The sequence below is a fragment of the Meleagris gallopavo genome, chromosome 2, assembly GCF_905368555.1.
Source record: "Meleagris gallopavo chromosome 2, MGAL_WU_HG_1.1, whole genome shotgun sequence".
Classification (NCBI taxonomy): Eukaryota; Metazoa; Chordata; class Aves; order Galliformes; family Phasianidae; genus Meleagris; species Meleagris gallopavo.
In genome coordinates, this window is record NC_139405.1 from 54,801,020 (window position 1) to 54,938,924 (window position 137,905).

A 137,905-nucleotide genomic window follows, 5' to 3' on the forward strand; every position below is an offset into this window, starting at 1 on the left:
TTGGGGCTATTTTTGCTCAGCCATCCTCGACAGTTTCCCTGGTTCCTAAATTTTGTCCTTTCAGACTTCCTTAAAAATAACTGAAGGGCCATGAAATGTGCCCTTATGACAGCCAGAGGAACTTGGAAAGGAGAGTTTGCAAAAATATTTACTATGTGAACTCCCTTCTGCTTGTCTTCATAGAAACTGATCTAAGTGACCAAGGGGGAAACTTGAAACCCATGCTTCTAATTCAATCCACAATGAAACAGAAAATCAACATGCCCTGAACTGACAACTGGAAAATTATGTCAAAAGCACAAGTCTTCACTGCCTTTATAGCTTTGCAATTCTCTCCAACCCCTCCCCCACACCCTCCCAACCCTCCATTTGCTTAAACATGTACTAATTGGATAAGAAACAGAGGAGGATGACTCTTTGGAGCTTTGCTGACAGCATGAACTATTTCAATTTACTGCAGCCGTTTGACTAACTGCCTATTATCAATTGTTAGTCACTTTCATATAAGCAAAGTTGGAAAATAAAAAGTCAGTCCTTTAGTCCAACAATCCTCACTAGCTGAGATCATAATAATCTGCAGATTTGGCTGCAGTACTTAGGTGTTCATTCCTCAGCCATTCCAGTATTAGGAGATTATTATTCTATCATATGAAAAAAGTGTGTATTATTTAAATTAGAGAAATAACCCCTTTTGAAATACACAGCTGTGGATTGTAAAACATACATAATAGTGTTTAATTATTTTCACTTAGTTTTTCACACTCTCACATAACTGACATAATAAGAATAACACCACAGGTGAGAGAATTACCATAGTTAAATAACATGATAGACATGGTATTGAACAGCAGCAGTCTCTCTTAAAAACACCTTGCTTAGTTATAGATTTATACACCAATAAACATACAGATTTGTTTCTAAGGTCAGATTTTTTCCTCAACACTATCCATAAGGTGTACAGACAATCCAACCTTCCCTGCATTCAGTAGCACAGGTGTAAACAGAATTATTATGCTCTACACCTACTGTCTTCTTCAGCTTAGAACTAGAAAACTTCCAAATATTCTGCAGGAAAGGGGCAGAAGGGTGGTTGTGAATGCACATATAGACAAAATATCTTAATGGAGAACCCTAGATGGCAATCTTTCTCCCTTGAGTACTTATATGCATTGTCATACAGCGCGTCTACATGAAGGACACTTAATAAACTATCCATAACCTTAAGAATGATTCCGGACTTTGAAGCTGAACAATGTGTCTTCCAAAGGCAGGGGGTCAGAAAGGATTTATGTAAAGCAAATGATGCTCAGAAGGTGGGTATGTGAACGTCAGGTATGAAGATATTTATCAGAGAGGTTGCTGATGTCACTTCAAGCCTAATTGAAAAGGCCTCAGTGGTTGCAGGCATGCTAAAATACAATTAACCACTCATCAATACATTTTTGTGTTGGTACACCAATTGTCTTTTTGCCACTAACTTGAAGAGGAGAGATACCATGTAAAAATCCTGGCCTATCAACATAAAAATTGACAGCTTTCCTATTAGCTAAGTTATAGAGGCAAACATTGGTCATGACAGTCTGTGGCTTAGAAAATCACTGTGGTTAATCTTCTGACTCATGGAATTGAAGAAAACCTTAGGAAGAAACTTGGAATGGATCTGAACCATGACTTTGTCTGAAAAATATATCAATAGAGATTTGCACGGAGGACAGTGTTTCTTACTGAGGCTTTTGGCAGTTGTCATTACCAATAATTGAAATCAAGAACAAGAAGATACTCTCGCATGGTTTCTCCCCTAACTGTGAAGCTTCATAGGCCTGTCCAGCAAAACCCAAATGTTGGAGCCAAGAGTTGCTTCCAAATACCACTTCAAACACTTCAGTGAAGTGTTCAATAAAGTTTGAAGTGTTGAAGGGGACAGACTTTGCCAGCAGTAGATAATATCTGGTGAAATTTGTACAGCTGCATCTCCATAAACTATGTTAGATGACAAAGTATAACTACATCAATGCCAACATGAAGAATCAAGAACATTAGAATGACGCCAGTGAGTACACTGCCAAGGCTGATTTCTCTGGTGATTTTTCTATAATGTAAATCATGCTAAAGCAAGAGTACTTCTAAGTTGGGAAGTTTAATTTCTGTGGAGCTTTGCCCTGTTGTGACAAATGGATGCCCACAGACAGTTGCAGCAATGCAGGAGAAGATAATAGGCCCAAGAAAGTCACTGCTTGACAAAAGTGAAAGCCGCTCCAGCAATACCTGAGAGCAGTGGATACAGGCATGTAAGTTGTACATACGAAAGATATTAATAATCAGATGGCTTCAAAGGGAACTCACAAAATTTCCACCTGAAACAATTAATGATGAAGATATGAATGGTCAGATTTAGAAGGTTGAGGGGAGTAAGAAATATGGAGTATGTGCTCCTTCACTTCAAAAGTGTGGAAGGTGGGGAACAGCTTGCAGGCATGCATTATCAAACAGTAAGTTCTCCTGGAGCAAATGTTTAACCAGAGGCAAAGGAGAGGATCATGATGAGCAAGGGAGAATATGAAGAAAAATATGGTTTTGCTAAGCAGCTTGCCAAAGACCTGGTTTTCTTTAAATGTATTTGTCCAAAGCCCCGTATTTTTAAGCTGATGTAAATTAGGAAGAACATAGTTATATGAGAATTATGTAAACAGGCTAGTATGACACTCCTCATATGAATGGATAACTCATCTTAAGACAAAGTCAAAAGCCATAATGCAATTATTGCTCAACTTACATGTTTAACTGGTGCCAGTATCAGAAAATGAAAACAGAGTTTAATACAATACAATATCCAACTACTGGCTTGGTGACCATTACAGATCAAAGATTCAGTCTAGTTTTCCCTACAGTTTAACAGAACACACATTTTGAACTACGAACAGAATTCTTTTCCTTAATCTGCCAAGTGACATCTGACAAATCACTTTGCTGTGCCACAATTCTCTGCAAAATAAATACAGCATAACAATTATGACTCTTAGCAAAATACTTCCAAAAGAAACTAAGTAAAGTTCTAGAAATTATTCAAGAGTCATTACCTGATTATAGTCATGTGAATGCACTGTCTAGTATGTTAATATTATTAACCTGATTATTTTTGCATAAACATATGCATACTTAACCTAATTTCTTAATTTAATGAATAAATTTTTATAATACACCAGCTGTCTTTCTGGTTACATTTTAAAACTCTGGCACGATATACAATGGGGGAGATACTCCATCATTTTCTTTTCAAGCGTTCTGTATTTCTTGATTCAAACCTCAATAAACAAGTTTCCCTCACACAGAAGAGTTCCAGCAAGAAAATACTGATGAAGTTAGAACAGGCCATTTAAGATGCCAGCCTTTTCACCCACATCTGCTGGAAGACTCAGCGCTGCTAAATTGGAATACGCATGCACTTTTCAACTACTGCAGTGTACAGTTCAGGAGTTGTATTCACCTCCCCTGCTGTTAAAGGCAAGAATTCATATCTTTATGCCTTGTTCTGTGGTCTTGAAAACAAGAAGTTCAGGCAGTACAGCCGTGGCACAACATAGGAATATTCTGGTGCTCATCAGTGAGTTTATTGGCTTATTATTTTTTAAAAATGTATTGGATCATAGGATATTCATACTGTCACAGGATAGCTCAAGTTGGAATGGACTCTGAAGATTCCTACTCCGACCTTCTGCTCAAAGCAGGATCACAGTAGTGATCAGATAATGTTGCTCAGGGCTGTATCTACTCAGGTCACAAAAACCTACAAGTATTGATAATATACAGCCACACTGGGCAAGTTGTTCCAGTGGCTGATCTTCCTTCATACCTGTTGTCTCTTCTGTGCAGTGGTGTGAAGTGTCTTCCTCCATTTTCCTGATAACCACCTAATGGCTGGGACAAGACTGCTGTTGTGTTCAAGCTGGTGTTCAAGCTGAAGAAGACCGATTCCTTCAGCCTTTCCTCACAAGGCAAATAGTCCAGCCACCTGAGGGCAACATCTTAGTTGTCCTCTGCTTAACTCACCCTCAGTTTATCAATGTTTTTCCTAAACAGGATGGTCTTTAAATTAGTTACAGCACTCCAAATACTGTCTCAGGAGTAGGAATCTCCTGAATATTTAGTTAAGTGGGGATCATTCCTTCCCTTCATCTACTGTCTGTGTTCCTTTAGTATAGATTAGGACGCTGTTGGTTTTCTTCACTCCCATGGCACTGCTAGCACGCTCAGCTTGCTGCCTATCAAGACTTCATCACTCTTTCCTGCAGGGCCTTTTCAGTATCTCTCACTAGTGGTCCCTAACACGCAAAATGAATTTTGCGCTCATGAAAGCCAAATTCCTGTCAACAACATCAACCACCCAATCAGATGTTTATCCATACAATTTATCTGCTCTCGCCTCCTGTATTACTTTCCTCTGCATTTGTTAGATTGAAGAGAACACCACCTGGACCACCACATCTTTGACCTTCACACCCAAAGCTGTTTGGTCACTCTTGATACTCTCAAAATCCCCACCAAAATTATTAACACTGCTAAAGTGATTCAGAAGCAAGAAAAATGGCATGAAGGCCAAATGCCTTGGCAGTTTTTTCCCCACATGCTATATCTGAGCTGTATCTGAGCAACAGATCTTCCTAGATATCAAACCAGGTCAGCTAACTGGGACATCTGTACCTTGTAGATTGAAGTCCTTCACTAACAGCACTCAAAACCTCCTCTTGATGTTAATGTTCATCAAGTGGTTCATCAGGTAGCTCTGATGCATCTCTAAGGATATCTTTTTTCAGCACACTGAACAAGCACAGCAACTGCAGATCTGCAGATGGAGAAGAAGCCTCTTACTAGAAATTATGAGCTCCCTACCCTTTCTAGCTCAGGACTCTCAATTTAACCCACAACTGAACACAGTTTCTGGCTGCCTCTCTTGTTCCTGCAGGATCACTTTGAATATCCTGACAACTAGTTTCCTATGTTTCTTGATGCTATGCTTGTTCTCTTGCTCCTACAGCTCCTCATCCTGGCAAAATAGATCTAGTACACACTTTCTGCAGCAAGGACACTGCTTCCTCCTGCTCCAGACTTTAGAAGAGGCACTGGGCAGCCTGAAATCTGGGGAGCTTCACCCTCCCTCTGAGGTTGTGACTTGAGTAGAATCTTACGTGATGCCAGGAGTAGTTACCCCATCTGGTGCTGGGAACTGTGCCCTGTGGTGCAACATTATTGTTCTTGATGAGTACCACATCATTGTTAACAAATTTCTGGCACCCTTTCATGTGTCTCTTCAAACTGCTGCTTCTGAGAGCCATGCTCTATGCTCTGGGTCTACCAATTAGGTAGGTCAATGGCTAGTGCTGACCTTTTCTAATCAGGATCAACCCTTCCCAACAGAAAAGCCTGAATCTAAGAATGCCAGAAAAGTCTTCGGGAAGTCTAGAAACAACACCCAGAACTCATCTGCAAATGGCTAGCTCTGACAGAGAATAGCAGCCCCAGAAACATCCCTGCTCCTCTTCATGTACCCAACCCTGTGAACCATTACTCTGACTGCCAAGACCCTATTAGCAACTCCTAGTCACTGTGTTCCCTAAGCGCCAATAATACAGTAGCTGAAAGTCTATAGAATGGATTTGTGCTGGAAGGGACCTTAAAGACCACCAGATTCCAACACCCAACTGTAGGCAGTGCTGCCACTCATGAGATCAAGCTACCCAGGTCCCCTCCAACCTTGTCTTGAACACCTCCAGGGATGGGGCATCCTGCTCTTACTGAAATGTAAAGGCTGTATACATATTGCCTTAAGGGTAGGCTTTACGTTAAAAAGCTGACATCCTGCTTGGACTAAGAACGAGATGGTGATAGGCTAAAAACCTAACCAAATATTTTTCTTGTATCTCTTTACAGGGTTCACATAATTCTCTTGGTAGAAGAGTCAAAACAAAATGAAACACTACATTTCAAAACTAATAAGTGAATCAAATGCCAACAGTCTTAAGTTGTTACAACCCACTATTAGATAGAGAAAATGTTGGTAGGAGAAACATCTCTAATCCAGAACACCAAATAGACCATCAGAGATGAAAGGAAAAAAAAAATTAGCTACATGAAGAAGGAGCTTTAAATTGAAGTAGAACAATAAACTGAATTTTAATAATAAAGCAAGTAAATACTGTGATTAATTAAACTATGCCATGTGAAAGGTTATGAAAAGACCGTGAAAGAGGAACAATCTTTCACAGGGGCATGTATAGTTTCCACTGCTATTGGGAGAATTCACACATACATCAGAGAAGATGTGGTTTATTTTATATGGCAGGATTCATAAATCATGAGAAAAATCTTATAGAAATGAGAAGTTGTGATCTACCATTAACATCCCTTATGCTTACTGAGTTAAAGAGTACTCATTTCCTTGTCAAGTGCAAATAGGACTGAATAGCTATGTAATGGAATTGTATTTATATTACTTGCATATCATCAGGAAGGAGTTCTGGAATAATGAACTGCCCATGACAAGTGTAATATTGCCACAACATCCTTCCAGGTTTGAGAAATAACTAAACAATTTGCATAAAGAATATTCTCCTAAAAACATGTGCTCTCCCAAATAAGAGAAGAGAATCTGTTATCTCTTTACCATTAAATGGTTAAAAATACAAATTTAAATATCCAACAATTTTGAACACGTCATTCTTAAATAGTCTCCAAACCAAAATGTTTGGTATCTTAGTTTTCTGCAAAATGATTACAGTCTTGGTATTTTGTCCTGATATGGCATGAAAGTTATCTCTGAATCTTGAATAATTTTACAGAGGTGAAGTTAGGTTTGCCAGTGTTATTCAGCACAAAAGCCATTTCAAATAAAAATACAGCTATTTGATGTAAGTACATATGAGAACACATCTTAGAATGAAAAGGGCTGAAGCAAATTTATGCTGCTCTTTGTGGAAGTAAACAAACATTTCTATAGTTGCAGGGAGTGAGCTGAAGAGACCTGGACGCTACACATACAGAGTTCAGGAGCACACTAAAACATAGCATTATGAAGTCATTCAAATTTGTGGATTCATTACACATGAGAAGGAGCTCTATGGAAGTTTCTGAAATCTTACATCCCTAAAGCTGTTAATATACAAAGTAAAAAAATTTAACTCTTCCAGCTTATGAGAAGCTTCTCCAGAAAACCAAACCAAAAAGAAAACACTCAAATCCAAGCAGATAGAAAACCTTACATTCTCGTAGAAGTCAAACTAGTCATTGAGAGAGATTCTTGAAACAATATCACATTCCCCTGCAGCACACCTCAACCAAGCTAACTCTCACAAAGACAGCTTTGACTGAGAAAAATGAAACCATGTATTTGTCAGGACCCTGAGTGCCCTAATAAGACTTTGATTGGCCTCACCTGGGGACTCCAGCCAGGTCCTGCCCTGTGCTCAGGAGCCTCATTTAAGCTCATCAGTGCCAGCCTTCTCTTCTCTAGACTGGAGACTGCCAGCTCTCTCACTTTGTCTTTGCAGGAGAGCTGGTTTATTGTGAGGATCTTCTTTGTGGCCCTTCTCTGGCTGCATTCTGTTTCTCTCCTGTGCAGACAACTCCATACCTGGATGCAGCATTCCAGCTGAGGCCTCAACAGTGAGGAGTAGAGGGGCAGGATCACCCCCCTTGCCCTACTGGCTGTGCTTCTTTTGATGCAGCCCCGAATATGGTTCTCCTCACTGAAATCATTATAGATGCTCTCCAATAAGCATGCAGCTCTCCAGCACTACAGGGTATTTTATATAAAAGACAGGCTTAGACCATGAAGATATTCTTCCCAAGGGAAACAAAGCTGAAGATCTAGAATGTCTGTTAGATCCTGCAAAACTGGGCAGGAGGCTGGACCAATGGTACTTGTCTTTTAGGGTTGCAGGCTTGCAGTTAAGGCCAGGGTTGAGGTCTGACTGTGTCAGGCTTTGGATTAAGGACAATGGGAACTGAAGACCTATGTTTATCCTGGAAACTGTCAAGAGTGGTGCTGCTGCAAGCAGCAGTGAAAGGTTTATGGCAGATTACTGGGGATCTGGCGGTCACTGGGCTGTAGTTAGCTAAGATTAGTGTTATGCTTAGGACTTAAGACAGCAGAGCTCCAAGAATTTGCTTTTCTGATGCAATTAATAGAAGTAGTATGAGAACTGTGGCAAGTGAATGGAACCAGCTTAGTGTTGTGTCAGAGCTATTTTGCAAGAACTATAACTGCTTTGAATGAGATTTCAGATCATGGCTTTGTAGAGCATGGACTGAAAGATGGCTTTAATTATGGTTCCTCTATACTCTAGAGATCTGATGCTGGTGGTGTTGGAAAATCTAAGAAAATGTAATCATAGAATGGCCTGGGTTGAAAAGGACCTCAAAGATCATCTAGTTTCAACCCTCCTGCTATGTGCAGGGTAACCAACCACTAGATACCAGACTCCCCAGAACCACATCAAGCCTGGCCTTGAATACCTCCAGGGATGGGGCATCCACAACCTCCTTGGGCAACCTGTTCCAGTGCGTGCCAAAAAAAATTTAGTTGCTTATGGAAGTTTCTAGGACAGAGTGGATCCTGCAACCATGGCCAATTTTAAATTGGGATTTGAAGTTTAAACAGTGTTGTGTACTGGAGTCTCATCCCTGTCTTGCTGGGAGATGTCATTTGTTTCCACTGGTGCTGGGAAAGCATTTGTATGTCCCACAGTATAAACAGCGTTCAACTTTAGTGCTGATTCTGCAAGACCTAAACGAGAGGAAAATAGCTAATCCTGGGAGAAACAATGGCTTATGATAAGGCAGTTATGGATTACTTAGCTATCGCTAACCATAGGAAAAATATGTTAAAGGACTTGTACAGGGGCCATGTTTGACACACATATTTTGACTGATGGCAAGGATGAGTTATAAATTTTCAGCTTAAATTTTCATGCAAAATGCACAATACTGCTCTACTGCTTAATCAGAGAGGCAATGAGTTCCATTCAAGAAATTATGGAATTATGAAATGTGATCTTTTAATATGTACGTGATTTTATTGTTTGAGCATGGCAATATTCTTTATGAGTTTAATTTGTAGTAAATTAATAGCTCAAGTTGCAAAAACAAACCAGTTTGCTTTGTCCTGTTTAAATAACAAAGGCCTCTAGTGTCATGTAATTTTTCATGTTCTATCACTTACTTAATTTAGATGCCTAGTTGTATAGTAACTGTTAACTGTCTCTTAAAGAAAAGAAAACAGATGTCATAATTGTTACAACTCTAATGGTAAGAGGCAGGAGTCTATTGGATTGACTTGTCACTGTTCAATTGTCTTCAGTACCAGTTAAGATGTAATGCTACTTCATATTCACAAAGTGTGCAAAAACAGCTTAAGCTGAAAAAGTTCAATCTGTTTTAAAAGAAAAAAGTGCAGTACATTCTCCAGGTTGCCAGCTTTCCTTCAGAAAAGAGTAGGAAACTCAAAATACAGGGAGCTTAAGATTAAAGTGTCTTTTATTCAGCTTTTCAATTTAGTGCATTTGGAAAGTAATAAGTAGAAATATGTAATACGATAATTACAAGAACATGACACATTATTTAGGAACTTACTGAACCAATCAATATGTTATTCTTCAGAAATTAAAGTAATGCTGAGAAGGCTTGAAATTAAAACAAAAGCTAGATTCATATGAATCACTGTTTTAAACTGTGTTAATCCCTCTTGTTTGATTGCCATGTATTGAAAATTTGGATACACATTTTCTTTAACAAAAAATTCTGCATTTTATTCATTGATTATACAGAACCCTGGGTACATACAAGGAGTGATGTTATTTTCTTAACTTAGATTATTGCATATTGCTATTGAAAAGGAACATGATTTTTGAGATATTTAGCCTCCATTTCAAGTGCAGCAATCATGTAAAAGCAGTTTGTTTAAAATATTTTTTTAACTGTTGCATCATTTATTTCAGTACTGGATAGAACTGGACAAAGATGTCATGAAGTATAAATAAAATTCTGTATTTGACCTGATTCTCTCGAGCAAAATAATAAACAGAAGAAATGAAGTACAGATAAGAATAAAAAAATGTCTACAAATAGTAGACATTCAGTTTCTGTTCAAAGTCATTAGAGGTTTGAACAAAAATGACATGAACTCTGGCTTTGTACTCTTCTCAACCAAGAGGGAACTTGCTATCTTTGTTGCTTAATATTTTTCGTGAATGTGCAATTCGCTGTTTACATTCCTAAGCCTGCTTTGTGCTAAATCTGAAAGGAAAGGCTTCTGCAAAACAGCTGAAAGAGACAGAGTGAACTTTGTGTGATTCTCATGAGCACAGGAACAGTGAACTACTAGAAAAATAACTTTGAGAAACAATGTCTTAACTGAGGAGATATTATCAGGTTTCAGGAAGAAACTCCCTTTCTCTTTCATTCCAGGTGGATATTAAAACTAGTGCCAAATGATAATTATTCTCCCCCATGTTAGTCCTTTGCTAATACTTTCCAGTCCTCAGGGAGGTCTTGAGGTTCTCAAACAATTTTTGTGCAGTATTAATGCCCACTCAGCTAATTTATAGACCTTTCAGACAAATCTGCATATCCTGACTTTTCCTTTCAGAGAACAAGGATTCCTTCCCTGTTTGCTGGGGAAAGTCTGTGTTTTCCACTGTCTAAAATAACCACATTCCCAAAGAAAAGAGATTCTTACTTTTTGAAGTACAAATCTCAATCTTTTTTGTTTTTCAGATACATAAATGCTCCTTAATGTGGGCATTCCATCAAATAATTTGTTTTCACAAAGAATGTACCATTTCTACTTTATGTGAGCTTTTCAAAGCAATGTTATGAGAATAAAAGTTACATTTCATAAAGAGCACTTAGTGTGTTCTTACGTTTGGGATCTGTCTTCGATTAATTTTTCTCTCACTTCTTTCATCCCTCAAGAATGTATGTATGTAATAGTTTGTTAACTTGCCAGCTTTGCCTGAAGCATGGACAGGACAGTTCAAGGCAATCCCCAAACACTATATCCTCTCTTCCTAGAGAAAGTTTTTTACTAATGTGCTCTAAAAGTGGCTTTGTTCTTCTCCAAAATCTAGAACTCAAGTAGCTGGTCAAAGATCAAACCACTTCAATTTAGTTTAGAATCCCAATGGATTCTTCAGGAATTCTCAACCTGTATAGAATCATGGAACCATTGAATTGTTTTATTTGGAAAGGATCTTTAAAGGTCACCTTGTCCAACTTCCCTGCAATGAATAGGGACACCTACAGCTAAATCAGCCTGCTCAGAGCCCCATCCAGTCTGACCTTGAAAGTTTCCAAGAATGGGACATCCACCACCTCTCAGGACAGCCTGTTCCAGAGCCTCAACACACATCGTAAAAAATATTCTCCTTATACCCAGTTTAAATCTACCCTCTTTTAGTATGCAACCATTTCCCCTTGCCTTATCACAGCAGACCCTGCTAATGAGCCTGTGCCTTTCTTTATTATAGCTCCCCGTTAGATACCTGAAAGACTGCTATCAGGTCTCCTAGGAGCCTTCTCTTTTCTAGTCTGAAGAGCCCCAGCTCTTTCAGCCTGTCCTTGTAGAGAATATGTTCCAGCCCTTGGTTTATTTTTATGGTACCCTTCTGGACATATTCCAGCAGGACCATGTCTCTCCTGTACTAAGAGCTCCACGATATTCTAACTGAAGTCTCACCAGAGCAAAGTGGAGGGGCAGGGTCACCTCCCTTCAGCTGCTGGCCATGCTTCTTTTGATGTAGCCCAGGATAGGGTTGGCTTTCTAGACTAAATAATGACATGACATTTAAAAGAGTCAGGAAGTGTTACGTTCCCACTCATGATGGAATTTAACATCTATTTGCCTCCATGAAATTAGGATCAGGAAAGACATAGAAAAGCAAGTTTATTTCAAAACAATACAAAGGTTACATTACAAAAAATATATCACAACATTTGGAAAAAAACAGATGACAAAAAAATACAGGTTATCTGTCAGATACTTTGGAATGTCTCTGTTCTTTTACATGGTTAGCAGAACTAAGAATTGAAAATAGTGAAAAATTTTTGCAATGGCTAGTATTATGACCTGGTTCTTGGAAGGGCTGCATCCCTCGGCATGGTCTCCCTGAGTAATAACTACCACTTACTGTAGGAGAAGGGAACAACTCCCCCGACTCCCAGGTGGTATAAACAACATATCATGCATATTTGCTGTGATCCTTAACCTTGGCAGCTATTTCAATAGAAAGATCAAATTTTAACTTCTCTGCTAATTAAATTCAGTTTGGAGATTTAAGGCTTGGATTATCAACGAAAAAATGCACTCTTCTACTGCCTTTTCAGTGTAAACTGTGTGTGACAGGTAATTTTTTTAACACTTCTGCAAGCAAGTTCATTTCATGACTTAATTTTTCTACATTATGTACATATGAGGGCTCATTATTGTATAATAATTGTATGATAATTTATGCAGTTTTCTGTCAGCTCTTTATAACGACCACATGATCATTAATGAGAAAATGATAGAGATAATGGAATGCTTGTATCAGGTGCATCTGAATCACAGCTAGTCTCATTTGAAACATGTCACCATAAGAACTTCATCTTGTGCTACAAGAGTTCACAATTCTGTGTATGTCAGATTCTTGGCTCTGAAAAACATGCTCTCTGAATTCATTCTATCCTTCTTAGTCTCCTCTGCTTTCTTGAAGCTATCAGCTTAAAGCATTTCCAAATCCTGTGCTAAGATGTAAAGAAATGTGAAGAGAAGAATCATTCCAATAGTCACAGGGTAAGAAAAAAACAGAATTCTCTCATGCAGCTGGACTTTCTGCTTTTCCCCTTCTGGCTCTGAGAATAATCCAGGCTCTTGAAATGGTAAGGAGAAAGCATGGCTTGACCACAGAAAGCTATCAAGGAACGAAAGATGCTCTTTCCCAAATCTCTGAAAAACTGATTGGAACATTTCCAAATGAAACACATAGATTCATGAAAACACCATGAAAAAAAGTCTTTCATGAGCACAAGATATCATTACCTTTGTTACCAAGCTATCTGATATTATAGATGAGTAAAACATAACGTTCTCTTTATCTTAGTCTTTTTAAAGACTTAATTTAAAATACTTTAATATGTAAACAACAAACAAACAAACAAACAAAAAAAACCCTAAGTTTAAAAGAACAAGACAATTCTTAAGTGCCAAAAAATTTAGTATTTGATATACTTTTACACCTGTTCGTAAAAAAAAGCAAGCATTGCATTTACTGTAAATCTGACTTAAAAAAAAGGTCAGAGAAACTTAAGCCTGAAACAATCAAAAGCCAGCTGTAAACAACTTGAGTGATAATAAACTTCTACAGCTTATGTGTAACACAGGAATGATCCATAGTTGGGGACAATTTAGTCCTCCTTTCTGACTGAGTCATACAGTGATACTTTGAGTATGTGCTGATCCATGCTTTACATGGGAAGAAGACTGTGAAAATATAAGACTCTCAGCTGACTTGAAGCAGCAAAAATCAATCCGAATTATTTGCGTTTAACAAGGGTCTTGTGTACTTGAATTGCATGGAAAGAATTTTCAAATAAGCAACGCCATTATTTGTTGTGGCTTCACATCAGAGGCTGCAATGAAGTGTTTATTTTTAGTCTGTGAAATATAGACTTCTCTTACTAAACACAGAATTACACACTGATAAAAACTTGGAATAAAATAATCAAAAGGGCCGTACTCGTTGAAGCCAGAAAATGAAATAAAACAAAGTCTGAGGAATTCTTAAACTGCACAGTATTTAAGAGCTGAAAGGACCATTTAATCATCTAATCAACCTATGGAGGTTAGAGGCCATTAGGTTTTCTCCAGATACTTGTCTCTACAAATTAAAGATTCATAAAATGGCTCGATTCTCAGAGGATTAAGCTATATCTCCCAAGCAAAGACAGTGGTCTAGCTCCCAGCAGTGACACCGCTAAACTGAGTATTAGCGAGCAAACCGTAACTGAAGCTACTGAAGGAACACAAAGTTAAAAAACATTCTTGCCATTGGAGCCAGAGAAAACTTGTTTCCACTTCCAAAGATAAGGATTAATATCAGCCTAAGCAAAAGAACAAAACATTTGTGATTTGGCAGTAAAAAAAAAAAAATTGCTTCACCTCAGAACTACTCTGATGTCCAATGTTTTGTCTCTGATACTTCACTGGTAAAATGGAGGAAAAAAATGTAATATATGTTGCTAAATACTGATCTTTGTATTTTGAACTATGCAGGCACTGCTAGCTATTCTCAGCATAATAACTGAAGTGAAAAAACTGGTGATGCTGAGCTGCAACTATTAAGAGTATGCTGCAGATAATGTAATTATCATTTTCTCCCTAGAATGGCAGAAAGTCATTCAGTGGCTTGATTATTCATAGACTAGTTTTCTCTCTCCCTCTCACCTTCCACTTGTAAGTACAACAAGAATGTCACCTAAACTTTTCTTCTGATAGATATAATTAGTCCTACATTGGAGTACTATTACAGTTCTATTTTTGTGATCCTTCTTTGGACTGTTGCTGGGAACTTCCAAATCTGGACAAAGACACTTATGGAAGAGCAGGGGAAAAACATAGGAAATTATATAACAATCAGTTTAACACGAGTCTCTCATTTAAAAGAAAATTATCATGGAATGAATAATCAAGACACTAAATGACTGAAGTAACAGCCATCATAGATGTGTTGAAAATAAATTGGTTTAGATCATACAGTTTCTTACTATGAGAGGGAAGCAAACTTTGGGTGTTAGATAAGGACAACAGATGGCACACATCTTTCTTTTGTGTGTATACATATATATTTCTTGTACTCATGTACAGCTTGCATAGGCAAGTTTGAGATATCTAGCCTAGAGAAAATGAGCATACAAGTGATATAAATGCTATTGAAAAACTATTTAGAAGTAGCTGTTGTTAAGTCACTGCCACCATGGAGGCAGTATTAATGTGAGATTTGCAGGAGTCTGCCCTGAGTCTGATACTGTTTGATGTACTAGTTATTAGCTGGATGTTGAAATTAAAAGGAAGCTTTTTAAACTGCTGGTTACACCAACCTGGGAGAAACTGCAAGCATTTTAGACAAGAAGGCTATACATCAAAGGAGTCTTGACAAATAGGAAATAAATCTGAAGAAAAGAGAATGCAGTTCAGTAAGGATATGCACAAGACTACACGCAAAGCAATGAACACATATACAGCTTGAGGAATGTTTCCCTGGCAGTTCTGAAACTACAGAGATCAAGAGCTGTACAAGAGTCAACAATATCAGTGCCACTGGAAAAAGGATTCATGACTATTATCCAAAAGATTGTAAAGAGAATTTTACTTTTTCATCGCTAGGACCTTAGTTGCACTACTGCATTTAATTTAGGCACCATGCTTTTAAAATTGTTTGGAGCAATTCCAGAGAGTCTAGCATAGAGCAACAGGCATGGCTGAAGATCTATTAAATATCATCTATGGGAAAGGACTGAAAGTACTGAGACTGTTCAGACTGGAGAAAAGATGGGAAAAGTGTTAACAGTGTTCACATTTTGAAGAGTTCTCCTCTTTACTGCTTCAAAGAGAAAGGCAGTAATCTATTCTCTCTGTGCTGAACAGGAATAAAAGACCTAAATGGTAGCAAATGGCAGAACAATGTTCTAAGAACAAGCATAACCAGTCCTTGGAGACCTGTGACTGAAGAGGCTGTGTAACCTTCAGTTCTGGAAGATTTTAAGAACTACATGCAATAATAGAGATATAATTCCCTGTGCCTTAAAAAGAACAGATAGATTGCAGGTCACTTCAGAGCCCTATGTTCTACATTTCTAGGGCAAGTGTATCAATCTTTTCTCTCCACAGCTCACTTGATTAGAGCTAATCACTGCAACTGCTAGAACTAGCCAGTAGAATTAATCTAATGGACTAGTCTGAGTTACTCAAGATCAATCAGATCATAAAATATTTGAGTCCAGGCAGTGCAAGCAAAAGGTGACAACTAAGAGACTGAGACTATTCAAAAATGCATAGTAACACAAAGTATGCTAAAAAACATAGTAAGAAACAAAAATGGTTCTGTACCCATTCACTAGTAGCTGGATTTATCTATGTGAACTGCTTTCCAGCTTTATCCAATAATGCAGAGGAATACTGGGCTGTAGTGGGAAATGGAGATGAAAAACCATTAGGATGAGAAGGTGATTTAATAAGCAGTATGTGAAAGTTTCAGACAGTTGGTGTAGTCTCAAAATTATCTTTTAATCCAGTTGAGATCTGCAAATCTGAGTAAGAGTAATCATAGAGACCAGACACATGTAAAAGTAAAATGATTGAATACGGAGGTAGAATTCTGATTATGGAGAATGATGGAAAATTAACATAACTGATAGGAATCTGAGTATCTAAAATCTTAGGAAAAGACTGCTAATAGAAAGGCTGTAGGCAAGAAACAGAATTGGTAAGCTCACAAAAATGCAGAGAGAAACTGAGGGCAATCAAAACATCAAAAAGATGCAAGTAGTAAAATATCTAAACTTCAGGAGGAAACCAATGAACACTGACACTATTATTTTCCAACACAATGGTTTTGTACGCAGTAGGGCTTCCATCTGTCTGATCTATGGATATGACTGATATCTCTGCTTCAGATGTGGTCAGGTTGCCATGTCCTTGTTTTACACAGCTCAAAAACAGAGGCAAAATACATGGGTCTTCTACTTCCTGAAGCAAAAGAGGGCTTGCCATTATTCTTTTGCAGTCTCAAGAAGTATGATCTGCCTTTAGGTTATCTAGTTTAACAGAAAAAAGGACACAGACTATAAAAGAAGAAGCCAGTTGAGAAAAAAAATGGCACAAGCACAGAAAGAGGAGGCAATACTGCATTAAACACAAACCGCATTCCAAAAAACAGAGAAAACATTAGAAAAAACTGGAATGCAGAAGTAGAAGAGTATCAAGGATAATTCTTAGATTTCTGGTTTCAGAAGCAAAGCTAGGAGCTAAGTTAGTAAAAAGTATACTGAAATCAAAAACAGGGAAAATAGAAACTTTTGGCAAGAACCTCAAATGATGTTATGCCTTTGCTCAGGAGATAACAGAATCCAGACAGGCATGTAAGTGGGAATTAAAAATGCAGATTTACTAATATGTACATAGAAACAATGGCTAAAATAGATATTAATTATGAGTTGTGACAAGATAAAGAAGCCTATCATGGCTTCATTGTAGAGATAGGGAAAGAAGGATGTAAAGGTAGCCAAAACTGAAAACTGAACAGGTTGAAAAGCATCTTCAGTCAATTCCTGGTTTCTAGCTCAACAAAAAGGGCAGAAATGGAAGAACTGAGACTTCGACTTACTTGTGCTGTATATATGAATTACTTACCAGATTTTTTTTCTTTTTAACAATAAACATCATTTTAATTACAAGCACCTGTTATTGCTTTGCATACTATTTAAGGAGGAATATCCTGTACAAAATCAGGTGCTGTTTTATTCTGTATAATCAAACCAACAAGATATTTAATTAGCCATTTTGAGTTCATTTTACTCCAAAATAAATTTGAAATGTTGCTCCAAAAATAATGCCTGCTACTTATTTCCATGGAAACTACAAGAAATACAAAGAGCATAATAACACTATTTGTGGGGGCAAATTTTCAGCAAAACACTATTTTTCAGCCTTGTCACCACCACCAGCTATGTATGTCAGTGACAAACAAAAGCCTACGTGCCATAACGTAAAAATCTGTCAACTTCAGCCTCATGTTGGTTCAGTAAGTTCTGACAAACTTGCATGGTTTTTCTATTCCTGCATGAGCTTTCATGGGACCCACTTGGCTCAAACTTTGCAATATTCCACCATCATTTCCAATTAATTGAAGCTGATATTAAGTTTTTTACACAGCAGTTTGTGTGGATGAGCTGATCAAGCTGCTCTCATTTCTGTAGTGTGCCAGCTGTGCATGGCCATCTGGAATGTGACATGTCTTTCACACTGTGATCATCACTGCTGAAATGCACCACTTACTGCCTAAATGTGCTCACATCCACTGTTTGGTCTCCATAAAGATTCAGCAAGCATTGGTGAAGGTCAGTGGGTGCCATTTCTTCCAATGGAGGAATTCAATGACACACATTTGCTTCATATTTCCATGTCAGATACCATTTTGTCAGACTGCCCCTCTGCTGCCATATATGACACAGCAACAACATGAAATGGAAGACTGGTGGGAAGGTTCAGATTCTACTGCCATACCACCAACATCCGCCTCTGCCATCATGAGCCAAGATATCAAAATAGGATATTAAAATAGATATTAAAATTTGGAGCACATTTGTAAATTGACTTATAAAGTATCATTATAAATCACATATGTGACTTCGAAGGAATGGTGCCTTTATGAGAAATTAAAGGTAAAGTTTTATTTTTTTTCTGTGCCAATATCAAAATTTGATTGCACTACTGCACCAATGCAACAAAGGCAAAGTCACCTAATCACTCAGTGCCCATAATTGCAGAAATAAACTACACATTTGTTTGAGAGCAGAATTTCATGAGAAAATGAGATTTCTCACCTTATTTGATCCCAGATCTTTTCATTGCAAAATCACAATGAAGATGAACATTCACACTGTTTCATTTATCTCTCAGATACCTTCAGTGAAGCTGCAGCAAGACTCCATGACAGATGGATTAGAAGCAAACAAAAATAAGGCTGCCCAACAGCCCATTTGCAATAGAAATTTGAAGTATTTCTGAAGTTAAATGGAACTCTTTTGCTGGCAGGAATACTGATTTTTATTGAACAAACCACTGGAAGCTCAGAAAGAGATGAATATTAATAATGCTAACAAATAAATTATTCCAATATGATAAGAAATTATTAAAATAGTATGCTTGAATATTCTGAAAACAAATATATAAGAACCTACCAGAAATCTATGAATTAAAATCTCTGAAATGACCTGATGATACAAATGATACAAATCAACAGAAACATTTTAAAGAATACATTGGTCTTCTAAGAAAAGATGGAGACCACAAGTAGTCTACAAATAAAAAACTATTAACCATAGGATACAATAGGGATATACAGCAGAACCAAGCTCTCATTATTCTTTCATCATTATTCTTAATTAAAGCATATTGTATAACTGAAAAAATAACACAAAAGGAAAACAATGTAATTAAAATGCATGCAAAGATGCAGTAACTATAGAAGGGAAACAATGACATTTTGAAAAGTTAAATAGTGCTGCACTTAGTTGCAGGAAAAAAAATGAGCTCCAATAACCAGTGTTTTCAATCACTTCAGAAAAAAACAGACTTAGTGACAAGTGCTGTTACTCTGCCATCGTGTGGCGAGGTACCTGCAGCTTCTAAACAGTTTCCCTGGTGAGAACCTGCTTTCAAGAACACAAGACTTTGTAAATATTATTGTTCTGAAGACAGGAAAAACAAACAAACAAACAAACAAAACTAGTAGAGTTTTAGCTATAGTTCAGGAGATAGTGCTGGAGAAACTTTAATCCCACTGAAATCACTATCTAAACTTTGCTGCAGAGGGTGATGACTTCTCTGTCTGAAAAGGCAATTTGAATCTATGGCTTCTGCATCCTCAGTTTCTGGCAGTTAAACAAAATAAGCTTATCTCATGCTTCTTCGTGTTCTAAAAATAAAACACATTATCAAGAATAGCTAACTGAACACATCAGTTCACAACCTGAGATAAGAGGGTGTGTTGATAGGAACTTCCTATAAACTTCAACCTAATTAAAATGAAGAACAGAATTACTCAGTCCAAAATAAGGAATCTAATATTGCCCGTTAACACCAGATCATAGGATTGTGCTACTTTTTAGTTTCAACCTGGCTCCAACTCACTCCATTACTAAGACAACTAAGACTGAAGCTTCATAAAAGATTCCTAAACTGAAAACGTCTTCACATAGACAAAAGGAGATTTATCATTTAGATTAATACATTGATTGATTTTCTGTTATCAGCCTATAGGTAAAAACTGTAGCAAATTGTGAAAGAAGTCTTCTCCATATCAGAAATTTTAGCTTTGGGGAAATTGTCACCCACAATAAAGTGACAAAGCAGAAAGGAAAAATAATCAGTTTTCTACTTAAATTTAGAATGATAACTGCAGCTCAAAAAAATCAATGAGGGTAAAGGACATTCAGAAACACATGCAAAAAACCTTTACTGAAAAAGGGCTGAGTATATTACATGCTTATGTGTTCCCCTGAACTACAGATACCAACTTCAAGGGCTGTGTCAAAGTCTGAACTTAACAAGGAAATCTTTTCATCTCAAAGAACTGAAGCTCTGAGAAAAGCCAATAGAAATCTACACTGCCAAATAAGCATGTACTGACATTCATAGTTACGCTATCCAACTATTTAGGGAAAATCAGGTTTCCAAAATAGCTAGGCCTCACGATTTCCTTTCAAAGTGCTAAAATCTGGCATGGAAATACACTGATCTCAGGATATCAAGTATCTTGCATGACTCATTTCTAAGCTTACTAAAGGAGCTGGTAATTGATGTTAGACGTTTTTGTGGCATTTCTTTTCCTAATCAGTATCACCAATTTTTTTCTGTGAGTTGTCGCATAAACTACACAAGCTTCAACTTACATGAAAAAGTTTGTTTGCTCAGAACACCCAACGCACCAGAAGCTAAATTATATTAGCCTATGAAGAGAAAATAATTCACAAACAACTTCTGCTAGAATCCCACTGCATATTTAGACCTGTGTAAATTGCCCAATCTCAAATCCAGTTTCTATTACATGCTTTCAAGTGACACCTAGAGGTTGTCCCCTGAATGGGACAGATTTTACCTTTCTGTTGTCAGTTAGGTACTGACAAGAGCCACAATCCATTCTTCATCATTTCAAAATGCCCACAGTATTTTCAAATACTCGTGATATCTGCAAACTTTCTTAATGTGCACTACAATACAACATCATTGTGCATGTCCCTTTCTACTTCTCATACAGAAGTAATGGAAAACTTTTGATACACAAGCTACTTCACTTCAAAGGTGAATAAAGTGAATACAGACTTTCCAATTCACTGGAGAATAAAATTCCATGTACCCCTGTGACCTTTCTTTTTCAGGAGTCTTGTTTTTCTCCACAAATAGTATTTTTCTCCAGCTGAATAGTATTTTGGGGTACGTTTTTGGCTAGGATGCATTGCATTTGGAATATGCATACTTTTTTTTGGTCACCCAGAGGTCATCCAAGTACAGACAAAATGCATCCCATGATTTTCTGGGCTGTCAAAGTTCTGAGCTGGACCTCTTAGACGCTCCCCCGGACTTGCATTGCTTTTGCAGTAATAAGTGAAGCTTAAATCTTTTCCAAATATATTTTACTATGGGAAATGGAAAAAAAAAAAGGATATTAGGATATTTGTGACAATGACTTTGTTACACATTGTAACATTCTGAGCTGTAGTGCAAATGTCATTTGTGACTTAAAGAACTGCCTGATATCAGCAGATCGTGTTACATATTATAAAAAGCACATGGGAATATCTACAAGACATAGAGTTTCATAGGAAGAAATATGGAAAACATTCTAGGCTCTTCTCTAATCTGCAATGAAGTTATTGAAATCCAGTATTGGGGGTATTAGCATACACCATGAAACCTTGTCACCTTGTCTCTCCCTCACAGTGTGGCCATGGAAAGGCAAAGCAGTGTTAATTAATTTTCCTAATATAGAATCATAGAATGGCCTGAGATGAAATGGACCTCAAAAATCATCTAGTTTCAACCCTCCTGCTAAATGCAGGGTTGCCAACCACCAGACCAAGCTGCCCAGAGCCACATCCAGCCTGGCTTTGAATGCATTCAGGGATGGGGCATTCACAACCTCCTTGGTTGTGGATATATTATTATCATATGATATATGATATATGATATATATGATATATGACAGTGACTCCACTAGAAGACTACATATACTGATCCAGAAAGTCTTCCATGGAGGAGGATTTCATTTATTCACTGAGATCAGTCTGCCAACTGTGCTAGAACATCTATGTATGTGCACAATATGTAGGCTGATTTATGGGGGAGGATAGTGCTTATGCAATATTATACCAGATAAATGTGAAACTTCACAAGCAATCTCTAAGGTTAGAGTTCAGTATAGTACATAGAAGGCTTCTGGGAGTCTTCACTACTCACTGACTCACAATGGGTTCCTAAAGCCTCACAAAACTTATAAATCTGAAAGAATAGTGCTTAAATCATCTATCTCCACCAGCTCGAGTTGATATACAACTCTGTAGACTTTGGGAGTGAAGATGATTGCTTTTCAACCCATGCTAGTTCAGAATTAATATTGTATGTCTGACATCAAATTTACTCTTAGAAGAACTGTAGCAGACTATCATGGATGACAACCCTAAGCATCATATTTTGGAAAAGTTTTGCATATATTCTCATACATATTCTAATTCTCTGTAATTAGCAATGGCCATATTAAGTACTGCGTGAAAATACAAAGGATGAGGAAAACAAAACAATATGTGTAAACCTGGGAGTGATCTCTATAGAAACTGTTCATTCGGGAGTAATTCTAATTACTCTAATTCTAATTGGCTTACAAGTTCTATATATTTATTCCAAATGCAATAGTTGTGATACTGCCTCATTCCCTACCTATCACTTAGGTGCACGCATGCATTTCAGAATGGGGAGGGCAAGCAACTACTGGAAAAAGAAAGGATCTGGTACTTCAGATATAAGTAAACAATTTCAGGAGCTACATTCTTTTGACAGAATGCAGGGACGGTTCCCTTGGGAACTGCGAATGTCACGATTGCAGAATCCTTCACGTTACCTCACCTCTAGGTTGTAGCCATGGCACACAGCCACCGCGCGGCGCCGCCAGTAGTCCCGCTGGCGGGCAGCTCCCGCCACCTCAGGGCGCCAAAGCCCGCGGGAGCCACCAGCACCACCGAGACCGACAAAGCACCGCCCCACACGCGCACAAACACCCGCCAGGCCGCCTGCCCCCACTACGCAGGCAACCGCCTCCACAAGGCGACGGCACTTCGCGCATGCGCTCCTTGCCGGTAGGAAGACCCACGAGCACGTTCTGCCCGAGCGAGACCCAGCGCTCTCCCCCCTCCGCGCGCATGCGCCAGACGCGCGGTTTCCCTGGCAGCGGGGATTGTTTTCGGCCAAACCACCTGCGCGACGCTGCGGAGGGGGGAGTGCTGTGTAAGGGAGAGCCCACTGACGGGGGTGACGGTGAGGTGCCACCGAGGCGGACGGGCCCGATGTGAGTGATGTCTTCACGCCGCGGGCGGGCGGGAAAGCGGGGCTGCGGCAAGCAGCGGACGGCTGGGGTCTAGAGGCGGGCAGATTGGGATCCGCCGTCTCCAGCCCGCTGCTGTCTCTCCCGGCTCCCCTTGGCAGTCGGGGGTCGGCGGTCGGCGGTGGATGCGGAGCGCGCTGTGACGCAGCCGTTGGTGCGCGCGGGCGGTGCTCGGAGGGGTGGCGGCGTGGAGCGGACAGGCGGGCCTCTGAGCGCAGGGGGACCCATCGGTGGTGTCTGAGCCTCCTACAGGCTGAGCAGCCCTAGGTTCAGCCCCTCGGTTAGCCTTGTGTGTGCCCCTGCCGTTGGTTTGTGTCCCTCGCGCTACCGCCGCTGCTCCGTGCAAAGCGAAACAGCGCTCTGGAAACGGTCGCTGTAGTCTGCTGATGGGAACTACCTTCTGTAGTTCTGATTAATAAGGCAGAGACTTGACATTAAGTAAGCAATGATAGAAATCTGTGCTTCCTCAGTGGGAGCTGAAATCCATAGTTTTGCCGTCAAGACAGCAGCTTTTCTTTTAGCCTCCACGGTCGTGGAAAGGCCCCAAACATAATGGGGAAAAAAAAAAAAAATTACTCAGTTACTCTGAGGCTTTTTGGTGTGCCAATGCCAGAAAGTCAGAGAGCATTTTGTCCCATCCCTGAAGGTGCTCAAGGCCAGGTTGGTTGGGGCCCTGGGCAGCCTGAGCTGGTGGGGGCAGCCCTGCCCATGGCACAGGGTTGGGGCTGGGTGGGCTTTGAGGTCCCTTCTGACCCAACCATTCTGTGGTTCTGTGATCAACTTTTAAAAATATCCTCTCAAAGTAGTGTGAACACAAGGTATTTGCAAGCATGTCTATACAGCTCTCATAGGGTGTTTTGATAGGCAAGCTCATCATCCTTGCACGGCATTAATAAAGTTGGCTGTCTGCTTTCTTGACTTAAATACTAAACTTTTGTGAATAATGCCCCCGCTTTGTGAACTAGCATTTATCGTTAGTAAAAATGAGCAGATTTGACTCAGTATTATTTTCCTGTATAATTCTGCATTAAAGCTTTTACGTGTGTCTAGAGATAGTGGTCCCTAAAGATACTTGAATGAGAAACCTACTGGTAAAATCCAAGATCTCCTGCTTTGAGATGACTGACCTCATCTAAAGTATGAGATATAAACAAAGAGCTGCTGGAAGATTTTTGGATTCCTATTCTATAGTACAATTTATACAAATTCTAATGCGTTATAATATAGGTTGCTTTTGAGTTTGTCATTCATTTATTAATAAAAGCATTTTTCCAGGGTAGAGTGACATGTTTTGTGTTGAGAATACCCATACTGTAGTTGCAGAATATAGTGACTCACTGTACTGCAAATGTGAAAAGAACAGAAATTGATGCAGACTCAGAGTTAGAAGTACAGGTGAAATATTAGAGAAGAGCAAGTTGATTGATTTTTCTGGAAGGTTTCCATTCATTCTTGAAAGATTTCGTGATTTATTTTTCCTGGTTATTCCTGATGGCTGGAATATACTTCTGTTCTCAAATACGCATTTTTGTTGTTCCTGGATTGCCTTATGTTAATTAAAATGGAAAAGATTAAATCTGGTCAGGCAACAGTACATTTTACCAGATTAATCTCAGTGAGTTTATTTTAGGTTGGGTGTCAGGAGGAAGTTCTTTACTATGAGAGTGGTGAGGTGCTGGAACAGGCTGCCCAGAGAGGTTGTGGATGCCCCATCCCTAGGGGTGTTCAAGGCCAGATTGGATGGGGGCCTGGGCAGCCTGGTCTAGTATTAAATGGGGAGGTTGGAGATTCATGATCCTTGAGGTCCTTCCCAACCTGGGCCATTCTGGGGGCTTGTGGTTGTTGATCTCTAATGTAAGATGAAATCTCTCCTATTTTAAGATGATGTTATATAAACAGTTCTAATCCCTGTTGATTAATGATCTATATTTACACCAGTCTATTAGTTGCTTTAACCATGTCAGATGTCATGTAATTCTAAACTAGAAAGGTGTTTGAAAGAAAAGCTCTATCTATATAGGATTTAATCTCAATTTTATTGAGAGATAAGATGGTAGATACTTTTTTTCTGAATGCTCAGAGGTAAATGGAAAATGATGCCGTCCTTGGTGGATTTGGCAAACGTATGCATTTCACAGAGACTACTGGTCACGTAAGATGAGCCTGGCCTTGGGAAAGGTATTTGTTCCATTATGAGGAAAAGTATCTGCAAAATTAATTTACCCACAGGTTTTTGTTGTTGTTTTGTGACTCACTTATCCTTTGGCTATAAAATATATCCGTACTTGAAGTAGGTTTATACTTTACTTACTGCACTACTTTGCTCTTTGTCATCTTGTATTTTTTGTTCTTGTGAGGTACGCTTTGTCATTTCTTTTGATTTTTATAATGATATTTTTGGAGAGGTGGTTGGAATCAGTGAATTAATCATAAGAGAATCTTACACATTCCTGCCACTCACAGTGAATGATGCCAGTGTTAGTATGCTAAGTTTTATCACTGTATTGTTTTCTACTCCCTCAAATTATGAGTGTTTCCTAGTTTATGGTGAACTATACTTTTAAAATGGCCATTTTGTACAACAGTATAAATTTCAAAGGCAGATGTTCTTTCAGTAGTGTTTTCTGCTTTCATTCCCTGAAAGAATAAGGCATTTGTGTTACATTGAACAGTCACTGTTTAATTGTGCTGATGAAGCTTTGCTCTACAAGTAGAAAGATTTTTAGTAAGGGAAAATATTTGTACCCTGGTGGGTGAAAGGATGAAGCATATTACAGAATAGATCATTTCCTGTGGAGTCACTTTGGTCATCCTTGGGCATTTCAGATGTTCTTACATTGTTGGATGCTTAGTACACAAAACTAACGTTTGCCAACTGACTAAGTAGCACTTATTTAACTTTAAACCAACCCATACACTTTGCCTATTTGTTGTTGTTGTTTGTTTGTTTGTTTCTTAATTTGGTTTGGTTTTGTCAGTTAACAGACCAGGCTACTGTAAGTAACTGAAAGCTTGTACCAGTAGGGGTTAAGGAAGAAGCAAATAACACTGCAAGAGACAGGAAGAACCTGAGGCTACCATAGTGCAGATGCTCAGGCACATAATCTGCACCAACTCCTAATCTGTATACAGGTATTGTTCAGGAAAGTGCTAGATGGTTTGGACTGAAGCTGTTCCAGGGAGAATTAAGCAGTATAGCTTAGTAAAGTTTACTAGTACATCTAATTTACTAGGACTGGTGCATTCTGGGTCCTGTGAGTGTGTGAGTAGTGTCTAATGCAGGCTGTTATGCAGGAAGAACTTGGAGCTCTTGCCTGATGTGCTAGTGGGAAGGTAGGTAGGGATGATAGTGTATTGCATAGAAGGCCAAGGAAAGCACAATACATTCATAGGTCATAGGAAGATAGGTTTCATTAGTTCCACTGTTTACAAAATAGCTTTTTTTTTTTTTTTTTTAATTATACAACTGTTATGCTTACAAGGAAGCAAAATTGCTTCTGACACATTCTTGGCAATACTAAGCAAAATATTCATAGGTAGACCACTAATCTCAGAAGAACTGAACTCACCTAACTACTGAAGGGGTTCTCTGGCTGTGCAGCACTCCTCCTTAGGAAAAAGCCTAGGCCTAAGAGAGATCCTCCCTACAGTGGCTGGCCCTTACACGAGCCCAGGGCAGCTCAACCCTGGGTCCAGCCCTTCTGGTCAGGTAGGGAACACAAGTGCAAACAATGTAGTTGTGCCCCCTGGGCCAGCCACTCCTTCATCAGGTGCTCCATCACCAGTTCAAGCCCTGACCTAGCAGTTCCCCTACAACAACTTTCTCATTTCTCTTGATGAAGAGATAAATGTGTGTAATATTTTTATTTGCCTTCCAACTTTGTTTGTATTGCATTTTCAAGCTTTTCTCCACAACCAGGAGAGCGTATCATTATTTCTTTACGGAAAAGTTTCATGTAATTGCTTGTCTACTTCATACAAAATACTTAAACATAACATAACATGTAAACATAAATATTTATAGAACTGCACTAAAGTTAGATTTGCTAACAACTGTAAATCTTTTTCATTGTAGGCTATCAGTTGGCTAAAATGAGACTTCTTTAAGATGCTATCAGATAGGAATCTGATTAGGGAAGTTTCAGTATAAATGACTTCACATAAATGAAGTCTACAGTAGAGGTGCTTGTTCTTTGAGGGCAGCACTACTGAAATACTTGTCCATTCAGAAAAATATCTATTTAATTTGCTATAGCTTTTTATTCTTTTGCTTTGAAATAACAAGTATTGGATGCTGAGAATTAGGTGCTGATATTTGACAGCAGAGAACTTGTATTTTAGAGAAATACTTATTTCTAGACTGTCTGAAAGACCTGTACTCATACTTGATGTTAATGAGCATGCATTCAATTTGTAGCTTCAAGTCCATGGACCAGTTGTGTTAATTAAAGTTATTAATTACTTTGGAAAAAAAAAAAGATGAATCCTGAGGAAGAAGCAGCTGTCCTGTTGAGCTACCTTTAACTGAGGACTGAAAATGCCAACAGGTAAGAATATTTGTGTTTAATTTCTAATGTGTATTTTAATAGATAGAACTATGTGGTAGGAGCTTCTTCTGTTGATGAGTTTTTCAAGCTGCATTGCTTTTGTTTTGAGCCCGTAGTTGCATCTGGTTTTCAAAGTGCTGCTTTTTTATTTTATTTTTTAAAATTTGTCTGCTTATTTAAATATTTTAATTACAGTGGTAAATATGCTTTAGCTGAGGACTCAGTAGCCTTTTCTGGTGGTGTGCTGGATTGCATTTTTAATCATTTAGCTACAAATTAAGCATTACCTGGGCATGGAGTGGTAGGGCTAGAACACCTGCTACTTCAAGGGTTAAAATGCTGCTGATAACAATATCATGGTTCAGAGAAAGGCAGGGGTTCTCAACATTAGCTGATTTCAGATCCATAGGTGCTTCTGCCTGTTACAGATTTGTTTCAGGCTTAGTAAGAACCCAGAGCAGCTCCTTTTCCTGGGGACAGTATGTTAACCTCTTTTATAGGGTACTACTGCTCATAAATGATGAGGCCAATCACCTGTGCCCTGTTTTGGCTAGCCCAAGGTCTTTTGCTGATCCTGATGTGTACGCTGTTTAAAAAATCTGCTTTCTTCAGGAAACAGATTAAAAACAGTGCCAGTTTCATCAGTGAGTAGCAACCATGTTTGTACCATGTTGCCAAGTGATCCTCTTGCAGTTTACACTGTCAGTGGAAATTCTTAACTGAATACTAAACACATTTCTTGGTAACTTTTTTCCTGATAAAAATAATTACTGCCTCCAGTCACGTTAAAGCACTTTTGTAGGAGTAGTGGTTTTTGAATCATAGTCTAATTTACTTTTTTCAGTTGAAAGTGAGGCAAAGGCGAAAACCAAAGTTCGCTTTGAGGAAATCTTCAGACGTCATGCTGGCCTAGCAGACAAAAAGAAATCAAGGAAAAAGAAGTCCCATTCTCAGGAGAATATTGTGGTAAGTTTGAATGCATCCAACTTTTGGTTAGCTGCCTTCCTCGATGGAAAAATACCAGGAAAATGACTTCAGAAATGAAATATGCTGAAATACAGTTTATACTTCTACATGTCGTTTGGTTTAACATGGGTCTTATTTATTGTTTACATACCAGAAGTTTTACTTCAGCGGCATGTCAGAATTATTTGGGAAGTAATTTTGGAAAAGAATAAGTGAATTTGAAGTCTGTCAGTACTTTTTCCCATTATGTTTTTTTTTTAATTGTTGCAATTTTTAAATTCACTATTGACTTCAGTAGGAATCTGAATGATAGGATTTTAGCCATAACAGTATTTGTTTTAAGAGTAAAACAGATGTGTAATACATCTGTGAATTGAGAACTTCTAAGAACTTAAATCATCATCAATTTCATTCCCTAAAGTTACAGATGTAGGAATTTACAAACAACATTGAATGACACTTGAAATGTTTTTTCATTTTGATCTCCATAATCACAATATTTTTGTATTTGCTAAACTATGCTTCTTTACCTTGTCTTTGCATGTGTACTTACACAATACACCCATTTTAAAGATCATGCCTTAGCTTACGACTTGCAGATTAGGAATGCTTCTATCAAGATGACTGCATGCTTAGATGACTTCTTTGTTTGTAGCATATCTCTAATTGAAAGAACCTGAAAGATTCCTCTGAGATTATATCATAACATTTTTCCTGAACAGAAACGTAGTGTTTGAGTCCTATATAATCCCAGCTATTGATGATGATTGGAATTTCCAAGGAAAGAAATTTGCTTAAAAGACAAGTTTTTTTGATTTTTTTTTTTTTTTTGTCCTTATTTTCTGTTAGGTTTTATGCTGTCTATCTTTTTTTCTTGCAGTTGCATCCATTCCACATGTTGGAAGTGAAAGTTCATTCTTGTGTAACTTGTTAAAGACAATGGAATGCTACTTTATATAATCTCAGATCTTTACATATATTTGTTATTTATTATGCGACTGCTAAACATACTTACAGATAAAGTTGTCATACAGAAGCTTAAGTTTCTCATTTGATCATCTGAAGCTAGTATTTATGGATATATATATATATATATATATATATATATATACGTATTTATTTTGTGAGCCTTGGAGCATATATTAGATTGTCGATAGTATATACAGAGAATCAGTGTGATGTTTAAAATATGAAAAAGCCTTTTGCTTTGCTGGCATGTGTAACTACAAGAGTGTTCTGTTTTTAGGTTTACTTCAGTAGCAAAGAAGGGAAACACAGATGGGCTGCAAGCATCTGTGCTAAGTTGTTATGTATTACAGGTTTTGAAACATAGTATGCAAACATTGCCACAGTTAAATGCAACTAGTAACAGCTTAAGAAATTAAGTGTCAAAACATCCTTTTGAGTATCTCAGCCATATTTGCATTTGGAACAATGCCTCTCGATTGCTTAAATAGTCCCTGATGCAATCAGAGACAATTGTAACTAGGGCCCTGTTCTAGTTGTAAGGGTTATCAAGAGAAGATCACCAAGCACGGTATTGCTGTTCTGAAGATCATTCCCTATGAAAAAAAAAAAGAAATACACAGTGGATGAAGGTGTTCTACACTGAAGCTCAGTGCATTACTAGCTATTAAATTACTTAAGCCAGCAGTCACAGCTAACAACTCCTTGCAAGGTTACCATCATTTTCTGAAAGAAGACTTCTGCAAAAGTGATACTAAAAGCCCAGCTAACACAATAATACAGAAATCTTTTGCAGCACAAATGTAACTATATGAGTATTCTGATACTGATGGGAGTAGATGATCTTTAAAGTCACTTCCAACCCAAGCCATTCTGTGCTTCTATGAAACATGATTTTTTTTAATTTGTAAATTTTAAGGATGATGTGTTTTTGAGCACATAATTGCATATTCACATGCAACTATGTACTACTCACATAAAAATCTAATACTTACTTTGATTTTTAAGTTGGTTTTCAATTCAAATGTTTCTGATGTAAAAACGCTACTGTTTTGGAGTTAGCTAGAAATGCTTGAAGTAGAATCATGGTGAGCAGAAGCAAAAGCTAATACACAGCAGTAAAGGAGCATTTGTAGTATTAGTGTGCACGGAGCTGTGAATTTAAACCAATCAAAAAAACTAAACAAAAAAGGAAAATATTGAGAACAACATGTATTGAAACCTTACACTGACAGTTCTGAATATTTCCTTAAAGTCTGTCAAAGATTTAAGAGTTCACGTTGATATTTTCCATGCTGCATTTAGGTAGGAGTTTTGAAAGGCTGCAGCTAGAGGATGGTCATCAATGGCTCTATGTCCAGGTGGAGACCGGTAACGATTGGCATCCCCAGGGGTCTGTCTTGGGACCGGTGCTCTTTAACATCTTTATCAATGACGGAATCGAGTGCACCCTCAGCAAGTTTGCTGACGACACCAAGCTGAGTGGTGCGGTTGACATGGTGGAAGGAAGGGATGCCATTCAGAGGGACCTCGAGAGGCTAGAAAAGTGAGCCTGGGTGAACCTGATGAGGTTCAACACGGCAAAGTGCAGAGTTTTGCCTTTGGGCCGGAGGAATCCCAGGCATCTATATAGACTGGAAGGAGCGGTTCTTGAGAGCAGTCCTGCAGGGAAGGAAAAACTTAATATGAGCCAGCAGTGTTGCTCTTGCAGCTCGGAAGGCAAATGGTATCCTGGGCTCCGTCAAAAGAGGGATGGCCAGCAGGGACAGGGAGGTGATTGTCCCCCTCTACTCTGCTCTTGTGAGGCCCCATCTGGAATACTGCATCCAAGTATGGAGCCCCCAGTACAAAAAAGACAGGGAGTTGTTGAAGAGGTTCCAGAGGAGAGCGGCAAAGATGATCAGGGAACTGGAGCATCTTCCCTATAAGGACAGACTGAGGGAGCTGGGTTTGTTCAGCCTGGAGAAGAGAAGGCTGCGGGGTGACCTCATTGCAGCCTTTCAATACCTAAAGGGAGCCTACAAACAGGAGGGGAATCAACTCTTTGAAAGGGTTGATAACTGCAGGACAAGGGGACATGGTTTTAAGTTGAGGGAGGGAAGATTTAGATTGGATGTGAGGGGGAAATTCTTTACAGAGGGAGTGGTGAGGTACTGGAACAGGCTGCCCAGGGAGGTTGTGGATGCCTCGTCCCTGGAGATGTTCAAGGCCAGGTTGGATGGGGGCCTGGGCAGCCTGGTCTGGTATTAAATGAGGAGGTTGGTGGCCCTGCATGTGGCAAGGGGGTTGGAGCTTCATGATCCTTGAGGTCCCTTCCAATGCTGTGGTTCTGTGAATTTCTGTGAATGCTTCAGCAAATGCCTTTCATTTCTTTGTGAGAAATAAATGTTTATGAGAAAGCGAGAGAAGGAGATGTTGAGATTTGTCTGGTTCTCTTCCCGTTTTGCTCACTTCATATAACAACTGTACAGAGTTTCGGATCTCTTTAAGTAATGTGAAATTCATCAGTGATGTTTGTCTTTGTGCCACATGCTTGCCATAAATGGCTTCCCAGGTTTGATCAGAAACAGGTCATGGCTGAGAGCATGTTTTCCACTGGAAATGTCCCAGGCTGCTGCTTTTGTCCTTACTGAACCTAGTCTTTCTTAAAGTAATAAAACCTTTTCTTCATAGTCCAATGTTTCCTTGAGACCTGAGTGTGGAACTACAGGAGGCTGCTGTGATTTTTAAATGTCAGATGTGATAGAGAGACTGCTCGCCTGCTACATTCTATGTTGCCTATTAGCTGGAGAGAAAGGAAGCACTCTGACTGGAAGGGGAGAAGCCATGGCAATAGGGCAGGATGGGTTTCAAGTCACAACTGATAGGAGTGAAGGGATAGTAATGCAAATGAATATAGATGTCAGCTGTGGCTGGTGAAGATCTACTTTGCTGCTTAGTAGCCAGAGATGCAGTGGCTCTGACGCCTCGAGGTAGGGCTGAAAAAGCAAGACATTAGAACACAGACAGGAAAGGAATTTGCTATTAACCCTTCCAAGGCTAACAGTCACTATACTTATTTTTTCCCCAGTTGTACCTCTTATTACAAGTTATTAGAATGAGCTAAATGTCAGATCAAGCAAGGATTTAATGCATCTACGTCAGTATAGATTTTCTGGTAGAAAAGAGGATATATAATTAACAAAAAAAAAAGTCTATGAAGTCTCTACCAGGTGACAGACAAGACTTTGAGTCAAGAAATTCTTTCCTAGACTACGACCTAACCAGCTGATAATACTGAGATGAGCATACATTGAAAACTAAGGCATTATATTCAAGGCAGGACTGCATTATGTGTGTCCATTTCAGGCTTTTTATTTACTGTCTCACTGCAAGCAGAGTCAGTGGCCAGCTCAGCCCTTCAGTGAGTTGGCAAGTGCTGGTTCTTATTCTTTTGAGGTCTGTCTGTTTTGTGGGAAGACACACAGTTGCCTAGGTAATGCTTGATGTTATGAGCAAAATCAGTTTGTGTTTCCAGGTTCCACGCATGCACATTTGAGAAGTCTTTTATAAAAGAGACTGCTGGGTGTCAGCTCTGGAGTACAGGTGGCAAATGAAAAGTACCTGAGTTTGGCTTGTGTGTTAGCCAGTCTGTGTGCGTTTGTTGTGCCCTACCCTCTCCTGTCAAATCAGCTGCACAAGCAAACCTGTTCTTGGGCAGGTGGCTTCCTCTGCCCACTTATCCTAATGTGACAGTCCTGAAAAAAGCCACCTTGTTTGTTCTATGCTTTAAGCTGATGAGGTCGGGACCAGACATGCTGGAGTTACTCCAAAGGTATTGTTGTCCTCTGAGCTGCTTTTCCAGATGGGTGCTTTTTCTAACTTAGATCAAGTTTGTTATACATAGACAGTTGCTCTTAGCTGATCTCCTGTGGTTCTGCTTTTCAGACAGATGATCTTTCTAGCAAGGTCCTCTTATCTGTCCAGCACCCAGTCTGATGCGAGTGATGTGTTAATTATTTTTTGTAATTAAATTGTATGTGTAGAAAACATGGCCCAAGTTAAGATCACACAGGCTATGTGTCTGAGGAACTTGTGTTTCACGAGCTGTCTTGAAACAGCTTTGTGCTGTCTGCTGTATTTTTTTTAATGTTCTTGGAATTTGCTGAAGTTTGATGTTTTTTTTAATCTCACTATGAGGATATTCTGTTTTTTGTTTGTTGTGTTTGTTTTTCTGAAAAGGAAATATAATTAAGTGACTGGACTGCGTTTTTGTGGACAAATGATTTCATTTGTAGGCATAATAAATAACAGGTTCTAGTTAATAATTCAAGCAGGATTTTGCCATAACCAGGTTTCTCTTAGGAAATGACTCTTGCACACCAGAGTTATTTTAGAAACACTCGAGCAGCTTAGATAACAGGTTTTTGATTTTGGTTTCTGAAAGATTCTTTTTGTGTTATGGTTTAGCGCTGTTATGTAGGCAAGATCCACACAGCTTGTCTCCTCCTCAACACAAGGGGGAGAAAGATGCAATGAAAATGGAGCTCATGGGATGGATAAGGACAGGAGATCTTTCACAAATTACTGTCACAGGTAAAATGGACTCAGTTTGAAAGATTAATTTATTGCCTACTGATAACAGTCTAGAACAGTGAGAACTAAATGCAAACTAAGAAGATGTCTCTCATCTCATAATGCTTCATCTCTGCTGCTCTTTCATGGTCACTCTGCTCCAGTGTGGGGTCCTTCCCATGGGATGCTGACCTTCCTGAACCAATCCTATGTGGGTTTCCCTCAGGCTGCAGCTCTCTAAGTATTACCCCAACACAACTTCATATTATGGGGCCCACCCTTTAGGCACTGTTTTAGTTTGGATCCTCTGGCCCTCCTGCCCCACTATGGGCCTCTCTCCATGGGCTGCAGCTCTATCCTGGGCTGCTTCTGCAGGGCTCTCCATGGGCTGTGCCTCCTTCATGCCTCATATCAGCCATTACACCATGAACTCTCTATGGCTGCATGTGGAGATCTGTTCCAAGCGGTGCCCAGGGGCTGCAGAGAGGCAGCCTGTTCCTGTGTGGGTCTCTCCTAGGCTGCAGGGAGCTGCTGCTCTGTGCCTGGAGCACCTCCTGCCCTCCTTCTGCACTACCTTGGAGGCTGCGGGGCTGTTTCTCTCATGTTTCTCACTCCTGTCTCCCAGTTGCTGTTGGACAGTGCTTCTTTCTTTTTTAAATTTGCTTTCACAGTGACAAATATGGAGCAGATGATCTGGCACAGGGTGGTGCTGGTCTCTGCTCAGAGAGGCCACCCCTGCAGCCCTCTTGCTACTAACATTTTACCTTGTAAGTTTAGTACAAGGCTTGATGGAGTAACGATCTATCAAAGGCTAACGATCAACATCATCTTCTTTATGGTCCCTGAAGCTTGTCTCTAACTTGCATTTTAAATGGGTGAAAGTATTTGTTTTCATGCTGCCTGTTGTTTTCAAATCTGTCATAGTGTAAAGCATATTTATGCACTATACTTACTGGAGTGGACTCACTGGTTTCTTTTTGCTAGATATGCACGAGTCATTTGAAAACATAGTGAAACTGTACTGAAGGTGAAGTGTCCAAATAAATTTTTTTCTCCAGTGTGAATTATCTGTTGTCTTTCAGTCTGTCACTTCTTAATTTTAAACATAAAAAAACTATTAGATCCTCGATTTTGCTTTTTGTAATATTGCTGAAGGAATAACATAAAGTAGTATGTTCATCCTTAGAATGGAATTTTATTACATTTCATATTCTTTTCATTTATAGCTTGACACTTTTAGAAGTAATATCGATCTAACAAAAGAAAGTGGGAATGATGAAGCAATTATAAACAACACGTACAATCCTGAAGAAGAGAGTCCCCGATTTACAAAAAATAAACTCAGAGAGAAAGCATCAATCGCAGAGAAAATAAATAATGATGTTGTTAGTGGAGAGGCGAGCAAGCAAACAAAGTCTAACAAGAAGAAAAAGAAATCATTGTTACAAGAACAATTTAATGAGGAGGAAAATTTATGTGAAGCTAAATTGGAGAGTTTTGAAAAAAAGCTTAATGATTTTCCAAAGAAAAAGACAAAATGTAAATCACAAACAGACATATCTCATCAAGAAGGTGATGGAAAGATTAAAAATTCCTTCACTGAAGTGAGAAACGCAATTGAATTAGAAGAGGAAGAAGAGCTAATTCAAGCTTATCAGTTGCATGTGGCTGAGAATGAGGTAAATGCAATTAAAAAGAAAATAAGAATGAAACTTAAAGAACAGATGTCTGAATTTACCTCTGCTGTTCAAAGCAATGAAGTTGCATTGAGTGATGAAGTGGGCAAAAAGAAAAAAAAGAAGAAAGAAGTCGCAGTTGTATGCGAAGCTGAAACAAGGTATTGTGATAAGTTTACCATTTGTGTATGAATCTTAAGCAACGTTTTTCATATTAATATAGTCAATAAGTGGGTTTTTGTATTTATATGTTAAGTAATGAGCTAACTGGATAATTCTGTTATGAAATAGATGTTACAGAACAGTGTTTCAGAACACTGTTGACATTAATATTAAACTTACGGACTCTGAATCTTCCATACAATTTTTCTGTATGTCATAGAATGCAATTGTTGACAGTAATCCATTACATTGCAGTGCAATGTCCCTTTCTGAGCTGCAGCATCATCCAGCAGAAAGTAACAATGAAAATCACTTATTGGAAAGAGAATTTGTATCAGAAGAACAGAACCTGGAAGAAAGCATGGGAAAACAGAAACCTAAAGCAAAGAAGGTTAAAAAGAAAACCAAAAAAGGTCTGCTAGCAAAATGAATGGTGTGCTGCTATATCCACATCACTTTATTGTTGTTTTTTTCTTTTTGCTTCTTATCTAAATATTTTGCCACTAGTACTATCACAGCAGTGACTGAGACTGGAATTGGAGTTGCATCTGTTTCTTTAATTAGTTGTATTTTTTTTCTTCCAATTCTAATAATCAATTGTAAGGAAGTTAATTTGGTGTATCTGTATATAATCTTGAGAATTCATTTACTGGAGTTAGTTTTAAAATTGTGAAGATGTTAAGTGTATTTTAGGAATAATATAGTATTTTATGCATATACACTAGCTTTATAGATTATTATTTACTTTCATGTTCTAATTACTTTTTGATTATTTAATCACATCTTACTTTTAAATGGTGTATTGTCACTGTTTTAACTGTTGCTCAGTTCAAATGTAAGAAATGCTTTTTCAGGTAGCACATAGTCATACTGGAGACTTAATTCCCTCAAATATTGCAGAGTCCAAAATAGGAAGCAATTTTTTTAAAAAGGGGCATTACACAAATTCATGTTTTGCTAACTATTAAGCATGGCATTCTCACTGTAACTTCTAAATTGGGATGTTCTTCAGCCAGTGTTTGGTAGATTCAGGGAGAATGCACAAAAGAAAGCATCAGTTGTTGCTTATATTGTTTGTTAAAAATAAAATAAAATTATAGGCCATAGCCCAGGTTAGTGAACTATATTAATTTTAAGTAGTTAAAAAGCAGAAAAGAGCTTATGTCAATCAAGAGAAAGACCTCTGGTTTTTAATATTTTTAATAGAAATAGTTTACATGCATTTATATATATTGTGTGCTTTCAACCATGTTTAAAATATTGCAAATTTTATGATTTTATTCTAGCCTAGTACAAAAAGAACATATGAAATACTAGTACTTTACTATTGAATGTTATGAGAACATGAAATATTTTTACTCATTAAGCTGCTACAGTAATCTCTGGGTTTTGTTTTTTTGTTTGTTTCTTACTGTTTATAGAAGATAACACAGGCGTTTCTGCAGAAAATGATGAGGAAATGAGGACTTCAGAAATCTCAACTCAGTCTAAATTTGGTTCTGATGATGATCTTGTGTTGGGAGTTTATATCCATCGATCTGATCGACTTAAAACTGATCTTGTATCTCATCCTGTAGTTAAAATCCATATCGTTGATCAGAAAAGTGGCTTATATGTCAAGAAGGATCATAGGTGACTTTTGTTTAGTAAACTGTTTCTGTTGTCTGTGATTGTTATAAATACGTATTTTTTTTCTCCTGATAAAATGGAACATGAAAATAACTCTGAACCTTACGAGATCTCTTGGCAGCTTCTACATCTCTGATAATGCATATTAATACCTACAGTAAATTAGGATGATGTTCGTTCTTTTTTGACTCTTTCAAATGATCTGTGCTATTTTTTCTTGCTTTTAAGGTCTGCATGTTTACCACACTGTTTATTCTGTATTCTTTCCTGAGAGACAATTTCTCAAATTTTCTTGGCTGAAATGCCAAATTAGAATAAGTAAGCAAAACTCTTGTGATATAAGCAGCATTTGCCTTTTTACTTCCATAAAATAACTTCCAAAATCATTAAGTGAAGTTCAGTTCTTTACATTTTTCTAATCATTTCTGTTACTTCCTTTCACTGTTATTATCCATAATTATCCTGAAAACCAAATTCTAACACTTTTTACCCCGCAGACTCTACCAGAATCATTATGCATAAATTTGGTCACATTAGCATGATTGTTAGAATTTTTAAATTCACTGTGCCACATTTCTGTGTACATTGCCAATTGCTTTAATCTTTGTGTGTTTTTTGATTATTTTTTTTTTTCCTAAAATCAAATGTTATATTTTTCCTTGCTTTCATTAATCAAAGTTACTGTTTTGTTTGAGTTTTGTGGTTTTAAGACATTATAACTATTATAACTTTTTGGAAACTTTTATACAGGGAGAGGAAAGTTGTGTCTTACTATGAAGAAGAGCAAATTGACCACATTCTTCCTATTATGACACAGCCATATGACTTTAGACAGTTTAAGTCAACAGTCCCAGAATGGGAGGAACAAATCATATTTAATGAGCGCTTTAATTATTTTATTCAAAATACTGAAGAAAGCCCTCAAGTAATTCTATTTTTTGAGGTAAGATAAAATATTTCAATGTTTTGATTTTGTAAAGTTTGTTAGTTCAAGAGTGTATATATGGCTTATTCAAGTGTTTTATTTCAGTTATATTGAATTACAAGTAAAGCTTTAATATACAGCGTTAAGTGGAGGTTTCAAAAAGTAATATTAGTGATTTTAACACCACTTGTAAGTCAGAAAACCCCTGATCTGTAAGAAGAATCAAGCTAAGAAACTTAATGTAAAAGCTCACTAAGATCACTCCAGATCAGGAGGGATGATACCACATAAAAAAGATGAGACTTTCTTTTTCACATTCATCTTTGAAACATAGAGTGGCTTGAGTTGGAAGGAATGTTAGATTTTCAACCCCTTTGTTGTGGGCAGGGTTGTCACCCACCAGATCAGGTTACCCAGAGCCCCACCCAACCTGGCCTTGAATGCCTTCAGTGATGGGGTACCCACAGCTTCTCTGGGCAGTGTGTGCCACTACCTCAACATCCTCTCAGTAAAGAATTCCTGTCTAACATCTAATCTGACTCTCCTTTTTAGTTTAAAAGTGTTCTCCCTTGTCCTGTCACTATGAGACTAAACAATATATATCTTTTTATAAGCCCCCTTTAAGTACAAGAAGAGCACAGTAAGGTCATCCTAGAGTACTTCTCCTGAACAAGCCCAGGTCCCTCAGCCTTTCTTCATGGGAGAGTTTCTTCAGCCCTCTGATCATCTTCATGGCCCCCCTGGGCTGCAAGAGCACACTGCTGGCTCATGTCCAGGTTTTCATACATGAGAGCCCTCAAGTCTTTCTCTGCAGGACTGCTCTCAATGAGTTCTTCTCCCAGCCTGTACACATATCTGGGTTGGCAATTCTTGAAATATGAAAAGAAGCTTAAGTACTGGAAACTCAAAGACAGTAGGTCTGCTTGCAGTAGCGCATCTTTTCCATTGTACCAATGAACAAACTTTTGCCTTGTTTTCTGTTAACATTTTAGAAATTGTAGAGTAGGTTTTAAACATAACTTTCTGCTTAAGTACTACAGTTTTTGTAAAAAGTGTATACAAAGAGAGATTCTGCAGTATTTAACTGAAATTACAAAGCTAATACAATAAATATTTCTTTATTCCTTGTTTTTCTAATTTCAAATACATATCTATACCATATCACCATATGTTTTTATTTTCTGTGATACTCGTAAATGAACACATTTCTAGAATTGAGAGTATCCAGTTAGCACAAATGTAACTACAGTTATGTGTAAAGATTCTTCATGGGAATCGTGATGGTGCAACCAAAAATATGACTACACCAAAAACTTGCCATTTGAACACCGTGGTTTTTTGAAGTGTAACATAGAAAATAACATGATTTTAAGTTTCTTATATGCTTTATAAACTTAAAGGAGTTGCTATATATAAGAAGATTCTGATAAGAAAAATGAAGACTCTTATAGGCATAACTGATGAAGTTAGGAAGGAAAATTAGCTTTTTGACTGATTTTTTTCCAGTTAGATTAATTTACAGCTTGTTTTGCCTGCTAGGAATATTATCTGTAGATATGACTTATGAATTATAGGATTTATGAAAATTAATCATGTATTTTCCTTTTTTATTATTGAGAAAGAAGGGAAAAAAAATAAACCTGATCTTAAAGAAAAAAACAGTTCTTTTTTAAAACAGATCATAAATAGTCATCAGGTAAATACAAAAGGTTGCTTCTAGTTGTGTTACTGTGTGGAAGAAGTACTTTTTTTTTTTTTTGTAACTGTATAAAACTGAAATCTGTAATAAATCACATCTAGTGTATTTTCAGCAGTATTTTTTTATTGCCGTAAAGTATATATTCACTAAAAGTACTGATGCTTGCAGATCCTTGATTTTCTAAGTATGGCTGAAGTGAGAGTCAACTCTGATGCACAAATTCAGGACTGTGGTTTCCGAAAAATCTGTTGGGCGTTTCTAAAGGTATTGTAAATATTTAAAAGAAGAAGAAAATATTAGAAACTTTTTTTATTAAATTATATAAAATAACTACTAGTAAGTGGTAAAATACTTCTGAGTATTTCCAGGCAGTGGAGATGAAAAACAAATCCTTTCCTGCTTGGCTGTTCACATCCTTCCTTCCTTCTCTAGATCAAGTTCACAGGAGATTCAGTAAAGAAAAATGAATAATTTCCACTTTTTTTTTTTTTTTTTTTTTTGCTCATCAAGAGTAGAAGGAGACAGAGAAAGGAGGAACTTGCTATTTTCAGTTGACCAGTCTTCAGAAAGACTCCCTAGCCTGATAATAAAATGACTGCCATTTTTAACTGTGGAACTTGAGATGCTGCAGCAGTGAGATAGAGCCTGCATGTCACACTTTTTTAACTCTATTTAGAGGAAACTGAAGTGTCTTCGTTTGGTCTTTTAAAATCTAACAAGGTTATTATATGTTTTAACCTGCTTCAGGGTTGTTTGTTTTTAACTACCTCTGCAGATGATAAATTTTGACAGCAGTGAAGCAGTCCATAACATGAGGCATACAGGAGAAGATAAATGGACTGCAAGCTCACGGGAAGGCACAGGGACCTCCTGATCATTCTGTAATGATTCTTATCTCATCCCAAAATGATTCTACAGGAATCAGAATCTCCTGTTTGGGTGTGCATACAGCTAGAGCTGTGCTCCTGAATGAAAGGAAGGATGGACTTCAAGCTCATAAATACAAATAAAACTGACCTGTTCTTCATTACTGTTGCATCTGTCTGCATTATCCTTTCATCCGTCAACCAGTGTAGAAATGTCTAGATAAATGATGATCATTGTTAATGGCAGTAGGTACACAGAATGAAAAATATAAGTGTTAACTTCTAACTTGTTCTTACAGTATGATTTAATGTTCAGAGAGGAATAGCAATTTACTTTTCTAACTCTATTTACATCAATTTCCTCTGAAGTTTGAAAAGTTTTCCTATATCTTCTGCTCTGAGTCAGTCTTACTAATGCCCTGAGCTCTAGAAATCAAAGTTATCATAGAATCACAGAATTGCCCAGGTTGGAAAAGACTTTCAAGATTATCAAGTCCAACTGCAATTTAACCATTCTACCCTAACTCTAACAACCCAAGTGTGGATGAAGAGGCAGATTTGGAAGAGATTTTTTTATGGATTCACAGTCATTAAGTATTTCGGTGATTCCAGCAAATGTTATTTTAAAAAAATAAATAAATGAGGCTGCAGAGGTCTTCCCATCTGCAGAATATCATAGATGTGCATATGAAATATACTCTAAGAACTAGACTACTGTCTAAGTGTTAGCCTTTGTGATTTCATGATGAAGGTATTTAATTATTTCGTTAGCTCTTTTAGGAATAGTAATCTTCCCCAGAGGAAGGTGGGTTTCAGAATTTACGCTATGTTTATTCGTAATATTAGAAATAATGAAAGATTTTTAATAGTTTTGTGTAAACATCTGTAGTGGAAATGCTAAGTCATGGCCTGAACCAGTGATTGAGCACCTTGTGGGAAGGTAGTGCCAACCCAGGGGAACTGAGTAACTGGAAGGGGTGGAGCCAGGATCCACTCCACTCCCTCCCAGGTGTCTTTTAAGGGTTGGCAGTGGAGTCAGGGTTATCTTGCTGGAATCCCTTCTTACCTGAACCTTTCTAAAAGTGAGCAGCATTTTTATTTTTTATTTTTTAACCATTGTTTCTGTATCTACGGCTGCTGTACTTAAGCTTATCCTCACTTGCTGCGGCCTAGACTCTTCTATCCCACTGTCATTGCTGTATTTTCAATCACATTACATCATTACAACATTACACACTTCTCTTTTTAATCACTTTTACAGCTTGTTGGTGCAAATGGAGTTCTAAACGTTGATGGAAAACTCCGTCTGCAATTGTATTACCCACCTTCAAAGACCAGGTCACATTCAGGCATTGTTGAAGTTTATGACTGGTGGACAAAATGTCCTAGAAATCGTTACCCATCAACTTTATATGTTACTGTAAGAGGCATAAAACTGCCAGATCATGTAAGTTAAATTTTATATATTTACTGATACTAGGCTCCTACAGAAAAATCTGTGTGAATAGCTTCAGTGTGTGCGTTATATATATGTGTGCATGTATATAAATGCTAGCCTTATATGTAGAATGTAAAATAGCTAGTACATAACTAGCTATAATAACAACTTTGCATCTTAAGATATTTGTTCCAAACTCAGTGCTTTGTGGCTATCTTTGGAAAAAATAGACACTTTTTCCCATTTGTAGCATTGCATATTCTGCTACTGACAGAAAATTCAGGGTACTTTCTGGAAAATAGATATTAATTCTCATTAGGAGAAATGCTGTTTTAAGTCACTGGACTCATGCAAATATGTAAATTCTGTAAGTGAGAGGCACAGTAAGTCACTTAATTATGAATTGTGTTAAATAATTTCTTAATATTTGAATCTCATGTAGGAGATTCTTTCCAGTCTCTTTGTTTTTCATCTGTTTAAAAAAAAAAAAATGCAGTTGAAGTTAAAAGTACTTTTAAATCTTTTCAGATATGACACTGTTTATTTTATGAACTTCTTTGCTAATAATTAATTTTTTTGCCTTAAGGTTGCCCCTTCTTTCCATTCTATGGTGGCTGTTCAACAGGAACAAAGTAATGCAACACTGTGTGAGCTCCATGGGGAGGGATCTAAAAAATCATGTGAAGTCAGTTCTCCAGAGGAGAAAAAAGACCAGTTAAAGTGGTCAAGGCTGCCTGGACAGGTGAGGTGTTTTATTTTTCTTTTTGAGTAAAAAAATAATTTAAAGTTTTACTACCTCTTAATAGCTTTATCTGTATGATGTGTTATGAAGCATTAAAACATTAGAAAGAACAAAACAACTCAACTAAAAGCACAAAACACAAAGATCTCTCTGAGGTAGCAGAAAAGGCACAGCTTTCAATCAATACAGTTCATCCAACTATTTTTCCCAAAAGAGTCAAGTGTTTTTATCTCCAGAATTCTCTAGGAATCTGAAAGGCTATTCAGGATGTAAGTAAGGAAAGTAAGTTAGGAAAACAGTTCTCAAGTGTAAGCTAAATTGTGCACCTACTTTCAAGGAGAAGATTTCAACATATCTAAACCTTTATTTCCCAGTAACGTTTGCTAATTATAATGATAAAGAATAGGTAAGTCTGTTTCACAGTGCAGATTTTCTTGCTACAAATAGCAGGTTCCCTGAAATGTTTATTCATGTTAATGTTAATTTTCCAAAAATTGCCATTCTGCAAATTAGTGTTTATTCAAAGACAAGTGAAGGAAAAATCCTAAGAATATTAGTTTGCAATAAAAATAAAATTGACAGCTCCTTTATTCTTAACTAAACCTTTCTTACCAACAGTGATCTGTTTTGTGATATGATGTCCATTGAAAACATTTTTGTAATGTTAGCAGGATATTGCTCTGAAGAATACTAAAGCCAATGTTTTTCTAAAAAAAAAAATAATTAATCATTCAAAGTTGTTATTTTCTTCGTATACAGAAAAATTACCTTTAAGGATAAATTATCTTTAAAATATATTTTTATCTGTCTCCATAAATATAGATAGATGATATTTTTCCAAAATGCTCTATTATGAACTGAGTTTCATATGAAATATTTTTATATGGACTCAAACTACATGAAGTTTAAGTAAAATAAGTTTCTTTTGAAGCTGAAATTAATTCAACGTTGTAATGTTTTATTTTAGGGAGAGGTTAAAAAGCAGAAATACACCTCCTCACATATATAGTTTTTACCATGATGCATTTACTTGTATTCTTAAGTGAAGAATGTATACTAAATTATTTCATAAGCAGATCGTAAGAATATTTGTATATTTCAAGTGCATAAGAATCTGTTCATTTGCCATTCTTAAAAATAAATCAAATTTAGGTTGAATAGTCAAATGACTATAGCTGGTTTGTTTAGTTTCTCTTAGGTTTTGAATTTAGTTTTGAAGAAAAAGCCCATGAATAAAAGAGGAGGTATTTTAAGAGATGATTAAACTCTATAATACCTATATAACTTTTTGAAAGTTAAACATTGGAAAAATAATAATAATAGGGAATTACAATACAGATGAAGAATACTGAAGGTGATTTGGCAGACCAAACTTTTGTGTGCCTGTAGTTAGTTTTCTGAGTTCACACTGCAGCTGTTAAATTACTAAAAGTTTTACTGAGACTACTTAATGAAACTTGAGTTGCTAACTCCATAGCGTGTAATATGAAGGATAGTCATGGCTAAGTGTGTCTTAAAATGAAGGACATTTTCTTTGTAGATTTCCTTGAGTTTTAAAGACTTGTCAGTTGTATGTTCATTCTGTTTCTCTAGTACAGACAAGCTAAATGTGGTGGAAGTTACACAGAAGAACTCTCTTTGTTTATAAGGTTGATTTTATTTTTTTCTTTTGAATTCACTTCAAATATTAGTGGTTTTTGAAAACTTATGCAAGACAAGAGCTGAGAAAGTGTTTTGAGTGTCACTTAGTCAGTATTTATAACTTTATAATCCCAATTCTTGTCTGAAAAGCTAGGCTTGTCGCATTCCAAACAAACATCTGTTTTCACTGCGAGGTGGAGATATGGGCTGTTTCTGTATTCGTTTCTCTCATGATGGAAGAACCCTGGCAGCAGCATGTGCAGGAAAGAATGGCTATCCCATTGCATGTAAGTTAAAACTGTGGAGTATTTTTGTATAACTGATGTACTTTATCCTAATTGTGGTTTTAATAATTTAAACCTGGTGGTCCCAGTATCTGAAGAAATCAGGAAGGGTTAAGACATCTGTGACATCTGCGAACCACTAGATGGAAGTGTATGCTTGCTGTCCATGCACATCTAGCAACTGTTTGTTACTGTTTTCTGAAAATGAGAACATAAAGAAAATAAACTAACTTGTACTAGCAAAAACTCAGCCTCAGGCTAGACTAATCTTTGCTTTATTTGTGTACAGTTGACTGTTAATGCTTTCAAAATGTTTATTTTTCTCTTTAAACTTTCATTAGTGTATGAAATTCCTTCTGGACAGCTCCTGAGAGAACTCTACGGTCACCTTAACATAGTGTATGATCTTTGTTGGTCAAAGGACAGTCAACACCTTCTCACTGCATCCTCTGATGGTACTGTCAGGTACGTATGATAGAAATCTTCTGGCAGACAGCTTCAGTAGCATGCAAGAAAGTGACACAATTTTGTGTGTATATGTTTGAGAGTAAAACTTTCACAAAAAATGGTATTATCTAAATCTAAAGCCCAGCAAACGAGTGAATTAAAAAGGCTCTATATTTCAAGAAATCATTGAGACAGTTGGAATATTCTGTCCTTGGAGAAACTGTCATATTGTGAACTCTGCATTAAACTTGCAAATTTGTACATGAGGCAGGAAATAGAAAATCTAAAATTTGTGAAATGTGTTTAAATCTGCCATTTTGCACATACGTAAATTTTGATTTTTCTGGACATATAGCTAAATATTGCAACTTAAATTACTGTAATTGGAATTTGACTGTCTTATTTCAATGTCTGAATGTTTACACACTTTCCTCTACAGTTAAAAAGTGTACTACCATGCAGTGTTAATGCTAAAATCCTAATCTGTTTGAGGTTTAGAAGCAAAACTCTCAAAACTGTAGAAAACAGGAAAATATGCCCATGACACTGCAGAATTTTGTTATGAGCAACTTCATAGGTTTTCGTAGGCTTTTTTTTTTTTTTTAAGTTCTTCAGATCCCTATCTGTTGCTTCTGTTACGCAATTCACTAATGCTACAGGGAGTTGCATAATTAAAATACCAGAAGAATTGTTAAATGATATGTCGAGCTTTTTTCTATCCCCCTATTTTTTTCCTGTGTATGAATAAAGAGAATATTTTGTTTATTTTATTTGGATTCAGGTAAAATAAGTTTTTTTTTATATTACAGGAAGTGTCAGTTTCAGTTGTTTATATTTATTTGTATGAATGCCATGAATGTTCCTGAATTCTTGAATTTGTGGCAACAAGATGAAACTGCAGCCATCTACCTCCTTTTCTATGTGCTACGTGTAGTCATAGTATGAGTTATTTCCTGTGTTTATTGTCCATTGCCTTCAAAGTGACTCAGTTCAGGAAAGGGTTTTCTTCTTTTTCCCTTAATGTTGGAATTATTTGACCTTTGAAACATATTAGAATTAAAGGATGAGGATGGAAAGAACCTTTGTTATTTTAAAGTCTTATCAGTTTATTACCTGGATCATCCCTCAGAGTTGTACAAAAGCCTGAAGGGAAAACGGAGAAGTTAAGTGAATCCTTCTTTATATAGTGTTTTCTACTGGCAGTGCTGCCCTTGAGCCTACCTAAGATTTAATACCTCATTATTTCTGAGCAATAAATAAGCTTTTCTGCTGTAAGAGCAAAACCATTCTAAGATAGGTTTGTGACTTTGTACATTAAGTTGCAAGTTTATGGATGTACTCTTAGGGACTGTAATTTTGTAATGACTCACCTCAGAGTGATCTTAGAATTCTTCAGCATTCACTGGAAACAAAACCTAGAAGGATAGCACTCAAACAATTACATTCCACGTTGTAAATGTGCACTCTCTGCAGTGTGCTGTCTGCCTCTATTTCATAGTCTGTGTACCATTGCATTTGTGAGTTCATCTTAGGAAAAGGCTCAAGAAATGAGCATGAAACAACATTTCTTAAGAAAAAACTTGATATTACAGCTGCGGATAGTGAAGGACAGGAAATAAACTCAGTTCTTATTATGCACTTATCTGAAAAAAATGTCTTTGAGATCATGACCGCCACTGTAGGGTAGATAATTGTTTTTAAAATTTTCAGGGTTTTTAATTTTTTTTTATTGGTCCTGAATGCATGTTTGTGAGTTGTGTTTTTATTCTTTTTTTACTTGTATTTTGTTTTAATGGTACCCCACTTTTAATAACATGTTTATAACTGAAGAAAGAAAAAAACAAACCATTCCATGAAATACTTAGTGTATTTTAAAATGTGCAAAATATCCATTAAATAAGTACTCCTGAATTTACCTAGAATACAGGGTACTGTGTGAGGTATTAGATGTACTTAATTCTTGTTTGAAAATATCGTATTAGGGGATTATATGTGGAACAAATTGGGAGGATTAAAAATGGCTGTTAAGTGTATGCAAGCATTTGACTTTAGAACCACTAGCATAAAGTAAGGCATCAGTTATACCCATGTATATAAGTGCTTTATTCAGTATATATCCTAACATTTTTTCCTTTTAGAATGTGGAAGACTGAAACACAGGTTTCATCTGCAGTAAAAGTTTTCCCTCATCCTTCATTTGTTTACACTGCAAAATATCACCCAGTTTCTGACTCTTTGGTGGTGACAGGATGTTATGATGCTGTAATTAGAATATGGAATGCCAATGTGAAAGAAATTCATGGGCAACTGCTACAAGAGCTTGATGGTCACAAAAGTTTCATCAACACACTTTGTTTTGATACTGAAGGTATATAACTGATATTACTTCTTCAAATATTACTCTCTACAACTGAAGACTAGTTTTGTGCAACTTGATTTATTTCCTAGAGGCAACGTGAAATGCTATGATAAAATCATTTTAGTTCTGTTTGTAATTAATATATTAATATCGTGTGCTTTTTGGAACCATTTTGGACAAGCACAATGTATGTAATTGATGTTCCTGATGTAATTGAAGGGTAATCAGGAATGGTAAGCATAGAAAAGATGAACAAATGTGTACTCACTCAGCAGTGATGACTGGACAAATTTTGATAGCAGTTTAGTTTGTACTGTCCCTAAAACTATCTAATATTTGTTAATGTTTTGTATATATTGCGGCAAAAAATAGCAGAAGATGAAGTACAGATACTGCTATTTAGAGATGCAAATGCATAAATATGCAGGTGGAAAGCCTGGTAGCTAGTGTAGAGAGGTAAATAGGGAAAAAATGCATGTTTGGATAAGGAATTGAAGAATTACGTAATCATTTAAGAGCAGAAGCAGGAAGTTTGAAACCAGATTGAGAGAACTCTCAGTACTTGAGAAGGTTATGTGATCAGAACAGTAACAAAGACAGATGTTACATATTGTTTAAAGTTGCCAACTACAAACAAATAAAAAATAGAATAACAGAAATAAGGCTTTTAAGAGAATTTTAATGCTAGGCTGAAGTGGAAAGGTGGTGAGATAAGAGGGCAGAGATTAGTTCAAATGTTGTGAAGAATGTTAACTGGTAGATTAACAGCTGAAAGTGGGTAGTGTCACAGGTGCACTGACATAATACTCTGGTAGGTGGGGAGAGTTGAAAATGGGTGAATGAATAATGTACTTGAAAGTATTAGTGACTTCCTTAGTAGTTGTGTGATTCATTTTTGGAATTATTAATGGGTATAGTTACTAAGTAGAGGAAAAAGATGCGTTTTTCAATAGAAAACTTAGAATAGAATTTGTGCCTAAGTTAAGATCAACTATTGGAATGTGTTCAAGTTGCTCTTGTAGAATATATAGATAAGCACAAGATGGTCTTCACTATCAATAAAAGCTGGGGAATTAAGGGATTGAGCAAAGCCCTGTGGAAAAAGACTTAAGAGTACTGGTGGCTGGCAGGTGGTCAGACTGGATAGCACTGTACCTTCTCAGCCCAGAAACCATCTGTACGCTGGGCTGCATTTAAAAATAAATAAATAAATAAATAAAAGTGGCCATCAGGGTGAGGGAGGTGATCCTGCTCTCTGCTCTGTGTTGATGAGATTTCACCTGGAGTACTACATCCAGATGTGGAGTCCTCACTACAGGAGAGACATGGACCTGTTGGAGTGTGCCCAGAGGAGGGGCCACAAAAATGATCCAAATGATGGAACACCTCTTCTACGAGTACAGGCTGTGAGCGCTGGGGCTGTTCAGATTGGAGAAGGCTCATAGGAGACCTGAGAGCAACCTTTTGGTGTCTGAAAGGAGGCTATAACCAAAAAAGGGACTGACTCTTCAGCTCAGTTGTGGAAGGACAAGGTTTCAAACCTTGTGAAAGGAAATGGTTTCAAACTGAAAGAGGGGAGATTGAGACTAAATATAAGGAAAAAGGTGGGGTTTTTTTGTTTTGTTTTGTTTTTTAATTATAAGAGTTGTGAAGCACTGGAGCTGGTTGCCCAGGGATGTAGGTGACCTATTCCTGAAGATATTTAAGGTCAGGCTGGAGGGGACTCTAAGCAACCTGACCTAGCTGTAGGTGCTCCTGTTCATTGCAGGAAGGTTGGACTAGATGACCTCTAAATGTTCCTTCCAACTCATATGATTCTCTGTAACACTCACTGAGCTATGAGTGTTCATTTTTAGTGTATGAATAGAAAATGAATGAATTTAATACAATTTTCAGCATCTTAGTGTCTAACTTATCCAAATTTACGGTATCAACTTTCATTCTCTAATGCAAGCAAAATGTATTTGCACTGATTATGTCACAGCAAAAAATGAAGTTTTTTTTTTTTTTGCCTATTCCTGAAAATAATAGAAGCTTTCTTTTTTGTTCTTAACTCCTTGTCTTTATTTGTTCTTTTATATGGTATTCTGAGACAATATTTTTATTTCACAGGGCTCCACATGTTCTCAGGAGATAGTTCTGGACTGATAATCGTTTGGGATACATCTGTGAAAGGAAGTTCTCAATGCCTGTTTCAACACTGGAGAATTAATAAAGTATACAGGTTTCTTAAACTAGCATTGTAATTTTTATGTGAAGTGTTGCAAATCTAGTCACTTGATTAGAATTCTTTTTTTTTAATAAATTAATTTGTTTAACTGGAAATAACTTGTTAACAATACAAAATTGTGTTGTGATTCATTGGCAGCATTTTTGAATTATTTCACACTTTTAATTTTGGCATATAAAACATGAAAATGCTTGAGGTTTGATAATGTCATATTAATAGATAGATGTGAATTCATTAGATTTATTTTCTAGAGAAAACAATAAAACAGACAATCACCTTTGTTAATACCTCTGAAGCCTAGTGTTCAGTCAGTGTTTCTGTCATCAGCTGTGTTTCAGAAGCTCACTTGTAATAGCTTCTGCCTTATGGTTGTGAAAAGCTGATTGCTTAGGGATCTAGGATCAAACATCTTCCTTAACCAAATAGAGTGAAAAGAGCAGGAAAAGAGTAATGGAAGAGAAAAAAGAATAATAACGCTTACAAACTTGAATATTAAAACACAACTTGTTCTGTTTTTTATTTCTGTAGGAAATAAAAGAAAATGATCTTAAAGGAACTCCAATAAATCATTTGGAGGTGCATCCAAATGGAAGACGTTTATTAATCCATGCCAAAGACAGTACCCTGAGAATTACTGATCTCAGAATGTAAGTAGATTTGGGTATTACTATGTATTTACTTTTATTTTAAAATTTTCTTAGTGGAGAAGTTAGATTCCATAAAACTGCTAAATGTATAATTGTGAAGAAGAAAGATGTCCTAATAATTAAAGGTAGAAATATTAATGTTGGAAAATTGTCTCACTGTTGTATTGTAGGCCTTCTGTGTGATGTTGGGTATGCCTTTTAGAATAAAATTGCTAAAAATGACTAGATTACTCTGGAAAAAATGACTAGATTACTCTGGATCTTAAGACAGCATGAGAAATAACACTCTAATCTCCTAAAGATTGCATTCCCTTTTAGAAATGGAATCTAGGCCTGAGAGTAACTTTGAAATTTTAACATTAATGTATTTCTCTTAGTTTCATACTGAGAAGTGCCTGGAAAAGTGTTTTCATGTTAAAAATATAATGAATATTGTCATCATGTATATTGAATAATGCAATTATGTACATATTACGGTTGTATTGAGCAGGTGGTGAGATTTTTTTTTTAACCTAATTCTTGATTACTTTCTTGTTTTAATAGTTGTGAATGTTATGCTCTACTAACAGATTGCAAGAAATGAGGTTGACAAAATCACTGGAGTTAGTGAGGTTGGATGGGACCTGAAGAGCGTCTAACCCAACCCCACTAATCAAAGGACAAGAGTAGGTTGCTCAGGGCATTGTCCAATTGTGTTTTGAACGTCTCTCAAGAGTAAAAGTCCATGACTTCTGTAAGCAACGTGGTCTAGTGTTTGTACATCTTTAAAGTATGAAGAAAAAAAAAAAAGCTTAGCTGTAAATGGAATATCCCATATTTCAGTTTATGTCCATTGCCTCTCATCCTATCATTGAGTGAAATTTAGAAAAACCTAACTCTCATCAGTTGCATACATTGATAAGATGCTTCTGAATGTTCTCCTCTGAAAAGTTTTACTAAAGAATGCTCCTTGTAAATGATTCATTCTTAATTTCATGGACTCCCTTCCTTCCCTCTCTGCAGAAAATCAATAGTCCCTGGTTTTCTCCATGAAATTGCCTGTAAGAAATACCTTTTGCTCTCTGACAGCATGAGAAACCATATCTGTTTATAATGTACTTGTGTGTGTTCTCTCTTGTCATGGCCTACTTCCCCCAGAGATCTCACTACTGAATGTATTGGATTGTGTGTTTGAGCTAGCTGAAGGCTTTCTAGTCCTAAAAGTGACTCTTTATTTGTTACTGTAAATGGTAAATTGTAATGACCGTGCTAGAAGGTTAAACGTATCCACTCAATGAAAGCCTGAAATCTGTAAATGAACTGAAATAACTTGTAGCCTTTTTTTTTTTTTAAAGTAGATGTTGATGTCCTATCAGAACCATTTCAGAATAGTGAAGAGAGTTTAGTTTCAGAGAGAAAATTGGAGATGCATATTTAATCTCTATAAGGAGTTAACGTGATATGCAATTGCACAATTATTTTAAGTCATCAGTAGAATACAGCGCACCTTTAGCCATTTATTCCTAGTATTTTCTGTTTATCAGCTCTAGAGATCTTTGCAGGGTAAGTCAGATCAGTGAACTAATCCAGCTGAAAATCAACCTACAAAAGCAAATGATTAATATTAATTTAAATCAATATCTAATCTAACTCATCTGATAGCTGTTAATACACTAGAGAAATGAGGTAGAGCCTGGGAAAATAAGGGAGGAGAGGTTAGCAGCAGGACTACTGCTTTGACCACAGCCCACAGTTACACTGGCTTAGATCTATCAATAAACCACAGAGTCAGATACGCAGGAATGATAAGTTTGCACGTCATCATTAACTTTTCATTCCATCCATGAGAAAAGAGGGGGTGGAGGTCACAGATCAACACAATTCACTTTGACAGCTAGTTGTTCTGAGCTGTCCTCTTTCAACTTTTTTTTTTTTTTTAATCTTTTTGGATAATGCTGTCCTGTCACTCAGGTATGTGATCAGCATTTTGTTTAGACAGTAGGGTTTCTTTCATACACGAGTTAGTTTCACATCATATAGAGCTATTCTACACATCTCAGAGATACTGTCTTTCAGTTCACACAACCTAAACTCTTGCTTGGGCAAATATGTTCTTGCAGTATGGTCTTCAAAGCATCCAAAGCTTGCCAAACATAGTTGTATCTCAGATATATTTATTCAGAATATCGTTAAAAGTCTCTGTCTTGTAATATAAATCACATTGCAATTCTTCTTGCATATGTCCATTGCTTCTGCAATTTTAAAAATTACTGTCCTCTTTGAGGGCTGTTTTTAGCCTATTACTACTTTTCTTGCCTCAAAATCTGCATCACAGTACAATTTCTTTCTCCACTTTGCACTTCCATACCTCTTCCAGCTGTTTGTGATGTTGGAGATGTTCTCTTGCAAGCTGAGATGCTGGTTTAAATCCTATTGCCAGTTCTGTCTTACGTGATGCTTACAAATTATTTAATGAACTAGTTCATTTTTAGATCATTATGACTATGCTGACCAGTAGTTTCTCAGTATAAAGATTCCTACTCTTAAGTAGGAAATGATATTAAAATGTTATCATTAACAGTAAAAGATGTTTGTCTAAAATTTGTTGATTCTTCTGCTGCTTTTGTAATGAAGTAAATAATAGCCTGGAAAGTGTAAGGGGAGTTGCTAGATAAATGCATTACTGAGTTGCAATTAAACTAAAAAAGCATAATGAAAACATTTTTGGCAGAGCTTGGAATAATAGTACTAATTTCCACATTTTCTTTGAAGCCCCGAATCAAGAAAATTCAAATACCTATATCTGTATCTATTCTCTATATCTAAGTATATACTTCTTTTTAATGAAAGACAAAGAGAAACTTTTGTGTCATTTCAAGGTCATTAAAAAAGTAGGGAAAACGAAGGGTAAGACTTGCACTCAGCAAAAAGTGGGTGCTTGCACATTTGTTTGGGAATCACTGTTTATTTTTCTGAGATACATGAAAGGACTGAGACATGAAGTTGTCTAAAATGGAAGTATTTTCTACATTTACAAACTATTCTTTATTTTCAGCTTGGCTACAAAGAAATATATAGGAGCTACAAATTACAGAGAGAAGATTCACAGCACTTTAACACCATGCGGTACGTTTCTTTTTTCTGGAAGCGAAGATGGAAAAGCATATGTATGGAATCCAGAGACAGGTAATTGTCTTATGATTTTAACTGAATTTGTCAAGATTGAGAGGAAAGGCTTCTCTAAGCTTTACTGCAACACTTTTGATATGAGGTGAAACCATCAGTAAGACGTTCTTAAATCTTGGAGCCTTAGCTCCATCTTTTAAGTAGCTGTCATTAATTTCTGATATCTAATTCTTTAGAGGAAACAAATAGGTAGAGATAGAATTTGTGGTATTCAGGAGTGGAGCACCTTAAACTGAGCTGAAGTGTGTTCATGTTCATGTGTGCAGATAAGCATCTTGAAATACGCAAAAATGTTTTAAGTCAAATTAGTTTCTTTACTGATTGTTTTGATTTGATTTGGATTTGGGTGGTTGTTGTGCTTTTCCTTTTTTAATTTGGGGATTAGGCTTTTGTTGTACAAAATGTTTCTCTTTTCCCAGGGCTGATCTGAGATTCTGAGTGTGTTAGGTGTTTGGAGTATAATGGTTCTTCATAAATTATTCCTCAGACTTAATAATTTTAAAATAACTTTATTACCAAAATATTTCTGGAATATATCTAGATGAGAAAAGATAATGACTTTGTAATCTTGATTGTATGAGGTAACAGCAAAAAAACCCAGCAGAAGGTAACAAGCACTCTCTAGTTTTCTTGACAAAAACTTGTCCTTGATTATGATGTAAAGAATTTTTTAAAAGGAAAAATAGTAAGTCATTTAAAACTGGCAGCTAGCCAACAGTTTCGTTTTGAATTTTTTTTCCATGTTTCCAACTAGATCAGCTCACATCCATGCCCCTACATGATTTGTCTCAAAACATAATATAAGTAGATAAATACAATCTGAGAGAAAGAGACTGTGTTAATATATTTTCACTCAGCTTTCATTCTTTCTTACTTAATGTACTATGTATATATTCACACACAATGTGATCATCTGAAGTGCAAATTTTATTTCATTTTTTAATAACGTTTTGGTCAATTTTCACTCCCATGGTCAGTATTATCTAATTGATATCTACAACTAAGATAGGTATCACTGATGAAATAAAAGCACAAGCACATGCTGTGTAACACCACCTTTCCAGAACTTGCTTACCGGAACAGCACAATTCAGCTAACCTGATGCCTCCTCTGGGGTTTCCTGTAGCTGTTGCAACACTGCTAACCTTTCTGACTTCTTGAATAACTCAAAAGCTTGCAGTACTTTTTGTTTTGTTTTGTGTCACGTAATATTTTTCAATAAAGAAATTATATGAAGAACGTTTATTTAAAGTGGTGGTCAGTACATTTAAAAAATATAAGCCCTAACCAAATCAAGAAGTAGTATACTCTCTAAGTACTTGACTTTTTTCTATCCTACAGTAATATATCATTGTTCAGCTGAATGTTTGACTCTATTTTAGTAGTGTTGGAATGATTTAGCTTACAGCTTTAGAATCATTACCTACTTCAAAAAGGTAAACAAAGTCTTTAAGTGTTTTGGCACTCTGCAAAATACTGCAGTTAGTCAGCTGTACCAGATACATTTCCATGATACCAATAACTTTGTTTCTCTTCTGTAGGAGATCAGGTGGCAATATTTTCTGAACTTTCCTTCACATCTCCACTTCGTGACGTTGCCTTTCATCCACACGAGCATATGGTGTCATTTTGTGCCTTTGGTCAAAACCAACCAATACTTGTATATATTTATGATTATAAAGGTACAGTATGAACTCTTTTTATGCATATACATGTAATTTTTCTTTATTTTAGTAGTTATCTGCCTAATGTTTGTACTTCTTTTGAAGAAAAAAAGAAATGGTCAATTGATTGTAAATATCCTTATCCTGAGAGATACCAAAACATGACTGGACTTAAGTCGGAACAGGAAATAGAAAGACTTCTGGTGTCTAATTCAAGTTCAACGATAGATGTGTTATTGTGTGATTCTCTCAGCGCTTCTTGGCATTTAGGCAGCATTGTGCAAATACAGTGATCACTCTGAAAGTAATGCCTCCTGTTTATTTCCATGGAAACTGCAACAGGTATGAAGAGCACAATAACACTATTTGATAGAGCAAATTCTCAGCTACAAAACACTTATTTTTCAACTTAGTCACCAGCATTAGCAATGTATTTTCATTATTGATGAACAAGCACCAGCATTCTGTGCTTGTGAAAATCTGCACCAGTGGAAGTGACCCACTGGTTCACAAGTGCTGTGACTGCATTGTTGCTTGGAAAATGTTGCTCATGCAATCCATCTTTCATCAATCCAAACATATGGAAGTCAGAATTCTCCAAATTCAGACTATACAATGAGTGTGGTAAGACAGTCCACAGTTGCCAAGGTTGGCAATTTGCTCTTCACGTGGGTATAGTGCTGTCGTGTTGCAAGAGAAAAGTTGTCTTCAGTTTGAACATTCAGTTTAGTCAGTATCGCAGCATAGCTGTCAGAGTTCATGGTTTGGGTACAGGAAAAGGATTACCCCTTTACTATCCCACAGGACAATAAACATTACTTTTTCTGCTGAGGGCTGTGTCTTGAACTTTTACTTCAATATGGAATTCACGTCACTATTCCGTGGATGACCATTTTGACTCCTGCTTAGACTTGTGACACCGTGTCTCTTGACTGGTAATGATGCAATCCAGGAAACTGTCACCTTCCACCTAGTATTAGTTCAATAGCTCCTGACAGACTTGCATAGGGAAATCTTTCTTTTCCTGTTTGATCATGTGTGGGGCCCACATGGCATAAGCTTTGTAATATTCAAACATCACCATCATTCTTTCCAATGCATTGAAGTTGATCTTCAGTTCTATATGCAGTTCCCTGGTTGAAATGCGCCGATTCACACAGATGAGCTGATCTAGACATTCTTCATTTCATGGTATAACAACTGTGTCTGGCCATCTGGAATGTGGCATGCACCACTTACTACCTCACTGTGTTCACATCTGCTCTTTGGTCTCTGTAAACATTCAGCAAGTGTCATAGAATCACTAAGGTTTGAAAAGACCTCTAAGTAGATCTCATATTCCAGCCATCCACCTACCACCAATATTTCCGGACTAAACCATGTCACTTAATTCCACATTTAAGCATTTCTTTGAACACCTTTTGGGATGGTGACTTAAGCATCTCCCTGAGCAACTTGTTGCAGCACCTGACCCCTCTGTTGGAGAAGAAATTTTTCTTAATAGCAATAGGTCTAGAGATAATGGCTTCAAGTTGTGCCAGGGGAGATTCAGGTTGGATGTTAGGAAAGGTAGGTGAAAGTTGGACTACATCATCTTGGAACTCTTTTTCCAACCTTGGCGATTTTATGATTCTGAATATCCAACCTGAACCTCCCCAGTGCAACTTGAGGCCATTTCCTCTAGTTCTATTGCTAATTATTGTGAAGAGTTGGCCAGCACTTCACCAGAACCTCCTTTCAGGTAGTTGTAAAATCATTAATGTCATCCCTGAGTCTCATCCTCTCCAGACTAAACAATCCTGGTTTCCTGAGCCACTCATAAGATTTGTGCTCCAGATCTCTCACCAGCACAATTGTCCTTCTCTGGATGCACTCCAGGGCCTTGATGTCTTTCCTTTAGTGAGGGGCAGAAAACTGAATACAGTATTTGAGGTGCAGCCTCACCAAAGGTGAGTACAGGAGGATGATCGCCTCTGTGCTCCTGCTTGCTATGCTATTTCTGATGCAAGTCAGGATGCCATTGTTGATGATGTCAACATCTATTTTTTCTATACAGAGGAATTCCATTCCACACTTCATTTCATATACACTTCCATGTCAGATGCCATTTTGTCAGACTGCCTCTCCCTGTCTGTTACATGGCAACAAAATGTAACAGGATGTTAGTGGGAAGGTTCAGCCTCTACTGCCATACCACCAACATCCGCCTCTGACATCTTGGGCCAACATAATAGAATAGGAGGCATTATTTTCACAGCAGGTTTTGTATTAAAATCCCCTTGTCAATATCAAGGTTGATTATGAAGCCAGAAAATAACATTGGCCTGAGAATTAGTGAACAGCTTAAAAAATCTCAGTATTTCATATTGGCTTTGTTACTAAATAATTCTTAGTAGCGTAGAAGGTAATTGATCATATAGATTTTTTAATTAACGTTAAGCTTCTGATATGAATATGTGGCAGATAATATTTATTTTTCACATTATCTACTTGTTAAAGAGAAGATGATCAGAAATGCTAGCTGTGAGTTTGTGGTCCACAGAACAAAATCCAGACTGTCTTTGCACTTTTCTCTGGTTTTGTGTTTTGTGGCTAGCTTTAGCATTTCAATTAAGGACATATTATTAGATTTTGATAGTAGATAATGTGAATTAGAATTAAGCATTAAATTTTGCTTTTCTCCGACAGATTTTTTGTTTAATTTACATTTGCCATGAATGTAGGTTTATAAAGCTAATCCTGATGTTATAACTTCGCTTTTTAAATAGCATGCACTAATGAGATTACTCATATCAAATCTCACAGTTCAAGTTATTTGTCTATTGAACCACTTGACTTTTACAGGAAAGTAAAGTGGAATGACTTTGCAGTTAATATTTAGTGCTAATCTTCAACCTAGTAAGGTACATGCATTCTAGAGAGCAATGGAAAATTTGTCAGTTGAAGGATTCCTTTAAAACAAATTTAGTACTGTTCAGTAGGCAGCGAATCTTTAAAAAGCTAATAATGTGTGTGCATGTATATTTAGAGATCACACTGATATCACACTGGTAGTTATTTGTATCATCTGACTTTAAGTCACTGGTGGCAGTAAGATTTTGCATAGGTTGTGGTTTTTTCTACATTGTCTGTTACTAAATTTTTGTTCCTTTTCTGGCTGAAAGCACACACTGCTTTCAGAAGACAGTCTTACTGCTGCAGTGTTGAAAGAGTTAATCATACAGTAATATTAATTTTAGTCATTGACACAGTTTTTTTCAGACTCCAACAGTGTGTTTTACACACACCAGAAGTTTTATAAATATCTTGAACAGAAGTTGCATGTAAAATTCTGTTAACATTTATTCACTTGAGAAAATTACAGAACTCAAATTATTTGTTTAAATGAGAGTGCGCACAGCTTCCATCGAAAGTATCCTGTTCTAGATGAGTCAGCTGCTTCCTAAGAAGAACTCCTGTACTTATACACGTGTCTAACAAAGAAAATTTCAGAACAGGTATAACAAGCTTATTTGAATTTATTGCAAGCTATATATTTCCTTGCTTTTGAAAGTATTTTCCCATCGTCAATGTTTCTTTGTGGAGAATGCTACTGTTTATCAGCAATACCATAATATGAGTGCAGAATGAAAGGTTACCGAACAAAGATAACAGGAGGGAGACATGGTGATCAGGAAGCATATGGGGAAAGTTTCATGTCTTTTTGAGGTTTTCTCCTTAGCACTATTAGTACAAATTCTGATGATGTTTGACTGAAGATGTGACTGGCAAAATGATAGAGGTCACTGAACATTTTTTTTTCTCTTGACAATGTAAGTCTGACCTGACACATTAATGTTGGTTGTTTTCACAGTTGCACAGCAAGAAGCTGAACTTGTAAAGGATCTCAGCTCGTCACTTAACACAGCTGCACCAAGAGGCCCGCAAATTATTAGCAGTTTTTCTGAAATTCCTATGCAAAAAAGTTCAGTGATGTCTCCATCAGATCAGTTTGCCAGTGTTGCAAGAACATCAATGCGAATGCAAAAGCTGAAACAAAAACTTGATTCTGTAATGGTAAGTAATTTTTTTCTATTTTGCAGCAGTATGCAGTTTTCTCAAAGTTCACATTCTTATTTTATGTAGCAAAACATATGTGTATAGTCTTGAGATCTCTTCAGAAATGAATACATATTTCTGTAATGTTGCTGCACCTCCGAGAAGGTGCGAAGGGAAGCAAATGAGGAGGCATATTTGGAAATAGAGAAGAAAGGATTTGAGGAAGAAACACAGAGCCATGCACAAATAGAGCTACAGGATGAGATAATGGAAAAGGCACAAAGGGAAGCACAAGAGAAGGTGTGTGAGTACACAGAAGAAAAGATAGGAGTATGTACATCCCTGAAAGAACTGCAACCCATGAGAAATCCCTGCTGGAGCAGGTACAACTCCTGAGGGGACTTTGGCCTGTAGAGGACCCACACCAAAGCTATTGAAAAGAGTAAGAAACAGTAACAGACCAAGAAATACTGCTAGTCACTAATCCATCTCCTGCACTATCCATTGCTTTACCAGAGGTACTAAGTGTAATACAGCATTAAAACAAGGCAGCTAGAGACTACAAAAAGGGAAGAAGAGATGTTTCAAATGAAGTTTAGGCAGATAAAGAGGAAGGAGAGATGTTTTCTTTTAGTATTTTTGACTGCCTTGCTTGTTTCTCAGTATCTGAATTGGTAATTAAAAGCTTTTGTAATTGATAATAAGTTCAAGTAAGCAAAATTCACCAACTTGAGATTACCTCACTTTTGAAAAGAATGCAGAATATTTCAAAACTGTGCAATTATAATTAATATTCACAATTACATGAACTGCACTTGGATTTCCATGTATTATTTTTCATTTTAAGTACTTTTGAGTGCATGTTGATTTTTACATAGCCTTAGGCTTTGTCTGCATTAATAATAGTGAAGCAGGAACATACTGGTTATTAGATTAAAGTACTTGTTACTGAGGACCTTGTAGCTATTCTCATCAAATTTTAGAGGTTTTCATTAGGATTATATCTAGTCTGGTTCTCTGGCCTATACATCCCCATTATGCTTGTGCTTTGAAACTATCTAAAGGAAAGCTATCTCAGCCCTGTGATTTCTGGACTGTAATCTCCCAGTGGACCTTGTTCTAAAATGCCATAATAGAGCATGGCTAGTGGTAGAATGCGACTGCTATCTGTACATCTGGCCACACATAAGTAAGCAAGTCTTGTTTAGTTTTTGCTTATTTTGTTGTTCTTCCTCTACAAGTGAGCCCTAGTGCCTTGAAGTTTATTATGAGACAATGAGAGACATAGCATGAAGATAATCGAGCATCTAACCTTGCATTTGGGGAAAATTCTTTGGAAAGACTTTCAAGGAGATAAGATTTTTGCTCTTCTGCATGTCTTCATCTGAGGAAGAAGATGGAGATAATAAATTTTCAAATTTTCTTGGAGTTTTTTTTTTTTTTGTTGTTGTTGTTGCCGCAGTTTGATCCACGTATTCTGGGCTCTGGGAGACAAATCTGTTTTAGTAGAGTCATGTGACAGTTAGACTATAGAATGATGGTTGTGAGCTTTTAGTTTTGGTTTTTGTAAAGTACATTGTGATCTTCTGTCAAGAATTTTGCTCTACATGTTTCCTGTAGTTAGATGAAATGATGTAAACTTACTGTGTGTTTAAGAGAATGATTTTCAGCTGCTATCGTTTCGTAATCCTAACCTCCCATTTATAAATGACAGACCAGTTCAGGATAGACAAGTCCACTGTTAGCAGAATTGTGATCAAAGTCTTGGACAGCATCCTCCAAGCCCTCTGCTCGTGGACCATATATTAGGGAGATTTTGGGAAGATCATCTGAGCCCTTTCACTGTATGGGTTTCTAAACAGCGCAGGATGGCATTTGAAAAAGTCCACATCCAGTCTGATGTCTGTTCCAGAGCAATGTTGTTTATTAAAACTTGGAGACCTTCCTTGCAGAGGTTTATGAACAACTGAGGTCTTGGGTATAAATTTCTTTTCATCAGAAGGACTTGTGATGCTCATATTTTCAGCAGTCTATCAGGAGAACCAGTAGGGACATCCTTTCCAGTGAGAGACAGGAACATTTATTGTATGCAGCTGCAGTACCTGTCAGCCTTATTAGGAATCTGAATATCTGCTAGGGTGCTGAGGAAGGAAGCTCCACTTGTGCAAAAGTAGAACCTGGATACTTGGAGCACTTTATTCTTTCAACATAATGATTGCCTAGGTTTTCCATTAGATAGAAGGAGTGGAAGAACTGATTATTTACCTTTGTGATTTATCAGCAATAGCAGTAATACTGCAAATCTTTCCTGACTTTTAAATCTTGTATCCAGTAGAAGCCAACTCCTGCCTTGGCATCATGCTGTTTTAGAGGGCAATAAGGCCTTTTCTGAGCCCCCTCTTCTCCAGACTAATCATTCCAGGAATGGTGATGAAAGATGATCATCATGCCAAACAACCACAGGCTTTTTTAAAGCTTTATACCTCAGATAAGTAAAAACCATACCCAACATGTACTTGTGTGTGTGTTCTTGGAACTGTGAATACAATCCTAATTTGTCTTATGTGCTGCTGTTACCATATCATTAGTCCCTGCAGCACTGATGAAGTCATTAACAGCCCTCATGGTAAAAAAAAGAAGACCAGTGCTGTGGTTCTGCCTGAAGTTCTGAATGCTCACCTCATCCCTTCTACTCTGTGGAGATATGTAAAAGTGCAGCATGCCTGCCTTGGTTGAAATCATTGGTATTGTTGTCAGGAGCTGTTGGTAAAGGATGTAGCTATGAGCATGCAGCACAGAAGTCTGTGAATGATGATGTTCCCTCACAGGGATTTTTTTAAGTTATAAGAAGAGGAATTTCATAGCAGAGCAGGACCTCTGTAGCCATGACACAGATGTGCTGCCAAAAACACCTAGCTGTCTTCCTAAGTCTTCCAAAAACAGCCTTCATCTTTTGAACTTTATCCAGCATTCATCACGGTCTTCTTATGTTTAGTTTGCCAATACTACTGGCATAAGATTCTTGTGCTGACAGAGGAGTTTTGAATGTTCAGCATAGACTGTTGAACAATGTTGTTTCCTTGGGTAGGTAGCACTGCTCTGGGTGATTGAAGAAGTATGTTACCACTAGAAACAAACAGTTAAAGAAGAGCAGTACTGGAAAGAAAAGCCTTAGCACAGGGAACATCAACAGAAGAAAGGGTTGTAAAGAGAAGAGAAGGGTAGTAAGCAAGAGAAATCCAGTTCTTGTAGACTAGAACCGCTCTGCAGTGCAAAGCGCGCACAATAAGTGAGAATGGCTCTGGGATTTACTCAAAGAGTGCACTACTTCTTCAAGTTAAAGATACTAATGTAGATGCACTTTTAGTTTTACTTTCTTGGAAAGTAGTCATGCACGTAGGTTGAAAGACTGCTGGATTCTGCTATGCATGGAATCATTTTACATGATTTTTCAGTGAATCTCACATGATGCTTCTGCCTTGACTTGCAGGCATAGTATAGGAGAAATGCCTTCCTTTTCTTTGGAAATTTGTTAAAGGTTTGCTTAAGCCATTGTAGTAGATGGCTTTATAGTTTTTAGTAATCAGTCTTCCACTTAATGTTTTGTTAAAGGAGTTCAGTCTGCACAACTTGGATAAAATAATACAGTGACTGTTCCATTTCGAGACCATATAGCTTACTTACCACAGCAAAGGTGGCAGTGTCTTAAGCCTCCAGTGCAAAGGCACGCTCAGATTATGTAACCAGTGTAAACAACCAGGTAAAACCAAGTTGTTCTATGAGTAGCACAACATATGAAGTATGGTTTCCTGTGGTTTTCATTTGTCTCCTTCCTGCCTGGATTTTATTGCATTTGTTAGAGCTGTTTTTTTTGCCAAGGTTTCTGTTAATGTATAGACTTATTTGAGTTCTTGTTTTCCATTCCACAATTTGCTTTCATCAAACTCACCACCCAGCACCTCAATGTGCTCACACCCACTGTTTGATCTCCATAAAAATTCAGCATCAGAGAATGTTGATGGGTGCAATTTTTTCTGCATGGAGGAACTCAGTAACACGTTTGCTTCATATGCACTTTCATGCCAGATAACATTTTGTCAGGCTGCCCCTCTGCTGCCATCTGTCACATAGCAACAACATGTAACAGAATATTGGTGGGAAGGTTCAATCTCTGCTGTCCTACCACCAACGTCCACCTCTGATGTCATGGGCCAGTACAATAGAATAGGTGGCATTGATTTTGGAGCAGCACTTGTATTACTTATTTCTGCTTTGTGATATTAATGCTGAGGTAAATTTATGTTCTCAGAATTTTTTGATAGAAAAACACTTAACCCATCCTCAGACATAGGAAGATCACTTAAATGTTTTTCTTTCAGTGTTTCTATTTATATACTTAAAATTTCACTTCCAGCTATCAATCAAAATATGTCTTTATATCTTTTCATAACAAGGGTAATATATGATATGTAAATATGGAGAGAAAGTGCTTCTTGTAGAGGTAAAGTATCCTAGCTGTGAATTTTCTTTTTACATTTTTTTTGGAGGGTTCAAAAACTCCATGCAATAACTTGAAAGAGGAAAAAAAATCTTAATGACAGCATCTGTATATACTCTGTAGTACTAATCCTGGAATCAGTTATATGTTGGCTGCCTCATCTCTTAGTATGTGAATAATTCTAAATTAAGGAGGATGCGTGGCTTTTCCAGCCATCTTCACGGCATATTTCTGTGTAAAAATACTATGAAAATGTTATAGAAGTCATTGCCAAAATTCTATTACTCAAATTTTTCAGTGCAATATGTGGAATTCTTTCCTATACACAGAACTACCAACAACTGTTTGGTGGGTTTTTTGCTTCTTTGATTATATTACTACACCAGAATTCATCGAGAGAGTAGGTACTGGGAGAACATCCAGAAGTATTCTACCTCAGATTACATTTAATATATTGAACTTTGATGATTAAGCTATATGATTGTATTTTGATATCTGATACTTCTGGTATGTACTATTTTTCATTCCATGGCTTTCACTTTATATAGAAAGTGTGTCAGGCATGAGAAATGTATTGCAGTCATTTTCTGGCATAAGTCTATAGCCAATGTAACTATTTTATCTGAGGATGAATTAAGATGATGATAAGCATTTTAATGTGCATGGATTTTGCTGATTGATCCCTTAATTTTATTTATTAAAATTAGTTTTCTTGCCATTAATGTTTGTCTAATGTTAAAGAAATGTCACTCACAGTTTGTTTTCTCCCTGCTGAACAAAGAAGACAGGGATATCTGAGCAATGTTATGTTTATTCAAATCATATATAGAGCAGAAAAAGCTTGGCTCACTCATATTGGTAAAAGAGAACAGATTATATCTGCTTGTGCAAACTGCCTTATTATCACCAAAGCGTGGAGAAAGCAGCTTTTGTTAGCAAGGACATTTTATGCAAGAAAAGACCATAAGTGTACAATGATTCAATTCACTTTCCTTCAACATGTTGGGTAAGGGAGGAACACAGTTTGTGGCTCAAATACTGAAATACTGTAAATCAAGAGGGGGGTGGATGCCCCTTTCTTGGAGATGTTTAAGGCCTAGTTGGATGGGGCCCTGGGCAATCTGATCTAGTACTTGATCTAGTGGCTGACAGCCCTGCCTGTGGCAAGGAGATTGGAACTTGATCCTTGAAGTCCCTTCCAACCCAGACCATTCTATGCTGACTCTGTGATATGCAGGATTAAACCTCAATGGATTTTTAATAAGGTTTTGCAAATTGCTTTTATTTTTCTGTTAACTGGAGTAAGCAATTCATTTCTTATTCAAACAAAAAGAGATTAACTATAGATTTACATTCAAAAGTGCTGCTTTATTATGAGGAAATTGTCAGGGTTGGTTTTTTTTTTGTTTTTTGTTTTTTTCTTCCTCTAAATGTGCATTACAGTTAATCTCTGGAGTCAGCAAATGAATACTAGTCAACATAAATTGGATTACAATTTTTGTTTAAGTGCTTCATTTTAGAAGCAACGTAATGAAATGCAAACTGGTTTCTAGAAATTCACTTTTTTGTGGTCTAGAATAATAGGGATGATAATGAAGTTTTCACCAGAAAAAAAAAAAAAACCCACCTTTTGAACATCTCTGGAAAAGCAAAGAAACCAGAAGTTCTACCTTATATGTGGTAGGAAACACCTAGAGTCTAAGCAAATGCTTTGGTAAAGGTGAATTAACGCTGGGAAGGAGCTTACAAATGTCTGAGTATTTACATGGTTACCTGAAACTACATGCTGTGTTTAGGATTATGTCCTAATGGCGTTTCCCATCAAATGGAGAGGAATTGGTTTCTATACATATTTAAGCAGCTGTGAATCAGAGAGTTTCTGGTGTCTGTTTTCTTTAGAAAGAGGAGAAATAAAATCATAAGACAATCTTTGGGTCCATTTTGAATGAAATGCAAGTTACATCTATTTTCATTTCCATGAAAAGGTTGTTTGTTTTCTTTAAATAGTAAAGAAAAGTCATGGATTTTTTTTTTTATCCCATCATATTTTTGATAGCAAGAATCAAAACCAACCTTGATGGAGTCCACAGGTTTATGTATAGCCTACAGGGTTTTACAGTGCTAAGATCTAGTTTTTTACTTCTTATGCTGATGCCATTGGCCAGTTCTGCTATCATGCATATTTCCATGCATGTTTGTATGCTGAAGAAATACCAGTTTTCTCCAAACCAGGAAAGATCATACTCTGTGAGTAGGACTGAGTGAAGCTGCATAGCATAGCCTACAATTAACTGTTTTTTACCTTGAACAAAAAGAATTTGGTTTTCCCTGTGGCTAAAAGAAAGACGCTTAATACTTTTAATTCTTAACAACAGCAACAAAATCTTAAAAAGGAAGAAAGGTTTTGCGGTAAGCTTGTCATTGAAATGCAGGAACTCTGTGGCGTTACTGAGCAATGGAATATATATAATTGCTGTGAGTTCAGATACATCTGCTACAGACAATGGCTTTGTCCATACTGAACAGAACTGAAAGAGTAAGAGGTGGTATAGAGCTGGCCAACTTGATTTGACTTGCAAGTAAGCATGTATATATGGAAATCTTACTTTGTATTGATTGTAAAGATCATAAAATTGCATTCTTATGAAGAAAAAAAAAAAGGTCCTTAGGTCCTTGACAGCATGTGAAGTTTTGCAGTATTCTGTTTTTCTGTCTCTCAGAATTCACTTTTAATGTGAAAACTAGTTCTACTGAAAGTGCTTATTTGCATAATTTGCATAGATCTCCCCAAACACAAAAAAAGAACAATGCAAATCAGCTTTGTTTAAACTTGGCAAAAATTATCTAGGTATTCTTTTATTGCTACCAAAACTACACAAATGTTATAACTCTTAGTTTTACTCAATTCAGGATAGTAGCAAACTGTGTCTTTGATAAAACTGTGGTTTTTGCATGAAGCAAGCAAAGCCTGTTGTGAAAAATAAGTAGATTGATGGTTGGTCATCTTAGCCAACTTTGCTCGTTGTTGTAAATGTATTTAGCAACGTTTTCCCTCAGCATGAATTTCAAAAAAAAAAAAAAAAAAAAGTGAAAGATTGCTTCACTCTATTCTGTAGCCTTCTGTGTTTGTTGTAGGAAAAATTAATTACCCTCCGTAAGACACCATACTTTACCTAGAAACACCTATGTGAATCATCAGTTCTCATTTTAAAGCTTCCTTTCTCTGATATAATATTGTCAGCGATTTTTTTTTTTTTTTTTTTCTTTCTGGACCTTTTAAGAGATTTAAATAGTACTTGGGAGCATGGCACTGAGGTCATAAAAACTCGTATTGTGCATTTAGTTCAGATGGGCAGTCTTGTATATTTCACCTGCAGTAAACTTCCCTGCTATTAAGGGGAGGAATGCATCACTCTTGTCAGATTTCTTACATTTAAAACAGAGGTAGTCCAACCTTTTGGCTTGCCTCGGCCTCCCTGAGTGAAGAGGAATTATCTTGGGTTGCATATAAAATATATGATATAGTTAATGTATGTCATAGAAAACAATTGCAACAAAAACATAAAACAAGGAGATCAGACATATATAATTTAAAACTTTGTTAAATCTCACTTTTATATAAATGTATGTTTTTTTCCTTTTCCTCTTGCTTTTAAGGACTTGGAGAAGAATAGTAAGCTAGATCTTGTTTTGTGTGTTTAAAAAGCTGATTTTCTTAAATCTGAAGGAGCACGTTCACTTCTAATGTATGCGTCTAGTGCATTTGATTTAAAAGCGTATGTAATGAGTGTTTGGGCAATACAACAGGAAAATAAAGAGAAATGAATTAAATGCTGCTCAGGAATATTTTATGTGTGTTTTGTATCTCTCACATAATATAATTCAAGCACTGCAATCAAGACAATTTTCTCTTCCCTCCCCTCTCCCTGGGTTGAGCCAGAGAAGTTAAGTGTTTCTAAAAGCTAGTTTTAAATAGTTTGCTCTGCTTTGTTTTGTTTGATTACCAAAGGCTAATACATTCAACTTGTCTTTATTCCTTATTGCATTGGGAACCAATTGTTTGCTGTCAAAGAAATTCCAAAAAGTTTCATGAGTATTCTTAACTGGAAAATATGCTTTTGTTCCACTGATGATGGAAAAAAACTGTAAGGTGCGCCCATCACAGAATTCATGCAAGGGACTGATCTTCTAACTTGTCTTCCTGCAGAAATGCCCCCCCACTGGAGTTAACAGTCAGTAACAGGAGATGAAATACTGGGAAACTGAGCTCAACATGTTTGCATAACAAGATTGCTTTTCTGTATTTGAGTAAAGACATAAGCTAATGGCTTTCTACTGTATTTGTGTGTATCAGAGAAAACTTCATATTAATGAAACTTAATTGCTTACATATGTAAATTTTGCAAAAACCAGATTGGTTCTGGTTGCTGCTCAGAACAGTCCTTGCCATTCTGCTTGCATTTCACAATTGCTGTTTATTAACATTCAGCTAAACTGACTAATATCTAGATGTGTTAATGTTTTTATATCATGTCCACTGGTTGTTCTGGTTGCCCAGAGATGTGGTGGTTGCCCATCCCTGGAGACTTTCAAGGCCAGCCTGGACCAGGCTCTGGGCAGCCTCATCTAACTGTGGATGTCCCTGTTCATTGCAGGGGAGTTGGAAGGGACCTTTAAAGGTCAACTCTACAGATTCTATGAATCTTTCTGTCCAGTTTTGGTATATAGACCTAAGACTTGTATGCAGTTGCTGAGAGGGTGCAGTTTTTATCAGGTGCTTGTTTCAGTACAATTAAATCCATTTTACTACATAGTATCCAAATATAGTTAGATTAAGGTCTAGTATAATAATGCAGAAGAGATCACAGAATCACAGAATAGCTAGGATTGGAAGGGACCTCAAGGATCATGAAGCTCCAACCCCCTTGCCACATGCAGGGCCACCAACCTCCTCATTTAATACCAGACCAGGCTGCCCAAGGCCCCATCCAACCTGGCCTTGAACACCTCCAGGGACGGGGCATCCACAACCTTTCTGGGCAGCCTGTTCCAGCACCTCCCCACTCTCTTGGTAAAGAACTTCCCCCTCACATCCAACCTAAATCTTCCCTCCCTCAACTTAAAACCATTTCCCCTTGTCCTGTAGTTATCAACCCTTTCAAAGAGTTGATTCCCCTCCTGTTTGTAGGCTCCCTTTAGGTACTGAAAGGCTGCAATGAGGTCACCCCACAGCCTTCTTTTCTCCAGGCTGAACAAGCCCAGCTCCCTCAGCCTGTGTTCGTAGGGGTGGCGCTCCAGTCCCCTGATCATCTTTATGGCTCTCCTCTGGAGTACTGTGTCCAGAAGGGATGATAACGGATACCCTCCATGTCTCAGGTTACTCAACGTACATGATTGGAGCTGTATTACCTTCAACCCAGAACACCTGCCAATGGTCAAATACTTGGCTGTATCGAAACCCATTGAACTGTTTATTATATGACAGAAATGGGACTTTGACAAATTATACCACTTCTGGAAATAAGTCACTGACTCTCTTTGTTCTAGCTGTCTCCGTTTCTTTAAATAAAATTTAAAAGCCAATAGATTGAAAATTTGAAAAATGTCACTGTGATATTTTGGTCCCTAAATGAAGTTTAAGGGTTTGATTAAAAATTGCTGAAGCCTAAGAAAGTGCATCACTGAAAGTAGGGTTTTAGTTGCATTAAGTGACCATACTAGATTGCAAAATGCGCTTGATTTTTTTGAAAGGGTTAACTGTAATGGTTTATTTAATGTAAATTAATGTAATGTTATTTAATGTAAAATAACTCTCCACAAAATTTTAGTATTCAAATCTTTTTGCGGGGGAAAGTTTCAAATATTTTTAGACCTATTTTCCCTCACCTTTGGCCAGTTTACCAAAGGAAGCTAGATAAAACGTTTAACAAATAGTGAAATTCTTGATTTGATTATGTGAAAATCTCTGATTGTCATATATTTTGCATAGCCTCTACAGGATAATGTATTGAGTAAAGTTTGGGAAAGGTTTATGCGTTGCACTAGCTTCATGTATGCCAGGAAACTCCACAGCAAATCAAATTTAAACTGCATTATCTTTGTTATTATGGAAATTATGACTACAGGTATTTTTTGTGTAGCTTACTTGAAGGATGTGTCTGGTATTTTGGATAAAGTATGCTGTATTGACTTGCAGAAATACTCACTCTTACTACTTGAGAATTTTTGTCTCCGAAAAAATGCAATTTGTTTTGTAGATCTGTCAATACTTTTTCCACAACTAAATGTTCAAAAAAACCTACCCATGGAAATTGCTATTTGCTGTCTGCTTGTCTTGTGTTTTTTTCCTATATTTTAATAATTCTTTAGAATGAGTAATTGTTTCTCTATATGATATTGCATCAGGTAACCCAGGAAATTACACTTCAGTTTCTGATTTGTCTTTCCTATTACAGACAAGCTCAAATCTCTTGCTTCCTGCTACATCATCACTGTCGCCGCACTCCAAACTAAGACTGCCAAACACTTTGAGCACACCATTGAATCCTCTGTATTCTTTCTCAGGTAAAAGCGGTATGTTTCTTTCTTTATATGATTACACTCTCTCTAGCGAATGTGTCAAAACTTACGTGATATTTTTTTTTCCATCTTTATAAATTTTGCTTTGTAGCTCTTCCAGGGAGTGGCTAGTTTGTTAAATGCGATTATCACATTCCACCCATGAAGGGAGAGATATGTGACCAGATGTGCAAATCCCTTCAGTTAGATTAAGGTGAAAAGCACTCGGAGTCCAAACACAATCATCAATTTTAATGAGAATTTCTACATTGCAATTATCTTAGAAGTATTGGCACTCTTACAGTTCTATTTATCTAAGCTGTGCGGCTAAGCTATGAAACCTTATAGAGCCTTGCATTACTTAGCAGCTTTAAAAGACTGGGGAAAAAAAGGAGAAAGAGAGAAAGAGATGGGCTGAGTAGGTGATACCTGGCCAGGTACCAGCGTTTATCCAGTTAGTGGTGATCCTCTGTCTGTGGGAACGCTCATCCAGAAGTCTCACCTGAACTTCTCTTGGGAATTCTTGTATGCCTGCTAGATTTTGAGGTCCACAATTATTATCAATTGGTCACTCTGTCCTCCTTGAATGTGGGAATTTGGGCCAGAATGAGACCATCAGGTCTCCACAGTGCTCCTTCCTCCAACCACTTGAGCTGTTTGTCTATTGTCATGGCGATGGTTTGATCTTGCACATATTTGAGACAATTCCAGGCATACCACAGATAGAGTTTCTTGTAGATCTGCTACAGTGATACTGTATTTTTCTTTAACTTGTATATCTATTTATTAGTGCTGTAAGTTGCTAGAACAAATGTGATTGCCAACTTTTCTTAATTTAACATTGTGTTTAATGTATCTTGAACACAGGAACTGCAAAACAATGAAATCATGTTTTTAAAATCATACGTAGGAAACCAGCAATAAGAAAAGTAGTTTATTTAGGAGCAGTACTGCTCAGTAGTCTGTTTGCACTTGTATTTTGTCTATATTTAAGAGGTTGTTTTTTTTTCTAAAACATTTTGTTTTCAAAGATTTTGAGAAAAATATAAGCAATGAACCTGTGTGTTTTTGTGGTGCTTATTTACCATGTTGGAATCTTAGTTTCCAAGTGTTTCTGGTTTTGTATCTTTGTGAAAAGTAGAAAGAAGTCTGTGAAATGGTGATCTGGAGAAAGGTAGCACAGATTTAAAATGTTGATAGTACAGAAAGCAATGGTATCTATAATTACACAGAATTATCTCCTAAAGGGAGATCATTTTCTTTGCGAATCATGTTTGGATTGCATTATGTATTTATTAAGAATGAGTACTTAGCATGTACCAGAAGATGAACCAATCTTGCAGTCACTCTTAGCTTCAGTACAAATGGTTAACTACCAATTAAGTTCTTCGTTTGTTTTTCTATTTTAAGAAAAGAGCTGTTAGAGCCATAATAATATTCTTGTATTTCCGAGCAAGTGCTTATTGTTTCTAGCACATGAAAATCTTACAGAAAGAGGATACAAATTCTGTCTTGTACTTATTCTGTTGTTACTTGTTAAAATAAGTGGTTACAATAAATGGGCTAGTCCTCTAAAGGTTTTGAACATATACTTTGTTTCAAACATGCACATGTAATATTGCTCAAAGCAGCTCTCTTGGAGCTTGCAGAAGCACGGGTGAATGTGTTGATGGAGACTCCTTAAATAGCATGCTCAAACAGATACGTGCTGAGATGTTTGTGTGCTTCCAATATAGTTGTTGCAGAAAATGACTAATATCGAAACAAAATGCTCAGATACAGAGTGTTAATTATGGAGTAGAAGTATAATAAAAAGAGATACATTTTAATGGGCTTTCTTCAGTCAATGAAGGCAGTGAGAAAAAAAAAAAAAAAAAAGTTTTCTAAGGGAAAAGACCATGAAAAATTCAGTGGCACATGAATGAAATAGATTTCCTGTAAGAAAATTTGAACAAATCCTAAATGATTTTTATCTGTCATTTTGGAAACCTTCAAGTTCTACTGACGTGACAGAATTGTCATCTTTGAAATGCAGGAATAAGCTCTATTCACCTAGTTAGTATTTCCCCATTTGTTATTAAGTGGTTTTAGCTAGGAACTGCTAGTTTAGTTTCACTTTTGGACATGATATAGTATATACTATACCAGATCTACTTATTTGTGGAATGTGCTGGAAGAAGAAAACCTTTTTTTTTTTTTTTTTTTTTAAATGTACATATGCACTATTTTCTTATCATAAAATAATATGGCACCGTTAACTTCCTAAATATAGGAACCACTCATTTTTGTTTAGTGAATGTTTGCCTCTTCCTGAGGGCTATGCTGGCTGTTACTCTCTCCTCCTCACACTTCCCTGTCACCTTTTTGCTGTGTATGTAATGCATCTCAAAACAAATTGCAGAATCCCCATTAGAGTGGAATCCATAAAGGTAACATGTGTAAAGTCCTGTTAGCAGTCTCTTTAACTCGATACCTGCTATATGTTCTTGTTCTATTAACATTGCAGTTACATTTTGAGATATGGACACTATGGTAGCCTGGATACATGCAGCACTTGATTATTTTAACATAACAAATGTCTAGGTCTTCTATTAGGTAGAAACAGTGGAAGAACTGATTATTGAACTTTGTGACTATCAGCAATAGCAGTAATACTGCAAATCTTTCTTGACTTTTAAATCTTGTTATATCCAGTAGAGGCCAACCCCTGCCTCTCCGTCAAGCAGTTGTAGAGAGTAATAAGGCTGCCTCTGAGCCTTCTCCAGACTAAATAATCCTAGTCCCCTCAGCCACTCCCCATAAGACTCATGCACCAGACTGTGCAGCTGTGTTGCCTTTCTTTGGATATGCTCCAGTGCCTTAATGTTTTCCCTGTAGTGAGGGGCTCAAAACTCAATGTAACACTTGAGGTGCAGCATCATCACCAGTGCCAAGTACAGAAGCAGAAGATGTTGGAAAAGCTACCACAGGGATAATTGTCTTGTGGCAGCCAAGCATTCATAATGATATGACTTTTTGATCCTTCAGTGTCAGTTCTTCCTATTATTGTGAAGCAAAATTCACCAAGCATTGTCCTGTTCACCCATTAATAGGGAAAGTGAGACAGGTTAATTTTGATAAAACAAGTTGAAAGTTGCAAAAGCACTAGCTTTCAATTGTCAGTTTACTGACGTTAAAATCTTCAGTGTTTTTGTTTGCCTTGCTTCCTTAATATTTTAAGCATCTTTGGATGGTGAAGACACTTTCCTACGTACAAAGACATGGTTTTGCAGGTGTGTGACACACCGTGAGAGAACTGGCTTACATTTTATGGCTGTATTCAGCAGTGTCTCTTCAGTAACTCTCACTGTGTTCAGAGCCTGTTTTCTGGAATAAATTGCGTGTTATAAGTAATTATAATAAGTGGTGACCCTAATTGTTAACTATGTGGGAGACTGAAACTCAACTATAACTATTGAATAGATCCTTTCACAAAAAACTTGACTTCAAAAACCAGTTAATTAAACTTGCTTTTAAAAATTAATTACATTATGTGCTAGAAACGTGATGGTTCTTGTATCTTGAAAAAATCTCAAAAACAAAAAACTTAATGCTTTGGCAAGGTTGAGAATAATTAGAAATTTTCTCTCCATTAACACAACTGACAGTCAAAGGTGTTTTCCACCTGTATAAAGCAAGAGCTTCAGAGTGGCCTTGCTGATTCTCTGAAGCAAAACTGACTTTGCATTTAAGTCCTCCGTTGTATTTGATAAACTGTTCAAAATTCATCTTTTCAATCTTAACCGGACAGTAAATTTCTGCTTTGGACATGAGAAAATATTTTTGTGTCAATTAAAGTCTTTTAAAATACACTTTTGTAGAAGTAGATTATAAATAAAGTACATCATGTAACAAAATTCACATTTTTGTGGAGTCACTGAAGTGTCAAAAGTTATATCCTCATAGATATGTTAATATCACACCTTTTTTTTTTTTTTTTTTTTTTTTAATGTTGTATATTTCCTTCCCAATGCTATAACATCTGTCCAAGGAGGTTGTGGATGCCCCATCCCTGGATGCATTCAGGGCCAGGCTGGATGTGGCTCTGGGCAGCCTGGTCTGGTGGTTGGTGATCCTGCACATAGCAGGGGGGTTAAAACCAGATGATCATTGTGGTCCTTTTCAACCCAGGCCATTCTATGATTCAATGCTACCATTACAGTGCCTGGAGACTCTAATGACTTATTGTTGTTTTGGCAAATATTTTTCTTACTTAAAACATAATTCTGTGAAGCAGGGATGGGTATAGAAAGCAGGTTTAGTGTGGCCTTACTCTTTGCAACTCTGAGGAAGAAACTATAGGGGAAAAAAAGACTTACAGAAACTATCATTAAAAATGTTTCAAATGAACAGTGAATTCAGTTTTACTATTAGAGCATCTTACTTCTCTAATGTGAAAATAAACGACAGTAAATTAACCTAAAGAGACTGAAGAGATATTAAAGAGGTGACAGAATGCGTACGAATTGAAGACTGTGAGTATGCACACTGTGTTGTCCCAGTACAACTTGCAGTGCAATATTTGCAGTGTATCTCTGATGTTTGAGCAGAGTTTGGTGGCATTTTCAAAGAGAACTGAAAGTGCTGGTTAACAGACAGAAGATGACTAAGAGAAAGCCTGCAGTACAGCCAGTAGCAAACACTGCATGCTTTGCCACACTGCTGTACAGAAGTTATATAATGCTGACCCTGAAGGACCATTTCTGTTTAGTGGGAATGCTAGTAGAAGTGCCACTTAAGAGGGGTCTGTTTACGGGGACCTGATTCATGCAAACAAACTGAATGACACGGGCATCACTGAATATCTTTTTTTTTTTTTTTTTTTTTTAATATATCTTAGCATTACTGTAAGTACTGTATTTTATCAGACTTTGTATTAGGAATAAAATCTCTGATGTTTTTTTTAAAGACATAATTTAAGTGTGTATAAAAGACTTATGTGAAGAAGGTAAAGTTAAACAAAGAACTCAATTTTATCATGAAAAAATCTGGGCGGGTGCATTCCCTGTTGAACTTCAGTGTGTGCTGCCTTATTAGTTCACCCCAAAGATTAATTTAGATTCACTGTGGCGAGAAAAAGTGCTTAAGCCTGAAGTGTTGTACAGGTTGGAGCTATGGAAATGGTATAGCAGTTTGCCATAATGTCCTAGTTCAAGTGAAAGAAATTTTGAATTGCTTTGAGATCCTTATTTTTGGTCCTGCATCTTAAAATCATGTCAAGCTCATTCTGTGGTGAAGACTTCCAAATACGTACCAAATAGTTCCAAATAATGGGGTTACTGAACCATTTTTATTTCAAAGAGTTTGAATGTAATGCAAGATGCTAAGAGGAACAAGCAGGTAATGATGGATAATATTTTTCATTTTTTTATACATTAGAATACTTACGAAAGGGAAGTAGATAATGTTTAAGAAAAGAATGAAACAAATGATACTTACACAAAAGTTTTCATATTTTTCCCCCCGGTGGTCTGATTTTTTTTTGTTTAATCTTTTCCTATTTATTCTTAGTACTTCAGAGAGAGAGCTGCAAGCTTCCTTTTCAGCATGGAATGATCATAATATTACTTTAAACTCACAAACATTATGGATGAAACTATTATGAGAAAGAACAGAAAACTAGTACTGAAGTGAATAAATTTTATTTTAGTCTCTAGGTTTTTGCCTTTTTTTGTTTTCTCCTAATAAGCAAAGATAATGTCTTTAAATTCAATACAAGGCTGTATTTTAATTGTAGGGCACTTTATAGTTTTGGATACAATTGCTAGAATTTCTTTTTATTCTCAAAAGAAGATAAGAACTGAGTAGAGACAAAGTGCCAGCTAAATACACACATCAGATTTTCGGCAAATGTGAACTGAGATATCTACACTGAAGCCAGGTAAAAACAAAGCAGAACATTGAGTCTAAAATGCTTATTATATATGTCTACACGTTAATTTGAATGGGAGTTCCCATGGGGAAAATGGTTCATTTTAATGTGTTCTTATCTCTCACCTTGCATTTAGGGACAAGATACTAAAGAGAACAGAGTAAGAAAAGATTTTTTTTTTTAATTCAAGAGTACCAGGAGAGAGCTGCATCTTTGCCATGGCTCACAGGCTGCTCAGGAAATTCTGCAGGGAAAGGAACTTCACAGAGCTCTGCACCCCCTCATACTGTGTCCCCACTATCAGTTGCCAGTGTCAGAGTTTTGGCCCAAGGCACAATTACAGGACCTTAATTTAAAATAAAAGATCTGATTTATAAAATGAATAGTAAAAATCCTTTTGTAATTTGAAAACAAAAGATGTGTAAATAGATTCATCAAACCACAAAAATTTTCCAACAGAATAGTAAAGACACAGAGACAAAACCATTAACATTTAATGACAATCTAGTTCTTCAGTTTTAAAAGGTTGGTTATCCAGTTTCCTCTGTCTGATTGATAAGGTGTTATAAATGTCAGAAGAGTTTGTATTTTCTAGTTAAACTTGCAAGAATTGTTTATACTGAGATCAAAGATATACATGTTCCTTTATTATATGTTCTTTTTTATGTTTCTTCTAGGCAAGTTAATTAAAATATTTCACTAAAAATTACACCAAACACATAGCACAATAACAGCAATCTTTGAAGATTCCAAAAACTTTATCAAAAGAACACCATTTATATTTACTTGAAATTGGTGTGTTAAGGTAATTACTGCTGTGCCTTCAGGGTAAAGGAAGTGCTCTCAGCCAAATTATACAAGGGTGTGGATTAAATGAAGCATTACTCTCTGTTTGGCAGCAGCAGGTATAGATTGCAAAATCAGGGTGTGACGTAGTACTGTGGAAGGACTCTGCCAAAAGTGATTTGGCCTGAGTGTGCCCTTACTTTCTCAATTATATGGATCCTAAAACAACCAGATCTAATTAATTCCTAAGTAGAGAGGTCTTGTTAACTGTTTTCAGTCTGAGCTTGTCTGTATTTTTTGAACTATTCAGGCATGAGAAGGCACATGTTGACAAAGTGCATGCTTAAATGGAATTGTAGCTGTTTCTAGAGGTGGAAACACCTCTGCCAAAGAGCTGTTGCAGTAGAGTATCAACTCTGCCTGGAAGTAAGTTCATGTCAGCAAGGTTGCTCTGTGTGTAGCAATAAGTATGCATGAATGAGTTGATCAAATTCATCCTTGTATGTATTGCTCCAGTCCTTCTGTTCTGATCGTTTCCTGAGAAACTGAAAGGACTATACAAAAGACCTAGTAGTGCTTTTGGTGCACAGGAGACAGACATCTCCCCAGAGGGGACCTGAGTCTCTTGATTTCGTTCTCTGTTTTGACGAGTACTCTTAAAAATGACCATCTTGTTTTTAAGATGTGTTATTCATTCTTTGTTTGCATACATACTTCTTTGGCTATTTTAAATAACTTTTCTTAATTTTGTAGATCTTTTTTTTATTGTGAGAAACAACTGAACTTTCATGGATTCAGGTGCAGCTTGTTAACCTCATTGCTGAAAATCAAGTTCAGTCAGAACTAACTTCCCTCAGGTGACTAATTCTTTTAGTACAGTGCTTTTCAAACTAACTTTGGGTATCTGTGGACCATACTACAGTCTGCAATTTATGCATTGTTTCTGGGACCAATGTAGCTCCTTATAGCTTAGTACCAGTTCTGTTAGTCTGTAGAAACTGATGGGAGAGGATGCTGAGAAAGCATGAAGAAAAAGTGTACAGAGAAGTGAGGGCCAGTGTGGGTGGGTAACTGAAACCTTGCTATTGTGACTTGGTAGTATTTACAGAGCTGGCCTCAACATGCTGCTTTGATCCAGATGAAGTGAGAGTTTCACCAGAGCTTGTCTCCTCACTGTTGGCTTGCTTTCTTGCTCACTGGAGGTCGTAAGGAAAAATGACTGACTTCTTGTTTACTTCAAATGAGGTGGCAGAATCACCTTAAAATTCTGCATATCGCTTCTTCAAACTTTTATTTTGGAGTTTTCTGTAACCTTAAGGGAACACTCGAAAGAACAGGCTGCACGTGTTCCTTCTTTATCTTTCAATTCATAAGTGGGACTTGGTCCCCTCAGTTTTTACTTCCTCCTTTTCTCTTAGAAGATCCAAATGCCATGTAAGCAACTTAACAAACAAACAAACAAACAAAAAAAGCAAGTTGAAATGCTGTTTATCTTATCTGAGGATTGGTTGCAGTTCGTGGCATCACCATTCTCTGTCCTGTCATTATCTCTTTTTATGAAAAAGGGACACCATCTCTATGTCAGAGGTAGCATCTGTTGCCTCTGTGCTTTTTATTTTTCTAGATTTACTGAGGTATGTTACGGTGATACATATAGATTGATGCAAGTCTTTCCAGAATCTGTGTAGAGCCTGGCTCTGGCCAAAGGAAAAAGACTGCTGCAGTTAACATGCCAAAGAATAAAACAGAATGTTGTAGCTTACTTAATGCATGTTGATCATCTTTTGTTGTGATAAATGGAGTACTAACAGGACATATTTTGAGAATTCTTACATTAAACTTCTGTTTGTCCCCATTTCCCAGTATAGCATAAGAAGCAAATCCGCTAGCCTTCTTTCTGATAAGGATTATAACAGCTTAGATGGACTTTGTAAGATGTCGTATTTTCTGTTATTTTTTGCATGAAAAATAGGGCAGCTTTGCTTCTCTGCTCCTTGCATCTTTAAATTTTTATTTTGGATAACCACGTTTAAGCTGAGTTAACCTCTATAATAATATTAAAAACTCCTTGAGGTTTTTTGTTTTAGGCTGTCTTGAGCAGCAAGGTCTGTCACCTTCTGTGTTTATTCAGGAGAATCTGTTGTAGCAAAGCTCTTGATAACTTCTTACAACACACATTGCTCTTTGAAGAACTACTGTTATGAACCAGATGCAAGCTAAAATTGACTTAAAATTTACTTATTTTAAGGACTCCAAGTCTCACTGAGCTGGAATTTTTCATTCTGGAAATGAATTCAGAATTTTGTTTTGAACTACATATAGATAAATTTGTGGTAAGTTTTTCAGCTTTTGTGTTCATCTGCTCAGTCTTAAAATATTTTACAGCTCTTTTCTAGTTGCTTCAAATTTGACTACTTCTGTACTAAAAGCTGAATCATAAGAAGTATAATTGTGCTACCTTTTCTTGGAGAGTCTGAAGTGTACTACCCATGTAATGGGCATTTAACGTACTATATCGTGTGCACCTTGATAGCAACATTTTATCAGAAAATTGTCCTTGTGCTATGGTGCATAAGGACTCATACATCATTTTATCTAATCATATAGGCAAAGGATCTTCAGTGATTGAATTTGTGGTTTGAATTAAGGATCTTCCTGTAAATCATCTTCTCTTCTTACCAAAAACAAATCCTTTTCGACGTAAGTTCCAAGAAATCTGCAAAGAGAACAAGGTGTGTCTGGAATTGTGTGTATCACCAGTGTTTGAGCTGATAATCTGGCATGTGCAAATGTGGAGAAGCCATCTAGGAAGATCTAGTATCTGTGTATTTTTATGTGAACAAGCCTGTTAAGGTATACGCTTTCACAGTCCCAAACTTTGCCAATGCTAGTAGATGGTTTTCTTTGTTTTTCCTGGTTGTTTGATCTTTTGAAATCAATAAACTTTTTTTGTAGCAGTTAGCAGTGAAGTCAGTTTTCAAGAAACCCAGATATCTTTAATAATGCACAATGTATAGTAATGGGTTACTTTCATAATAATATATGGAGAAGAATTCCCTGTCCTTTAGTATTCAGACCTCAAAATATGCTATTTCTCTTATTGATGAATATGAAACCTTTGCTGCTGCTTTTGTGTGAATTTGGGGATACTGGAGATGCGATATGAGGCCCAGACAGTAGCGATTTTAACTGCTCATGATATTAGTTAAAAAAAAAAAAAAATAGAGAGAGAGAGGAAGGGTGATGTAATTAACTGGCCATTGCTGAATTTCGGTTGTGAGAGGAACCACATAAAGTAAATTACTCTGTTTTCCTTTCTTGCTTAATTTTCATTCTTTGTCTTTTATCTCTGGTCAAGTATGTTTCCTAAAGACACGAGAAGACCTCCCAAGGTCAGCAAATACTCAAATTTTAGAGCTGCAGATACTGTTGAATTCTGTGTCAAATGATGACTGTCACAACATATTTTAGGAAAACAATAAATTCTCCTTAAAATCTCTATTTCCTCTGTTTCGAGGAGGGTAAAGTAATACAGCACAACGGATGCAAGAGTACTACCAAACAGCAATGTGAGGGTTACTTTTTCATTGTTGTGCACACACAATCCTAGAGGACTGCAATTTCTCTGTTTCTTGAACATACTTTTCCAAAGGGTAACATGACAAGCTTTGTTTAATACAATACAAAACAAGTTTTCCTTTTCAAATTTAATTTAGCTTTTTTGCTTTTAAATGGTTCTGACAAGCTTAGCAAAAAGAATAATCACTTTCTGAGGATAACTGTTAGAAAAATAACCCTTGTTAATCCAAATTATGTGTCACAGTCTGTGTTTTCCTTGCATCTTTTTTATCTGCTATCTAAAACTTGTAAATAATATTGCCAATCTGATTTCAGAATGCTGATTTTATCTATACAGGCTTATTAATGTTTGTTGTAGAGTCATTTTCCATTCTCTCTGTTGTAGAAAGAAACAACAGGATACTATAGCCCCTGTTTATTTTTCAATTCTATCTAATTCCATTATGATGTAACGTTAGAGGTTGTTATAAATTAGCACGTTCCTGATTAGCATGAATTCAATATATATTCTTTACTTCAAAAGAATGCTTGGGACACGTGCTACTACTTGCGTTGTTTATATATGGTACTGTAGAAACTTAACATTTGCAAGAAAAATGTAAGATGATGATTTGATAAGATTACTCAGAAATAATTAGGTGGGTGTGTAGGCTCCTAAGTGTATTTGATTTTAATCTCTAATTAAAAAGTTGGATTTTTTTTATTGTTTTTGTGATGCAATAGCTTTTACTTCATTATACCTTTTGTAAATAGGGGCCAAATTCTGCCTGTTCATTATGTCTAAGTACAGAATGAATATGTGTATATGGAAACAGTATTCTCCTCAAAGCCATTGACAGTCTGTCTCCATAGTTCCTTTTCGAGGATTATTCCAAGATGCAGAATGCTTACGTGTTTGTGTCCTTGTACACTTTGGACCAGAAGTGAAAATGGTGGCTAACCTTGCATGAGTTATCTCTGTGCATTCCTTTGGCTGATGGTAGGTATAATTATCTTTGTGGGATATGGCACTGCCAGAAGCGTAGTGTTTTTCATGTTGGTGCTGTCTGATTCTGAGATCTCTTATATGGAGGTTGGAATTAACTGGTGTTGCAGTGAAGATATCTCTTTGTGGATCTACAGGTGTGAATTCAAGTCTTGCTCCATCCCAGTGATCTAGCACTGACTTAATTCTGCTTGCAAGGGCATAGTTGGTCATTTGGGCTGGGGAATCAGACAACCAGATGTAGTAACCATAGGTAGCTATATCAGTCCTTGAATAGGAAAGTTACTGTGTTTAAGCATATTAGATTGGTTGCACAGTTGTGGAGAAACATGACTGATTCATGGTTTCAGAAGCCAAGCTTCTCCTAATGCCTGGAGCTGGGGCATCTGCTGGAAAATCACTTGCTGGTGTGAAAGAAACTGCAGCAGTGTGCATAGAACTGCATGGTACTGAATTCTGTAACTCTCCAGAGTTAATTTTCTAGATAACAGTTTCTAAGAGCAGCATTTATTAAATCACTGGTAAAGAGGTGAATGTTACGTACGTTTAAATAGAAAGCTTATCATAGAATCATAGAATTGTTCAGATTGAAGATCATCAAGTCCCACCTCAACCTAACCATACTACCCTAACTCTAACAACCCTCCGCTAAATCAGCCCCTGAGCACCTTATATCCTCCTATTCAGATTTTTCTGTATAGTGTCATATTTTACATGGCAGCCACAGCCTGATCTACTGACATATGTTCCCAAGTTACTTTTATTTTGTTACTTTGTGAGTTTCTGTAGTAGTAATGGGAATGGGGAAAAAAAACCAAGCGAATATTATTCTTTGCCACCTAACAGCACAACTCTTTTGGCTTTTTTTGTTTGTTTGTTTGTTTTGTCACTGCTACCTAGGTCAGTCTCCTGCCTTAACTGGAGCAGCAACATTTGGCAGCAGTAAAGCTGAAATTTCTTACTCTTTTTTTTTTTTTTTTTGGTAAGAGTATGACTTGAAGAAAAGTTTTCATATCTGAAAGATAAAATAAATGAGCTTTATAGCAAGTAAGGGAATAAGCAGAGGTATTTTATTTGTCCTACTGATTTTGTGCATTGTTTTTAAGTGAGTAGATCTAGGCAACAAATTGGAATCCCATTTAGAAAATAAGTGCTAAATTGAGGAGATGATACAATTACTCTGAAAGAAAAATAAGTGGGGAAAAGACAAGGAGGGGCCGTAACAGCATGGGCTTACCTGTTGTTGGGTAGAGTTCTGCAAGCTTGCAGAAAACATTGCAAGAACCATGTGAGTGTTTGCAGAAGTCCTTTGCATTCAGTAGTTATGGCGTCCTAACACTTTTGTATGTACATTTAAACATGGCATGTGAGAACTGTCTGTTTTAAGTGATGTGCATCATACAGACTGAAAAAAATTAACCATATCCTTTGGCCTCATACCGGTAGCAAGGAGAACTGTTTTAGAAAGGCTGCTAAATTTTGTTCAGAATAAAACAAGGAGCAACTTTTGAAATTAATTTTCTTGTTCTACAGTTTCAGCGGATTGTGTTCTGAAGTAGTTTTAAAAGTTATGCTACAGATTACACTTAGAAACATTGCAACACTTTGATCCTATCCATTTTCCACTCAGGACCATGAGATTTAAACTAAGTGGTGTGAGTTTGAAGTGGGTTCTCACCTGCAGCATTGCATATTAGTAAAATGTGTGTTTTGGTGGTAAAACAAAAATGTACACCCATTCCTTTAATATTATGTGAACTGCATCTGAAAATGTTTGCACTGGGTTTTAAAAGTGTGATCTTGTGCATAAGTAAAGAGAAGCAGTTTCTTATCCAATATCTAAAGAATTGTTTTATTTAATGAATTCTGTTTGATCTGTTAAAGCATAATTGTTGTGAGAATAAACCCTTTGAGGGAAAATAAATCTATATTTATGCCACTGCAAAATGATCATCTTTCTATTATATAATGCCTCACTTGAAAAATCCCCGAAAGGAGTTATGCTGCTCTAAGAACTTTTACTTTAAAAACAAATAAACAAAAAAAGAAAGCTATCCTATGAAACCTGAATTACAGATTACAGTGCATACTAGAATACCTTCTTGATAGAAAATTCACAGTTTTAAATAGGTGACTCTGCTGAAAACTTAATCCTTTTTACTGAAAATAGTTCTAAAGCCACAAAACATGGATAGGAAAATGGGCTGAGCTGCTGATACAAGCATATTTAACTTATATGAATTGTTTATTTGGATATATTTTAACTGCTGCATTGCAAAAGGCCACAATATAAATTACAAGATGTATGTCTGCAATATGAAATACTGTTTCCTAGAAGCATCATTTATTTTCATGTTATTTTCATATCTTTATGTCTTTCAGAGTTTGTTTTCCTTTTAAAAGAAATTATTAATTAATATAAACTTCAGAGTAATTTGTTTTTTCTCCATGTGCTTTAGAGGATTCATCACAGGAATGAGTATGAATATTATCTTTAATTATTTGTTCAGTGATATTGTTCAGTGGTTTTCTGAGGACATTCCATGCTTCACCTTCAGTTGATTTCCCTAACTGTAGTTTCCATGAGATGGGAGTTACAGGAGTTTTATCATGCAAAAATACCTTTATTAACTAACAGAAAAAGTTTATCAAATGGTGAATTTCATGAAGGGAGAAAAGGAATTATTTCAGAAAGTGAATAAAAGGCATGAATTCTGTGATGAGTGCTCTCTTAGTCTCTATTAAAACAGATTTTTTTCATATAAGTATTTAATATTAGGTTGTTGTAGATGCCTCAATAGGGTTATAGTGTGATCATATGACTACTGAGAATTTTTCCCCCTCTTCTGGCTTTCTTGTTAGTTTAAAATGCATAATGATGATGCCGTTTAATAGGAAATGTTCTCAATTAATTACTAATGCTTCTGTGTGGCATTGTTGCTATTATCATTGCTGTGGAAGGAAGATGCTACTTCCTCATATAAATTTTTGTATAAATCTAATCTGTATGGTGCTGAACTCTTCTACTTCCTGTGTATTTCAGCCCAACTATTTGGAATTTTATCAGTTCATGCTGTGTTTATCTAGAGCAGGGGTTAATGTTTTTTCTTTCCATGAAAGCACATAATGAAGCTGGGGATCTCATAGCACAGACTTACCTTTTGGATAGGAGGACAACTACCTGGTTTATGACTTTTCTCTTTAGTCTCAGTTATACTGGCAGAGATTATACTGCCAGAAAGTGACAAAAGAAGCACTTCCAGTTCATTGCTCAAATAGTACAGGAAGCAAATATAGTTTCAGACTCCTCATGGAAGGAGACTCTGTTTCTCAAAAGATATCAATTCTGTCAGCGTTTACATAACGTCAGTGCATACTTGGATTTACAATACAATAACAGCAGTTAAATTGTAACAGTCTGAAATTCTGGTCATATGATAAAAAGCAATGGCACCAATCATTTAAAGGCATTTAACATCCTGTTTAGACATCAGTGATTGGTTCCCCAAAAAAATATTCTTCTCATGTAAAATTCCATATGAAAGAGACCACTGGAAGAATCAGTGCAGGGTAATAGGAAATACAGTAATCCAAATGTTAATACTTTCATGGGGAAGATTAACTTCTTGAGATGTACAGGGTTTTGAAGGTGAGGACAGCAGAGGCTGTTTAGAGGGATGTTTGTTTGAGTTCAAATAAAGGGATGCTTGTTTGAGTTCAAATAAATCCTCTGAATAGATAGAAGTGCTTCTCCATTAGAGGTTCTGAAGCATCTGTAAGATAATGCAGCCCAGAATAACCTGGGGGCATGGTTTTCCCAGGCGTGACCTTTATCTGACTTGCTCTAGGTGAGAGCCTCAGCAGGTCGTGGTGTTCCATAAACATCATTTTTGGATGAAATGCAAATGTTTTTCTGCAATCCTGGCCTCAGTTTCACTACCTCACTGCAGTAGTTCAAAGTTTGCGCATCTAGGATCAGAGAGAACTGAAGCAACCGCTGCTGAGGCTGTCAGTCACACCTGCTCAGTGTCATTTACACACTTCATCTAGCTTGGAACCATGTTAAGCCAATAGCTGTGAAAAATTACTTCAAAAATCTAATGCATCTTTTGAGAAAGAAGGGATGGATATTCCTTTGCTTGCTGAATGGACCTTGCTTCATGGATAAGGGAGATTTCTACTGTTGTTTTTAAATGTCATTGTCATCATCGTGAGTGCTAATAAAGGAATGCTTGATAACTGAATACAGCTGAAGGATGATACTGAAGAATAGTCTGGAGTAATCATCACCAGATGATGATCAGTACAAACAAAAACAACATTGGCCCTGTGAACCATAGAATGCTTCAAACTGGATGTACTCTGCTCTGGTCACTCTTTGCACCTCAAATGAAGTAATAGGAATTTCCTGCTCGTCTTGGAAGAAGCTCTGCTCACAGGAAGTGCTAAGTCAGAATTGGTACTATCTGCTAGAACTCAGCACAGCACTCCTGATGTCTTTAAGTTTCAAATCTGTCTCCCCCAGTGCTCCAGTGCAGCAGAGCAGGTTTGCGCTGCCTTTATTCAGGCTTTATGGTTGAACTAATATTCTCCAATTAAATCTTCACCTGATAAGTAACTGCATATAGAGACCCACAGGAGTACTCACATACTGCTGAAGAACTCCAACAGTGCATCTTTGAAGAAAGTAATCGGTGCTAATGATTGTATATTTTAAAAAAATCAAATAAGCAATTGATTTGATCATATGTTCTTTTTTTTCCAACTCTTACCTTAACATAGACAAAACAATTGTATAGATGAAAAAAAAATTTTTTTTTATCTTGCAGACATTTTATTAGTCTTGAGTTCTGATTGCTTTTGATCCAATAGTTGTTATGACATCTGTATGCAGTGCTTTATCTACCAACTTGCAGTGTCATCTCTGTAGCAGCATGTCTTGTAACTGTTGGACTTTGTGAATAGCAACTTTGTAGACTGTAGCATTAGTAGAAGCACTGACCTTTGGTGTTAATGCTGAACAAATGTTTTGAGGAATAACTTATTTGAACAAAAGAAAGCTTAAGGTTTTTCATCTTTGAGCATGTGTTGAATTCAGAAAACATTTTCTATTCTCATCTCTATTCCTCTTCCAGAAAGAAATACAAATACTAAAGTAAAAAAATTAAGGCAAGTCTTTCAGAATAAACTGTTTCAGAATTCATACACAATTTTTTGAAATGATTTTTAACTCATATACATAATTGAGAAGTTAATTATTGTACTTAGGATTTCCCATAAGTAAAAAATTACTGACATGCAGAAGATCTGTAGGAGCATGGTTTAACTCTGATTGTTTGAACTTGCAGCTTTTATTATGTTTAGAAATATCTCAATATCTTAATGATTAAACATTTATGAACAAATCTCCTGTGAATGTCTAAACCACTAGGCTTCAGAAAGTATACAGTAAGAGAAGTTGTGCAAGCTTCCCCATGGACCTCTGCCAGTGCATGGGAATCTGAATCTGAAAAAATCCTCTTTATTCAGATACTGGGCTCCTCAAGAATAGGATTTGGAGCAGTAAATGAAAATGAATTTTCATAATTTATTCCCATTTGAAAACAACTCTTGTTTCAAATCTTGTGTCTCGTTGAGAAAATGCAGTGAGCTTAACTCTGTGCTGTCTGGCCTCTCTATTCTTAAGAAAAGAGAAACCATTCTCCAGCAAAACAGTAGCATTTTTCATTGTCATCTTCAACAATTTTCAGATTTTTGTGTCTTTTTAAGATGTTTTCTTAAGTATACAGCCAAGGAGACCAATAACAAAAAAGAAAAATCCGTAAATGATGAAAGGATTTCTCTTGGCTTAGTAGTTAACATAATAGTTTGAAAAGAAAAGAATTTACAAGTACTTGTTCAAATGCACTATATAGAGAGTGAATAAAATAAACAGCAAGATGTGTTGTGATAGGGACTCAGATGATCAAAGAGAACTACTGAATAGGCATACTTATTCTTTCAGATAAAATAAGGAAGTAATTCCTTTGAGAGTTTTTGTGATCTGTTGGAAAACTTTGTGTGCATTCCTTGGAAATTCAGTGAAGAGAGAAGCAATACAGGCTAGATAATAGCGTCAGCTCTGAGCACGAGGTGGCATGTGGACATTGCTCGAGCTATTTCTCCAAATCATTTGAATGGAAATATTGGATTAGTTAACCTTGTGTCAGGTCTGTTAGTTAAATACACCCTCCAACTGTTTCTGACTGAAGGATGCATAGTTGTGATTGAAAGATGCTGCTGCTTTTCATTAGAATTTTTTCAAACATATCCTGCTAACATAATGATATTAAAATAAAATGATTTATTCGGTGGAAGAGGATAACAAGCAAAAAATTCACAGCCTTTTCTTTTCGCAGGGTGTTTCAGCCCAGTAGGAAACCCTCTTAGCCGATCACTATTGGGCAGAATACAGATGGTAAGGAATTCTATCTTTGCATTTTTTTAAATTTGATGTCTAACTATAAAATGTCATTATTCACGAGTTCTCATTGTAGAGACGTTTTTTCTTTTATCCTGCCCTTATTCACAAAAAAAAGTATCTTCAAGCAAATCGTTTGTATGGGCAAATAAGGTTTTTTTGCAGGTAGCTGATTGAGAGAACAGATATCTGTAAATTAAATCTTTTTTTTTTAATCACTTATAATAATATTAATAATATAATACTTAATATTATATATAAATATATATATAATATTATATATATAAATAATATTAAATCATTTATTGCTGTTTAGAAATAAATTGGTAATTAGAGAGAGAAAAATGGAGCAAGAACTTGAAATTAAATCCTGTGCTTTTACTATTTGCTAATATTTCACCTATTGTAACAAATGTCATCACAACTATTCTCCAATAATTTAATGGCTTCTCTCTAAGTCTCATTGAAAACTTACAGTAATTTTTCCCTTTCTTATATTTCTCATTTCCTAATCACTGTAATAAAAAACAACAGAATCTGTAATGCCATTACTTCCAACTCATTAACCTGGATTGAGCATAGAGGGGCTAGTGATGGAAGAGTGAGATTGTTCTGGGCTGAAATTACATGAGACTCTTGATGACTTGGGCCTGTTGTACTCAGATATTAATGCTCCATCCCCTCATGAATGGAATGCTGTGATTTAATATTCTGTGTTAATAAAGTTATGGAAGGCTTGTAAGACACATGGGATTCACCAAGTAATTTTGAAACTGCAGTTTTACATCACTATTTCTTTGCTGACTAAATGGTTATTGTTTACACATTTCCAACTTTTTTAACCCTCATATAATTTTTATGAATGAGTATGCATTCATTTTTCAGTTAGTGTATTAGTTTTCAGTGTCACAAAAAGCTTTATAAGCAAATAGAAGATCAACTAAATAATAAATAGCAGCTAATTTTAATTTTTTTTTTTTTCCTGAGGGTTAGATTTAGGGTTTTAATATTTTTGTTACATTTTCTGGCGTATAAATAATAATATGCAGGAATATGTATGTGTTGCAAGTACAATTAAACCAAGTTGTTTTAATCAAGCAAGTAAAATATTAACATATGACAGAACAGCTTTTGAATAACTTCAGGTGCTTCGAATTCGAATACATCTGAATTGATCCTTTTCTTTCTTTTTTTTTTTTAATTTTCTCTCTCTCTCTCTTTCTCCTTTTCTTTTTTTTTTTTTTCCTAGCCCTGTGGGCTTTACTGCAGCAGCTGTGTTTGCATTTCTGTTTTCTGTTTGTACATTGCAGGTTTCAATAAAGTGCAGCCTGGCACAGGTTGTTTTTTTCTTTCTTTTTTTTTTTTCCTCTAGGCAGATTATAGATTCCCATGCTCATTAAATATTGAAGAGCTGTAATCAAATAAGGAATGTAGTCATCTGAAGCCTAAGGAAGTAACTTTATAGTAGTTTTCTGACAGCAGACAGATTCATTAAGAGACCAAAGAAGAGTACATTATTCTTAGCAGTTAATGCTTTTAGAATCATTTTAATTTAGCTATTAATACTGTCCTTGTCATTCTGTTTCCTGTAGAATGAATTTGTGCGGTTAAGTGTCCTTAGCTGAGTGTGTGTTGACAATTAATTGGACCAGAGAACATGAACAAAAATGTGACAGTGCTAACAGTACTCAATTATTTTATGTTAAGTCTCAGCTTATTTAGTATTTCATTTAAAACTTCAGTTACCGGAGTAAAGAGTTTGCATGACATTCTTAAGGAAGGAAAGGATTAAGTTGATTTCTAAGCCTCAACTTTGTAAGGAAAAATGAAAACAATGCAGTAATTGTAAACATTCTGATTGACTCTGTAAATTTTAAAAATGCATTAAATATTACCAGCTTTTTAAGCCAGTCTCAGAGCTTTGGCTGTTAAGGTCTGAGGTACAGATCTGTTGACCAGACAAGGGAAGTTTTGACATTGATTCCCAGTATCCTTGCTGGAGTGTCTTCACAAGGAGCACTCCAGCTTCTCTTACATCTTTGCAGAGAACAGGTCCAGAGAAGTGGAGAGAAGCAGTGGCAATGTGCAGCATCCAAGAAAGAGATGATGTCCTCCTTCATGTCACTGTGGGTCAGTCCTTCCAACAGGAGCAGGGCAGAAGTTGACTTGGCCCCTGGATTTACAGTCATAGTATTCACTGTGTTTGTGTAGTGTATGCCTAAGACTGATCTTAGACAAGTTTATTTTGCAAATTGAATTAGTAGAAGTTAATGACTAAGTGTCATATACCTTGATTTTTATGTTTATTCTGACAGAAAAGAATTTGTTTGCATATAAAGAAGAAGCATATGAAACCACCAGTAAACTTTAAAATTTTCCATGATTTTTTTTCTTTAAATTTTGATATTTTTTGTATTTGAAATATAGAAATAAAATGCTGATTTTTCTTTATTTATTTATTTATTTTTACAGAAAGGGCAGTGATTACACATCACTTGTTCTTACTCAAATCTGCTTCTCATAAGGCTATGAACACTATCTGCTATCTGATGCCCAAATCTTGCTGGCCACCTTATATCTCTCAGAATAAAAGCAAAACCTCCATTACCACAATCACTGAAACTACTCAGTTATGGAGAAGCCATAAACATTTTAATTAGTGCTGTTACCAGTGACACTTGATATGGCAATTCTCTTATCAGCTTACTCTTACCTGAAATGCTCTCTTATTATTAGTTCTTAAAATGTTTCCTGTTTTTCTTAGAAATATCTAAGTTATCCATGTGGGCCTATTGTGGATAACCAATTATTTTGTTCCATGGTCTGGAGCTGGATCCATTTGTCTTTGTCTGAGGATGTTCCTTTTGCTGAAAGCTCCTTGCAGTTTTGTTTAAGCCAAATCAGTGTGACATAGCAGGCTTTTTTTTCCTCGCAAATGGTCTACTCACTTTGCGAACAGCTCCTAAGAACTTATCTTTAGGCCTCACATCTGTTTGGATGGAAGAAAAGGATTAATTAGCTTCCATCTTGCATTAAAAAAGAAGACAGTAATACTAAGAGCAGTGTATTCACACACTTCAGTATACGTGTTGCTTTACTGCAATCCTGAAAATGTAGCTTAATCTTGTGACATAGCACTAAAAAAATAACATTCTTAAACTGAACAGGCAGTTGTTTGCACCAGGTATTTGATGAACATCATGGCACTGCAGAGCCAGCTTTGGTACTGTGCAGGGTCGGCATGCCTGTGGTAAGCAGCTACGGCAATTTCCCGGCTGGTGCAGCAGCCAGCTGCCACCAGGACTGCCAGTGCGGTTAGGGGCAGCTGGGCCCTGCTCCCTGGGCCTCTTTAAGAGAAACTCTCTGGATTGTTGTTGCCTTAGAAGTTTAACGCGGTGTCTGAGAACATTCAGCGTAGTCTCGGGATGACTCATGGATTTCAGATTGTTATTTCCAAACTACTCGCTCTCTTCAAGGTCTTCTTACACTGAGTGTTTGAGAGCGCATAAATACTTTATTAAAAAGAGAGAGACAGATTGAGATACAACAATGGGGCAATGTGAGTACCTGAACTAGATACCTAAATAACACTGCTAATAATTCTGATGAATCATTTTTGAGCAACAGGAGGCACTCCCATCCCACAGGCTAAGCACATTGCCTACACAGTTCTCTTAACCTTGACAGTGAAAAATGAGAAATAGCTGGATCCTGTAAGGGACTGCTAGCTACCTGTAGACCATTGATCATGCCTCATACTCTGAACTGTGCTTCCACTGTTCTTTGCTCAAAATTTGCTTATCAAATCAGGCAGTTGTTTTTTTTTTTAATTCTCTTTTGTGTATACACATAATTATTCAGAACTGTGAGTGTAGGCTTAGTTGTTTTGGTAAATTTTAAGAACTGAGTGCAACTGTTCATTTCTGTATTGCATTCATTAGTATGCATTGTGTGTGTATGTAACTACGGCGATGATGCCTGGAGATGAGATGGAACCTTGGTTTGCAAGAGCATGAGGAATTTATTTCCCCAATATGATAAGCTTAGCAAAGTTAAGAAAGCAATGTATAAGGGCAAGAATCTCTGTCACGGAGAATGCCATTTACGCTGCTGAAGATTGCAATAATGATGTTGCATGGATCAACCAAATAAGAAATAGAAAATAAAAGAAGTTGGGTAGAAATTCTCAAATTTCAATGTTGTTTGCAATGTGGAACAATCTGTTATGGGTGGAAATGTTGTTTACTTCACATTATTTGCATTTGATTCTTCTCTTCTAAAATATTTTTATTACTATGTAATACTTCTGTTCCACACTGTAGTTAGTATCCTTTGATGCATGCAAAATCTAGGGGAAACTGGTTTCCCCTTTGTGAAAACAGGCCATTGGAAAAAGTTAGGCAAAAAACTTCCGTCTCTTCCACTGTTCTTTTTTTTTTTTTCCCTGCTAGTTTTCACTGTATTTCTATTTTATATTTTGTTGCAAATTAAGGGCTGTTGTTTTTTTTTTTAATAGAAATCAAGTTTTGTAAGTACTGGCACATCCTAATGATTGCCTTATATATATACAGTGGTATTCCTGCGGCTTTACTGGAAGTCTGAAAAGTTAAGTGGCAAAGATGGAGCTATTAGAACTGAATGTTCTAGTTAGTATTGGTTATTAAAACCAGCCTGAAATTCTTCCTTATGTGAAAGTGAAATCTTCTGCATATCAGTTCAGAGGTAAAGTTCACTGCAACGATTTCTTAAACATCTACTGTAATATTTGCAGTGCAGACAAGCTTAGACTGTATAATCATCAATCCCCTGTCCTCCCACATGTTGTCTTTAGTGCAGCGTACACATTTGTAAAAGCTTTTTAAGTTCTATAAGTATCTGCATAGCCAGCATTACTCTGGATTGCTCAACATCACTTCTGCTTTTTCTTTAAAAAAAAAAAAAACATTTTTATTGCAGATTTTTTTTAGAATAGGCATGACATATGGAAGAAGTGTAAAATTGTAGTTTATCAATAACCTTTAATACTGTGTTACAATATTTAATCTTCTAGAGTGATGACCGTCTAACTGCACTGGGGGAAAGAGGAGGAAGCAGTTGTCTGCTCAACCAAGAGACAGTAAGTGTTATGTAATTTTTTGCAGTATCTCTTTACCTGTCACACTGGATCCGTGTCTTTGAAAGCGTTGTGTTTTTTTAGCATGAATTTAGGATTTTTTTGCCACCCTAGATTTTCCTTGTCAATGTGTTCATAACCATCTTACTGGTGGTTTTACATCATTTCTCAAAAATGATTTTTTGAAATGTTGATGGATATAGATTTTTTTTTTTTTTTGCTTGAATTTGTACTGAGATAACATTTAACACATATCTGAATGTCACATCAAGAGAAATTCCATTCCTTTGGGCATGATTATGAATCTTTTACATTCTTCTTTGCTCCTGAGATACATTTCCTCTCATGCTTATTTTCTGGTTTCTTTATCTCTAGGGAATATTATGGCAATTTCCACATCTCGTTTAACTGTCAGGCTTGTTAAACCAGTTGTACTACAGGACACATTGGTATTTTAATTTCTTATTTCTGAGAGACAGAAATAAGTGGGACTTGCTTGGTTAGTTTGAACTGTTTGCTGGCAGTATTTCCATGTTAATTAATTTTTGTAATTTTTTTCCAAACAACAAAACATTTACACTAATGCTATCTTACAAAAGGCACTGCAAAAAGAAATAATCATTACTCTGCCTTTCATTCTGCCAAATGGCTAGTGTAAAATTCCTTTTACCTTAAGTGACCTCATGATTTTCATAGTACTTTTACTAAGGAAACCATTAACCATTGAGCTGAAGTGGGCATTGTTAGAGCACCCCTTACTGGGCATGATCATGTAAGCTTCCAGTTCTGCTTCTGATTCTGTATGGAGCTCTGTAGTGTATTTTAATATGGTTCTATTCTGTTTTATCATTCATATTTCTCTAGTCAACATCACTTGTAATTGCTGCAGTATCTTTCTTAATGGTAGGAGGAGAATTATGACAGAAGATGGTCCTTTTTTAAGTACTTAGATTCAAGTTCATGCTTACTGAATGCACATTTAGATAAATCTCTTGTATACTTACAGCTGTGGTGATATTACTTCTTTGTCGCCAACCAGCTCACAAATTACCACATACAATTTTCAGTGGTAAAAGCATTTTCATATTTTCCCATTCATAAGTGATTCATCAGTGAAGTGCAAGTATGAAAATATAAATGACATTGGCTATATTTTTACACACATAACTCATAGGTGATCATACTGAAAATAGAAGTAACAAATATGAAAAACACCGCAGTTCAGCACTCTTCAGATTTAAATGCATGCATAGGTAATTAAAAAAAAAAAGTTGTGCAAATATCTATTTGCACAGTAACTTTACTGTCTTTAATACCCTATACCCTTCTGTCACTCCCTAACAATCCCTCTTCCTTATCTTTTTATTTATGGTTTCATAAAGGTGAGGATTCTATATAGGGGAATAGTGCCCTTTGTATAAAGAAGTCGTGTTTATGATCTTCACTTACAATGAGAGAAGTGAGCAATTCCCCTCTTCTTTCAGTTCACCTCTTTTCAGACATTTCTGGCTCTGAATTTGTCAGAACAGATTTTTGTTCATAGAGCCTGGGAAATAAATAAGAAATTATATTTTATATTTTCACATTCAGAGTAGAAAGCAAGCTTCTGGCAATGTATTCTATGTAGTGTGCATGGTGCTGACCACCGTTTGCGCTTTCATCCTGAAAAGTATCATGTCCTGTCTTTCACTGTCAAATGGCTTTGTTATGTGAGGTGGAATATGCACCAATGTTTTTGCAGATAGTTATACAATACTTTATGCAAATGCATATTTCTAAAGAAACAAGAAAAATGTGAGGTGATCAAAGCAAAACTTCGCAATAACATTTTTCCACTGAACTTTTCCTTCTGGTAAAACTGTAGCACTGCTGAAGTATTTATTTGAACACATATGCTTCGTGCGCACTCTGAGTGGGATCTGAAGGTGGTTTAACAATTCTGAGAAAGCGAATGTATGAAGTGTTTTTTTTCTTTTGCTTCACAAGTAAATTGCTTATAAAACTAACAGCTGCTGTTTTGAAGCTAATCTTAGTGAATTGAATGTTCTTAACCATTTCTAAAATCCCACAGTCCTTTATCTTGCCTCTCCTGCTGCTTTCCCACCACCCCTGATCCCATTAGCAAAACTTGAGACAGCCTCAGCTTTTACCAAAGTGCAGCTTTGGTTTCAGCTGCTTTTCTGCAAGAGGAAGTGAATGTTGTGCTTTTTTCTCTGTGGCATGGTTGTGATAAAGCTGTGGTGCTCTTATCTCTCTTTTAGGTAGTGGCTCTTTATGACTACACAGCGCATCGATCAGATGAGCTAACCATCCATCGCAGTGACATTATCCAAGTGTTATACAAAGATAATGATAACTGGTGGTTTGGCAGCCTAGCAAATGGACAGCAAGGCTATTTTCCAGCTAATTATGTGGCTGGTGAAAGTAAGTTTACTGCTGTCTTCCTGGTATACTGATGTGGGTTTAACTGATGGTACAAGATTTTACCATGCTGTACTGCTTATTATTTTGAAAATATGAATTTATGTAGCACACAGGTGGCATAACGATGATTTACTATGATGCAGAAATCATATAAAGTTAGCTAACCATGTAGCAAGTTGACATACCTGACTTTAGAATATATTGATGCTTGATTAAACATTCCTGCTTATATTGTACTGGCTTGATTATCAGTAAATGGATTGATTCCTTGTCCCTTTTTACATATAACCACCTGATTCATGCCTTATCTTGGCAACATTTTAGAACATATTTTAGCATTTCACTGGCATCTTAGGCTTTTTTAGGCAATATCTGTTAGATCTAACCGATTGCATCTTGTAAAAACTCTTGTTTCCTCCACCCCCCAGCTCTTATGGAGAATGCTGTTTCCAAATAGATGAATTCCATTATGAAGTTTTAAAAGAACAATCATGGTTAAATCTCGCATCTGAGCACTGAACTTGCTACCAGGCTCTTGTAATTAAAGTGGTTAGGATTAAACTAATGTAGCTAAAACTGAATAAAACTGAACAAATAATATAGGAGTCATCCTAATGAGTCAACTGATACGAAGGTGTTCAGTGTCCTGTCAGTTATTAGTATTCAATTTATGAATGTAGCGTGTGATTACATGTTACAGGAAATACATTTGCTTTCCTAAACTATCAAGCTATCAGTTATACTGGTATTTAGAAATCTTTTAACCCAACGTTTCTCAAGATCTTCTCCTCCATTTTCTAGTTCCTTCCTCTGTCTTCCAAGTGAACTCTATTATCTATGCCTCTTCCTTTAAAAACTTGGACATACTACTCTGCTAACTAGATGATGCTACTTAAAATTAGCTGAACCGCCATCCTTCTCCTTTGTCCTCCCCTCACACATCCTGTGCATTTTCTCCTTCCTCTCTTTCTCGCAAAATAAGCCAGAGACCTATCAATCAAATCTAAACGTACTAATATAAACAAAATGAATGGGCAAATTTTGACCAGTTACCTTACAAAGTTTAGCTTCAAAGTTTTTTGACCAGTTTTAGTTCACATGCAATTATTGGCTAGACAGTAACGTCACAGTTGTTCATATAAAGTAGATATTTCTTTTATTGTTTCATAGTGCTCACAGTGGTGAATTATGATTTTTGTTTTCAGAAGAGTACGCAGAACAGCCTTCAGGACTAGTATCAGACTGTGCTCCTCTTCTACCCAAAGGACCTGAAGAAATAGAGGAAAGTTCCCTGACATCCCATAAGGTATTAATTTGAGAAGAAAGGATTTTTTCTGCAGTAGTGATGGAGTATGTCGTTTGTATGCCAGGTGGACTGTGTTTATTTTCCTTCCTTTTTACAAAAATTGTGACATGTAGACTTCATTCAGCAGATAGATTTATTTTTTTTTTCAGCAGATATCTAACATTCATTTCTTGTGTGGATCTGTTTTGTCATGTGGCAATTAAATACTCTACCTGACTCTTGCATCATTATAATGAGCACCTAAACCACCTTTGTCTCCAAGGCTGACAGAAGTATCTCATAGCTACCCAGCAGAAGTAACTGTTGAAGGAACAACATGGATTTGTCAAAACCTGACATATTTTCTGTCATTTGCTTGTCCTTCCTGTAATATGCACTGCTCACAGATTCTTCAAACTTTTTGCTCTGAGATTTCCATATCTATCAGGTAGAAAAGAAAAAATGCTGTAATATTTTCTCTCAAGAGTTTATCTATTTAGTACTTTCCTAGTTAAGATGGGTAATGTCATCATAAAGCCTCATTACCAGACCATGCAATATCCTTCATGCAAACCTACTTACTTGTGAGTGGATGTTTCTGTTTAAAAGCTGCTGATGGTCCTCTGATGTGAATGACTTCTCCCATCCTGTACGTTACTCAGGAGGATACACTTGTTTGAATGAACAAAGGAAATAAATACCGAGAAACCTTAAACAGAACAGTATAAGGCTTTTTTTATGACTCCACCCCTTTTTCTCAATTCCAGGTGTAATTGTTTTCTGCTATAATATGTAAGATACTACTTAGTACTTCCAGTGGTTGTCTCTTTGGTTAATTATTTTTATCCCTAAAGGATGTTCTGAGTAATTAAATAGGAATATTTATTTTGTCACAAGCAGATCTAACATCACTCTCATAGTAAACAGCTTTTGAGTTGCAGTTGCATATAGCATTTTTTTATATACTACATACTTTTTTGCACGCAGAAATATTCCTATTTTTGTTATTTTAGTTAAAAGTCAGAATGCAGTCAAAACAGCAGCCAGAAGTTAGAGAAAATGTATGTAAAGGGAAAAAAAAAAGTGGGATGTTGGTTGTTTTTTTTATGTTTAGAGTTACTGCTATGTGCAAAGCTTGCCAAAGGATTCTCGTGTCTCAAGACTGTGATCAGAAACTTTGTGTAGTTTATTTACCCCTTCTGCAAAGTAGGGATTATTATTGTCTTACACCAAAGGATAGTTTGTAAGCAAAGAAGTGATAGGAATGAATAACTGTTAGAATCTAAGAATTATATTTTATTCCAATATGTTAGTAGTTCTTCTAAGTATTCTTTTTGCAGCTATTCATTTAGTCAAATGTTATCAATATCTCTGATTTTAAAAGGACTTCTGTTCAGATGCCTCAAAGGTGGCTTGACTTCCCCATGTACTTCTCAAAAATTGAGTATATTTCATCTTATGTGCAGGACTTAACGTATGCAGAGTGTCTTGGTTACTTTTTTTCTTTTATCAGATGATTTATCTTTGCTACATGATGTATGTTGTAATGTTGAAGGTTAAAACACTCAGAACCACTTTTATTAACCTATTCTGTGCAAATTTTGTTTTTATGTATGTGAATAGGGAGGTAGCACTCAATAAATTATTTAGTGCAGATTACTCACTTGGCAGTCTTATTGAAGCCAACTGTCTTGTTGAAGCCAGCTGCTGTAAATTGAATTACTGAGTGTTATGTTTCTAACTATATTTAAAAATGGAATTAATCACTATACCAAGTAGTAATAATTAATCTGAAGTATCTGTTACCACTTGGTAGCTGAAAAACTCAAAGCCAAACCACTGTCCCATAAAGGCAGGGGTGATTTACTTCCAGATATGTGATCTCTTCTAAATATGGAACAAATATAATAAAAGTAACTACATTACTGGAAAACATGAAGATTTCATTTCACTGTTATCTGCAAAGGTATCACAGGGAATATGTTGCTATACTCTGTTTCACACATAACAGATTAGAAAAAAATGGAGAAGAGCTGACCTATATACTGTCATTAAAGACTTAATAATCTTTATCTTAATTTTTTTCTGTTTCAGTTTAATAGAAATCTAGTTTGCTTACTAGCTCAAAATAACTGTTAAGCATACTAACTAATGTTAATCAGTTACTAACCAATACTAACCAGTACTAACTAATACAACCGGTATTTATTGTTCAACTTTATGAGAAATAATGTTTGATTAGTCTTAGATTTTGTCAAATGTCTGTGGCTGATATACTGTTCTAACAGTGGTTTTGTATTACTAGTAACACTTCCAGTAGCACTTAATTTTAGTAATTTTTCACTGAGATTTTCTTTACTCTGTTCTGCTGGCACTTCAAATTAAATTGAAAGATTTAAATTTAATCATTAGTTTGAATTTTCTAGTAAAGCACATGCAATACATACATATATTCAAATGATATAATGCATAAGCTTGCAGTAGTAGTCCAGGCAGATGTGTTACTTTTCATCTTGAGTAGCATTGAACAGTGCCACAAAAGAGAAAAGTGCTAGAAAAAATGGTATAGGAGGATATATTTAGCAATATTAAACAATGAACTATAAGGAAGAGAGTAAATAAAATAATACATTGTGTAGAGAGGTGCACTGGATGCATCCTCCTTGCTCCTCCCTTTTGTTAAACAAGATCTGGGAGAATTAAGCCATGATGGAACGAACACAGTGTTGTAGAAGGAAATTTTTCTTTTTGTTTAGCTGATCTGGTGAACTAGCTGCACAAGACGCTATTAAAACTTAGACATTCACAGATATACATTTTTTTCATATCAAAGCTAAGGCTGAGATAATGACTAAAATTCCAAAAGCAATAAATGCCTGAAAAACACAAATCTAGTTGATTTTTTTTCCAAGTTACGTAAGTATTTAGTGTACTGACGTATACATTGAATAAGTCACCAAAAAGATAGTGAGTTGAAGTTACTGCAAATGAGTCAGTTCTCTGTGGGAAGCATGAGATGACTCGAAGTGTAATGGTTTTAACAAGAGCTGCTGAGTGCTGCATAAAAGAAGCGAACTGTCAATGAGCTGTTTGTCCTAGTGAAGTTCTACAGAGCTTTGGCTTTCAGCAATACCAGATACTTCTCAGACAAAACTGCTAAGAGGACCACTGAATGGGCTGATCAGTTATGGCAGTTCCTGTGTTGCAGCAGTGATACAGCAACTTTTCTTCCTATTCTTTTCATTTTTTAGTAGTAGAGCTGAGTAGAGCTGAAAAGAAACACCAGTTTCTTTTACAAGATCAATATGAAAAATCTTTGCTTTGTAACAGTAAAAAAAAAAAAAAAAAAAAAAAAGCCTATTTTCTCTAGGGAAAAAAAAAAAAGAATTATTAAGTGGTTGCTTAAGTTGTTACCACTAGAAAATATAAGTAAATGTTTTTTGTTGAGCTTCTTTTTTGGCCACAAGCATGCTTTCCTAGATACTTATATCCAGGTCTGGTGTGCCTCTTGTTCTTTATGTATTTTTTGAGGAATGCTGAAATATTTAGTTCTGCTAAGACTGTAGAAATAAAAAGAACATATAAAAGTAAAGAATACTTTAGTTCTAATCACTAAGAATACCAGATAGTCTTTTTAAAACTAGTTTTCCGACTGCAGGTATTATAAGCACATGTATCTAGTTAACATCAGAATTTACGATGAGTGAATAAAATGCAATCGTTAACATTAGAAGAGTATGCAATACTTAGGATCCAACACTAATCCTTGCAAATACAGACCATTTTCTTGTAGTTCAAAGAGCTTTCAAAATTATTGCTACCATCAGCTTTGCATTCATAACATAATAATTTTATGCAAACCTTGTTTTCCTGCGTTATGAGTTACTTAACTCCTGAGCCACAAAATTAAGTCATAATCATCTTTAATTACAACATACATTTAAACTGCCAATAGAAATTTCGTGGAGTGAAGTTCTCACTACGCTGTTGAAGAATCCCAAGAAATGGAAACAGACCTGTCATCCGGCTGTTCCAGTACATCTACTGTTTTCAGGTTCCTTAAGGTGAAAGCAGAAAAGGCAGGAGTTCAGATAGTTTTCAGTTAGAAATGAGAATTTATGATTTTTTAAAACTTCAGCAAGTCTGAGATACTTCATTTTTTGACCAGATATGTTCTACTGTCTAAAAATGTGGTGAATACCTTTTATGACTTGGTGTCCTACCACGTATTCTTTAAACTGAATCCAAAAGGATTCTGAATGTTAAGTATTTCAGTTTAAGGTTATATAGTAATAATAGGGAGGAGTGATGAAAAATAAACAAATCAGTAATTTAAAATATCCATACAAACTATAAGAAAATATTTTTTTCTAGTATATGTCTTGGAAAAGTGAAATCAAGGTATAAAATAATGTTTGTATGCATGAAAAGAGATGGTTTACTTCCTAGAACTGCATTGTTATTGCATGGTTTGGATAATCTGACTAGAGATGATCAAAATTTGACTCCATGTATATTTAAACAAGGGTTTGAGATTATCACTGTGTTCACATAAATAATTCACGTTCTCACTCTTTTTTTTTCCCCAGAGCAGGTTATTAGACTAAGCCCCACATCTGTAGAAGTAACCTGCCAACCTATTGAGGCTTTTCCTCCGGGCTTAAGCTCACTCAGTGTGGTTGGATGTTTTCATGTATTCAAAATTTATTAATTATATTTAAAAATTAAAAAGCATAGAAAGCTTACTCAACAGTATTTCCAAAAATACTAGCTAGAGATTTTGCTAGTAGTTCAATCAAAATAACGTCATTTGATAGTTTGTTCTGCTTCTATATTCTTCTTTGTGTCTTTCTTCTAGTTACTGGGAAACTCTTCAGTGACTGATTGTTTGGACAAGCAAGAATAAGGAAAAACAGAATTTCGAAGGGGGACACATTTAAAAAATCGATATGATAAAACTTTCACAGTAAATAGAGCTGAAGACTTTCAATACTTACAAAACATAGGGGTGTGTTTATTTTGAAGGTCCAGAGAAGTTGCAGACCCACAAAAATGGAATATTAAATTGAGTTAAAATACTGAAACTGGTAACTGTGGTCTTCATGTTTGCTTCATATGATTACAGATCTCTTCTTCTCAAGTCATTGACACCTTCTGAGCTGAAAGTGTACTTTTGTAGAATCATTCTGCAAAGTTGCTGTGTGTTCTTCCACAGCACTGTAAAATACATATAACTTTGCAAATAAGATCTTGGAATGGTAATTACTTTGATTTTCCTGAAGAAATCTAAATCTAAATTTACTATGGTACCATGTACTGGTGATAGATTATTTCTCTTAAACATTATCTCACCTATTTCATCTTTTTAGTGCTATAGTTTCTTATTTTTAGATTCTCTGTTTTCCCGATAAAAGGGAGTTTGTTCTGTTCAAGTTGAATTCCTCTTTATTTAGTGTGCCTGGTCCTACTTCTAAAATACAGAGCTGGTAGCTCTTTCTTATTCAGGTCCAAAACCACCCCCGATTTTCCTATGAAATCTATCTCATAGGTATTTGTGCTTCTGTTTATACTATAAGTTATTGAAATATCATTATTTGGTTCATAAGCAAGCTTATTTATTGGGAAAAATAGATATCCATGGTGTCACATACATAGTCATTTGCTGTAAGTGACTGCTGTCTGCTTAAAGATAGGAAGAATCAAACTGAGCTGAAACAGAATCAAAAATACTACTGATGGACATTTATATTATTAAAATGGCTCTCAGGAGCAAGCTAAATTCTCTCTTCCCCATTGTTTTTCCTTGTGTCCCCCTAGCCTCTTTCTGAACGGGATTGAACCATTTTTATGCAAATTTAAATGCAAAGCTTTAACCACAGATAAGTTCCCAGAGGCCAAGAATTCAAGACTGAAAACACCTGTTCTTAACTGTAGAGCTTCAGTCTGCTGATCTCCCATAGCTGTGAGCAGACCCAGGATTTTGCATTCTCAAAGACTAGATGAAGCGAAGTCCTCTGCCTGTTGCTCTAGCATTCCTGCAGGGGGAATTTCAAATACTTCATTCAGGAGAAGTGAGGTCAATTTAAATCTGTGTAACTCCACCAGCAAAGCCTCCTGTCAGTTTTTCATTTAATGGGGACATCTTTGGAGAGGTGCAATATAGGAGGAAGGAAAATTAGGAGCGTGGTGTGGTGTCACAGCATTTCTCCTAAATTTAATTCACTAGAGCAGTTTTGACAGGAGACATCAACATAGTTCTGGGGATATAAAGTATGTTAGTATAAATGTTGTCATCCACGGACTGTGTAATAGAAAACATAAAGTTAATTCTAAGAGAGTTTAGTATTCTAAAGATTAGTGTCGAAAGACAAAGACACGTTTGTTCTCGCCCTCTGTGATCCAGTAAATCTTTTATTAGATGAGGTTCTGTAGAAATAGCTTCTCTGGGAGTGTTAGCTTGTACAGAGAAGGCTATAGAGCAAGCACGTTTACTTCCATCACTTCAGTCACCTAAATAGAGAAGGAAATAATTTCAGATTGCCTGCACCATTTCATTCTGTCCATCTGCCTCTTAATCTGCCAGAGACTTCTCCAGACCATTGGTTATAGAGACAACTCTAGTTAGCTTAGAGGAAAGCACTGACAAGGGCCTAGACTTATGAGACCTTGCCCTAGGTATTTCCTTTAGAAGCCTTCTTCTTCATGTTTTCCTGTGAAGTGTGTTCTGATGCATCTGATTTGTTCTATGAGTAGCACAGGGAGCATTTAATGCCTGACTTACTGCTGTGGATTCTACAACAGGGAGAAGGACTTGTGTAATTAATAAGTGATTGTGTACTTAGCCTTTTTTTTTTTTTTTTCTTTTTCCTTTATTGCTTCTTTTGTGGAAACACAGAGACAGTGTTGAACATCCAAGAATTGAGGCCAAATGAACTGCAAAGCATGCACATCTTCTAGAAAAGGAAAGTGAATATTTTATTGTAGTCTGTCTGTATGATAGTAAGCATAGTAAAAGGACCTTCAGAAAGAACTGATACTCTCCTGCCTTTCTGGTGCACTGTATATTTCAAAGGGTGGAAAAATAGAATATGGCAATAAAATGGAGCACCACTGGTGGCACTGTACAAAATTGGTTATACAGTGTCCACTATTTGTTCTTTTGAACAGAGAAATTCAAGATATGAATATTAATTATCTGACACGTTTTCTTTTGAGCCACACAACCCTAGTAATTCTGCAATGTGGATTATTTTAATATCTAACACCATATCTGTAACTGTACTTAGTAGTACAGTGTTGTCAGTACACTGACTATAGTGGAGAGTTGTTTAGAGTTTCCTGTGAAATCTGCCCATGCATTTCAAGAGGTCGAGAGGTTTAGAAAGAGCAGATAAGCAGTCTCATCAGTCCCTCTGTGCTATAGACTTCTGTTGCAATTTACATGTGCCCCTGGCACATGTAGCATCCAAGTATTACTACAACCTCCTTAGCTACATACTTGCATGTCCCCCTACACTCCCTTGCCTCATTCACTTCACTGTTTTCATCCTCTTGTAGCACCATCTTCTTGCAGCTGCCCCCACCTCACTTGTTCCTTCAGTACTGCTGCTGCTTGCATACATCACTGAGATGGGAAAAATAGGTCAAGGACTGGGCTAAGGGAGATAGGAAAGAAGAGACAATAGTGACACTGAGATGTGCTTCAAAAAGATCTTGTTTCAGTGCGGTTCCTGCCTCATTACATGCCTGAAAGTTTGTAGGAATGAGGTAAGAAAGAAAGCTATCATATTCAGACAGTACTCTGGAGAACTGGGAGTCTGTCCCTACATACCCTAGGAATTCTCATTAATTACCGTGCCAGCTGAACACAGCTATTCCAAGGTAGTCCAATTGCATGCTTTTCTTTCCTTGGTACCCATGCTGAAGTGCTGTGCTTGAATATATAAAAGCCTACCTATGTAACGAGTAGTTTTTAAACAGATCATAGGAACTTTCAGTTAGGCTGTTTAATTTAGTGGAAACTTTAATCTCCTAACTGTAAACCAAGGATAATTTTCTCTGTTTTGGTACTGAAAAGTATTTTAAAATGTAAGATATTTCAGTCTTCTATAGTGACATTTAAAGAAATGCTACTGGAACGGGCATTTGGAAAGATCCATACGTAATAATATTATTAGTAAAATATAGAAGTTCAGTTATATTCACTCAAAGGATAGTAAAAAAAAAAAAAAAAAAAAGTTGAACATTGTTCACACAGGATTTTCAGGGAAAGATTTGCCTGCCTGACAGCAGGCAAAGGGAATGTGTGATTGTATTTGGCAAGGAGCTCAAAGTTACCAATGCTGTAGGAAGGATTTGTTATTTAAGAGTCATTTCCTTTTTAGCAGTCCCTTGTATGTTCATATCAGAGGCATTTCTTCCTTTTGTGTTTACTTTTATCATTGACGTAGTCTGAAGTTTATTGCTGTATTAACAAGGATTTTGTGTGTGAAATAGGTTTTTTCTCAGCCCAGTGCTACATTATGCTTATTTTTATGTAAACTAACCCAGAAAACTGTGTTGTTTCAGCAGACTATAGTGACTAATGTTTGAACTTAGTTGTTGTGGGCAGCATGCATATATGAATTCAGTAACTCAGTGGGGTCTTGATCCTGTTTCTTTTAAGTCATCAGTAAAATAATACCATATTACAAAATAATACCAGAGAGCTGGATGAAGAAAAAGAAGTTCAAATATCATTCAATTACTCACATCAAATGGTTGGCTTTTTTTTTCTATTAATTAAATTTTAAGAAAGTAATTGAACTCTTCAAGGCCTGAAACTGAGTCTTGGAAAAGGCAAATTCTGGTTCCAGTACAGTATTTGCATGTGAAGATAATTCTAATCCAGATTCACTTAATCAGAATAAAATCTGGACAATAGCACTTGACAGGGAAATGCTAAGTTTTATTCTTTAGAGCTTTGAAATCTGTGATAGATAAGTTTAGTGTTTGAAAACAGTATTTTCATTCTGTTTTAACATATTGAATTTTTAAAACATGCTGATTTTGTGAAAATTGCTTACTTTAATATACTGATTTAAAAAAAAAAAATTGCTGTGCGGCAACCCATTGTTTTCTGTTTCCATTCGATCTGGAGTGACTGTGGTATTCCTTGCATATGAAGTCACACAAAATGAAATAAGTAGTTGGCAGACTAGACGGTCAAGAGCTATCTTTTTTTTCTTTCCCCCCCCCTCTTTTGTTCCTTCCAGAAAATTCCTGTTGATTTCATGGTTGCCTTTTTAGATGTTGTACTGTTGTCCGGCACTTCAGAACTGCTGAAAGATGCTCACTCATTTTTAGCTGCACTTTCAGAGATGGTCATGTCACTAACTGACTCTTTCCTGGGGCCATTCAGGCTGATACCAGAATATTAAGGTTCTTATTTACAAGCAGATGAGTACTTTTGTGCTTGGCAGAACTGAGTGGGCAGATTTTTTTACCACCATAGCTATTTGAGAAATTCAGAAACAATGTACTAAGTTTTGCTTTAGGCAGACTATGAATCTGAAGCTGAGCTTCAGATTGTAAGCACGGGCCAAGTTAGTTTCAAGACCATTCTTCTCTTTACTCCGTGAAAGATCCTGCTTTTTGGAAAGTACCAGATCTAATCTCTCCCTCTCTTCTATGCCTCGGGCTCGACTATTCTGAAAGAAATTTTCTGTCCAGTTTCCAAGATCTTCATAGGAACTACTCTCACAGGGCCTGCCTGGTTGTTACTCCTGGTTTTCTCTCGTGTGTGCTGTACCAAACGGATGCTTACAGAATGTGGCAATCTTGTCAACCTAAAGTACAGGTCCGCATCCATCATCCATCATCAATGGTTTTTCATCACTGAATTTGTGATATTAGATCTAAACCTACAGTGTACCTGAAGGCCTTGGCTGGATGCATAGTGCAGGCCATATTCCAAGAGAACAAATTTTGAGTGAGAACACTGGGTTCTGTCCTCCATGAAAGTGAAAGTATATGGGTAGTTACCAGATATTTGTGAACAGTTTGTGTAGAAGGTGACAGAGAAAATGATCTTTCTGTGAAAATGTTAAACTCAGGAAGAGCAGTCACCATGTTCTTTTGAGAATTCTTGCAGTAAGTAAGTGAGTAGCATAGAGAGCCACTAACTACCTTACATTAGTAATGAGAGGGTTTACTTAAACTTTTCTAGTAACCTGAAGTTACCTGGAGATTTGTTTTGTTTTCGAGAAGGCAGGTGTCTTGTTAAAAACATACAATGAGATGACTTTGTAGCATTCTATCTTTATCCATGCAGTAGCAGAAATAACTGTAATTCTTTACGGACTTGTATATATTGTAAACTTACTTAAAAGCAGATTCTAAACTTCTTGTTTTTACATACTTGTAAACTGTCTTTTATTTGTAAGTAGCTTTCTTTTTTTTTTTAAAGCAGGCTACTGTTTCCTTGTTTGTAACCACATAGGAGTTAACATTTTATGGCTGATAGACATTCTTTTTCAAATGAGGTATATTCTCTCCTTATTCAGGAAGCTGGTGGGTTTTCAATGCACATGTGTTGGCCCTGTTGTCTTTCTTCTTTTTACCTTCCTGCTTTTTTTTTTTTTTTCTTTTTAATTTTACAGATGTCACCAGTCATCGGTAAGTCAGGGAACCTGAAATGCATCTCAGAGCGTGACACAGATAGAGACTCACCTGCAACACAGTAAGCAAGAAATATTTTAAATAATTTGTAGTGTTACATCTGCTAGGAAACAGTGACAAATGTCTGCAGGGTTATTTTGTCTTAGCTAGTAAAACAAGAAAGTGGCTCTAGGGTACTCATTTAAAAAGAGTGCTTCATGCCTAAAATGTGAAGGAAATAACAGTTTGTATCTACATATGCACAAAACTGTATACTATTATGTATATGGTAATCGTAGCTAAAGGCAGCTAAATCGTAGCTAAATCATAGCTAATGTCCTGTGACATTCCTTACCTGTGTGTTAGGCTTTATTTATACAAACGGAAAATTCTTTTTGCACTTTCTAAAAATTAATACAAAATGGAAAGGGTCACATTCTGAGAAGACATAATCTAATACTTAGATTATATTGCTTGCATTTCCTAAAAATTTTGTGCATTTCTTGTGTGAAAGCTGTAAGAAGGTAAGATGTCAATATTTTGAACAAGAGCTTCCACAATGTTTTTAGCTATTGCAAGCATTTATACTTGGAAAAATACACCTAAAAGTACTTGTTGGGTTAGCCATTGCAGATATCTGCCATCTAAGCAAAGTTACTTCACTGATTATTTTCCAGATTGCTTCACTCACCATACAAAGGATACTTGCATATAGAGTATATAGATGCATATTTATCTCTGATTTTAACTTTTAATTCCTAATTTTTTTTTTTTACCTCTCCACCTGTTGCTAGATTTGAAAATAAATTGTGAGTAGAAAGTTTAATACCCATCTTTGATAAGGAATGCATTGTAAAATTACAGAATTCAGGGTTGAATTTTGACCATAACTATTCTCATAGGACTTAAGGAAGGAAATGCCTTAAATGTGCAGTTACTCTGACAGTTGACACAGTCAGAAGTCAGTATCAGAAATTTGATAAAACTGAACTGCATTAATGGAACTAGAGCAAACAATTCTATTGAGTGCCTTTTCTCAAGCAACTATTGAAGACTGTGGCAACACAGATTTAAAATGTGAAATCACAATGATTTAATGAAATTCATGAATTTTGAGTCATGTCAAATGTTAAATATTCATGTTTATGAAAACTAAGTCGACCTGAGAATAGATCACACAGCAATGTCATCTTGGAGACATAGAACCCCCAAACTCTTCAGTTGCATTTCAAAATGCTGAGGCAAGACGTATGCATGCCTGTGTCACTGGAATGTACACTTTTCTGAACCTTCAGGAGCTGAAGCATCATGGAGATGAAGTCATGTTTCATGTCACTGCTGGCTGATTTTGCAGTATTGCAAGCCTTATTTGCAAGTTCTCGGGGTACTGAGCCATTTATACCTGATTGTTAGTGAGGCAGTGACAAATGCAATGAGATAGTATTTGATGTTATCCTTTATCAGGGGAAAGTTAACATAAAAAGGAAGAACTACAGTGCAGTAAGTAACAGTGTTGTATTTTCCTTCCCTGTGACCAGAGATTCTAGACTTCGTTATGTTTTTGCTGCTTTGAAAGTACATACTTTGCAAGTTTTTCCATGAACTAGAATGTAACATGCCAAGGTTTTTTTCAGAAGTAACTATAAGTTCTTGCCTTATTTTAAGAGCTGAAAGAGAAAAGGATCTTCTTGCACCTTAGGCCACTTTGAAAGACCATTTCATGTTTCTGCTTATAAATTATTTATACTGTACACATTAGATATCAAAACATCTCTGAAACTGCATATTTTTCATTAAATGTCTCACTTCTTTGTACCTAAAACCATGATGAAGAGGGATTAGAACAGAGCTGTAGTTTTTCTTGTTCACTGCATTTGTTGTGACTTGAGGTACCCTAGAAAGTGACATATATGGAAATGTTAAGATCTTAACTGGTAAAGTTTGCTACTGTAGCATCTAAAAGCTATTTCAACATGACTTGAGATCCAGTCTAATCTCTACTTAAATATTTGATCCATGTAAAAGTTTCCATTCTCTTCCTATTTTCTGTAAAAATATACTTAATATCCCTGACACATGTGATTATATAATAGGAATTAAGTAGTAGCTAAACTATAGAATCATAGAGTGGCTTTCATGGCCACTAAATCAGGCTGCCCTGGGCTCCATCCAGCATGGTGTTGTACGCTTCCAGGGATGGAACTTCTCTCAGCCACCTGTTCTGGTGTCTTAACACCCTCTGAGTTAAGAATTTCCTTCTAGCATCTAACTTAAATCTTTCCTCTTTTAGTTTAAAACCACTCTCCCTTCTCCTATCCCTATCAAACAGTGTACAAAGTGTTTATGAGCTCCCTGTAAGTACTGGAATGTCTCCCCGCAGCCTTCTCTTCTCTGTAGTGAGCACCCCAGCTCATAGGAGAGGTCCTGCAGCCCTTTGATCATCTTCGTGGCTCTCCTCTGGAACCCACTCCAAGAGCTCCACATCTTGTGCTGGGGCCTAGAGGCCTGAACATGGTACTACAGGTGGGGCCTCACAAGGGCAGAATAGAGGAGGACAGCCACCTCCCTCTCGCCCTGCTGGCCACTCTTCTTTTGATGCAACCCAGTTTACAGCTTGCCTGTCAGGCTGAAAGTGCACACTGCTGGTTCATGTCCAGTTTTCCATCCACCAGAACCCCAAAGTCCTTCTTAGCAGAGCTGCTCTCAATGAGCTCTTCTCTCAATCTGTGTACACACCCGGAATTGCCTCAATCCAAGTGTAACATCTTGTGCTTGGCCTTGTACCTCATTAGGTTCATCTGAGCCCACTTCTCAAGCTTGTCCAGGTCCCTTGGATGATCCCTTCCTTTTTTTGTGTCAACTTTACCACTTAGCTTGGTGCTGTGTGCAAACTTGCCGAGGGTACTCAATCCCTCTGTCTAGGTCATTAATAAAATGTTGAAGATGGATCCCTGGAATCAGTTGAGATGTGATAACTAGGTACACAATTTTTCTATGGAGAAATGAAATTTAGCACCTACACAATTTACTATACCTTTATTTGAACCTTCAGATGAGGTTTGCCATTCTTCCTATTAAAATGGTATAGGCACAATACCTGCTGTAGAATGAGCTTAATGGTAACCTACCTTTCGGAATTTCCAAATGGAAGGTAGTTTTGCAATATGAAAACAAACTTTCTCCAAGGTGGCAGTTGTTTTTTTTATCTTAGCCAAGCAGTTAACCTGTCTTCTGCAGTCTCTAGAGGAAGCAGAAAGCTCCATATAATAGATACCAAGTGAAATAGGGTTTTTATTGGAGTATCTCAAACATTTGTTACATTATCACACTTGATGGGATTGTTCAAATAGTAAAAAGATGAAAACTACTTCTCAGAATTAGATTAGTTTTATGCTGAAAATCTGTAGGATAGCTTCATCATTTAAATATTAGTGATTAGATGCCATTTCTCTGCACAGACTTTTATCTTAGTAGATATATTCTCATTTTACAGTTCTCTTGTACTACACAAGGTAGTGCTCTCTCCATAATTTTACAATGATTATACATCAGATCCAGCTGAACACTCAATTTGGTAGAAAATTATGTTTAACTATTAATTATGACTTTGAATCGTGATTTCCTCAGGCAGCAATACTTCTCAATTTGTCCTAGGAATCCTAATGCAGAGGGTCATAACATCCGGAATCTTTTCCCTTGGGATATTCTAGTATTAGAATTGCAGCAATTTATGTGTTTGTGAACACGCAGTTTAGTTTAAAAAATATGTATCAAACTTATAGGTAGATAATAATAATTCCATTAGCAAGGCCAATACATGAGTGTTTTAAAATATAAGAGATATTACATTAGTACAATATCACCAAGTGTAATGGCCTTGCAGTGGAGTTTTTGGGGAAATTAGAAACATCCATTGCATTCTGTAGTCTTGATTCTTTTGCTTAATTACATGCTTCAACAACATCCAACTGAACACAAACCAGTATTAGTTTGTGCAATGTGCAGTACAAATTTTGGATGAAGACAGTAGCTGCCCTTGATAGATTACAGTTAAACTATTATACAGTTAAAGTTACAAGTCTTTACAAGAACAGGAATATATAGTAGAAGTGGTGTAACATCTGCAGTCCCTGGCATCATCTGCAAGACCAGTCTTATTCCTTTGTTCAGGCAACTAACTGGAAAAAATGAATGAATTTGACTGATACCTTTGTCATTTTATGAAGTCTAGCAAGTACAAATAGACATTTAACTGACTAATCCTATGAATGTATCATAGTTCAGGTAAGTTAAAATAGGAAAACTAATCTTTCGCACTTTACCTCCCTTAAAATGTTCAATGAGTAAACCACAATTTTTTCTTTAATTGCAAGAATTTTGATGCATAAACTTAGAAAAGGAAAAAATTAAAAAGGCTCTTGCAATGAGTTCTGTGATGATGGAGATTGTAATCAGTATTTTTTGTTACATCTGTTGACTGTCAATCAAGACTTGCTGATTTTTAAGATCAGGATCAATTCTTTTCAAGGCAGTGCTGTGACATGTTCAAAAGCATTGTAGTAAAGTGGTCACATATTTTGTCCTCGTGTTTTTTTCTGTCTTTGTTCTGCAGTGGAACAGTAGTTTTTGTAGCTGTTTCAGCATTGTACTCAAGGGGAACAGGCAGACAATCGCTCTAACACATCAGCTGTGTGTGGAAAAAGCTCTAAATTTGAGCTAACTTTGTTTCTTTTACTCTTTTTATATCCACTTTTCTCTAGAAGCGTAAAGAAAAAGAAGAAAAGGATACAGAAGAACGAGATAGAAAATCAGCCCTACTTAATGGGTCTCGATTCTCCTGTATCATCAGCTAATGGTGTTGAAAATGAACCTACAGCCCATGGGGTGGAATTGAAGAGGAAGAAAAGGGTGGTGAGAGGCTCAGACTTAAGCACAAGTGGAAAGACAAATACTGCTTTTGAGCCTGAATGCTATGATGCGTAGTCATTGTTTAATTCCAAATATTGTGGAACATGCAATATACTCTTACATTTGAATGCTGCAACTGCAACTTCATTTCTAGGATTGACAAGAAATAAACAACAACAACAAAGAAATAAATTAATCAAATGCACAAAATGGTGCTGGTTGTGAGTTACCAGTGGTGTAAGCCTGTTCAGAACAATTTTGCTCGGGGTTCGTTGAAATTAACAGAACTTGAATGCTCAGCTCCTCATTGTACTGGTAAAATCTAAAATGCACTTTCATATTTCGTAAGAACCCCATGGACAAATGTAGTGTTAACCATGTGATAATATTCTAAGTCAGGCTGACCAAACATTTCTGTGGACTGCAGATCAGTGTACTGCAAGCAGTGAATAGTCGTAAGTGTGATCTAGAACAGAACAAGCCTGACCACAACTGAAATTCTTGAATAAGCATTTTATGGTTTTGTTGTAAAATTGAGGAGTGTTCAGAATGGTGAAATTTCAAAGGAAAGCTGATGTTACATTGTACCTGAAAAAACAAGCTTTTAAAAATTGTGTTCTCCTGATGGGAAATATTTACTGGGACCACATTTTGCAGCACTTAAGCAAATGGTTTAGCAACTAACTATGCAACTGCTCTGACTTCAGTGGGACTATCCATGCTTACCAATACAAATAAGTGTTGCAAATTCCAGGCACTTATATTTTCAAATGAGGTTATATGCACATAGTAAAGGTGCATTGCAATTTTGTCAGAGTTCCTGGCTGCTTTGGCAGAAGTCTTGCAAAATATGCATTCTTCTGTCTGAATGAAATATTTCATTCCAAACTGTGTTGTTTGCTTTACTTTTTCAGTTGTATGTCATTAATCGTTTTTTGTTTTTTTTTTTCTTGAGTATTATGTTGTACACTTTCACTAATGATTTCACTAATTATCTGCAATTCTAAATAATTTATGTTTTATATTAAATGAAACACTTTCTATCAGTTAGTGTTGATATTTTTTTCTGGCTGATGATGTCCAATTTATTTTTGCTCTGCTAGGAAATTCTTCCTCCCCCCCTCTGAAGCAATAAATAACATAAAATTAGAAAGCCCTTATTTAGTAGACAGAGCACTTGATTCCATTAAAAAAAGAAGTGAGAAAAACCGTGTTGGGCACTGATGTGTGAAATGCACCCAGATGCAGAGCACTAGTTGCTATACATTGTAATACCTTCCCTGCACATATCTTATAGCCAGAAAAATCTGTAAACTTGTTTCTTTTCAGTGAAAAGGAGCAGAAAATTTTCTTTTTAGCCCCATTGGCAATAGTAATTTGCTTACAATTCTAGCTGCATGTCTAGTGCATGTGTGTAGGAAGTTCTCCTCTAAGTGGGGCATATATGTGTACTGGAACATTATGAATGTCTCTTTTCCAGTGGTCAGTTGTATAAAATTATCTTAGTCCTGGGACTACTGCTTTCGGCAAGGCTCCTAGCTTCTTACATTGCTGCTTTTTGCAATATATTTGAATTTAAGGGGATTTAAAGATTTTATAATAGAGAAAAATCTCAACATCTTAGGTTTCTCTAAAATATCCTGGGTCACACTTAAAATAAGGGTAGAGCATGACATCAGGCTCCACGTCAGGAAGAGCTGAGCAGTAGCCAAGATCTGGAAGCTCATTGGAAGGCATTATAAAACATTAATTTGGCATTGTGGATGCTGAAGACAGAAATAACACTTCAGATAAACACCACAGAGAGATGGTAGTTCTAATCAAAGGCACAGCACCTCCTTTCATGCTTGCGAACTAGGGCTCCAATTATGTTCACTGCTCTGAAGCTGAATAGAGCTGCTTTGCCACGCTTTCCAAATTGAGAGGAGAGGCAGCAGTAGTGTCTTCCAAGGCATGGTTCCAAATAACAATTAAGCAGAAGAAATCAGATAAGAGCCAAGCATGAAAATGTGTGGAGTTGAAAATAAACTTTTCATAATGTTTTCTTGTAATTGCAATATCTTTTGTTTTTGTAATTTTTTCCTCCCTACCACGTGCTTGGCTGGACTCTTCTATTGCTTTATACCAGATTGCTGCTGTTTTAGAGCTTTTTGCATTCGTCTGACAGAAAATGAAGAAAAGTAAGGATCTGCAATTAAAAAAAAAAAAAAACAACTCCAAGTGTTCCTTCAGTATTTAGGTTAGAACTTGCAGACAGATCACTTTTCAACAAATTATGGACAGTTTTTACTTTTTGTTTTCAATTTTAGGAGTTTCTTCATTCTTCAGATGTTATCGTTGGTATCCTAAAGTTGCAAGAGAGTAATACTTTTGAACAGTTTGGAAGAGGATAGTGGTTTTAAATGTTTTGAAATTAAACTTTCTGTAATGCATGTTGTTTCAATGTTAATGCAACCTACATATTTTTTATGTCACTTCAACATGAACATTGTGTGCATTTGCTGACAGTTGTCCCCAAGTACTTAAAAGAATTCACGGCGAGTTCAGAATAGCTATTGAAATTTTTTCTTGTTTGTGTAAGTTGAAGAACTACAATCAGTACTCTAACACGAGTGCCCTGCAAAGTTGCTCACTAAGCCCTGATATGAAATACCAGAATTAAAAACATCTGTTGGAGGAGTTTTTACAGGGTGATACTGGTTCATTGCTAGCACAACACGGATAAAACCTTGTTTAAAAAAGGGTAAATAGTAGATATTTATAACTGCCTGGCGATAACAGCACAGTAGGTCTTTCATTGTTCTGGAGTTTTTTGATTTTATGTGTGTGTGTGGTTGCAACATAGAGCTGCTATTACATTTTTATAATTTGGCGGAGATATTGTGAACAATGAACGCATAAATTAACAAAATAGGAACGAAGGGATGGCACTTTTTTCCTGTGTTTCCCAATAGCCATCAGATTGCATTTAGTTTTTTCCTTAAAATAGTTTGAGGAACAGACAGCAGAGAACACAATAAGTGTATTTGTAGCATCACTTAATTCAGAAGGCAATAGGGGATGGATCACAGTCAAACAAGGGCTAATGAGAACACAGAGGAACATGACAACCGAAAGTCTCTGTTGACTAGTGAACTAAATCTGCCGGCTGGACCCAATTGTCTGATGGAGAATTGAATGTCAGGATCACTTAGGGTTAACAATGGCCCATTACAAGCAAAAGCAGACAGCTATGAAAAATAGCCGGCATGGTCGCCATTCTGCAGAGTCTGTGGATGCAAACCTGATAATGAGGCACTTCATTCACTACATCCTTCTGCTCTAATTACTAAGGTGAATAGGAAATACTTCATTTAAGGCGGGAACAGACTAAAGCAAAAACACTTGTTTGGTAAACACAAAGAGTGATTAGGGGGGGTCTAATGATCCTTTTCTAGCACATATGAAATTAGTATGTGTGCAGTACAGCCTATTTAATGGTCGTGAATTTGGGAGGAGATAGGACTGTTTTTGAACAGTAAAGGAGAGCTGGAAAGATTCGTGTCCAGGCTTGTGCTGAGGTTTCTTTCCTAAGTGTTCTATCCAATGGTTACACAGAATGTTTTGGACAAACTAATATGTGGATGTACACCTGCACTTGTAAAAACATATTGCATCAGTTCAAGGATTTACATTGCTTGAAGTAAGTGCATTTGGAGAAGAACTGTTGCATGTAAGGAATAGAAACAAGCAGAGGTTTGAGAGAGGGAAATAAGCAGCTTAAGAAGAAGAATACTGGCTGGGTGACACTTGCAAGAATGTGGCAATTAGAAATTGGAACTTAAGAAGAAGGAACAGAAGATAGAGGGGAGGAGTGTTAGAGCAGAGCTTGGGTGTTTTTCGGACTTTAGAAATTAAGATATTTAACCACTTCACCTTTTGGTACGTTTAAATGTTGTGCTATTTACAGGAGCTTGGATGAAATCTTGGAGCCCATGATGGATATTCTCCTGTGGCTTCTCAGAAATCCATGACTCAGCCATAACTTTGAGCTGGAATCCAGAAAGCTCCACACATCTGGCCTGTGCTGTTGGGGTGACTGTCACTTTCTCACACAGTTCCCTAATTCTGCTGCTGGCACAGATCTTTAGAGGGCACTTTTCTAGCTGTTGTCTGCTGCCATGTGTGCCCCTACTTCAGTTTATTGCCCTCTGGCTTCTTTATCCGCTGTAAAACAGAGCAGTGATGAGAATGTCACACGCAACATTTATCTACTGGTTTGAGCATCATGTATCATACGAACGTATTGTTAGACAGAAATGTGCTTCACTCACAGAGTTTCTGGCAAATGCCGTGCCTGTTGCATGCTGGCTGGTTGCTACCTTCCCCTTCAGGGTGCTCTGTCCTCCAGCAGTTACATGTGTATTGAGAGTCCCAGTCCTGTAAGCTGCTCAGAGTCAATGCACCACTGTGCTCAAAGCTCTAGCAGAGCTGTCCAGGAGCCGCATCGTGGCTGTAGTTTGTACAGCAACGTACGCTGACTTAGAAGATTGCAAAAATAATTTTAGCTTGCTCTCACAAATGAAAATGATAGCTCTGCTATGGAATTTCTACCCACAATTCCAGCTACCTGTTTTGTGGGGGTTTTTTTGGTGAGGATTTTTTCAGGCCAAATTAATTTGCACAGTTTGGTTGTGGCAAGCAAGCTTATGAGTCCTGTGTAATGCTCAAATACAAGTACTCGGAAGAAACTGCAGATGCCACATTTAGAAGAAAAATGTTTCCACACCGGTAAAGCAATATCAGTAAAATCTATGCACTGAGAAGACATCACATTCTTTTTGCACTTATATCGCCTGCACAGGCAGGGAGCATAATAAACTAGTGTGTAGCAGCTGTAAATTTTCTGAGGATTTATCTAACCACAAATACATCGAAATGGGGAAATAGGGCTATATTAAACTGTGCAAGATGCTGCTGGAACTCAGCCACTTCTGCAACATCCTGTAATTAATTTATTATGACAGGTCTGGCAAACTGAAACACTCAATACACTTGCGACAGACTGTTATGATATAGCTGTTTGAAAACCCTGAAGTCACATAAAATGCAGGTATAACTGGAAAGGAAAAAGAAAAAAAAAAAAGAAAAAAGCATCAGCCCAACATTGCCCTTATTTCTCTGAATCTAGAAATCTTTCCCAGAGCCACATTTGCTAACATCAGGCAGTGTCTGTGGCAGAGGCAGAGCAGGGTACGAGCTGGAAAGGAAATCCTTGCAGAATATATTGGCTTAGATCCTACTCTTCTGGGAGTCAGAAGGGCAGTTAATGATGTTCTATGGGCATGCTTAGCAAAGGAACCCCTTTTTCATATGCTGAGTCAGTGCAGGCCCCATGAAATTCTGAACTGGAGCTGAAACACTCAGCACTAGTTTAATTTTCTTTTCATTGCTCCTTATCTTTGTTTCTTTGCCCGTGCTAAAAATATTTGATTTTGCTTAATAATAATGAAGAGATTTCAATGAAATTCTATGAGCTGCGGAATGAATTAGTACAAATTTCTCACAAATCATTTTCTTTATGTCTCATTGTTTTGTTCTGAGGGAGGTGATTAAGGTAGGTTCTCCATGCACTGTACAACCGTATAAATAGAAGAAAATCCTTCTTTCCGCCTTCCCAAATTTTCTTAAGAAGAATAGGTGGTTTTGCTTCTGTGCTTTCACTTCTTGTTTTAACGTGCACAAATTAAGCCTTTCTGGGTCTATCCACATCTGCAGGTGAGAGGAGCATGGTAAATGCAATTAGTTCTCATCCCCACGTGTTACTCATTTGGCACTGGTTGTTTTTTACAGACTGGAAATGTTCCTTTAGTTCCACTACAAAAGTGGGTTATTTTGCCATTGCATCATCAAACATTTTTTTTCTATGTATGTCACAGGGATTTTTGACACCTTTGCAAGGCCACTGTGTAAAGCAAGTCAATTTTATGTTCTGCATTAGTTTTAGTGCTTAATGGAAGTATACAGTCATGGCTATAGGAGTGACATCAGCCCCAGACTCATTAAAAGAAATGCCATCTAAAGCCAAGCTCTAACAGCCTGCATAAGCCTATAATAAGCTTATAGGGGGTGGTTAATCCCCATTGTAGTTTGGTATAATGTCATAATGAGAAGGTGACATCATGAAAAGGGCAGAAGGGGCACTCGGTGCACTCTGCATTGTGGCCCAGGACACTGGCCAGACTCCCCCCATCCCTTCTGCTGAACAGCAGCATGGCTGGTCCTGACTGGACCTGAGTTGCATCTGATAAAAGCATCTTTTCTGTTAATGCAGGTGGAATGCTGGTACAGCTCTGAGGTGGGGCTGCTCTGAGCTGGCATGGGCTCAGGCTCACTGCTTTCCAGATGTGTGCCGAGTCCTTAAACAGGGGAGGAGGCTGGAAGCTCTGACAGGCTCCTTGCCACATGCTTGAGTGGAATGGTGGCTGCAGCTGCTTTTTCTTTCCATTCTATCAGGTGAGGTTGTTGTTTTTTGTGTTGTTTTTTTTTTTTTTTTAAGGTAGAAAAAGCCTTCGATGACAGTTCTTGGAATTCAGCATTGCTGGATTTTAGCTCTTTATACTCTTTGGCAACAAAATAGCTTAGGTTTTCAGGTCACATTTGGAAACTTGAGCAACCGGCATTTGCTGAGAATCCCTCAAGGCAGTTTTTTGACATCAGGTTCATATGCCAACAGGCATAGACTTGGCTGCCTGAAATTCAGTCTGTGAATAGCCTGAATTCACAAGGTAGGAAGAAGAAATATGTTAATGCCCAGCTTCTGATTGTTGAACAAATTGTTGAGGGGCAGAAACCCATGTGAACATTATCTGAAAATACCATTAACTGCCCATTGCGTTGCCCAACTGTTCTCCCCATTACTGAGATCCACCTCTCAACACCCTCAGATTAATTCAGACTATCATGTAGTAAAAGCCTGATTCACTTTGGCTCACCAGGAGAGCTTTTTTTTTTTTTTGTTACTTCTTTTTCTGGACAATACTTAGCATTCATTTTTTCATGCCAGTAAAACAGGCATGAGCCAATACAAGGCCAGTAACTGATAGTCATATCATCACCAATGAAGGTTCCTGCTTGGCTATGAAAAACTGAGAGGACTGGAGAAGAATTTCGTAAAACTGAAATCCCTTTCTGCCTAAGCAACAAGTGCACGTAGACTTGTCCTGCCATCAAAACATAAGCCTAACGTTTAGCTCCGGTTGCTTATTCTAGGAATAAGTTTTATGTGGAGTAAAAGACAGTCTGTCAAGACTGAGTGCTGTAGCACACTGAGGTTAACACATGGCTCAGACAAAGCCAAGATTCAGTCTTTGTAGGCTGAGGTTGCTTCACTGAGTCATCCAAACTTTGCCAGGTTCCCACGCTAGGAATAGCACTGTAACATCCGTGAATGTGTTGGGGTATCACTTTTTTTAAATTATTATTGTTTTCCTTTTTTGAACATGTGGTAATATGTATTGGAAACTTATCTCTGTATCATTGAAGAAACCTGTTCCTAATTTGTTTGAACTCTTGGTATCTTTTTTCTGGAACATTGCCATCTTATTGCAGACCTGGAATCAGGCAAGCTTAGAGCTTTTCTTTGGACTCAACAATGGAAGACGAAGCTTCCAAATTTAAAGACATGCGTATCTGTACCTGGAACTTTAGCTGGGCAGTAGTTAGCCTCTCTTGCAGAGTTCCGTTGTGCCTGGAAGCTTGTTGCATGGGAATATTTTGCAGGGTCAAGTTGGATTCCATGAGTTCAGTCAGAAAAAAGGAAGGGGTTTGGTTGTGCCGTGCCAAGCCCGCACACTTGCCGTTTGAACCTGTGCACAGCCAGCAGAGGAGCATGCTGTCACTTTGCTGCTTGGTGCAGGAGCACGGATCAGGCACTGTATGTGTTCCTGAGCAGGGGCCAATGTCACACACACTGAGGACACGGGACTTACGATGCTGCTCCCACCCTCCCTCAGAACCTCTCACCGCTCCCTGCTGGCCTCCTGCCTCCGCTCTAGCATTCCAGCTGAAATGGAGAAATGGGATGGGTGGCAGCGTGCCAGGCGTCCGGGCACCAAAGCCCGCGCCTCTCTCTGGCGGACACCCTGCCATCCATCCCCGGTGACTCACTTCTTCGTACAGCTCAAAGAACTTATTCACTCCTGGACGAATGTGTGCAAATATTGATAGAGCTGCCTTGTTTTGTACCGGCCTTTTTGAAGCACGGGGTTTTTGTTTAGGTTGGTTGGCTGGTGGTTTCCTTCTATCATTATAACTTTCTTTGACTGGAAAGGTTTGAATGGAACTGGTTTTTGCTGCTTCTGCCCTAATGTGCTGAAGCATCTGCTCTGTGAGGAAAAGCACTTCACCAAATTCAGTGTAAAGCTGTGGAATCATAGTGCTCTCCAAACACCAAGGAAATAATTTCACAGAGTATGTCAAAATGGCTTTTTGTTCCCATTTTGTTGGATGCATCTGTTTTCATGGCTTTTTTTCATAATGTTTTAAACTGAAATATGATTGATTAACTTTAATCTTTTACAGTTGTCTAAAAATTCAATGACCTTATTCTCCTAAGTTATGCTTTATGGTATTTAACAAAAACACCAGCTGTGATTTTTAAGATAATTTTGAAAAAAACAATAATTAGAGTGTCGCAGGAAATGTTGACAGTATTGATAGTTTGTCACAGAGAATTTCTCTGCTTCCTTGAAGACATTTTTTTAGGCAAAACCTTTGTTTGAAAAACACTGACGTTGAATTCTCTAATGAATTTCCTTTCTGGCAGTGCAACTGTTCTAAGTGAATAAGACTGCATCATAGGTGTAACAAATGTTGATGTTGGTAAGATTTGTGTTGCTGTCTCATATGTTATTTTTAACAAACGAAGAGAAATACGGTCTAGATGAAACTATCGTGAGGAATTGATGCGTAACTAATTAAAAAAGAAAAGCTGCGTTCAAAAAAGACTTACCCAATTTTAGTTATCATACCAGGGAGATATTGCAATGGAGGTCCCTGAGGTCAGTTCTCTGTCACTTCTATTCACTATTTCCATTAATGAGTTGAGTGAAGTTGTAGGATTTGTAAAATTTGAGTGTGACACCAAAAGTTTGAATGCTCTTTGTAGGACGAGACCATAATTAAAAATGATTTTGGAAAATAAAACAAATGATGAAAATACTAAAATAGCAGTCAGTGCAAAATACAGGAAGAAGGAAACAAAAGGCAAATATTAAAAATATATCTTAGTTTTATTGGAAAAAAACTATGTTAGGGACAGTAGGCTCAAATACAAAGTGAATCAATAATGCAGTCTTTTTTTTTTCAAAGAAAGTTATCTAACTGTTGATATTAGTAGGGATAAAACGTGTCCTTGATGTTGTTGAACATCTGATGTTGTGTCACCAGGAATACTTTTCTTTAGTTTTAGTCACTGCATACTGAATTCTGTAGACAAACTGAAGAGAGCCCAGGGAACAACAGTAAGAACATGACAGCGATCCTTAATCTTGTGTAGGTTTTTATAGAAAGCAACAGGTTAGCAGCCCTCTGTTTTGTATAGTCTATGCCTATGTGATTTTTTTTATTTATTTATTTTTTTTACATAACATAGCTATTATTTTTTCTCTCTCTTTGCTGGGCAAGATTAGTTTTGTTTGACAGCAGTGCAACAGAGCAAAAACAAGTTTCCGGGACCATTTAAATTAGATGGTCATATATTTCCTTTCGTTCTCTGTGTTACATGTATTATTAGTTGCCTTTTTCTTCCTTTAATATAGCATTGGTAAGACCAACTAGATCAGTGCTGGTGCTTGACTGCTCTTAGAAAAAAAAAAAAAAAATGACAGTGAAAGTGCTTTAATCATTGTCTTCCCTGTCGTAAATCTCTAACTGGAGCAAAAATCCTGACCCTGAATCTTTCTCCAGAACTCATGAGCCCATGGCTATTCAGTTTTAATCACACTGTTCCAGTGATTGATGGTATGGCCTCGGGCAGATTGAACCTCCACCTCTATTTCCCTGTCTTTAGCTGGAGATACTAATATTTCTCCTGGAGATAGCCTGGGAGCTAATCTGTATAAGAATGCCTTGACAATATACAGACCTCAAGCCCTTGTCTAGCATAATCTCAAAAGTTTGGCTGTCGTGCACTGGTATGACTCAGTAAGTAGCTGCCAAATAGTCTGTATTTATGGTGAGACGAAGTTTGGAGGTTTTTTTTTAATATACTTTTGTAAACTTACAGCTTGGATAGACGTTTGTATTGATCTTATTTTGGGGGCTGACAATAGCAGATGTGTGATGAAAAAGCTCTGAAGAAGGTCTTTCTTTGGAAGGGAGGATTATTCAGCTGTATTGGTGACTGTAAGTTAAGACAACACGCTTTCCCCTGGCAGCTCTCAAACAGACTGTAGAGCAAGCCCTGCTGGAGCAAAAATCTGGGGTGGAAGTCTGGCCAGAAAAACTTAAAGCCTTGAAGTGTATTCCATGGCAAGGAAAGAGAAGTCTTTTCCCCTCAGGTTTCTTGCATTCATAAGTGATAATTACCATCAAAACAGACAGAGATGATAAATGCTGTATAAGCTGGCAGAGAAAATACTCAAGTTGTTGTCCCCCACAAACAGGAATGCACGTAGCACTTTGGACAGTGTGCTAATTTGATGGCAGAACGCATTAAGAAGTAATGGGGGGGATGGTGCTTTTTTTTACAATATTTGAAATAATAATGCAGTGTCAAAAGATCCAAGGGTCATGCTGCAGTTCTGGTGCTCATCTCACTAGTGAGCACACCCTCATTAAGGGTTGGAAGTGCCTTTACATTGAAACTGGACTAACAGAGGCTGTAACCACTTAGGCTTTTGAAAAATATGTAGCCTACTGCTATGGTAGGGAAGGAGGGACTCTCGGTGGGTCCTGACCTGTGCACCTTCAGTTCATCAATTCACTGGGCAATATGTTTAAACCAGAATAAATATCAGAGTCCTGCTGGAAATATTTCATTATTGTAAACTGGGCCTTTCTTCAAGTCTGTTTTTCTTCTTTTGTGATTTCAGTCAGTGAGTGATTTGTAATGATCTCACATTTTTTTTCTCAATGGAGGAACCTTTCTCCAAGGCTCAAAATTAACACTGTTTCTATTCAGGAAATATTGTAGCCAGTGAATGTAACTTTTTGGCAGGAAGGAGAGAAATAGTAGTCTGGAAATTAACTGCTCTGTGTTTTGGTTGGGTTATTTTCTCCACCCTTTCCAAGTCCCACAAACACCCTGAAAATGCCAAATTTACTCAAGTATTAGGCTGAGAAATCACTTTTTGCCTTCAAGCAAAATGTATTCACTCCAACTGTATTTTAGTTTCATACTATACCAAGTACATATGGATTTTACAGCATTTACATTGAATAACCCGACCAACCATTAAAATAACTTGGGGTTTGGTGGCAAGCAATGGAAGCTGTACATTTGTTCTACAGTGACTGATGTACAGCTGAATGCACTCCATCAATTTATTTTATTGTCTCTGGTGAGAACCAAACTTGGCCCTGAGAAGGTTCCTCCATTGTCTGCTCTAAAGTGGAGCAGCTTCAGGGTTTAACTTCCACCCCACATCCCTTATACAAGCTGATTTGCTATAAACTTTAAAATGTAGAATTTCTGACAGTATAAATGTTTACACTATTTTATTTCTGGGCAGGTGGCACAGAAGCCATGGGAGCTGTTTGGCATAGTTGCTCTGTATGGACCTGATTCACCTCTGCGTGCATTTTAGCAGAGGTGCTGATGTCAGACAGGTTCTGGAAGGCCTAAATAAGAATGAGGCACTCAGATGCACTGGGTCTGGGCAATGCTGTTCCTCATCCAGCTTTCTGCACGCACAGCCTTTGCTGGGTGCTCCCATGGGTGCTGTGCTCACCCTTCATCCATAGGGAAACCTCGGGCTCTGGCTGCTCAGCTGCTGGTACCTCATGTAGGTCATGCTGACAGCACCTATTGTTCAATGCATTTGAAGGGCATCCAAGTTTTGGCATCATTAGATTATTGCCATGGTGCTGAGATTGCAGATCCTGTACAATAAAGGAGTTCTGCTTCATGTTCAATCACTATGAGCTGTTATCTGCAGCTTTCATCTAGTCTCCATTAATGAAAGAACAAATCATTCCAAGGACTAAATAGATGTTTGACCATTCAAACATATGCAAAGTGATATGATTTATGAGTGGGAGGAAGTCATTTTGCAAGCTCAAATTCCACTTGCTTTGGAATTTTAGTGTAACACAGTGAATCCAGTCAAGTCCTGAGCAATGGCACTAGGAGCCCTGTGTGGCCTGCAGGGAATGCATTCTGTGTTACTAAGCTGTATGAGCTTTCAGCTGAAGACTTAAAGAACAATATATCTAAATCTCATTCGGTTTCATTTATTAATACTGTTGACAGTGCTGCAAAGAGGAAAAGAAAACTATTCTCTATGAGATTTGCCAATCAAAATGGAAGGCATGAGCTTGAACTGCAACATCTCCACTGCTGAGGACACTCAAGAGGAGGTTGAGCAGGGATGGTTCATAGGCTCGGTGCTGCCTAACAGTGGAATTAACATGACATCTTGAGAGACTCTTTACAACTGCATTTTCTACTTTTTTTGCCAATATAATGTGTAAAGCTTGCTGCTGAAGTGTCTTGGCACAGGAAGTGGTCTTCCTTTCATGGAATCAGTGAGAGGCATCCTTCAGCATGAGGGGGATATTGAAGGCACCACAGGCACAGCAGCACTTCTGAGTGCAGCCTTGCCAAAGGCTGCCAGGCAGTTGATGGCAGTCCTGCCTTCCTGCAGCTCCAGCTGGCGGCACACCTCCTTCCCTCTCACGGGTCTGAGCCATCATTCCGCTTGCTATCACCGCTGTAGCATGTAGCAGGCCATTTTGTGGAGAGCCAGGCTTGTGGTGGCAGCTGAGGTATCCTGAGCTCCAGGCTGGTGAGGTGTTTTGTGCTGGTTCACTGGAGTGAATCTGGGAGCACCCAGCAGCACCAGCACTGGCTCTGAACTCATGGTGCCAGCATTCTTCAGCATTATCCCTCCTGCAGTCTGCTGCGTCCTGTGTGTCCTATATGTCCTGTGTTTACCAAAATCACCTTATTTATGACTACAGAGGCTTTGATGGGTCAGAATTGAGGATTTGTCACAACTGAAGACTGGCCACAGAGCTCTCTCTCCACTCTGGAAACTGAGGTACAGAAATCATGAAAGACTGTCAGAGCCAGGCAGCAAACATCTCAGTTATTTTTTCTGTATGTATCTGTCTCGCCTCCAAACGTGGCCACACCAAAGATGAAGGTAAAAATAAGCTCAGGGGTCACTTTCCTATTAGGCCCTCCTGTAATGGCCTCGCTCAGCTTTTTTTGGTGGTGCCATTCTTGAGGCTATGGTGGGCAGCGGGGGGATCCAGAGCAGAGCCCAGCTGTCACTTGAGGTGACCTGAGTGGAAATGTGCAGAGAAGTAAACATATCTCGGCTTCCTGACATCCATCTAGCTAGAGAGGAAATGAAAATCAGATAAATATTTGAGACTTGTAAATAATAATGATCAGCATTTTCTTCTTAATGGGAGAGGTATAAATAGCAAGAATGAGATGAAAATGAGAAGCAAAACTTAGCCTGCATGTAAAAGAATCCTAACACTGGGATGGGGGAATAATCTCCCCAGGGGAGTATTGTAAGCCTGTAGTTTAGGACCTGAACAACCAGACAGAGAAGGAGCGCAAGAAACTGCATCGAGGGGAATGCCTCTGCCTTTTGCAGAGGTAATTTGATTTCACCTGGCTTCTTCCAGAAAGAAAGTTAAGTATTGTTAGGCTTCTTGGCCACTTCTCCTTGAAGATCCAAAGGAATGTTTAATGTTGACATCTCAGCCAAGCTAGGTCTTTGGGAATTCTTATCTATCCTCAAATTCTTATCTCTATGTTCAGTTGTTTATATTTCCCAACTTCCTGTCTACAGTACTTATCCAAGTTTATTGTTTAGTTCTACTATTCCCTGTTTAACAACTTTTCCTTTATGCTCAAGCATTGGCTGTGCTTCAGCAGTGAGTGATTTCTGTGTTTATCTTCACATTCTCATTCAGGTGTGAGAAATAACATGCTAGTGCTTGGAACAGCCTCAGAGATCCCAAGATGCAAAGTTTTCCCATTACTCTGGCAGTCTTTTTTTTTTTTTTTAGCCTTGTAGCAACCTTTTAGTTTGTGCCATTGTTTTGGACTTCATTTTGTTACTCACTTAACTTTAAACTTGGGCCGTGCACTGGGTTTTGTTGGGTGGGATTTTTTTTTTTGGGGGGGGGCAGGGGGTTGGTAATGTTTTTTTCTTTGGTCCATTCCAGGCAAAAAAAGGGTTAATTAGTCTCAGTAAAACATTGCCAGTCACTAGAGACTGCTGCAACTGAGATGAAAAACAAGACTGCACCTGTATGCTGGCAATTTCACATAGATTCTGGTCAACTATTTTTCTCTAGCGCTTTGTTCTGCCAGCTGCCTCAATGCTTTGGATGCAGGTGGAAGGATGGACTTTGCTATCTATAAAAAAATTAAATGGTGAAGACCAACTTCCGCTTCACCTCCCTGGGGATCAAAGTTATTGTATTGCCACATAGCATGGCAAGGCACAAAACAGGCAACAGGATGTGTGTGCCTGACTGCTGCGTGGACTCAAAAGAAATTTTTTGAAATTTTCCCCTTTCTTTTCCCCTTCCCTTTCTTCTTCTTTTTTTTTCTCTTTTTGTGTTTTTTTTTCTTTCTTTCTTTTTTCCTTTTTTTTCCCTTTCTTTCTTTCTCTTCTTTTTTTAATCTTGAAAGACAGTGACCGCATGGAAGGAATCCCAAACTGAGCACTGTATACAGAAGAGAGAAGCAGCCACTTTATAATACGTGCCACACCTTATCATTATTATATTTCCTCAACAGAGGAGCTTTGTATTTCTTCCAATAATCTGATGTGAGGCAAAGGATTGCGCGGGAGCACTAATTGTAAGGCTTGATTTGTGCTCACAAAAGAAGTTCTCACAGAGACCCTATAGATTTGTGTCATAATGTGCTGCTGTAGGATGAAAATAAATAGTCCCACCTGCTCAGGAAGGTACCTTCATTACCTGTAGTGGAGCAGTAGATAGCGCACAGACCCTTTGAAGGGCTGTATCTATTCTATTGACAATATAAAACTCTTAAATAAATCTGGTAACAGCAAATTCTGCTTAGCACAATGGGAACTTTCTGAGGTTGCCTTACAGTGTGTCGTACAACAATGCTCTCCTTCAGATTTTTAACCACTGTTGTGATAGAAATAAACAACAATTTGATAGTGAAGATATTTAAATTTCAAGGAAGCCTAAAACTTGTAAGATAAGTTTCCACGAAAGGACTGCTAGCGTAGGGAAAATCCCAAAACATTCAATGGAAAACTCTGAACAGAGCTCTGTATTGTTTGTGTGGGTTTTGGAAATACTATTAGAAGAAAAGACTTTCTTTTTTTTTTTTTTTTTTTTTTTTTTTCTCTTTTTACTCAGTGCTATGAACATGAGTTTAACTTAGGTTATTTTCTAAGATTACTATTTTACACCACTACTCTATAACCCTAAGCCTTCAAAGTGTCTTAAAAAGAGGAAAAAATACAGAAGTTGCTAAATGGAAATCAACGAGTTACAGCAGCTGAAAATAACCCACATGAATATTGCAATGAAATATGCGGGGGCTCTGAAACAGGTAGTTGGTTTGTTGGTTTGGTGTTTTTAATTGTATTTTGAGTTGCCTTCTCATGGTAGTCTATCTTTAATCAGTGTATTTTTATGTACGTGGCATGGGTAGCTGGCTACAGAATAACATTTGGTATTTAGAATGATTATGAAAATCCCACATGCCAAGACATGCAGTAGCCTCTTCACTGCCATGGAATATACCGAGCTGGTTTGTAGATGGATCTCATCTGTGTCTGCTGCAACAGGTACCATCATCTGGTGTGAGAGGCAAGATGTAATAGGGGTTGAACAAGGGATCTTATCTGGTTTAGTATACAGTGTGCTCCTATGCATTCTGTGACATTTGGACTCTCTCACATGTGGCATGAAGGACACATTTAACTTTGTGTAGGAAGGTCTTGTTGATGCTCATTTTGCAATGCTAGTTTCATATGTAGTCATGGGACACCTCTTCGTCCCACATATCTCGTGTAACTTATGAATGCTCCTGTAGCTGTGATTGTTTAAGGACACGGGTGAGATTCTGCTACCTGCTACAAAGTCAGTAATATTTTTGCACTGGTTCAACTGTTAGTCTAAGAAGCTGTATCTGGTAGTCTAACAAAAATATTGCTCTCTCTATAAACCTTGTCTTACTATGTTGTAAATGAGTTGCTTTTCTTGATAGCCAGTGCACTCTTACATAATCCTGTGTTGCATGGTGCATGAATGGGTTTCTGGACTTTCTATCCACAATCTTCACTGTTATCTTATGTTTGGCAGAATATCAATGCCATTAAGATAAATGACTAATTATTTCTCTTTGGTTTTGGGAATTGCATAAAGCATTTACAATGCCATTCTCTATTTTATGTCTTTATTCTGTCATATGTCCAGACGCATTAGTTATTTCTTGTTCTTACAGACAGGTTGAATTTACTGTCACATTCATAGTCTGAACTTTTTGCAATAGGTGCTATTTGTAAATTGGCTATTTTAGGTTGTTGTGACATCATTTCAAATTGCCTTCACAATGCACATGCACATTTTGTGTAAGTGGTATAGCCTGTGTAGAATGGTGGAACCAAAACCTGAAATACTCTAATCGGTTAGCAAATAGTTAAAACAGAAGTGCATGAATGCAGATTATTTATACAGAAGAAAAAACATGTGCTTCAAATGGACCAAACCCATAAGAAAGGTGTGATTTCCTGAAGAGAACTTCCACTTTGGGTGTACAGACTTTGAATGAGCCAAATTAGTGGATACAGTCTGAGTCAAAAGCTGTGCTGTTTTGTTGTTAGCATTCCACTTGGTAAAGGTTTGTTTTTAGACAGGTTTTAACCATGTTGTATAGGCTTATATGTTAGGGTGTGCTGGGAATGGCATCCGATTGCATGTGCAAACACAGAAATATTCTTTTGATAGACAGGCAGTGCTGGACATGTCTGATGACGCAGAGGTGTTTGGTACTCTGCTTACTCAGCACACTGATGGATTCTCTAGATCATCATTCATTTTTACTGTACATATTTTGGTCTTTCCTATGAAAAACTAAGATGTTCACTAGATGGAAATCCCCAGGCTATTCACGTCATCATTGTCACACTGAAAAATGTACATTCAGTCCTCTGTTTCTTTTATTTGATTAGCACAAACATATGCAAGACTTTCTGTGTAATTAAATACATGGTTAATTCAATGCTTTCAATAATAACCAAATCTATGGGACAGCATAAGTAGCACACTGCTGATTTCCAAAAGTGAAAACTACATAATGAATCCTGATATTAACTTCAGATAAAGGGACTGCCATAGGGGATATCTAAAATAAGATCAAATTAAGGTATTACATCATTTGGCCTACCACAGGTTGGTTTTGACTATCCAAAGACAACCATTGTGTTTTTTATTTCAGCAGAATTCACTTCTCTCTGAGGCTTTCCTTGGTATTGGAAAATTAGAGTTCGTGAATCTAAATGATAGAAACCTGTATTTTCTTTCAGTCCCAAAGCATAGGTGTTTCTGAAGTAGTGAAACAGTATAGAAGTGCTGAAAAAATATAGAAGTTTCTGAAAAAGTTTCATAGATTTCATTCCTATTTTTGCTGTATCTCATGTAGTATATTTGATTATTCCAGTAGACTAAGTATGTTCAGATATGAGTATGAGGAAAGAATGCTGATCCTCATGATGTATTAAGTGCCTAAAATTTAAATAACACTGTAGTTAATGAAGCTTTGCCTATATTAATATGCTCATTCAGTTTACCTGTGCTTCACTCAGAAGTGCATTCTGCATATCTTTCCATTAAAAGTATTTGCATCTTTTCAATTACTTTTCTTTGCTTGAATGTAAAGTGTTGGTGTAAAATGTTGCCCATCTTTTGAATAAGCAAAATGAAAATTATCATTTAAAGTATAAATTAAAAGTCCATTAAGGCTTGGGAGCACTGTACTTCAAAGTTAGGGGAGTCAGAATTGAGGATCTCCGTGCAATTAATTCACCCTCCTCTCACTCCCCAGTTTTCTCTGTGTGCATTATAATACTAATCTTCATTGCACAGTCACATTTACATGCGTGTACACACGCATATGCACATTTACATATGCATATTTACTGGCTAGGATAGTAGTAGCCAGTAGTTTCCATTTCTTCCAACTTGTCCTTGTACTCACTTTGCTCTGTATCTCTCTGCACTTGTATCAGGTGACTTCCTTTGCATTTAGCCTCAGCAAGGGGCAACAGGAGGCCTGCTGGGAGAGAGCAGGAGCTGAACTGAGCTGAGCTGCTTCATGTCTGTCCAGCCCTGAGGGCGAGGAGAACAGGATGGCCAGCTGCAGCCTCTGATGGCTGGTGCCCACTGCCCAAGGGCTCTGCAATAGGTAAGCTGTCAGCTGCAGCGAGCCTCTGCCACTCCTGTGCCAAAGGACATTTTCAGAGGTCACAATTTGCTCGGTTACATCGATCTGCGAAGGAATGGGAATCACAAACAATATGCCCTCATAAAATTTCAAGTCCCTGATCGACAGTGTGGAGGCAAGAGTGTTTCTTCCTTGAAAGCAATGTAAAAATAGTTTTTTGAATTGCTATCATGAGTTAAGACCAAGTGAGACTGTGGAGTTTAAATTATTTTTTAATTACAGATATATGCAATGCAAAACAAAAAGTCAGTTAAAGTTCATGGGCTTATGCTGAGCTATGCTAACTAGGCATAGCAGGGCAAGGATAAACTAGTTTTCCTCAACCTCATTCTCAGAAATGGCTGAACCGTTTCTGCTACAACACTTCTTTTCTTCTTTTTTTGACATTTCTTTTTATTTGTTTTCCAGTCTAGAGTATGTGTTCTAGTCATTCTCTTACCTGTGGTTAGAGTTATTCAAAGAAGACACACTCTAACTGAAACTTGAAGTTCCCTGCAGCTAATCCAGTACCACCTTGCTTGACTGAGAATCCTGAAAATGCTTAAAATAAACATGTTTTTCAAGGTGGACAAGGCTCCTTTCTATAACAAATGAGAACAAGAACAAGAAGTCTTAGGTAGTAAGTATCTTTTTCATCAGAACTTTGCATGTGACCGGCTAGTGGGAAATACATTGATAATTTAAGTAAATATTTTTCAAATGAAAAACACTTCCCACATATATTTTTGGCTGATTATCAGCAATTTCACAGTGGAAAATATCTGTGCAAAACACATATGAAGACAGAAATAATCCACTCTTCCTTGTATATAAGGGGACCGTGTGGCTGAAGCGTCCTGTCTGGAGTGCAAGTTCTGATCTTTTCATACCTTAGCTGCAACTCACGCAAGCCTAAAATAACCAGAGCTTAGACTATCGTGTTTAGCAGTATTCTTAGCAGTTATTTACTGATCTGTGTGTGCTTCTTCATACAACCTTGATGAACAATACTGAAAAACAAGGAAAGCTATGTCATACATTACTTCAGTCTCAATGAAAAAGCAACAGTTTGGAAAAAAAAATGGCATCTTTGAAATGGATTCCCATTTACCAGAATCAGGACAGGAGGCCAAGCATTCACAGGATGTCCTGGAGCCCACGATTTTTCCAGTCAAACTTTTTCAATCCTCCTGAAGAAGATGGCTGCAACACAAGTTGGCCAAGCATGTTTTCAGATCAGCATGGACAGCTGTGGCTTTAAACAATGGCAACCATTGTTAGGTCAATTTTAAAGTAGGTCCTTAAAGTTAATGTGATTATGCAAATGTTGCCCTAACTACCGTGGCTGCCTTATATCCTTCACAAATGACTGCATTGTCACTTTTCATTAGGTGCATACAGTCCTGGTGGTTTGGTGGTATCATTATATCTCTCGGAAATGGACCATGTAAAGGCCATTCACTGTTGGCACTGCATTGTGCTTTCCCCCAAGCAGACCAACCTTGACCCACAAATGAGGGTAGTAGGGATTTTCAGGCCGAATCCTTCGTGTGTTATTCACATGATTACTCCCATTGACTTCATTTGAAACATTTGCATCAGGCATGCACGAATTACATTAAAACGTGATTGTGAAATTAAGTCCAGTCCATTCTGAACTGCAGTGTATCTGGACAAGCCTCTGTAAATGGCTTTATGTGAGATGAATTTGTGAACAAATTCAAAAATTAATCCATTTTTTGTCAGAGAAAAGAAAATGGCTTGGACAAATTCAGCCATTTTTCTTCCCTAGCGTCTTTATCATTATTTGATTTTAATCATGAAATACACTTTTACATAAATATGTGATCACAAATGAGGAAGCTGAGAGATCTCAAGATCCATGTGTTCTGGAAGGTGGCAGATTTCAGACAACTCATCGGTTGGGGGACATGACTGATTTCAGACTCCTGTTTGCATTGCTTTCAATGAAAACCAGTGACTTGCAGTTTCAGTTCTCATCACAGAAGATGTTCTCACAGCAATCTCTTGTTTGGATTGTTTTCTCTTTTTTATGAGTCTGATGTTTTTCTGAATTCTGGCCTGTATGATTTCTGTTCTAGTGGCCAAGTGTCTCCATTACTCAAGCGTGTGATACACAAACTGTGATAGGCTCAGCTGCTAGTTGGGATTTATGTCTCCCCGGTAAAATATCCTTACAGTTTTTAGTAGGATAAGTAAATGTATATTTAGGGAGATACATGAATTTGTTTGCATGCACTTAACATGAATAAACACAAAAAACAATCACCTCCTGAGGTAAATCAGTGCCTCTCCTTTGCTGATTTGCAGCACCTCTCCTACAAATGCAAACTTCCTTAGGACATTCAGTGACTAGAAAATGCGAGGACAACATGTTGTGTTGTTCTGTTGTGTTACTCGCCATGCAGATTCTCACAGCATCTCCTTGGTGCTCTAGGTCACCCTACAGCCATCCTGCGCTTTGCCAGCCTATGTGCACAACTAGTAGAAAACTGGTAAGACCGCACCTACGCATGCAGCCATCAGGATCTCCTGCTTCCTCTAAGCTCGATTCTAGTGGGAAGTTTGGATTAGGGAGTAAAAACCTACTTTGGCATAGCAATACTGAAACTGTAGCACTCAGCATCAATTTTAAGCAAGTGCATGAGCCAGTATGAGACTTCAGGCCTTCTGGAATACTTCCTGCCCTTTAGACAATAGACTAATTTCTGCTATTGAAAATCCTTCAAAAAAAAGTCAGTTACATGTGTTTAAGAGGAAGGAAGAAGAACTTGTACCCCGACAGTTAGGAAGACAAACTAAGGTATCATTTAAATTTCACACTCTATCCATTCAAGCTGTCATATAAAAACCCAGTTGTTGGATTGATCAAGTGCCAGAGAGGATGATAACAGGTTATTTTTTCGAATGCAGACAGCACAGTAAGCCTTAGAAGTGACAACTTAACAATAGGAAAAAAAATCCGGCAGCTTATTTTAATCATCACGTAAGTGAGTTTGCTGCTCTGTGATGCCTGTGGCAAAATCGCAGGGCAGGTGTGTCAGGCTCACTCCTCCTCTGTGACAGGGGGGCTATTTTTTGAGATCTAAACTAGTTGTGCTGGTTTTTAGTGTGGTGATGGAAGGATGACTATCACATTGGTTCTGTAGCTTGCTGCTGTATGAAGGGCAATTTGTATTCTACGTTTTCTGTTAGAGGATGTGGCTACAAATCAGAGGTTGTCAAGGAGAGGATTACCCTAACCTCTTTGATTAGAGAAAGTTAAGGGCATGCCTTAATTGGATTTAACTCAAGATGTCTCACTGTGGGTTGCTGCTCCTGGGGACCCACCACAGGATGTTCATGAAGTGGCAGGAAGCATCATCCCCATCCTGGTCCTTGCAGAAAGGATGCCAAGGCTGATCCTGATGGGAGAGCAGGCAGGCAGCCTGTTCTATCTGCCTGGGGAGGTCACCTCAGTGAAAGGACACTGAGCACAGATAGATGGAGCTTGGCCAGAGGATGGTACTGGATATATATACAACCGCAGTTCTCTCTTCAACAAGGGCAATTTCTTACACGGGGGTAACAGAACTACCATCGTAAGTTCATGGGGCCCATCTACATCTCTTCATGGGGCCTGTCAGCAATGAAGTGAGAAATAATCCATATTCTCCACTCTCACAAAGCGAGGCCTTGAATTTTCTGAGGTCACAGAAACCAGCTACTTTCTGCAATCAACTTTTAGAGGTGTTTGGGAGGCAAAATCTTTCAGAAGGGTATGCTTTGAAATAGAGCTGAATCTGCCAGAAGCAGGAATGGGAAGACTAGGAATGGCCAGGAGAATGAGCAGAGCTGAAAGGAAAAATGAAGCATCACTACCTTTCTTTGTTACTTCACTGAAAGGTGTTTCAGGCTTTGACTGAAGCAAATCATGGCAATTTCTCTATTTTATTGTGATGTGTGATGAGCATGGTTAGGTAGGTACAAGCTGAAAAACTTGTGGAGGTTTCTGTCTCTCCTCTGGCAGCAGATGCAAGCAGCGCAATGCACACCTTTATCTGCACAGGAAGGCTGAGCCGGTGCCTCTGAGGTCTTTGCCAAGAACTAATAGGAACCTAAATGCTGAAAACTCATCACTTAGATAGCTATGGCCTCCCTCTGAGTTCAGATAACTCTTATATTGATGCACATTGATGAGAGAGTTAATGAAACATTAGAAAAAGCGAGCAGAGATAGGGCTTGCAGGAAAGCACACCTGCATGCACACTTTCAAGAGTCTCACACTGCTGACTTTATCAGGACTGCCACGGCAGGCTTGCAGCTGGGCCAGCAGGAACTGGGAGATACAGAGATGGTCTCAATGGTTAGGGTAGAAACCTGTTCAGAGAGAACTTCCTGAAACTTTCTTCTTTGCTGTTGGTGAACACTTCTCTGACAGGCATGTGTGAAGATTGTGTGTTGAATCTGTAGTGATGAGCAGTAATTTGATCAGCTAGAAAAATTCTTTCCCCATTAAATGGAATTTCCTCGGGTGTAAGATGAGCAAGTCTGTAAATGGGCATCCATGCAGTCCAAGAAGCAGAGGCTTGTTAAGAAGTAAAACAAAATCAGTAATTGTGATATTCAAGTGGACTGGAAAAATGCCTTGTAAAAATGTCATGTATCAAGAGGCAGTGTGAAAAAAGCATGATCACAAAGAACTTACAGACAAATAATGGTGGAGTGGCTACATTTTACAATTTAACAATGCATGTTGCATGTTGCATGTTGCATGTCCTGTGTCAGTTTGCAAGCACATCTGAAGGCAGAATTTGGACCTTCCTGATTTATCTTTATTATGTTACCTGTAGGAGTCATTGAGAGGAAAGAAGTCACAGATGAGTTTGTGGTGGTACCAGGGATCTTTAGTGAAAACTGCTAAGACTTCTAAGTCAAGTTCAAAGAAAAGAGTCAAAGGGAAAAAGCATATTTGATCAGGAATGATGGTTTCTATCTGAATTAAGACACTATCCCAGTAATTGGAAGAGGTGGCCAGTGTCTTTCCTTGGCTGCCCAGGTAAAGCATCAGAACACTGAGACAGCATTGGGGCTATCAATTGATACCACTTATGCTAGGGAACAAGGAGGCAAGTAAGATGCAGAACAATGCCTTAGAATCATTCATCTTTCCCAAATAAGAATATTTTTAACATAGTCTTTTCCATTTCACGGGGTATAGAGTTTTTTAATAGATTTATAAGAATACATTTGCTTTCTGAACTTTGCCATCAGCCCTGTCTCACATCCAGCATAGAACAGAAATACAATTAAATGTGGCAGGAGTAGGAGGAGGTGAAGACTACAATGCTACAGCCCTATAGCAACATTCTCTTCTTATATATGCTTCTCTGGCTATGTACGCTTCAGAGGGAGTTGGCAGCCATTGAGTTAGCTGGCTTGGGCAAGTATCAAGACAGTAAATACTGAGAAAAAAAAAACACATTTTCTTCTGGTTTACTTGAAAAATCACTCCATGTTACAGAATATTCAATGCTGGACTCTGTGTTTTACCCTCAAGCAGACTTGCAGTTTTGGCTCCTAACTACAGAATCCTTCTTGTTCAATTCAAATGGTAGTTTTTGTTTTGTTTTGTTTTGTTTTTTTTTCCTAAAACATTTCCATCTCTGGCACCTTCTCAGTCTGATGCTTGTCACAGAGGTATGACTTGTAGGATTGAAGTCATAGGAGTTCAAGTCCCACAGGTCCTACTTCTATGACTGAGTATGCTTTACTGAGGAACAGTACGCTGAGGAAAGCTAGAGGGTTACATAGTCTAGCTGGGAAACACCTCATGCTCTGGTATTTCCCTTTATTTTTGCTCTGGCTCCTTTGCCTCTTTATTTTTAATTAGTGGCACATGCTGAAATTATAATTTACGTTCTTTTCAGAAATCAAAAGAATTCCCACTGACAACATTATTAAGTTGGAATTTGAGCCAAATATCTTACCTCCATTAAATGAGAACTTGACTGAACCTGTTTTCCCTTCATTTGGGTAGGTTACTCTGACTTTGAATGGGTCTGGGATGGCT

At 37.1% G+C, this 137,905-nt stretch overlaps 1 protein-coding gene across 4 annotated transcripts; it reads left to right on the forward strand.

The window, feature by feature from the left end:
* Positions 1-23,145: 23,145 nt before the first annotated feature.
* AHI1 (Abelson helper integration site 1) lies at positions 23,146-114,238 on the forward strand. 4 transcript variants are annotated; one of them, XM_010707320.4, is made up of 25 exons: positions 23,146-23,366; positions 27,820-27,949; positions 28,794-28,915; positions 35,662-36,272; positions 36,529-36,686; positions 37,695-37,905; positions 38,653-38,845; positions 40,695-40,790; positions 42,654-42,839; positions 43,417-43,572; positions 45,368-45,500; positions 45,839-45,962; positions 48,083-48,312; positions 50,416-50,519; positions 51,062-51,180; positions 54,215-54,345; positions 55,887-56,027; positions 59,863-60,065; positions 71,001-71,118; positions 88,763-88,821; positions 93,875-93,940; positions 96,199-96,361; positions 97,567-97,667; positions 108,287-108,366; positions 113,045-114,238. In XM_010707320.4, the coding sequence occupies exons 2-25, from the start codon at positions 27,940-27,942 to the stop codon at positions 113,265-113,267; spliced, it is 3,738 nt and encodes a 1,245-aa protein (XP_010705622.1). In that variant the 5' UTR covers positions 23,146-23,366; positions 27,820-27,939; the 3' UTR covers positions 113,268-114,238. The 4 variants fall into 4 exon arrangements, 3 of the variants coding, with proteins under 3 accessions (XP_010705622.1, XP_010705623.1, XP_085073372.1); XM_010707321.4 differs by having other exon boundaries at positions 71,001-71,109; XR_014881391.1 differs by lacking the exons at positions 88,763-88,821; positions 93,875-93,940; positions 96,199-96,361; ... (1 more) ...; positions 108,287-108,366; positions 113,045-114,238 and adding exons at positions 80,049-80,133; positions 80,408-80,532; positions 82,232-88,182 and having other exon boundaries at positions 71,001-71,109.
* The last annotated feature ends 23,667 nt before the right edge of the window (positions 114,239-137,905 follow it).

Bases quoted from the DNA above. Each gene is read 5' to 3' on its own strand.
- AHI1 (XM_010707320.4), top strand. The intron at 37,906-38,652 runs GTGACTTTTGTT...ACTTTTATACAG, and splicing joins TATGTCAAGAAGGATCATAG to GGAGAGGAAAGTTGTGTCTT. The intron at 88,822-93,874 runs GTAAGGAATTCT...TTAATCTTCTAG, and splicing joins TATTGGGCAGAATACAGATG to AGTGATGACCGTCTAACTGC.